This window comes from Rattus norvegicus, chromosome 1 (assembly GCF_036323735.1).
Source record: "Rattus norvegicus strain BN/NHsdMcwi chromosome 1, GRCr8, whole genome shotgun sequence".
Lineage (NCBI taxonomy): Eukaryota > Metazoa > Chordata > Mammalia > Rodentia > Muridae > Rattus > Rattus norvegicus.
In genome coordinates, this window is record NC_086019.1 from 156,025,177 (window position 1) to 156,169,355 (window position 144,179).

General features: G+C 40.0%; 3 protein-coding genes and 3 pseudogenes across 12 annotated transcripts; 2 read left to right on the forward strand and 4 right to left on the reverse strand.

The window, feature by feature from the left end:
• Positions 1-2,722: 2,722 nt before the first annotated feature.
• On the reverse strand, positions 2,723-6,581 carry LOC134484905 (protein FAM98A-like; annotated as a pseudogene).
• A 13,434-nt stretch (positions 6,582-20,015) lies between these two features.
• Ccdc90b (coiled-coil domain containing 90B) lies at positions 20,016-33,574 on the forward strand. Its single transcript, NM_001024885.1, has 9 exons — positions 20,016-20,417; positions 23,864-23,983; positions 24,735-24,838; positions 26,598-26,699; positions 27,754-27,795; positions 27,876-27,947; positions 28,416-28,469; positions 30,268-30,382; positions 33,167-33,574. The coding sequence occupies exons 1-9, from the start codon at positions 20,318-20,320 to the stop codon at positions 33,226-33,228; spliced, it is 771 nt and encodes a 256-aa protein (NP_001020056.1). The 5' UTR covers positions 20,016-20,317; the 3' UTR covers positions 33,229-33,574.
• Positions 33,575-35,339: 1,765 nt separating this feature from the next.
• Ankrd42 (ankyrin repeat domain 42) lies at positions 35,340-78,367 on the reverse strand. Of its 9 annotated transcripts, none has more exons than XM_063284974.1 (12): positions 77,354-78,367; positions 74,888-75,051; positions 69,498-69,605; positions 65,707-65,805; positions 61,615-61,750; positions 56,791-56,991; positions 55,236-55,361; positions 53,477-53,582; positions 47,701-47,873; positions 42,159-42,285; positions 38,441-38,585; positions 35,340-35,719 (listed from the first exon to the last, which is right to left on the reverse strand). In XM_063284974.1, exons 1-12 carry the CDS (start codon positions 77,424-77,426, stop codon positions 35,633-35,635), a joined length of 1,545 nt encoding a protein of 514 aa, XP_063141044.1. In that variant the 5' UTR covers positions 77,427-78,367; the 3' UTR covers positions 35,340-35,632. The 9 variants fall into 9 exon arrangements, with proteins under 9 accessions (XP_063141044.1, XP_017444435.1, XP_017444434.1 ...); XM_017588946.3 differs by having other exon boundaries at positions 74,888-75,054; XM_017588945.3 differs by having other exon boundaries at positions 65,686-65,805; positions 74,888-75,054.
• A 6,180-nt stretch (positions 78,368-84,547) lies between these two features.
• Positions 84,548-111,774, reverse strand: Pcf11 (PCF11 cleavage and polyadenylation factor subunit). 2 transcript variants are annotated; one of them, XM_008759657.4, is made up of 16 exons: positions 110,314-111,774; positions 106,634-106,759; positions 104,883-105,071; positions 104,384-104,578; positions 101,960-103,077; positions 100,998-101,178; positions 100,417-100,900; positions 98,290-99,842; positions 94,825-94,924; positions 90,516-90,635; positions 90,001-90,106; positions 88,774-88,957; positions 87,805-87,960; positions 87,299-87,391; positions 86,824-86,859; positions 84,548-85,607 (listed from the first exon to the last, which is right to left on the reverse strand). In XM_008759657.4, exons 1-16 carry the CDS (start codon positions 111,058-111,060, stop codon positions 85,392-85,394), a joined length of 5,604 nt encoding a protein of 1,867 aa, XP_008757879.2. In that variant the 5' UTR covers positions 111,061-111,774; the 3' UTR covers positions 84,548-85,391. The 2 variants fall into 2 exon arrangements, with proteins under 2 accessions (XP_008757879.2, NP_001414361.1); NM_001427432.1 differs by having other exon boundaries at positions 100,810-100,900; positions 110,314-110,790.
• A 354-nt stretch (positions 111,775-112,128) lies between these two features.
• Pank1-ps1 (pantothenate kinase 1, pseudogene 1) lies at positions 112,129-120,290 on the forward strand (annotated as a pseudogene).
• Positions 120,291-137,099: 16,809 nt separating this feature from the next.
• Rps3a-ps1 (ribosomal protein S3a, pseudogene 1) overlaps positions 137,100-144,179 on the reverse strand; it is a 25,861-nt pseudogene continuing 18,781 nt past the window's right edge.

Here is a 144,179-nt window from a genome sequence, read left to right on the forward strand (position 1 = left end):
CCAAATAAACATTGTCCTTATGAGAGTTGCCTTGGTCATGGTGTCTGTTCACAGCAGTAAAGCCCTAACTAAGACAAGTAAAAGTTGATGGTCAAGGTCCAGAGAACTGATTGGGTCCCCAAGGGTTAAGCATCATTATTTCCATACTCCTTTATACATGCACTTATCTAGCCTGATTAGTCACAGTATTTCCCTTATGCTTGTTTGTTTGTTTCTGACTTCACTGTGCATGATATGAAGCTATAAAGGACATCCAAATGCAGAGGTCCCAAAGGCCTCAGCAATTGCTCTAAAAAAAATGTAGCTGCCCACTAGGATCCACTAGTGTGTCCTTCCTTGCAGCATCACCCTGGGAAGCTGAGGTTCTCCCTTCTTCCTTCTGGTTGGCCAAGACTCATCCTGGTAGTCCTTGAATTTTTATCACAACCATAGGTCAAAGCAAGCTTCGTAGGGTCCGTGGAGTGTTTGACCTGAGTGTTTGACAGGAATGAGCCACTGGACCATGTTGGTTGGGAACATGAATGAAATTAAACTCACGTGATCAGCAACACTTTCCCCTTCAGGTTTTTAAACACAAAATTAGAGAAAATTCAACCTCATTTTGATAATTGGAGTAAAACATAATGGCACGTCGGAGCTTATAGCTTGTTTTCCTACCATCTGGAAAAATCACTGAAATAGAAAAATAAAAATAATAGCAGTAATCCTAACACTTAGTAAGAACTTTTTCTATGCGAGACACTGTGCTGGGCCACCAGAACTCACTTGGTTCTTACAGCAGGCCCAGGTTGGTGATATGATCTGTGTAAAGATGAAGAAATGGGGCTGGGGATTTAGCTCAGTGGTAGAGCGCTTGCCTAGGAAGTGCAAGGCCCTGGGTTTGGTTCCCAGCTCCGGAAAAAAAAAAAAGAACCAAAAAAAAAAAAAAGATGAAGAAATGGACACAGTAAACTTAAGCAACTTGTTCAACATCACACAATTTATAAGAAAGTTGATTCGGTTCCAGACCTTATCTCCTCAATTATTAATATATCTGTGTCAGAACTGGAAGGCACAATATATTTAAAAAGTGGAAATAAGAAAACTAGTCATATTCAAACCCCATTTCCAGTTGCTCCAAAAGGTAGGCTATAACCTTGCTGTACAATACAGCTTTGTCTCACAAAAGTCCATTTCTTTTTTTTTTTTTTTTTTTTTTATTATCTTGAGTATTTCTTATATACATTTCAAGTGTTATTCCCTTTCCCGGTTTCCGGACAGACATCACCCTCCCCCCTCCCCTTCCTTGTGGGTGTTCCCCTCCCAAACCTCCCCCCATTGCCACCCTCCCCGCATAGTCTAGTTCACTGGGGGTTCAGTCTTAGCAGGACCCAGGGCTTCCCCTTCCACTGGTGCTCTTACTAGGATATTCATTGCTACCTATGGGGACAGAGTCCAGGGTCAGTCCATGTATAGTCTTTAGGTAGTGGCTTAGTCCCTGGAAGCTCTGGTTGCTTGACATTGTTGTACTTTTGGGGTCTCGAGCACCTTCAAGCTCTTCCAGTTCTTTCTCTGATTCCTTCAACGGGGGACCTATTCTCAGTTCAGTGGTTTGCTGCTGGCATTCGCCTCTGTATTTGCTGTATTCTGGCTGTGTCTCTCAGGAGCGATCTACATCCGGCTCCTGTCGGTCTGCACTTCTTTGCTTCATCCATCTTGTCTAATTGGGTGGCTGTATATGTATGGGCCACCTGTGGGGCAGGCTCTGAATGGGAGTTCCTTCAGTCTCTGTTTTAATCTTTGCCTCTCTCTTCCCTGCCAAGGGTATTCTTGTTCCCCTTTTAGAGAAGGAGTGAAGCATTCACATTTTGATCATCCGCCTTGAGTTTCATTTGTTCTAGGCATCTAGGGTAATTCAAGCATTTGGGCTAATAGCCACTTATCAGTGAGTGCATACCATGTATGTCTTTCTGTGATTGGGTTAGCTCACTCAGGATGATATTTTCCAGTTCCAACCATTTGCCTACAAATTTCATAAACTCGTTGTTTTTGATAGCTGAGTAATATTCCATTGTGTAGATGTACCACATTTTCTGTATCCATTCCTCTGTTGAAGGGCATCTGGGCTCTTTCCAGCTTCTGGCTATTATAAATAAGGCTGCGATGAACATAGTGGAGCACGTGTCTTTTTTATATGTTGGGGCATCTTTTGAGTATATGCCCAAGAGAGGTATAGCTGGATCCTCAGGTAGTTCAATGTCCAATTTTCTGAGGAACCTCCAGACTGATTTCCAGAATGGTTTTACCAGTCTGCAATCCTACCAACAATGGAGGAGTGTTCCTCTTTCTCCGAATCCTCGCCAGCATCTGCTGTCACCTGAGTTTTTGATCTTAGCCATTCTCACTGGTGTGAGGTGAAATCTCAGGGTTGTTTTGATTTGCATTTCCCTTATGACTAAAGATGGTGAACATTTCTTTAGGTGTTTCTCAGCCATTCGGCATTCCTCAGCTGTGAATTCTTTGTTTAGCTCTGAACCCCATTTTTTAATCGGGTTATTTGTCTCCCTGCGGTCTAACTTCTTGAGTTCTTAGGCCTCTATCTGTTGTAGGATTGGTAAAGATCTTTTCCCAATCTGTTGGTTGCCGATTTGTCCTAACCACAGTTTCTATATCACAGTTAAGCAGCAGTTAACATGAAAGTATTTTCCAAAGCATGCAATGTGCTGTTCACCAATACCTCTCACCCTACTCTCCTATCTCCACTCAGTGGCCAGAATGATATTCCAATCCCAAAACGTGCATCTTTAAAACTCTCTAACATCTTCCTCCCACCTACAGAAAAGGTCCAGAGGGGCAGTAGACCCTCCAGGCTCCTTCTCACTGTTACTGATCATCCCCACAGTGCTCTATGAGAGGGAAGGAAATGTATTCCTAGATCCTTCAGCCCTTGAGCTCCTGCTACCACCTTTGTCAAAGCTTTCCCCAACTGTTCACAAGTGGCCATCGTGGTTGGAATCTGTTTTGGTCTGGCTACCTAGCTGGTCTTTGCTATTTACCACTCCAGAGGCGGGATGCCATGGAATGGATTTCAGGGCTTCAGCACAGTCTCAAAGGAATGCTTACATAGCTGATTCCCAAACACGTCCATGTCATTTCACCCACTGGGCTCCAACTGCCCTGATAGCATATGGGAAATGTCTGCATAGTGTCTGGAACCGTCAGGGATCGCCATGTGGTATTTTCCTTCCTACAGTTGCCTCTTTACTCCCCTGGTAACTCTATTGTAGAAGGGCTGATAGACTCACCCTGCCTTTGTGAAAAGATTGCTGAGAAGATATTCTTCGTCATCTATTCTGTGGCATATCTGACAAATTTTGAGCCTCTGACAAGAGTCGCTTCAAGTCCCAACACTCAGCATTAAATGTGGGTACTATGCTGGGACTGCGTCTGTGACTGTCGGTGAGCAGGAAAGAGCCCAGAAGAAAAGAAGGTAGACCTCCAGCGGTTAACAACCTAACCCTAGATACACTATAAAAAGGATTAGCTTGAAGCAAGCTGTTCTAGAAGCACTATTCTAAAGAAAGAGGGTGTGAAAGAACCAGAGTTGGGATCAATTTGGGGCCAGTGGGAAAGTTCCCACCACAAACCTCTGAGCACAAGGGCCCCTCCCTTCCAGGAAGAAAAAAAAAAGCTGGTTTAGTTCCTGAGATAGCTGCAAGCCAAACTGTCAGACAAAGCTACCTGTGACTCCCAACCGACCCCCCTTGAAAAGATTGACACTGTGTCAATCTGAAAGATGTTTCGCTCCACCAAATGCACTTAGTACCCTGCCTAGTTACCAATTGTTTGAATTCTGCCCCAATTGTTCGCAAGGTATATAAATAATCCCCTATTTAAATCTGCTCAGGGTTGTCTATCCCTTGAGTGAGATAACCCCAACATGTTGGAATGATTGAACTCCTCTTACTTTTGCAACCATCACCACCTCCATGGGTCTCATTCAAGGGGTCCTGGAAGAGGTTCAATTTGGACCTCATAGGTGAAACTTTCTGTTCTGCTGCAGTTGGAACCACCATCCCTCAACTGCAATAAGTACAGTTCGGCCATTTTGTTTTCATGTTGTTGTTGCTGTTTAATGTACAGGTACTTTATTGCTCACCTCTCACACAGAACACACCTCCAGCCACTTTGTATCACAGCTTGACAGTGTTTGCATGTACAAACAACCAGCAGAAGCATCGAGTGATTTCAGTATAGACGTGGAGAGTGAGTCAGCCAGGCTTCTGTCTGCTGCAGCAATAATGTAGGGCCTCCTGCACTGAGCAGGACTCGATCTCACTTCGTAGTGTGCTTCCATCACAAGAGAGGTCTCTTGCCTAAAGCAAGCAAACCTGTATTTGTAGCTAGTGCATAAAACAGTCTGCTCACCATTTCTCCTAGCGAATTTCAAGTAAAAACGAGGTCGAAGGAGGAACTTTTGTTTCAGATGGATGCAGGTCTGTTTGAGTTGCTATACGTAACTAAGCGCCTACAGGTGGGTACTACAGGTCACAACTTCATTTGCTTTTGTCGTTTTTATGGATTTTGGCCGTGTTCGTGGATTTTGGAGGAGCATATGGTTCAGTATTCCACCAACAGGTAAGGCTACTGTGCTATCTGCAAAAGAGCTCACGTAATAGGGACCAATCCTACAGATCTGTCAGAAAGAAAGGTGATGAAATCTCTCTGAATAAAATGCAATCAGGGCAGAGCTATGCCAGGAGAATAGAGATGGTTTACGAAAAACACAAAGGGGTTGTTAATATAAGGAAGGTTTCCTAGCAGTAAATATAAAAAAAAAAGTCTAGGCAAATTCTCATTTTCAAAACTTGCATATTGAAAACTATTTTATTCAAGTAATTTCTTCAGAAAAGCATGTATGTTCCAACTGGATTCGTCTACTGGTCAATTAAAAGCAACTTAAATTGCCTTTAAAATTAGTTTTTCATAGAAAGAAGATATGTTTCTTAAATAAACAGTGTTATGTAAAACTTCTTAGTAATAAAAAGAGAGAAAGACTTGAATGGAGACTAGCAAATGGTTATCCTAAGCAGGAGTATGCTTGCCACATAGATGTTGGATTCAGGATGCTGAAACTAAGTTTCTATTACTTGAGTTCTAGCAAAATATAAGATTCTGTAGCCTCAACTAGTATGATGTCTTCCTTGTCCAAATCCAGAATGACTATACTGATAGCCTCCATGTTGGAAATGCTGTTCAAACTGGCCCCCTAGTGTTAAGTCTGGATTCTTCTTCCTCCCCAGCCTCATCCCTGGCTTCCCCATCCTTCCAGACCTCCTCAACCACCTCTTCCCCCAAGACCACTGCCTTATTCGCCATGGTGCCCACCATCTTGGTATCTATTGTCCTGCTGGTATCCACTGCCCTGGTATCCACTTCCTCTATATGAAGATGTTTGGAAACCACCATCTCCACCCCCTTGATAGCCACTGCTGTGGCCACCATGATAGCCACCAGGCTGGAAGCCCGGATCTCGATAACCGCCATCCTGGTAGCCACCTCCACCTCCACTCCCTCCATCTGGCCAGCCTCCTTGATGCTTTTTTCCTCTTCCTCCCCCTCACCCACCATGGTCATAGCCACCACATCCACCTCACCCTCCTTGTTCATGACCTCCTCGTCCTCCATATGAGGAATGTTTATAACCAAATCTCCCTCCACCTCAGCCTCCTGCTTGCTGCTGGGGGCCATCTTGTCTTTTCTGCCACGGTGGCATCTTTGGAAGCAGGGGTTCAATTTCACTAGGTCTGCCACCTCTGTCAGACACCCTGCCCATCAACACCTTATTAATGGCACAGGCAGTCTTTTCTCCTATGGACCCATTACTTGTCCTTAAAATCTTTGACAAGTCTTGTCTGGTGGCCAAAAGATGAGCAACGGAAATAGTACCTTTAGGAGACAAGACAGAACGCTTGGGCTGCTAAACTTTAGCTAATTTTTCTGTCTGACTCTTAGCTAGGTCAGACCAGCCAGAGGACTGGACAATGACATCCAAACGTCCTCTGGACTTTGTATTCATTGGCTATGGCTTGGTGAATGGCTTCTATCTTTTCCCAGTGGGCTGGTCCCATTGGCTTCTTCAATAATGGCTTTCCCACAGGATTAGCTGGAACTTTTGCTAATGTTTCCTTTAATTTTTTTCTCATTCCCACTGAAGAACTGGAACATAGTTATATTGGCTGGAGGTTTGGACATCCCTAGAGCAATATCTATGCCTTTCAACTCTCCAAACCCTCACTACCACCTCCTCCTTGAGCACTTATCTTTGAGGAGCATTCACACTGAGCACTCCAGCAGCTTCTGGTTCTGAGATGAGGTATGTGAGCAAAAGGAGGCAGCTCGTCTGAACAAGAAGGCGCTTGGTTACATCCCCAGAGAAGAATATGGCAGTTCATCTCCCCCAAGTATCCCACTCACCTCAAGCTGGAATTCTTCAACTTCACTTGAACTGCTAGTCGTCTGCACATTTTCTTCTAGTTTATGGAGGACTCATAATTCAGACAAGCAGAGAGTTTGGTAAACTTAGGGGAAGCAGCTCCAGCATAGACTGCTTGCAACAACGACCCATCATCCAACAGTGGGCCCTCATAACCTAGACCTTCCAACCACTCCAAGCTGTCAGTGTCCATGAGGTCACCCTCTATGCAAAGTTCCGTGTCGTCAGGCTGCCCTCTCCCTAGCGACACATACACTTGTGCTTTCGAGCCAGTTTGGTCATTTTGTAAGCTGTTTCAAAGATGTGCTTCTCCTTGTTAGAACTTTCTCTGAAGAAACTACCTGTGCTCCTGGGCCACAGGCTTCCTACTACAGCGACGTCTAAGGATATCCTCCAGTACTTACACTTCCAAAAGGACAAGAATTCCAGTTCTTCTTTGTAGTGTTCTAGGGAAATTAAGGAGCATAGATGAATAAACTGAAACCAGGAAGATTAATGTATTAGAGTCTTATTACCATGATGCATATCTGAGAGAACTAATGTGGAAGGAGGGGAGATTCATGTGGCCTCGTGGTTTCCGTGCATGGTTGGCTAGCCCTGCAGTTGCCAGGGTGTGGTGAGGGAGAACATCATCCTGGAAGAACAGGAGAGAGCAACGCTGCTCACTGCAGGCAGCCAGAAAGCAGAAGGAGACAGACAGGAAAAGGTGAGGAAAATACAGAGCCCCAAGCACATGCCTCCAGTAAACGCCTTTCTCCAACTTGGTTTCACAGCTCCTTCTACAATAAAACCAGTAATGGGAATGAAGACTTCAACACACAAGCCTGTGGGGCCATCTCCTATTCACACCCTAGTAACTGAACCTTTCATATGCTCATCATCTTAAAAGCTGGCTCTTACATTTTTAGGAACTCATTTTATGGACAGAGCAACACGGTGTGCCCATCAAGACCTTGAATATGGGAGAAATGCTTTATTCAAACCCATTTTATAGGGCCAGCTGTGTAACTGGTGTGTCTATGCTGGACCCCTCAATCTTACCTGAAAGATCCAACGTCTTGGATCTTCAAATGGCTTTAAAAATTGAGAATACACTAGCCCAAGTCATAGAATAGATTTGCAAAGAGCAACTGAGACTTTTTAAAGCATGTTTATCCGTGAACTCAAATACAGCCATCACAGTGTGTTAGAAAGGCATATTTAAGTAAAACCCTTTGATCTTGGCTAAGTATATCTAAAGATGTTTTTGCAACATTCCTGCAGCAGAAGATCCTCTCAAGCCTTCTATAGGACCCCTGATTCTGCAAATCTGCCTTTCAGGACCAATTCTCAATTTTGAAGTTTAGAGAGCTCTTAGTCTTTCCAATATGTGATGCTAAGGCCATCCATCCCTTAAGGGCTAATTGTATCACAGTATTGACATTCTGTGATTCTGGTGGTTGTCACTTCTAATATACCAACACAGAAATCCACATAATTCTCGAAAAGCTTCACAGTCCTGCTGATGTCTCTGCACCTGCTGAGATCTGACTCCTGGAAGAGCATCACTTCTGAATGAAGGACCATCTTCAGGAGTATCCACAGCATAGAGAAGTCTTCTATTTCAAGCCACTTTTAGTGTCTCATTATCATCCCTTCTCCCCTCCCCACCCATAGCAGCTTTGAGTGCCCCAATTTCCTGTGTTTCTAATTCTCTTGTGTATGGTTTTTACATGTTCTCATAAACACTGATATTGGAATGCCCTTCATTATATCTGTCTCTTCTGTAAGCAAATACCCACCTCTTTCTTTTTTTTTTCCTAGCTGCGACCAAACGTTATTGATATTTTTGTTGAAATTGGAATTTAATATTTTTTTTAAATTTATTTAATACTTAATAATAATTCTTTGGTTTCCGGGCAAACATCCCCCTCCCTCCTCCCCTTCCTTATGGGTGTTCCCCTCCCAACCCTCCCCCCATTGCCGCCCTACCCCCAACAGTCTAGTTCACTGGGGGTTCAGTCTTAGCAGGACCCAGGGCTTCCCCTTCCACTGGTGCTCTTACTAGGATATTCATTGCTATCTATGAGGTCAGAGTCCAGGGTCAGTCCATGTATAGTCTTTAGGTAGTGGCTTAGTCCCTGGAAGCTCTGGTTGCTTGGCATTGTTGTACATATGGGGTCTCGAGCCCCTTCAAGCTCTTCCAGTTCTTTCTCTGATTCCTTCAACGGGGGTCCTATTCTCAGTTCAGTGGTTTGCTGCTGGCATTCGCCTCTGTATTTGCTGTATTCTGGCTGTGTCTCTCAGGAGCGATCTACATCCGGCTCCTGTCGGTCTGCACTTCTTTGCTTCATCCATCTTGTCTAATTGGGTGGCTGTATATGTATGGGCCACATGTGGGGCAGGCTCTGAATGGGTGTTCCTTCAGTCTCTGTTTTAATCTTTGCCTCTCTCTTCCCTGCCAAGGGTATTCTTGTTCCCCTTTTAGAGAAGGAGTGAAGCATTCACATTTTGATCATCCGCCTTGAGTTTCATTTGTTCTAGGCATCTAGGGTAATTCAAGCATTTGGGCTAATAGCCACTTATCAGTGAGTGCATACCATGTATGTCTTTCTGTGATTGGGTTAGCTCACTCAGGATGATATTTTCCAGTTCCAACCATTTGCCTACAAATTTCATAAAGCCGTTGTTTTTGATAGCTGAGTAATATTCCATTGCGTAGATGTACCACATTTTCTGTATCCATTCCTCTGTTGAAGGGCATCTGGGCTCTTTCCAGCTTCTGGCTATTATAAATAAGGATGCGATGAACATAGTGGAGCACGTGTCTTTTTTATATGTTGGGGCATCTTTTGAGTATATGCCCTAGAGAGGTATAGCTGGATCCTCAGGCAGTTCAATGTCCAATTTTCTGAGGAACCTCCAGACTGATTTCCAGAATGGTTTTACCAGTCTGCAATCCCACCAACAATGGAGGAGTGTTCCTCTTTCTCCGCATCCTCGCCAGCATCTGCTGTCACCTGAGTTTTTGATCTTAGCCATTCTCACTGGTGTGAGGTGAAATCTCAGGGTTGTTTTGATTTGCATTTCCCTTATGACTAAAGATAGTGAACATTTCTTTAGGTGTTTCTCAGCCATTCAGCATTCCTCAGCTGTGAATTCTTTGTTTAGCTCTGAACCCCATTTTTTAATAGGGTTATTTGTCTCCCTGCGGTCTAACTTCTTGAGTTCTTAGGCCTCTATCTGTTGTAGGATTGGTAAAGATCGTTTCCCAATCCGTTGGTTGCCGATTTGTCCTAACCACAGTGTCCTTTGCCTTACCGAAGCTTTGCAGTTTTATGAGATCCCATTTGTCGATTCTTGATCTTAGAGCATAAGCCATTGGTGTTTTGTTCAGGAAATTTTTTCCAGTGCCCATGTGTTCCAGATGCTTCCCTAGTTTTTCTTCTATTAGTTTGAGTGTATCAGGTTTGATGTGGACGTCCTTGATCCACTTGGACTTAAGCTTTGTACAGGGTGATAAGCATGGATCAATCTGCATTCTTCTACATGTTGACCTCCAGTTGAACCAGCACCATTTGCTGAAAATGCTATCTTTTTTCCATTGGATGGTTTTGGCTCCTTTGTCAAAAATCAAGTGACCATAGGTGTGTGGGTTCATTTCTGGGTCTTCAATTCTATTCCATTGGTCTATCTGTCTGTCTCTGTACCAATACCATGCAGTTTTTATCACTATTGCTCTGTAATACTGCTTGAGTTCAGGGATAGTGATTCCCCCAGAAGTCCTTTTATTGTTGAGGATAGTTTTAGCTATCGGGGGTTTTTTGTTATTCCAGATGAATTTGCAAATTGTTCTGTCTAACTCTTTGAAGAATTGGATTGGTATTTTGATGGGGATTGCATTCAGTCTGTAGATTGCTTTTGGTAAAATGGCCATTTTTACTATATTAATCCTGCCAATCCATGAGCATGGGAGATCTTTCCATCTTCTGAGGTCTTCTTCAATTTCTTTCTTCAGTGTCTTGAAGTTCTTATTGTACAGATCTTTTACTTGCTTGGTTAAAGTCACACCGAGGTACTTTATATTATTTGGGTCTATTATGAAGGGTGTCGTTTCCCTAATTTCTTTCTCGGCTTGTTTCTCTTTTGTGTAGAGGAAGGCTACTGATTTATTTGAGTTAATTTTATACCCAGCCACTTTGCTGAAGTTGTTTATCAGCTTTAGGAGTTCTCTGGTGGAACTTTTGGGATCACTTAAATAAACTATCATATCATCTGCAAATAGTGATATTTTGACTTCTTCTTTTCCGATCTGTATCCCCTTGACCTCCTTTTGTTGTCTGATTGCTCTGGCTAGAACTTCAAGAACTATATTGAATAAGTAGGGAGAGAGTGGGCAGCCTTGTCTAGTCCCTGATTTTAGTGGGATTGCTTCAAGTTTCTCTCCATTTAGTTTAATGTTAGCAACTGGTTTGCTGTATATGGCTTTTACTATGTTTAGGTATGGGCCTTGAATTCCTATTCTTTCCAGGACTTTTATCATGAAGGGGTGTTGAATTTTGTCAAATGCTTCCTCAGCATCTAATGAAATGATCATGTGGTTTTATTCTTTCAGTTTGTTTATATAATGGATCACGTTGATGGTTTTCCGTATATTAAACCATCCCTGTATGCCTGGGATGAAGCCTACTTGATCATGGTGGATGATTGTTTTGATGTGCTCTTGGATTCGGTTTGCCAGAATTTTATTGAGTATTTTTGCATCGATATTCATAAGGGAAATTGGTCTGAAGTTCTCTTTCTTTGTTGGGTCTTTGTGTGGTTTAGGTATAAGAGTAATTGTGGCTTCATAGAAGGAATTCGGGAGTGATCCATCTGTTTCAATTTTGTGGAATAGTTTGGATAATATTGGTATGAGGTCTTCTATGAAGGTTTGATAGAATTCTGCACTAAACCCGTCTGGACCTGGGCTCTTTTTGGTTGGGAGACCTTTAATGACTGCTTCTATTTCCTTAGGAGTTATGGGGTTGTTTAACTGGTTTATCTGTTCCAGATTTAACTTCGGTACCTGGTATCTGTCTAGGAAATTGTCCATTTCCTGAAGATTTTCAAGTTTTGTTGAATATAGGCTTTTATAGTAAGATCTGATGATTTTTTGAATTTCCTCTGATTCTGTAGTTATGTCTCCCTTTTCATTTCTGATTTTGTTAATTTGGACACACTCTCTGGGTCCTCTCCTTAGTCTGGCTAAGGGTTTATCTATCTTGTTGATTTGCTCAAAGAACCAACTTTTGGTTCTGTTGATTCTTTCTATGGTCCTTTTTGTTTCTACTTGGTTGATTTCAGCTCTGAGTTTGATTATTTCCTGCCTTCTACTCCTCCTGGGTGTATTTGCTTCTTTTTGCTCTAGAGCTTTTAGGTGTGCTGTCAAGCTGCTGACATATGCTCTTTCCTGTTTCTTTCTGCAGGCACACAGCGCTATGAGTTTTCCTCTTAGCACAGCTTTCATTGTGTCCCATAAGTTTGGGTATGTTGTACCTTCATTTTCATTAAATTCTAAAAAGTTTTTAATTTCTTTCTTTATTTCTTCCTTGACTACGTTATCATTGAGTAGAGTATTGTTCAATTTCCACGTATATGTGGGCATTCTTCCCTTATTGTTATTGAAGACCAGTTTTAGGCCGTGGTGGTCTGATAGCACGCATGGGATTATTTCTATCTTTCTGTACCTGTTGAGGCCCGTTTTTTGACCAACTATATGGTTAATTTTGGAGAAAGTACCATGAGGAGCTGAGAAGAATGTATATCCTTTTGCTTTAGGATAGAATGTTCTATAAATATCTGTTAAGTCCATTTGGCTCATGACTTCTCTTAGTCTGTCTACGTCTCTGTTTAATTTCTGTTTCCATGATCTGTCCATTGATGAGAGTGGGGTGTTGAAATCTCCCACTATTATTGTGTGAGGTGCAATGTGTGTTTTGAGCTTTAGTAAGGTTTCTTTTACATATGTAGGTGCCCTTGTATTTGGGGCATAGATATTTAGGATTGAGAGTTCATCTTGGTGGATTTTTCCTTTGATGAATATGAAGTGTCCTTCCTTATCTTTTTTGATGACTTTTAATTGAAAATTGATTTTATTTGATATTAGAATGGCTACTCCAGCTTGCTTCTTCCGACCATTTGCTTGGAAAGTTGTTTTCCAGCCTTTCACGCTGAGGTAGTGTCTGTCTTTGTCTCTGAGGTGTGTTTCCTATAGGCAGCAGAATGCAGGGTCCTCATTGCGTATCCAGTTTGTTAATCTATGTCTTTTTATTGGGGAGTTGAGGCCATTGATGTTGAGAGATATTAAGGAATAGTGATTATTGCTTCCTGTTATATTCATATTTGGATGTGAGGTTATGTTTGTGTGCTTTTCTTCTCTTTGTTTTGTTGCCAAGATGATAAGTTTCTTGCTTCTTCTAGGGTATAGCTTGCCTCCTTATGTTGGGCTTTACCATTTATTATCCTTTGTAGTGCTGGATTTGTAGAAAATATTGTGTAAATTTGGTTTTGTCCTGGAATATCTTGGTTTCTCCATCTATGTTAATTGAGAGTTTTGCAGGATACAGTAGCCTGGGCTGGCACTTGTGTTCTCTTAGGGTCTGTATGACATCTGTCCAGGATCTTCTGGCCTTCATAGTTTCTGGCGAAAAGTCTGGTGTGATTCTGATAGGTCTGCCTTTATATGTTACTTGACCTTTTTCCCTTACTGCTTTTAATATTCTTTTTTATTTTGTGCGTTTGGTGTTTTGACTATTATGTGACGGGTGGTGTTTCTTTTCTGGTCCAATCTATTTGGAGTTCTGTAGGCTTCTTGTATGCCTATGGGTATCTCTTTTTTTAGGTTAGGGAAGTTTTCTTCTATGATTTTGTTGAAGATATTTACTGGTCCTTTGAGCTGGGAGTCTTCACTCTCTTCTATACCTATTATCCTTAGGTTTGATGTTCTCATTGAGTCCTGGATTTCCTGTATGTTTTGGACCAGTAGCTTTTTCTGCTTTACATTATCTTTGACAGTTGAGTCAATGATTTCTATGGAATCTTCTGCTCCCAAGATTCTCTCTTCCATCTCTTGTATTCTGTTGGTGAAGCTTTGTATCTACAGCTCCTTGTCTCTTCTTTTGATTTTCTATATCCAGGGTTGTTTCCATGTGTTCTTTCTTGATTGCTTCTATTTCCATTTTTAATTCCTTCAAGTGTTTGATTGTGTTTTCCTGGAATTCTTTCAGGGATTTTTGTGTCTCCTCTCTATGGGTTTCTACTTGTTTATTTATGTTTTCCTGGAATTCTTTCAGGCATTTTTGCGATTCCTCTCTGTAGGCTTCTACTTGTTCTCTAATGGAGTTCTTCACGTCTTTCTTGAAGTCCTCCAGCATCATGATCAAATATGATTTTGAAACTAGATCTTGCTTTTCTGGTGTGTTTGGATATTCCATGTTTATTTTGGTGGGAGAATTGGGCTCCGATGATGCCATGTAGTCTTGGTTTCTGTTGCTTGGGTTCCTGCGCTTGCCTCTCGCCATCAGATTATCTCTAGTGTTACTTTGTTTTGCTATTTCTGACAGTGGCTAGACTGTCCTATAAGCCTGTGTGTCAGAAGTGCTGTAGACCTGTTTTCCTCTCTTTCAGCCAGTTATGGGGACAGAGTGTTCTGCTTTCGGGTGTGTAGTTTTTCCTCTCTACAGGTCTTCAGCTGTTCCTGTGGGCCTGTGTCTTGAGTTCACCAGGCAGGTCACCCGCAGCAGAAAAGTTGGTCCTACCTGTGGTCCCGAGGCCCAAGTTTGCTCACGGGGCACTGCCCACGAGTTCTCTGCGGTGGCAGCAACCAGGAAGATATGCGCCGCCCTTTCCGGGAGCCTCCGTGCACTAGGGTTCCAGATGGGGTTTGGTGTTCTCCTCTGGCGTCTGAGATGTGTGTGCAGAGAGCAGTCTCTTCTGGTTTCCCAGGCTTGTCTGCCTCTCTGAAGGTTTAGCTCTCCCTCCCACGGGATTTGGGTGCAGAGAACTGTTTATCCGGTCTGTTTCCTTCAGGTTCCGGCGGTGTCTCAGGCGCAGGGGTCCTGCCGCTCCTGGGCCCTCCCCTACGGGAACCCAGAGGCCCTACACAGTTTCCTCTTGGGCCAGGGATGTGGGCAGGGGTGGGCAGTGTTGGTGGTCTCCTCCGCTCCGCAGCCTCAGGAGTGCCCACCTGACCAGGCGGTGAGGTCTCTCTCCCCCGGGGTTTGGGAGCAGAGAGCTGCTGCGGGCCAGGATCCGCGGGTATGGGACTTTATTGATATCTTAAGGAGGAAGCCAATACCCACCTCTTTCAATAAGGAATTCTAAATCCACTTCCTTCTGTATCATCTTAAGCTGTATAATGTGGCTCTCTGCATAACCATAATTATCAGTTAAATGTTAAGTGAAAAATCCAAATGGAGGCATATCCCTATTCTACTAGTAAAGAATTGGAATTATCTGATTCTCAACTGAGCTGAGCATTCCCCAGTATACTGTTCTAGTTTGCGTCCTGTTGGTATAATAAAACCCGACCAAAATCAGCCTGGAGAAGAAAGGATTTATTTAGCTTACAGCTTATCATCGAGGGAAGCCCAGGCAAAAATTCAAAGCAGGAGCTTGAAGCAGGGACCATGGAGGAAACCTGTTTACTGGTTTTGCTTCCCTGACTTGCTTACCTTTCTTTCTTTCTTTCTTTCTTTCTTTCTTTCTTTCTTTCTTTCTTCCTTCCTTCCTTTCTTTCTTCTTTCCTTTCTTTCTTTCTTTCCTTCCTTCTTTCTTTTTTAAGATTTATTTATTTTGGGGTTGGGAATTTAGCTCAGTGGTAGAGCGCTTGCCTAGGAAGCGCAAGCCCCTGGGTTCGGTCCCCAGCTCCGAAAAAAGGAACCAAAAAAAAAAAAAGATTTATTTATTTTATGTATGTGAGTACACTGTAACCGTCTTCAGACACACCAGAAAAGGGCATCAGATTCCATTACAGATGGTTGTGAGCCACCATGTGGTTGCTGGGATTTGAACTCAGGACCTCTGGAAGAGCAGTCAGTGCTCTTAACCGCTGAACCATCTCTCCAGTCCCCTCAGCTTGAGGTCCCCTTATCCTATATGACTGTAGCTCACTGTAGAAATCCTAAAACCCAGCTACACAGTGGGTGATGGCAGCATAGGAACTTCTTGAGAAGGTCACACAGAATAGGAAAAAGATTTTTTCTGGAGTCGGACATTTAAAGCTTTGGATTCTACCCACAGAAGTCGTGTGGCACTAAACAAGTGCTTTATCCTTTTGGGTCTTGGTTTATGCATCTATAAATTGGAAGACATCATTGCTACTAGGCATTGTTGTCTTGGAGATTGGAGTCCATGCCCCAAGAATTCCTAGGTTTTATTCCTTTAAAGACTTATGACAGTATTTGCCTCACTGAGGTCATTATAATTGCTGGGGTAACTATAATTAGTGAGGTAACCACAAAGGGTTAGTCAAGTTTAAGTTTCCAAATCCATGCAAACTATATGGCTAAGAAAAGGATAACGAGACAGCTCAGCAGGTAAAGCACTTACTTGTGCAAGCCTGTGATCCCATAGAGGAAAGAGAAAACCAGAAAACCAATTCACAAAGTTGTCTTCAACCACATATGTCATGGTACATGAAACACAAACACACACACACTCACACACACACACACACACACACACACACACACACACACACATGCAAAGAGAGGGGGGTATAAATAGATAAATAGTTTTTATTATCAAACATACAATTATCTCCAATAGGAGTGTCAAAGAGAATTGGATCTTTTCTCCAAAAGTTAAACATAATCATCATATAACCCTTCAATTGCACTCTTAGGTGTATACCTAAAGGACTGAGAGGAAAGAAAGAAGTATGTGTGCATGTGTGTTCATATCAGGCCTATACACAATAGCTAAAATAGAAATGACAAACATTAATGGATAAATGAATGTAAAGCATATATTAGTAGATACATGCAAAGAAATATTTGGCATGAAATACTGATACATGCTACAGCACAGATGAACATCTGAAACATGTTGCAGAGTGAAAAAGGTACACCAAAAATATCACTGATCAGTAGTTCCATTTATATGGCATAACCAGAATAGATGAGTCCAAGGAGGTAGAAAATAGATGGATGTCAGCCAGAGGCTGAGAGTAGGAGAGATGGGGGAAACCTACTTTATAGGTAAAGGGTTTCAGTTGGCAGGAATGGAAATAGATACAGCAGTTGCTCTCTCACACTTACTTCCCAGTTTTCACATGTGCTGTGGCCTTCTGTACACAACATTCCCCAACACTAGGATCTGCCACATTCTCTTCTACCTTTTACCTAATGTCCCAAAAGAAAGCCTCACAGAGCTTTGCACCCAGGAGTATAATGCTTGGTTATGTGTTTCCTTGGCAACCATGCTTCCTTCATCTTGGTAGTTATTCGTTTCACAACCAACCTGAGCCCAGGACCCTGTTTGTGTATATCATTTCATACTCTAGCACTATAAACCATAACATTTTTTAAAGAACAAATGAATAATTAGAGACACCAGAATATGATATACCACTATAAAATATACAATTCTTTGACAGTCTGTTGTTGTTATTTTATCATTCTTTCCTCCGACTGGCTGTAATTGGCAGATATGTAAGTGTGAATCTTTGTTAACTTCCTGGTAACCCCAGGAAAAAAGTTGTCCCAAGATTTGCAAAGGGTAAGGAGTAGCTGTCACTTTGAAGCCATGAAAGCAACATGATGTTAGCATAGCTCCCCCAATACTTTTAGTGACAATGGGCTCCTCTGTCTCGGAAATTACACAAAAATCTGTAAAATAAGCTTGAGAAGGAACAAAGAACTGACCTCTATCCTTTCACACATACGCCCCCTAGTGCCAAGAACTAGCAAATATGCTAAAGTAGGAAATGAAATCCAGATAAAGCGATTTCACTGGCCTCTTTAAAAATGTACTGGACTCACTTGCAATAGAGGAAAAAGACTGACTGTTTGAGCATAGGGTATGAATTCTCTTCTATTTATGGCACCCAAACTGAAGTAGCAGTGTCTGGAGCTTCCAGTCACCCCAAGCAACTGTGCCAACCTTAGCCCTGAGTCTTTAGGTATACCGGTCTTTGAAAGAGTTTAAGCAAATAGATAGATAGATAGATAGATAGATAGATAGATAGATAGATAGATAGATAGATAGATAGAACTTTGTAGATATATGATAGAGATAAATTTTTCTATAAGCAAGTATTACATACACACACACACACACACACACACACACACAGTCTCTGATATTCCTAGTTTTATGTCTCTTTAGGTTTGAGGATTGAAGAGTGGCATCTCTGTGGTTAATTTTATAAGGTGGATTCATGAATCATTCAGCTAAGCTCATTCCATTTATAAGACTTCTCTTTGATAATCACATGCTCATGGACAAGGTGCGGTGTGTCTTGATCCAAGACCTCCCCATGTTTTCCACATACACAATGAAATGCTTATAGATGCTATGTCACTGTAGAGAAAAACCTGGGAACCCACCAAAGAAACAAGAAGTAGCTTTGCCTTCTGGTGGGTATTTATTACCTTGGCACTGAATTAGCACTATTCTTCTCCCACTCGCTAATGAGGTAATTTAGCACAAATTACTTGAAAATGGCTTTATTATATATGTGGTTGGCAAGAAGTAGTGCTTATCTAAACTTGGTGTGCACAAAAGTAAAACACAATAAAAGTGGTCGTCCGTGATGATAAACTGGGACTACTACTGCTTCTAAGCTTCCAAGCCTTTGGGTTACTTCAGAGTAGCTGCAATTCTAATGCCCAGGACACTTCACACCAGTGGCACAGCAATAACAACAACAACGACAACAACAACAACAACAACAACAGCAACAACAACAACAACAAGAGATGTTTTTGCAACATTGGTGAATGGCAAAGAGTTCCCTCCTGGAAAGAGACTTAAACGGACTCTGAACTTACTGTGGCTCAAAAACTTTCAAATTTTCTCGAGTCCACTGTATGAACCTCAGAATCATACTCATTCTTCTTTGTTAACCTCTATTTTCCCTAATTCTACCCAGCATCCATGCATTCCTTTACCCCTATCTAAAGGTTTCTTTTCCAAATTATGGCCATACTTCGAACACTCAGATTCATTTAATGTATATTTATCAAAGGCTTGTTATGGGCCAGGCACTATGCTAAATACTAGACTTCAGCAATAGATGTGGTTACCACCCTCCTGAAGGACATAGATCAGCTCATGGCAGGAAGGGTTGTGTTCTTAACTAAACCACCAAAGGTGCACGCAGCATAAAGGCTTCAGGAGATGGCGCGTCAGCTGGGATCTGCCCATTACGAAGAAGGTGATCTAATACATTAGAAAATGCTCTCCAAGTTGCAACATATGCAAAGGCCATGAGTAAGAACAGATTAATAAAGTGTGTTTGCTCTCTCCAACCCTGTCTCCCGGACCCTGTGTTCTACTATCTCTGCTTACGGAAATCCTCGAAAACAGGTTTGAATCCTACCTCTCCCCTCTTTTCTAAATTCTTTCATTAGTGTACATTCACTGTACAAGTGATGGGTTTAATAATGGCATTCTTACTCAAGAATATAATTACTTTATGCTTGTTTATTCCCCATTAACTGCTCCTGTTACCCTCCCCTTCCTCTTTCCTAATAGTCCCTCCCCTTCTTTTTTTTTTTTCCTTTTTTTTTTTTTTTTTTTATTAACTTGAGTATTTCTTATATACATTTCGAGTGTTATTCCCTTTCCCGGTTTCCGGGCAAAAATCCCCCTCCCCCCTCCCCCCTTCCCCTCCCCCCTCCCCCCTCCCCCTCCCTTCTCCCCCCTCCCCCTCCCTTCTCCCCCCTCCCCTTCCTTATGGGTATTCCCCTCCCAACCCTCCCCCCATTGCCGCCCTCCCCCCAATAGTCTAGTTCACTGAGTCCCTCCCCTTCTAATGCTAGGAAACCATCTGCAGTAGAGAGATGTGTCTCCTGCCTCTGTCCCTAGTACCCCCGATAGAATCATTTTTATTTCCTTCCATGTGTAATCTACTAAAGTACTTGCTGGTGGGAACCAAGTTTTGCGTTTAATGAGCCTCAGAGCTTGAAATGGTGGTTGGTAGGTAGCTGATTCCCACAAAGTTGAAGTCTAGGTAAGACAATTGTAACTAGTACGTTGTTTGATACCAGGTGGAACAATGACTTTGGAAACTTAAGTCGGAGAGAGATAAACCATGAACGATATCGACCCAGTAAATGGAGAATTTTCATTTCGTTTTCCTGAAGGAAAGGCCTAAAACAGTTGGTCCTCCAGTGCACCAGAGGGCCAAGCAGAAAGACGCGAAACTACAAATGTGTGCAGCGGTTTGTACTTCCATAAGCTTTCTGGGCGAGGAAACAACCCGGTCTCATCCCCACAATCCTCAGCAGCGAGGACTGCGAGTCCCATGGTGCTATGCGACTACACAGGACTCGGTTTAGAAAGCTTGCTGTGGGACAAACTCGCCACCAGCAAATGGGCGCCAGAGGTTCTCCAAGATCCCGGTTTCTTAGGGCGGTAAAGGCGGGAAGAGATGGGGAAGGGGCGATGGACTAGAGGGATAAGCTCTGAGTCATGAGAAGTGTGGCTCTGTGAAGAGGCCTAGCTTTGTTAAAGAAAAACCCCACAAGTGTTTTAGTGACAGATCGGAAACTACATTTCCCAGCATCCTTATGGTGAGAGAACTTCATTGTCCGAAAGCCTCTGCGAGAATCAACAACATTCCGCTTCCCTTTGCTGACCCGGAGCTCCGAGAATATGAGGAACCGCTGGATTTGGCGGTTCCTGCGTCCCGAGTGCAGTGGAATCCGCTGGATTTCAAGTCCCCACGGGCGTCTGTCACCCGCCCTGCGGAGAGGTGAGGCGAAGACTCGCTCAGGGAGAATGTTCGGGCGGGTGTGCCTGCTCAGGCGTCCGCGAGAGTGACACACCCCCTACAGGGCCCCGCCCACCCGCGCAAAGCCACCCGCGAGGCTCCGGGGAGGGCGGGTCGCTGGCTGAACCGATGGGGTCTGTTGGAGGGCTGCCTTCCTTTTAGACCCAGCGGACTTGCCCTTCCGCTAGGCTTCTGAATTGGTGGGGGCACGGAGCGGGGTTCAGTGTCATAACGTTAATGAACTCTTAGGTAGTTTGCGAGTATCCTGGTTTACAAATTACATAGTGGGGTTTTGTTTTGTTTTTAAATGCCCTGGAACCTATACATTTCCAAACACTTGGGCCCTTTGTTAGTCTGTGTATCCAGGAGACTATCTTACTTTACTCTGAGAACTATTTCCTAGAGTTTTTTTATACTTTTGTTTTTCATTTTTTTCCACCGTAAAAGGCATCCCAACCTCCACATTTTATTATTTCTGGATCTATTATGAATTTGAGCTATTCAGACACATTTCTCCTCCCTCCACACTTGTGTGGTTTTGTTGTTTGCCACTGTTTTGTTTATAGCCTGTTATTTAATTCTATTTATTCCACTAACTTGAAGTCAAGGCTGCCCTTGTCTGCTGTTTAACTGCTAGAATTAGTCACATCTTTGATTACGTATTTAGATAGTATAAATACACAGTCTGATGGACTTTTCAAAAAAGGATAGGGATGTGGGTCCACTAGTAAAAGCATGTGCTGCACAAGAATAACAACACACAGTAGAATCCCCAGTACCCTCATAAAAGGCCCTTGCTGTGGCTCTCAGCCATTCCAGGTTCAATGAGAGCTGCCCTTTTAGAGAAATAGGAGCATGACAGCAGGATACAAAGGCCTCACACACAAAGGGGTAGCATTATTTTGAATATGAGGAAATAATTCAAATCTCAATTTATCTGTGTACTTTTATCAAAATTATAGCACCCCAGGAAAATGTTAATATTTTAATATAATTGTCAGGTTATTCCCCTTGAATCTGATTACTCTTGAGAGGAAATCTTGTCCCCTCTCCCTTAAAATTAGTGCATGGTTTGTGTTCCTGCTCACTCTAGACAAATAATGTCAATAGTCTAGCAAATTTGAAAGTTGATCCTTATCCCATGGAAATACCTTATTTGGTCCAACACTCTTTATATAGTGAAATGCAGAGGAAGCTGTGATTTGTCTAAATTTTCTCATTGATGGTGCTGCAGTCTTAATTTGTTATTATTAACCACACTTAGCAGAATATCAGAAACACTACAGATGTTTCTTTTTAAGTACAGATTGCCAGCCTTATGACTAAGAAGTACTGAATTAGTCCTCAGGTGGAGAGGGGAGTGTTTTCATTAGTTCATTTAATTTGCCATAGATCTCCTATAGCACATATACAGCATGTCAGTAGACTCTAATGTTAGGGTATATTCTTTGGAGTTGTTTGAGATGAGTTTCACTGTGTAACCAACCTTAGCTGTCCTAGAGCTCTAGATCAGGTTGGCCTTGAACTCGCAGAAATACACTGGACTGCCTTCTGAGTGTTGGAATTAAACCTGTCCTTTAAGTAATTAGATATATAAGTAGCTTGGGATAAAGTAAAACAACACAGGCTATAGATAAGATGTGAGCTTTGTAGTCAAAAGAACCTAAATTTGAATCCTATTACCTATCACTGTGTCTGTAACCTAAGCAAATTCCTTTGCCTTTTCTAAGCCTGGTATGGTTTGATCTAGTCTGAACTGGTTTCAGTATGTAACTCGGGCTAGCATTGAATTATGATCCTCCTGCCTCAGTCTCTTGAGTGCTAGAATCACCATATTCAGCATTAGGTACCAAATGCAGCTTTAATGCATGATCTTTTAATTTAAAAATGAGAATACTACTACCTTGTTTTGGAAGCATTTATCTGGTAGAACACCTTATACTTGACTACCACACTGACAGTTACTATCTTTTTTTAAAAAAAAAATCATTTATTATATATAAGTGCACTATAGCTGTCTTCAGACACACCAGAAGAGGGCATCAGATTCTATTACAGATGGTTGTGAGCCACCATGTGGTTGCTGGGAATTGAAGTCAGGACCTCTGGAAAAGCAGTCAGTGCTCTAACCACTGAGCCATCTCTCCAGCCTAACAGTTATTATCTTAATGTATCACAATAGTTAAGAATTTTTATACGTGCAGAATTCATCCTTGGAGGAAATATTTCATAGTAAGATTCATCAGACTATACTGTGTTTGAGTTGAGTTTTGGGAATTTAATGGATTAGGACAGGAAGATGTCAGAAATGCCTGGTAGCTCTTAGATCTCCTATACTGATCAGTAAATGCTCCAGAACTTTAAATCAAATTCATTGATTATGACTCACCTGTGTGTCAAAATGCTGTTGCATGACAAAACACATCCATCAGCTCACCTAGTTATAAAGCCCAGTACAGACCAAAGTACAGATTATGACATAATCCAACTTGATGAACCCTGAGATGTACTGGAGTTCCTTACTTTACTGGATAAGCAGAAATGACTGAAAGCATTACCAAGGCCCACCCCCATGGGTGACAGCTCATAATGCTGGGAACCTGGAGCATACCATACAGCCTGCAGGCAGTTCAGTAGTATCCTTTCCAAGTGCCTCAGTTGGTCTGAACCGTTTAGGCAGTTTGTCTGCTTTCTGCTTCTTTGGGACAGCTGTTCTGGTCTGAGTCATCTTTCAGCTCAGCTTGTCTGAGTCTCCTTAGCGTGTGGCTCCTCCCAGAATCTCTGCAGCATCTTTCATTCTGAGAAGGACTCTCATCTTGTATTGCTTATTCTATCAGGAAGTTGTATACAATCCAGCCTAAGGAGCTTCCCTGAAGGGGTGACATGTTCCCATGTTGAAGGGAACTGTAACACAAGTGCCCTTGTGAGTCCTAAAGATACAGTATGAAAAATACAGCCAAGGTAGCATAGGGCTTCTAGACTGGTTCAATTACCCATTAACCATTATAGCTGAGAACCAGGAAATAAATGATATGGGTACAGATGGGAACAGAAGGTCAGAACATACACATACAAAGATTTTTTAAGGAACTTCTGCACACTGAACAAAGTAGGGCAGACTCTGTTTCCCTGTAGTTAGAATAGAAGCAGTGGCATCTAAAGCAGTTAATACATACATTAGGATTTAGACCAACTCTTAGTATTTGAATGCTAAAAGAAAAAAATGAATATCTGTTAATGTTTGCCATGTACAGGATAGCATCAAATGTGAAAGGGGTTGAGAAGAGTCAGTTAATTTGAGTGACGTTACAGGACACCTATTTGGGAAGCTAGAATTGTATTTAAATGCATGAGGAGAGCTCTTTAGAAGCAAGCCAAAGTGTGATACCACTGTAAATTACTACAAGATAATCTTTTTCTATTTTCAGGTTTCTTGACCACTACAACTAAGTCGGATTATGATAGAAGGCCAGTGGAAATAACTCCTTTAGAACAAAGAAAATTAACTTTTGATACCCATGCATTGGTGCAGGACTTGGAAACTCATGGTGAGAAACATGAATACTTAGAAGAAAATTAGCAGCACTCATATAATAAATGCCCAAGTCAGCGGCACTGTTACCAACAATTAAGAGGGATTATTGAAAGAGAATGCTGACCATACACTGGAATGTTTTATAGTCACTTAAAGTCATTGTTAGGAAGGATATATAGAGAATGAAAAAAAGCATAGCATAAAATTACATGCCCAGAATGATAGCATTTTTTGGCTAATACTAAATTCTGAATGGAAATATAAATGTGGAAGAATAAAAAATTAATATTTCCAGATATGGTAATATATTACAAGGGAACACCTGTTTGGCAGTGCAGAGTGGTATTCAGAAATACTGAATCTGCTTACTAAAATTCTAGATAAATGTCTTAGGAATCAATAAAAGAAAGTTTAGTAATTTTATAGAAAAGTAGGCAAAGGCCATAAAAAAGTAGTGCACAGAAAAATAATAAAAATGTATGCATCTACCTAACTTCACTATCAACCAAGTACTATTGTAGAATAAATGAAAATAATGAAATACCATTTTATTGCCAATGATATGCTCACTACCAAAAAAGACTAGAAATATTCAATTTTGTTGTATATCTAATTAGGGATTACAGAGTGCTTTTAAAATAAGATAGTACTGTCCATCTTTTCATTGTAACTGTTTTAAGTATTATAGTTGAGCTACTGAAAGTTTGTTGGCTGTCTCTTCTGCTGGTGAGGTATGTTTTAAATGCAGATTTGCTTGTCTGCAGGATTTGACAAAGGGCAAGCACAGACGATTGTGTCGGTCCTAAGTACGTTATCAAATGTCAGCCTGGATACTGTCTACAAGGAGATGGTGACGAAAGCCCAACAGGTAATACGTCCATTTTTTATCACTCCTCATAGTTTCATTACATAATCTTTTCCAAGGAAGGAGGAAAGGATGAATTAGAAAGGCCTTTCTCAGAATCTGCCTAGAAGAATTGGAGTGCCCATAACAAGAGTGCTTGATAGCTAGAGTGGAATTCAGTCATCTTCCCTTGTGAGAGATGAATGTAGAATTTCAATCATGGGGTAGACTGCAGTGAAAACTCTTCCCCTGGAAAATTCTCCAACGCAAAAGAGCTAGCCTTTCAACATGTTTTGAATGGCCGTGCCATGGTTATTTTTTACAGACTTTGTAAGCTAGAAAGAACTAACATGGGTGAAGTATTTAAATCTGATGGGATATAAAATTCTTCAAAAAGAATTAAACATTATTTATTGGGGGTGAGGGTACATGCCATGGCACAAGTGTGGAGGTCAGAGGACAGCTTTCGAGAGTTGGTTCTCTCCTGCCACCATGTGAGTCCGGGGGTTGAACTCAAGTTGTGATGCTAAGGCAGCACACATGCTTACCCACTAAGTCATTTTGCTGACCTGTGCATGGCTTGAGTGATTTTTAAGGCTTCATATTTCAATGATAACAGACAAAAATCAACCAGACATTTCAACTGTTTAAAAATCTGTTTTCTTCTTATACTTAATTTTATTTTTTTCAAATTTAGTCTTTTTCCTTCAGATGGTTATTTCATAACCATAAATATTAAGGTTTCTTATATAAAATTAGAATCTTCTTTATGCAGTTTAGTTATTTTAAGGGTTAGAGAAAAATCAAAAGCTCTTAAAGATTTTTACTGTATTTCTTAATTTGTTAGACATTAAAATACCTTAACTTTCTTTTCAATTTTGCATTATTTTTAGCATATCTTATTTCCGGATCATCACAAACTAGTAAATTAAAGAAATGGAAAAAATGGCCAAGCATTTAATTAATTCTCCCAAAGCTCTGTTATGTCTTATAGTGGTCTAGTCAAAGGAGCTATTGACATTTTCAATAAAATAACTTACTATTACATGTTAAGCATGCTTTTTATGCAAGCATGGATTTAAAACTATGATTTGAGGACCATTCCTGCTGCCAGAAACACTTAGTCCTGCATACTAAAAATAGCACTCAGTGTAAAAATGTTACTATGAAAAACTTTTGGCTTTTAAAACTACTGGTTTGTGCGGCTGGAGAGATGGCTCAGCAGTTAAGAACACTGACTGTTCTTCCAGAGGTCCTGAGTTCAATTCCCAGCAACCACATGGTGGCTCACAACCATATGTAATGGGATCTGATTCCCTTTTCGGATATGTCTGAAGGCAGTGACAGTGTGCTCATATAAATAAAAATTAATTAAAAAAAAAAGTGTTTTGTTAAAAAAAAAAATACTGGTTTGCGATGTTAAAAACACCCTGTTCATTTAGGAACCTAATCCCACCTCTAGGATAAAAGAATAATGAAGGTAAAGTTAGTTTTTAGAAGGAAGCAGCCATGTTTGAAAGTGTTGTCTAATGAGTGGCAGACAAAGTGAGGAATCAGAGAAAGATCTGACAGAATAGCATGTGCCCAACTCTCACCAAAAGAGAGAAAGAAGAAGCTATTTAAGAGAGAAGAGTGCAAAGAGAAAGGGAGAGGGTGCAGTTTTTCTGGGACGGAGTAAAACCAGATTGCAACATGTTAGCGTTTTGACATTCTTTTAAACAATTCAAAAGTAAAAGGATGCCACTATTTCATGTCACTCAGTTATTTTTATTTTATTTCCTAGGAAATAACCATCCAGCAGCTAATGGCTCATTTGGATTCCATCAGAAAAGACATGGTCATCCTAGAGAAAAGTGAATTTGCAAATCTGAGAGCAGAGAATGAGGTAACAGAATTTTTAGCTTACTAGTAGTGATAAAAAAGTAACTGATCTCACAAGTATGCTAGTAAATAACTTAGTAACACCAAATAATATGATGTATTACAAAGCTTTTAAATTAAAAAGTCACTGTTTAAAGGTGGGCATGGTGATATACACCTTTAATTCCAGCACTTAGGAGACAGAGACTGGTTGATTCTCTGTGTGTCTAAGGCCAGCCTGATCTACATAGCACATTCCAGACCAACTAAGGCTAAAGTGAGATCCTGTCTCAAAAAACAAACACAAGTCACTGTTTAAAGGTTAAATTAGATTACCTAATCTTCATCTCCAAACCAGTTTCTTACATACTGAGTACATACTGTAAGGTGTTTATATAAAAATCATAGAAAGAGGGAAGGATCTGAGCTGTAAAGTTCTGTTTATGTGTGTGGCTGTATGTATATGGGTGCAGGTGCCAAAAGAGGGCATCAGATCCTGTGGTGTAGGAGTGACAGGTAGTAGTAAGCAACCTAACTTGGCTGCTAGGAACCTGAACTCAAGCCCCCTAGAAGAGCAGGAAGCACTCCTAACCACTGAGCCATCTCTGTGAACCCCCAAGATGTACTTTTGTAGTTAAATCCAGATCAACTTAGTTTAAGATTTATTTGGGGGAATAGAGGCTTAGGAGGGGAAAGGAGGAGGGCTGTAGAGAGAGACATGCCTATAGAGGTCAGAAGAGGGTGTCAAATCCCCTGACACTGGGGTCATAGGCGGCTGGTCCAACTCAGGGCCTTTAGAGCAGCAGCAAGCAGTCTTAACCACTGAGCCACGTCTCAACCAGCTCTAGCTTAAATATTTTTCAATTTAAAAAAGTAAATCATTTTAAAAGTAAAATTTAACACCAAAACTAAATGTTTTGTACCTAAAATATATTTAATGAACACACTGGTCTGTTCTTTTTTAAAATCATAATTCTTTATTAAAAAAGCCAGATACCCAAATTTTACTAAGTTTTGAAACTTAAAGTAATCACAGGCACTTTTGGATTGATCCTAACTGTCACCTCTTTTACACCTAGAAAATGAAAATTGAACTAGATCAAGTTAAGCAGCAGCTGATTGTAAGTGAAATTTATTCCACTAGTTTCAAAACAAATACCCATTACAAGATCATTTTTTAAAATACTAATTTTCTTTAAAGAATGAAACCAGTCGAATCAGAGCAGACAATAGGCTGGACATCAACCTGGAGCGGAGCAGAGTGACAGATATGGTAACATGCTTCTTAAAATTTGTTTTTTCACTTCTTGTGTGCGTGCCCAGTAGTGTGTTTTTTTTTTAAAGATTATCTTTAATTATGTATAGATGTAAGTATGATTATATATCCACCTAGGAGGCCAGAGGTGTTAATCCCCTGGGGCTGGTGTTACATACAGTTGTGAGCAGTCCAGTGTGAGTGCAGGAAATCAGAAAAAGCAGTAAGTCCTCTAACTGCTGAGCTATTTTTCCAGCCCCTCCGATACGTTTTTAAATAAGCGTTCTTGTTGTATTTATTCCTTCTGAAGTCATTTGTAGCCCCTCTCACGTTGCTGTTGTTATAACACATGTGGACATGAGAGGCAACTTTGCAGGTTCTCTCACCTGCCGTGGGCTCCAGAGACCCAGCTCAGGCTTTGGGCGTGTGCGGCAGCTGTCATCTTGCTGCTCATTCTCTCTCTTAATCTGACGTCATATCGTTTAGTTCACAGATCAAGAAAAACAACTTATGGAAGCAACCAATGAATTTACCAAAAAGGTAAGTTACTATGTAGAAGTTTCTCTTTCATATCTCATGTGCTTTTCTAAGTTTTAGTTGTAAGTTTGGGTTACCTAGCCCTAAAGAATCTGATTCTTCACCTCCGTCACAGTTTGCCAGCACTGTGGGGAAAGCCACCCTGAGGAAATGCTGGTTCTTGAGCTGCTACAGTGGAGTAGGAATTAAAGGCTTTCTAGGGCTAGAGAGATGACTCCGCACACCACACTTAACAGGAGTCTGGACTTTGGGTCCTAGCACTCACATCAGGCAGCTCACAACCTCTGTTCCAAGGGTCACATGCCTGATGCCTCCAACACATATCCACACACAGACACACGATGTAAAATAAAATTAAAAACATTTTTAAAAGGATGAAGGATTGGACTGGGCCACAGTCCCAGCACTTGGGAGGCAGAGGTAGATGAGTTTGAGCCCAGTCTGGTCTCTTCATAGTAAGGTCCCAGCCAAAGCTACATAGTGAAACTGTCTACATAGTGAAAAACACACACCTCAAAAAAAGTATTAACTTTCGCATGACATGCTTTTAAAAAATTAAGCTATTTTTTACATTGACGTAACTGTTATAAAAATAAAATACACTATTGTTTAAGTAAATAGATTTAAATTTGAAAAATCCTTAATTTTTTAAACTCAGAGTAAATATTTAATGTTTATTATGTACCAGATACCATTATACATTTACACATGTCTGTTAACGTTTTCAGGTCAGCTCTGTGCTTATTGTTATTTCTACTTTAGCAGTTTGGAAAATAAGATACAAAAAGGTTAAAATCACACAAGCAGGAGGTGGTAGAGCTGGGATAAGAACATAGATTGTAGGGGCTGGAGATGGCTCAGTGGTTAAGAACACTGGCTTCTCTTTCAGAGAAAGATTCAACTTTCAGAGAAAGAGCAACCACATGATGCTCACAGCTATCTATAACTCCAGTTCCAGGGGATCCGTCACCCCTATGCACACATCCACACACGCAGGCAGAACACCAATGCACATGTAAGAATAAATACATTTAAAGGATTCTAATCCAAGCGTGCTATGGAATCCCAGCACTCAGGACTGCAGTGAGTTTGAAGCCAAACCTGGCAAGTATGCAATGTATCCTTTCTCAAAGAACCCAGACTGGAAACCCAGTACTGAGAAGTCCTGTTTATATGCTTAATAACCCTATAAGAAGTCATTAGTAAGTAAACCCCAGCTTTCTGATTTAGCCTCATCCTTTTCTTAAAAGTTCTCTTGCTCAGGATTTAGTAAGGAAGAATCACCTGTGCTCTTTGAAGAACCCATTTTCTTTGACTCCTTGGCCAGAGAAAGTAGATAAACAAGGAAATGAGCAAATTCACATCAACCCATTTCTGAGCTTTGTCCCCTGTGCATGCAAAGTTACCCCCCAGCTTGGTACCAATTTGGTTGGTATTTATGGCAGAATATATTTAAAAGTTGTCTTTTTTATGTTTGAAAGGTTAATAATATTCCAAAGACTTTACATACAAAAGTGTTAGTTCTGGGACTAAAACGTTTGCTTCTTAGGTTATCATATATAGTTAGGTTTTGAATACCCTAAGAGATTTTTAGTAGACTGTGTCCAATATTGAATGATTCAAGAAAATTATTTCCCAATATGAAATTGGAGGAATGTTTTGTCACTTGGCAGTACTCATTACTACTAAGACTTTTTTAAATGCACCATTAGCACACAGTTTTAGGTTTTAATATAAATGTTTTTGTCCATAATATATAGGGATAAAACCTTAATTCTTTGCTTTTTCTGATTTGCTACAGGATATGCAAACTAAAAGTATTATTTCAGAGACCAGTAATAAAATTGACACTGAAATCGCTTCCTTAAAAACACTGATGGAGTCGAGCAAACTTGAGACAATTCGTTATCTTGCAGGTAAGGCTGTCTGTCGGAGTGAATGTTTGGATCTATTGGTTCCTACTCTCAGAATAACCATGCCAGGACAGAGATAAAAAGGAGCTAGAAATTCTCCTTCGTTGCTTGGTACCCTGTTTTCCTTGAAGAAGGTACCAGTTTCAAGATTGGAGTAGCAAGCAGCTGTGCAGTTTTACTGATAGAAAAAGGAGTCTGGTTATCAAGAAGATAAATAAACCCAAGAACAATATGGTAAAATTAATTGTGTAAATTCCACAATGAAAAATGTCATTTTATTGGAAAGGTTTGAAAGGATTAGAAAGATCACAAAAGTAGATATGGGCTGTTAAAAAACATAGCAAAAGGAGAGCAGTGGAGGGTAAGGAAACTTCTTACCTTGGACCAAGTGAGCACATAGACACTGTCCCGTACTTAGATTGGCTCACACTGAGCTCCACAACTTCAGTCTGACCTAAGATTTTTATGGCTCATGTGACAGGAAGAATGTATTTATTAAATATTACTTGTCTAAAGCAGTATGTTTTAATTTAAATTCAAGAGCAATGAAAATCCCCTCACCCTCTTAATTTAGTATTAGTTTATATGTTGTCTTCTGTATACAGGTAAGATACAGTTATAAAAAAGATTTTTCCGTTTTAGTTAACTCCTTGTGTTAAATGTAACTAAGTGTTAGAGGTGTACTTAAACATTAAGTGTTTAACATCTTTTTATTACTAACCATAGTATTTTGAGGTATCAACATGCGAACTTCCCCAGCAGTGTTGCTTTCATTTCTTCATCCTTAAGAGCAGTACTACTGAACATATATGTGCATGTTCACTAAATACACACATTCTATACCCATGTTGCTGTACACATTTAAAATTTGGAGTAACACCAGGCATGGTGGCACATGCCTTTAATCCCAGCACTTGGGAGGCAGAAACAAAACAAAAACCTGGGGGTCAAAAGATATACCTATTTTAAATGTGTGTATCAACAAATGACTATATAAATAAAATTCCTCATCATAGTGGTTTTCTGGCCACCCACTATTTGTGATGTGGCACGTTAGAAGATGAATGTGTCTCAGTCCTCAACTGATGTATATCCCCTTATTTTTTAATTTAAGGGCTCTATTTTTATTTCTAACATTAGGTTCATGTTTAAAATTCAGATTTAAAAAAAAAATCTAAAGTTAGGCTTTGAAAACCCCTACATTGACAAAGTCTGTAGAACCAAAGGTCTTGAGTTCAACTGTAATGCTAAAGGAAATTCTAAAACAGGCATTTGGAATGTTCATTCTCTTCCACAATCAGTCTCAAAGCAACAAAGAAATAGTTTCAGATTCTATCTGGTATTTCCCTATATTCTCCTGAGTATTTACCTAAAGAATACCACAGTTAAAAACAAACAAAATACTGCTGGGTACTTTTAATCCCAGCACTCAGGAAGCAGAGACAGGCAGATCTCTGAGTTCAAGGCCAGCTTGGTCTACAGAGTGAATTCCCAGTCAGGGCTACACAGAGGGATCCTGTGGTAGGGGTAGGGATAACACCACAAAATACTTTTTTACCCTCCAAATTGAAGATGGTGGCATTTTCCAGAAAACTTTCTTTTAGCAGTTCATAGATATACAAGGCAAATCTAATAGACTTAGTGGTAATAGCAAAAGAAATACACAAGTTAGCAATTGTTTTAAAAAAGATTTTGCTGGGTCTAGAGAGAAGGCTTAATGGCTGAGAGCACTGGTTGTTGTTCTAAAGGACCAAGGTTTGATTCTCAGCACCCATATGGAGACTCACAACCATCTGTGACTCCAGGATCCTGTCCCCTCTTCTGGCTTCCACAGGTACCTGACATACACATGGTGAACTGACATAAATGTAGGTATAACACCCATACACATAAAAATAGACTTTCTTAAGTCATCCTTTTGTTTTGCTGAGCATTTGGAACCAGTAATATTGAAGCATCTTCTCCTTCCTCCTTTAAGTATATTTTAGTACTGTTGTTGCCAGTGAGCAGTTTAGGAAGCCACAGTTACACATTTTTAAATAAGTAGGAAGATAAAGCATATATGGATCTATTTGTTCTAGAATACCTGAGATGTTGTTATAAGACAGTAAGATTCCCTTTCTTAAAGATTTACAAACAGCAGACATGGTAGGGTTTGGCTGTCAATTTGCCCAAACCTTCTAGGCTTAGTCTCCCAAGTGTCTGGAAGTATGGGTACATGTCAAAACCTCAACTGTGGAAACACCTCATACGGTCAGTCTGTAGACAAGGCTGTGGGGAATTGTCTTAATGACTGAGAGAAGAACTCAGTCTGATGTGGGTGGCACTACCTCTAGATAGGCTGAAAACAGGCTGAGTGAGACAGTCAGCAACACTGGTTTTGCTTCAGTTCCTTCTCTGGTTCCTGCCTTAAGTTCCTGCCCTGTCTTCCTGCAGTGATTGGGTGTGACTGAGAGTTGTTGAACCCTTTCCTCCCCAAGCTGTTTTGCTCATGGTGTTTATCACAACAACAGAACTCCTAAGACCTTGTGTTAGTAACTTTGAAGCACTGCTTACATTTTCTGACATGACATTTATATTTTTTTAATTATTTTTGTTTTGATCTCTAAAATATAGAAAGCTATTGATGTAACTATTGCCTTTACAAATGCCTTTTATTCTTAGTTTAATTTTCTTGGGAAAAAGAACATGAGATAAAAGTTTGATTTTCTGTTTCTGTTCATTTTTTTTTTTATTGTCTGAAATAATTAAGCTATGGCTTGTAACATAGTTTGTTTCTTTTCACAGCCTCGGTGTTCACTTGCTTGGCGATAGCACTGGGGTTTTATAGGTTCTGGAAGGAGAACTGACCCTCCTGTTGCTGCTGCTGGTCACTCCATAGAATGTACTTACTACAAACTCTTCAAAGAACTTGTAGACTAAATGGAGTGTTTTGGTATTTTATTTTTATGTTGTACATCTTTATGTTGAAAAGCTCTAACTCAAAGCCTGGCTTGAGATAGAAGTGCACTTGGTCCTTATCCTCTGACAACTATAGCAATAAAAAGTTTTGCATTTGACCTTTGTAAGTGAAATAGGATTTGTTATCAGATTACATTCTTGTAAACAGTTCTGTAGTCTATACACTTGCTGGATTTTATTTTCTTGGTTATTATTGCAATTAGATTTTTATATAAAATAAAATACTATAACAAAGTTGGTTGATTTTTCAAAGTGACTTCCTATGTAAGTGGAGTTTTTTTTGTAGTGAATAATAAGTTTAAAATAATGTGAATCCCATTTAAATGTGTTATACTTAAAATGAAATGTATAGTTTTTCTGATTACATGTATCTTTTTAATTTTTCATATGTGTAGAATTTGAGGGGTAGATTTTGTGGTGGTTTGTTTGTTTGCTACCAAGGACTGAACCTAAAACTTAGTGTATGTTGGCTGATTAGGTGTCTGCCAACCACCCTCTGTTCCCCAGAAATTATCCTCACCTCCTGAATTATGTCACATTACCCATCTATATGAAACAGACTTTCCCAATGACTCATTTAAATTCAAACATCTCTTGGGTTGTGTGTGTATGTCTGTGTGTGTGTACCATAATACATAGTACCATCTCATAGTTGGGGATTGAAACCTCCTAACCAGAACTAAAAAAAGGTTATTCACATTTGTTTTGCTTGCCTCCTTTTGTTGTTATCTAGTCTTCACATTTCCCTCTTCCTTTTTTCCTCTTTGTTTGTGTATGTGTATGAGTTACATATGTATTCATATGGTGGCCAAACATCACCTTTGGGTGTCTTCCTCATTCATTCTGTATCTTACTTTTTGAAACAGAGTCTCTCCTCTCCCCCCTCCTCCAACCCACCTGTTTCTGTCCCCTTTTCTTCCCCTTCCCCTTTTCACTCCCCAGACTTGAGGCTTACCCTTTCAGCTAACTTGACAAACCTCAGGAATCTATCTGTTCTGCCCCCAGCACTGGATTACAGACACAGGCTGTCTGCCCATGTTTACAGGAGCGCTAGAGAGGCAAATACAGTGTTCTTTATACACTGAGCCATCTCTCCAGATCTCTTACATCTGAGTTCTCTATCCAGATTGACAAACCAAGAATCACCTTGACCCTCCCAAGTGCTAGACATAAAATGAGCATGTACTCATGCCATATTTGATGTGATGCTGGATATTAAACTAGGCAAGCACTTTTCCAACTCATCCCCAGCTATCCGTGCCATACTTCTGACTAGCCTGATCTGATCTCAGCAGATTCTTGGGGCCAACAAATCCTGCTCATACTAGCTAGGTTTAAATAGCCACCACATACTTTGCTGGCTCACCATAGGAAGAAAGAAATAGGATGAAAATGTTTGAGAACTAAATCAGAACCATAGCTGCTTTTGGGTCAACAAGGGACAGAGTCTCAATTCATTGGGGCTATGGGGAAAGGAGAAAACAACCCATGTGCTTTGGTCCTGCTGAGTCTGCCTCTTAACTACTTCTATAAAACTCACAGCACAGGGCAGAGGTGGAATTCGGAACCAGATGACTTAAGGGGTTTCCTTAGTAAAGGTGTAGCATGGACTCTTTTTTAAAAGAGAGTAGATTTTCACTCATGTAAAGCATTTGAATGAGACATTTGGTAATGGTTGTAAAGCCGTTCTGTTTTAATACTTACCTTTACCCCCTCAAGTCTAGATGCTCTGTTTAAAAAAAAAAAAGTTGGAAGTCATTTGACTAAATAAAATGTTTTGTCACAGTGGGGTGTGTGTGTGTGTGTGTGTGTGTGTGTGTGTGTGTGTGTACACGCACGAGTGTCTTAAGACAGTCACTGTGGAGCACAGATGCCCATTAATACTTTTCCGCTCTCTTAAGTGCTAGATTTAGATGTTGTACTGTAATACTTAGCAAAGGTCAAAACTCTTTAAGATCATGCATATTAGTAGTAGTATATCTAGACAGTAAAATACAACTTTATTGTGAAGCCATAGTATCATTTTAATAATTTTATTATCTAGAATTGGATTTCCTTTGACTATTAGATTATACCATCTCATAGTTCACAGTTTATATGAATACTTGCAAAATTATTTCTCATAGATGTTGGCTTGCATATATATGCATATAAAAAATATCCTAAGTCCATGGAATTTTTAAGTCTGTTTGATGTATAACATTTTCACCTTCAGAACTGAAGGATTTCTATCTATTCACATACCTCTAAAGTGAAGGAAAATCAAGGCTTTATTTAACCTTACTGCACTGATTAGAACCTTCTCACAAACATGCCCCCAGGAGAGTTTTTTTTTTTCATTCGCCTCTTCTCTTTGCTATATTCACAGGAGTCATCTTCCTATAAAGAAAAAGAGTCAAATAAAAGTGCCATACTAACATTCTTCTATGTGTCCAGAAGATATGTTCCTGGGTCTAAAGTACATGTAAAGTAAAGTTCATGTGCTGAATCAGTAAGACTGGGAGAGCCTTGAAAGTCAGTCAGTGCTTGCTACTTAATAGAAACCCCAAAGGGAACGACTTGTCATTTCTGCTTCTATCTTGACTAACATTCCCTGGCATAACTGCAATGTAGGATGTGCTAATACAACTTCATTTGGAACCTTTAAGAACCCTATAGGGCTAGGATCTGTATTTCTTGACTTCTCCATTCACGAGTTTTTGTTTGTACAGTATTCATTACCAACTTATATTTCCTTTTCCACTTTGCCCATTCTCCACCATTGCTGAATCCATTTACACACTTGTCTGTCTAGGCTTCTCAATCTGTAATATAAATAGTTGATGCAAAACAAAAAGCCTTGACATCAAGCCTAATACATAATTAAATAACAATAACTATTATTGATAATGACCAAAATCTCAATGTATGTTAAACGTTCTCATGAAACTTAGAATGTCAGTATTTTGGGTAAAGTATTTAACAAGCTAAAAGTGGGGGCGCACCTTCAAAGCAGTACGACGAGCTTAGCAGAAAGAATATTTGGTCAGGAATGGTGGGACAGCAGTAACATGCCTGCTAAGGGCTTTTATGGGGCAAGTCTGATAGGGGACCTTGAGCTAGAAGAACAAGTATGATGCTGGGAAAGTTCAGAAAGGACCATCTACATAAGAATTGGCAAGTGTACAGCTGATACAGTAAGTTAAAGCTAAACCCAAAGATTATCAGAACAAGAAATGACAGAAGAAAACAAACTTTACTCAAATGAATTTGAATAGGGAAGGACAAGATGTCTACAGTTTATGGATGAAAGGAGAAAGAAATAGACGGAAAGATTCAAGAATCCAAAACTGGCCCTGCCTAGTGGTTTCCACCTTTATTCCTTCATCCTGCCATCCGGGGGGCTTCAGACAGTATGATATACATAATGAGTTCTGGGCCAGCAAGGGTTACATAGACCCTGTCTCAAACAAACAAACAAACAAACAACCTAGGGGGCCAGACACCCTAGTGGTACACACCTTTAATCCCAGCACTCAGGTGGGAGAGGCACTTGGATTTCTATAAGTTCGAGACCAGCTTGGTCTACAGAGTGATTTCCAGGACAGTCAGGGCTACACAGATAAACCCTGTCTTGAGGAAAAAAAGGAAGGAGGGAAGGATGGAGGGAGGGAGAAAAGAAAGAAAAATGGAAGAGAACAGAGGAAAGAAGGAAAAGAAGAAACAAAAGGAAAGGAGAAGAAAAGAGATCTGGGGTGAAAATCTGGTCTTGTTAAGTTTGGTTTTAGTCATTTTAAAATTAGACTCTGCTAGGAATTTCAGATATGAGTTTAGCTATCAGAACAAAGGAAACCCTAGTGAGAGCTTAACACTGAAGTACAAATGTTAGCATCTTTAAAGAAATGGAGATATGATTGGAAGACAGAGGGTCTGAATTTGTTCCTGTGTCACACTATTCATGTGATCAAACAAGACACACACCTTAGCCTAACATGGTGGCATATACCTGCAATCACAATACATGGGAGACTGAGGCAAAAGGTTGTAAATGAGACCAGCCTGGGCTACCTAGTGCACTTTAGGTCTGTGATACATGCTAAGAACCTATTTCAAGAAAAAAATAAATAGGAGGAAATGAAGGAAGACATGCACACATGTATTTGTGGGTAAATAGAAAATTTGCTACACGGCATGAAATACTAAGCTGTTAGCAGTGGGTTCATCTGGACAGTGAAATTTGGTGTAAGGAAGTACATTGATCTGTTTTTAACATCTTGCAAGGAACTCTTATGTTACATTCTCTGAAGTGATTAAGAGGTTAACAGTTTGCATGAAATAAAAGAGCAGGATGTTTTGTTACAGATCAGACAAGGTGGCAGAGGTATGAGATCATTTATCCATGATGACTGCAGAAGAAAACTTCCCTAAAGGATGAAATGTTTCTCAGTATCCCTAATGTCAGGATAAGCTGTCCCCAAGGCCACATCACAGTATGTTTTTTTGAGACAGGGTTTCTCTATGTAGCCCTGGCTGTCCTGGAACATGTTCTGTAAATCAGGCTACCCTAAAACTCAGAGAACTGTCTGCCTCTGCCTCCTGAGAGCTGGGATTAAAGGTGTGCCCCACATAGCCTTTTCTTGCAGAAGTGTGAGATCAAAGACTAGTCAAATGAGATTGGATGGCTCTAAGAGAAACTGTTTTTCTGTCCTTATTCTATAATTTCTTGTGTTCTGTCAGGTGTTGATCTGGGTTGTTGAGAAGTTGTTTCTTTGTCTAAAACTGACACCTAGTGGAATCACTATTTAAATTCTTGTCCTTTTGATCTTGACTTTTTTTTCATTACAAGAGATATATTTGAAACTCAAAATACAGCTCCAGAAAGTAGAAAAAATGCTTATTCACAGTGGTAAACAGTGTCAAATTCACAATCGTGATGTCTATTTTAGAAACTATAGTTAGCTCTAGTTTGCAGCACAAGTTCAAATAGACCAAAGGTTTACCCACATCAAAAAAGATTATTGAGAGGATTCAAATTCAACCCCTACTCAAAGCTTACAATCTTAGGCACTTCTATATACCATTTATCAAAAAAAAAAAAAAAGAATGTGTAAAGACACCAACCATAGCCTCAGCACTGGGGACCTGGATTTTCTCCAGCGCTTCCTTGAGTTGATTCACTTCCACTCGGTACTCATCCAGTTGACACTCTAACTTCTCCCTGCGGAGTCGCTCATAGGCCAGCTGCTCCTGCAGCTCTGTGATGGTCCTATCAAAAATGTTTGTTCAGTCAGTTCTGATTTACCTAGCAACTTTTTTTGTTAACAGTGGAAACCACTGTTAACTCTATAGCAAGTAAAATGAATCATTTATTTGCCAACTGTACATAAGATCTTACATAAACAGGCAGTGATTTAGGGACTGAGGACAAGCAGTGACCATAAAATAAACAGAATACATGGTGTGCTGGGAGGTAACAAGAACTAAGAGATAGAAAAAATGAAGCAGGAATCAGTGACAGAAAATGTGGAGCGGGTGATTAATACTTGTGTGCTGGTTAGTTTTCTGTCAACTTGAAACAAGCTAGAGTCAAGTGAAGAGAGAACTGCAACTGAGAACCCCCTTCTGTCAGACTGACCTGGGAGCCTGTCTTTCTTTCTTTTTTTTTCCCTCCATCTTTATTAACATGGATACTTCTTATTTACATTTCAATTGTTATTCCCTTTCCCGGTTTCCCAGCAAACATCCCCCAACCCCTCCCCCTCCCCTTCTAGATGGGTGTTCCCCTCCCCATCCTCCCCACATTACCATGCTCCCCCCAACAATCACGTTCACTGGGGGTTCAGTCTTGGCAGGACCAAGGGCTTCCCCTTCCACTGGTGCTCTTACTAGGATATTCATTGCTACCTATGAGGTCAGAGTCCAGGGTCAGTCCATGTATAGTCTTTAGGTAGTGGCTTAGTCCCTGGAAGCTCTGGTTGCTTGGCATTGTTGTTCATATGGGGTCTCGAGCCCCTTCAAGCTCTTCCAATCCTTTCTCTGATTCCTTCAACGGGGGTCCCGTTCTCAGTTCAGTGATTTGCTGCTGGCATTTGCCTATGTATTTGCTGTATTCTGGCTGTGTCTCTCAGGAGAGATCTACATCCGGTTCCTGTCAGACTGCACTTCTTTGCTTCATCCATCTTGTCTAATTGAATGGCTGTATATGTATGGGCCACATGTGGGGCAGGCTCTGAATGGGTGTTTCTTCTGCCTCTGTTTTAATCTTTGCCTCCCTATTCCCTGCCAAGGGTATTCTTGTTCTCCTTTTAAAGAAGTAGTGAAGTATCCACGTTTTGGTCATCCTTCTTGAGTTTCATGTGTTCTGTGCATCTTGGGTAATTCGAGCATTTGGGCTAATAGCCACTTATCAATGAGTGCATACCATGTGTGTTTTTCTGTGATTGGGTTACCTCACTCAGGATATTTTCTAGTTCCCTCCATTTGCCTATGAATTTCATAAAGTCATTGTTTTTGATAGCTGAATAGTATTCCACTGTGTAGATGTACCACATTTCCTGTATCCATTCCTCTGTTGAAGGGCATCTGGGTTCTTTCCAGCTTCTAGCTACTATAAATAAGACTGCTATGAACATAGTGGAGCATGTGTCTTTTTTATCTGTTGGGGCATCTTTTGGGTATATGCCCAAGAGAGGTATAGCTGGGTCCTCAGGTAGTGCAATGTCCAATTTTCTGAGGAACCTCCAGACTGATTTCCAGAATGGTTGTACCAGTCTGCAATCCCACCAACAATGGAGGAGTGTCCCTCTTTCTCCACATCCTCGCCAGCATCTGCTGTCACCGGAGTTTTTTTTTGTTTGTTTGTTTGCTTTTTTTGTTTGTTTGTTTTTTGTTCTTTTTTTCAGAGCTGGGGACCGAACCCAGGGCCTTGAGCTTCCTAGGCAAGCACTCTACCACTGAGCTAAATCCCCAACCCCCGGAGTTTTTGATTTTAGCCATTCTGACTGGTTTGAGGTAGAATCTCAGGGTTGTTTTGATTTGCATTTCCCTTATGACTAAAGATGGTGAACATTTCTTTAGGTGCTTCTCAGCCATTCAGCATTCTTTAGCTGTGAATTCTTTACCTCTGAACCCCATTTTTTAATAGGGTTATTTGTCTCCCTGAAGTCTAACTTCATGAGTTCTTTGTATATTTTGGATATTAGCCCTCTATCAGTTGTAGGATTGGTAAAGATCTTTTCCCAATCTGTTGGTCGCTGTTTTGTCCTAACAACAGTGTCCTTTGCCTTACAGAAGCTTTGTAGTTTTATGAGATCCCATTTGTCGATTCTTGATCTTAGAGCATAAGCCATTGGTGTTTTGTTCAGGAAATTTTCTCCAGTCCCCATGTGTTTGAGATTCTTCCCCACTTTTTCTTCTATTAGTTTGAGAGCATCTGGTTTGATGTGGAGGTCCTTGATCCACTTGGACTTAAGCTTTGTACAGGGTGATAAGAACGGATCAATTTGCATTCTTCTACATGCTGACTTCCAGTTGAAACAGTGCCATTTGTTGAAAATGCTATCTTTTTTTCCAATGAATGGTTTTAGCTCCTTTGTCAAGGATCAAGTGACCATAGGTGTGTGGGTTCATTTCTGGGTCTTCAATTCTGTTCTTAATGAAAATGAATGATATGGGAAGGCCCAGCCAGGCCCACCTGGGCACTCGGCCCTGAGGGTATAAGAAATAGGTTGAGCAAACTCTGAGGAGTAAACCAGTAAGCAGCTTCAGTTCTTGCCTCCAGGTTCTTGCCTTGGGTTCCTGCCCTGACTTCCCTCAAAGACAAGAGTGTAATTTGGATGCATAAGGTAAATAAGCACTTGTCCTAGCCCATGTTGGTGTTGGTCAATGTTCCATCAAAGCAACAAAAAGCAAACTAGGACAGAAATTGGTACCAGAGAAGTGGGTCCTGCTGTGACAGACCTGGCTGGGTTGTTTTGGAGAGGACTGTGGAAGCTTTTAGAACTTCAGGCCCCAAGTGCTAAATAAAAGCTTAATGAACTGTGGTGGGAGCTTGGAAGGAAGAACCTTGAGGGATGTAGGCTGATTTGTAAAGTTAGTAGACACTATAGGCCATTCCTGTGATGTATTTGAGTTAAGATATCTTTAGAACCAAAGCCTGTGCTTCACTGCTTTGCTGGGACTGCAGAACCATCTGTGATTAACCAGAGACCAGCGCCACTTAAATGAATTTGCATTGAGGGGCTAATTAATAATGGCTAACTGGGGCTTAGAAATCAGCTGTGATTAACAAGAGATCAGAATTATTGAGTTGAGGTAACTATTACCTCAGGGTCAGCACAGGCTATAATCCAGTCGGGGGACAGGGTGTCAAGGCTGGATCTTAAACTAAAAGATGAACTTGGAAATATGTAAGAATCTTCCAGATTACAGACATGTGGCATAACCCTTTAATTCCAGCATGCAGGAGAAAGACACAGGCAAATTCCTTGAACATGAAGCATTTCTGGACTAGAGTGAATTCTGGGCTAACAACACTATATTTTAAGATTCTGTCTTTATTTAACAACAACAAAAGTGGGTTTGCTTGTTTGTTTAATCAGGATTTCTCTATATACTCCTGTCTATCCTAGAATTCACTATGTAGACTAGGTTGACCTCAGACTCAGAGATCTGTCTGCCTCTGCCTCCAAGCACTGGGATTAAAGTTATGTACCACCATGTCTAGAAAGGAAGAAAGGAAGGAAGGAGGGAGGGAGATAGGGAGGGACTGAGGGAGGGAGGAAAGATCCCTTGGAATTCACAGGTACTAAATACAAAGCAATGGTTTTAAGGACATTACTTCTTAGACTCCAGTAGTTCTTTCTTCTGCTTTAGATCCTCTTCTGTTATCCCACCCAAGTGTTTAAAGTTGCTCTCAGCGATTTCCAGAAGTTGTCTCAATTCTACAATTTTCTTATGAGCTCTCACTGAAAGACAGTTAAATATTAAAGAACCTAATTTAGATGACAGCACATATGATTACATGATGATGATTCCCTCTCAACATTTGCTTTTCTTCTTTTAAAAAATATTTAATTATTAATTTTATTTTTATGTGTACAAGTATTTTGTCTGCATGTGTGGACCACATGTGTGTCTGGTGCCTGTGAAGGTCAGAAGAAGGCATTTGACCCACTGGAACTGGAGTTTAGGTGGTTATAAGGCACCACCATGTGAGTGGTGAGAACCAAACCCAGGTCCTTGCAAAGAGCAAAAAGTACTCTTACCCACTGACCTACCTCTCCACCCCCATTGCCTTCTTCTTTAACAGAACCGTGGTCTGCAGCTTATGGATGGAATTGATCTAAGTGTGATAAATATGTAGAAAGGAAAATATCAGCATGCAAGCAATAAAAACCGTAATTGGAAGATTCTGTTATTGGTGAAAGACCCCAGCTTAGCAGCAGTAACGCCATTTTGCAAGGCTGTACTTAAGATGACTGGTTCAGGGAAAGGTTAGAACACTGAGTACACAGCGGCTGCCAAGCAAGATAGGTTTGGTTGAAGGCCTGGCAACAGGACGACTGCGGTTGAGCACCTGACAATGAGAAAAGCCCCAGGAGAGGTCCCACACCCTGGTGGGGGGCCGAGTCAGCCGTTATGTTCCAAGAAGGTAACTAGGAAACTTGCCCCCAGGCTGAACCCTTGGGGGGCCGAGTCAGTCGTTATGTTTCAGGAAGGTAGCTAGGAAACTTGCCCCCGGGCTGAACCCTTGCCACATTAGAATCCACCAATTATATCCCTGTAACCATGCATCTGCTTCTGTATGCTTGCTTCTGCTCCCCAAAATCCTATAAAAAGCTCATCCTTGGTTCCGTGGGGCGCGCCAGTCCCCCGAGTGACTGAAGCGCCCGCAGGTGCCTGTGCCTGTGCCTGTGTATCCCGACAATAAACCAAATCCTCTTGCTGATTGCATCCTGTGGTGTCTCGGTCTGGTCTTTGGAGTTGGAGGGTCTCCATCCCGAGGGAAAGTTCTCCCTGAGAGCCTTTCATTGGAACATGCATTGGATCATTATAATGCTGACATATAGGCAAGATATCTTCAAGAAGACTAGCAGTGTTTCAAGATGAGAGGTAGCAGGCCATGTATTATGTGCTGCATGTTAGAAAATTCAAGAAAACTGAAGCTAGCAGATTATCCCTTGGTTGAATTCACAATGGAAGATTTTGCCATGTCCCTGGAAAATAAGCCTGAGATTGTAATGGGCACTTTTAAGTCTTTTTAAAGAAAAAATAAATATATCCAGACATGAATTTTAATATTTCTTAGAAAATGTTTTAAGCACTACTATATATTCCAACCAGAATAACTAAAAACATCTTCCAAAGATCAAAAGGAAGGCAACTGACATTTCTGAGCCTCTACCACAAGCTAGGCAGTTCCTGTTCTTTAGTGTATAAAATTAAGCCTTGTAACAATTCTGTCAGGGTAGCAATAGCAACATAGCTGGATTTCCTAGATGAGAAAGCCGAGGTTCTGAAATCAACCAAGTTAAATAGTGGTGAAGCTCTGACGTCTGAATCACTGCTTAAGACCTACTATTCACACACTATATGGCTTACATGGTTGTGCTTAGATTACCCTCAATTCCAACACATTCTTCTAGCTTTCCTCACCAGAGATCCACTGAAACCATCCTTCCTATCCACTAGAACAAACCATGGCTCCCTGACCAAACACAGTGAGAAGAAACAATAAGGTTATGTGGCATGAACATACTCCCTTCAGGATACAATAAGTGTGGTGGCAAGTGTCCTACATAAGCAAGTCTGAAAGCCTTACGTCCAGTTATAGGGTGACTCTGGACAAATAACTTACAAACCCAGGGCTCTGTCTTAGTCAAAGTTCTTTTGCTGAGAAGAGACACCATCACTGTGGCAACTCTTATAAAGGACAACATTTAATTGGGGCTGGCTCACAGTTTCAGAGGTTTAGTCCGTTGTCATCATGGTGAGAAGCATGAGAGCATGCCGGCAGACTTGATGCTGGAAACATAGCTAGAGTTCTACATCTGGATCAGCAGACAGCAGGGAGACACTAGGCCTGGCTTGAGCATTTGAAACTTCATGCCCATCCCCAGTGTCACGTATCCTCCAACAATGGCACACCTACTCCAACAAGGTCACACCTAATAATGCCACTCCCTATAACCTGTGGGGGCCATGGGGGCCGTTTTCATTCAAATCACTATACACTCTTTATAAATGAAGTAATATGATACCCTAATTAGTGTATCTTAAGAAATATTATCATTCCCATACACTTACTGTGATGGATAAAAATGTTTTGCAAAGTTCTAAGGAAAGGAAACCTTTCAATATTACAGAGTAAAAATACTGGCAGGAGAACTATATGCCAATAGCTGAAACACCAGCAGAACTGCCACAGAAACAAAATTTGCTCTAATTACCAGACTTGTTTAGTTCCATTTAGATAGAGAGAGAGAGAGACAGACAGACAGACAGACAGACAGACAGACAGACAGACAGACAGACAAACACTTTGCCTACACTCACTTCTGTGTGAGGATGTCAGATCTGAAACTAGAGTTACAGGTAGTTGTGAGCTGCCATGTGGGTACTGGGAATTGAACCAGGTCCTCTGGAAAAGCAGCCAGTGCTCTTAACCACTGAGCCATCTCTCCAATTTGTTTGTTTGTTTAAAGCATAACACCTATAAAAACCACAACCCCATTGGCTTCTGTGTATCTATTTGTATCAAGCAGCATGTATTCTGAAGGAAGGGGGCAGTCTAACTTAAACTAATTTAGAATGTTTTGTTGGTTATTAATTTGTTATTGACTTAATAGATCTCTCCCAAAATTCACATGAAAGCTCTATCTTCCAATGTGATGTTACTTGGAGACAGGGTTCATAGAAGGTGACTGGAGTTAAATGGCATGGCAGCAGGTGTCCTATTCTCATGGGATTAATATCATTAGCGGAGTCCACTTTAGATGGACCACATTTGCATCTTTGTTCTGCCCCCAAGCCCTCTTCACTCTTTCATTTGAGGATATGGTCATATCATAGTCAAAAGCAAGTCCTCCTCCATAAAACAATCATGTTAGACTTTGAGTTAGGACTTCCAGCCCCTAATTGCAAGAAATAAATTTCTGTTGTTTAACTTTCCAGTCTCTAATTACAACAGTCTGAGCATACTAAGACACCATTAAATGGAATCTAATTATCCTCCAAGTGGTAATCATATGTTGGAGATTGGTTCTAAGGCTTTGATTTAATCGAGAATCTCCATGACCAGACACTGAAGGTCCTTGTCCCCAATTGGTTTTTGATGGATCAATAAAGATAACAACAACACAGGATGGTACACTTAAGAGTTGCACAGGTAGAATGCAGAGAGAAACAGAGGAGATCACAATGACTCTAAGTAGAAGAATGGGACACAGGAGCAGCAGAAGAAAAAGCCAATCAACCATGGGAAATTTCGGGTTAAGGGTCCACTGGTCACTTCCCCAATTGGGCCTGGAGTAGTAGGGAAAAGTTTAGGAGTGCCCAGCCTTTGAGGTAGCAAAGGCATTTTAAAAATAAGCTAGTGTGTGTGTGTGTGTGTGTGTGTGTGTGTGTCTGGACTCTGTGTAAGTGGGTATGTTTGTGTATCCGGACTGTAATTGTGTGTGTGTGTGTGTGTCTGGACTCTGTGTAAGTGTGTATGTTTGTGTATCCGGACTGTAATTGTGTGTGTGTGTGTGTGTGTGTGTGTGTGTGTGTGTGTGTGTGTGTGTGTGTGTATGTGTACACATGTGAGATCTACCAGGAGCCAAAGCAGTGAAGCAAAACTTACCATTATAATCAAGAAAATAATCGAGACTAGAAATGTTATATTCTTTCTCACCCTCTAGTCTACTATACTCTCAATAGTCAGAATGACGGTCTTTAAACATAAATCAATTACCATGGCTGTTACTGCATGAATGACAATATCCCCCTGATATTTGAACAGAGTCCCTAGTTGATTGGGAAATTTAAGCAGTATAGCCTTGCAGGAAGAAGTCAATGAGATTAGGCTCTAAGAGCTAAAAAGCCTCCCACTGCTTTGAATTTAGTTTTCTCTCCTTCAAAGCTCTCTGCTTCCTGCTAGCAGCTTGCTACTATAATTATACCTCCCTGCCAGGATTGACACTTTTCTGGAACTATAAGCCTAAATAAGCCATTCCTTCTCTAAGATGCTTGGTTAATGCATTCTCTCATCTGTTAAGAGCACTTGCTACTCTTCCAGAGAATTCAAGTTAGGACCCGAGCACCCACATTTAGTGGCCATCTCAGTGTTTTACCTCTGTGAAGAGACCTAAGACATACATACAAGCAAAATACACACACACACACACACACACACACACACACACACAAAATGAAAATAATAAATCTTTACAAAAATAGCATTTACCAACAGGCCTTAGAAATGCAGGGAGGGAAGCAGTTACTTCTGCAGCCCATGCTTGCTCTATGCTCACTATACAGTCCAGACTTGGATCCTCGGCTCCCAAGTGCTACATTATCACTCTTGACTTGGCTTTTGCCATGTTTATGATCCACTTAAATATGTTGTCTTATTTAACTTCTTTAGTTTCCATGTTACATTCTTTCATTCTAAAGACCATATCTTACACTTATATATACTTTCAATAACTTTTAGGACAAAAATACTAATTTTTGATTCTGAAAATACCAAATTACTTTTCTTTATAGACAGTGTTATCTGAATAATTTCCAAACTTGCAGTAAAAAAATAGGCCTGATTGTTAATTTTTATGTGTATTACTAATTTTTATTTAATAAGTAAATTATTTTTAACAATAAATAAATTTTACTTATGTATATGGTTAAGAACAAGAGCTCTTAACCAGCCTCTAAGCCAGCTCACCAGCCCTAGCATTTGTCTGCCTTTGTTTGTTTGTTTCTTGGTTTATGGTATGTATATATGATTGATACATATTGTCTGTGAACACACATTCATATGTACACATGTTCTTTTATGTTCATTCAGGCAAGCATGTGCTACAACACATGTTTGGGGTTCAAAGGACAACCTCCAGTGTAGGTTCTTGCTTTCCATTCATGATAGAGACAGGCTCTCATTGTTGTTCATGGATGCATACTCCAGCTTACTCCAGGTTACCTGGCCCTCGGGCTCTGAGGCATTACCCAGTCTTTGCCTCCCATCACATGTCAGGAGCACTGGGATTATAGAAGCATGCCACCTTGCCACTGTTACACGAGTTCTAGGAATTACAGCCAGTGATTTACCTACTGAGCCATCTCCCCAGTCCTGTGACTTATAGTTTTGAGTGGCTGACACATGATAGAGGTAGCATACTTACTTCTGGCGTTCGCTTTGTCTGATTCACTCAGACTTAAGTCATCCTTGGCATCGGTGCTTCCTTCAACACCATGCCTTATGAAAAAACTTATATGATTTTTATCACCTTCAATGTCATCTATCTCATATTTCTGTAGCCCCTCTAAGAGTTTCACTGCTGCCAAATGGGCAAATCTGTAAAAAAAGAATTAATAATTAACCAGATCCAAAACATCCATACATCTCAACTGCAGTTCACACTTAACTTGGACAATTTTACATACATGCACTTCTATCAACCCACCACCAAGCAAGGAAGCAAGTCAGCACCTGAAGATCACTGAGATCTGACCTGCGCCCAGCATGGGAACCTTGGCTATTGAATACTATAGAGTATTCCTGCTGAGAAGCAACGCCACAAGTGCTGCTGTCCCAGATGAAAAGAACACTTAGTGTGCCTCTAAACAAAACTACTCTATGGGCTGCAGAGCCCAGAAATCCTACTTGATTCCCTACTTTATTTCCTTTTGCTAGTCCAAGACAGATGACAGAATTCTGGAGTTAAAGTTTTTACCATAACCACTTACTAACTTACTCTTCATCCTTCAACCCAAAGCACTTAGCACATTTGAAATTTAAAGGAATAATGACATTTCCTTCTGTTTTCTATTCTCTTTGCTTTTTTTTACATTTCATTAAACCACTAATAATACATTCTTAATTTTAGAAATTTTGTTATAAATAAGTGAAACAAGCATTATTTTCCCATAATGTTGTTAACTGAAATACGTGACACTTTCTTCTAGGACATGGAGAATATTAAGTTCTATTTTCCACACTGTTATTGTTTGAATATATAATGTTGCATACACTCATGGTTTGAATGCCCAGTCAGGTCTCCTGCTTGTGGCAGTGCTATGAGGGAGGCCTTTAGGAGATGAAGCCTGGCTGACAGAATAAGGCTTTGAAGAGTATACCCACCCCTGGGAGGCCAGAGCTGTCTGCTTCCAGGTTTCCTGCATGTGAACAACCACCGCCACATCCTCTCACCAGCAAGCCTTGGCTGCTGTGCCTTCCTAACTGTGCTGAGCTGAAATACTCTGAAACCATGAGCCTAAATAAGCTTTTCTCCAATCAAGTTGTTGATTAGGTAATTTGGTTACAGAAGTGCAAAAGAAACTAATACACTCAGTTTTATAACTATACATTTATACATATGTACATTCTTATTTTTCTTCAGTCACAGCAAGTAAATTATTAAACAGCTATCGATACAGCAGGGTTTACAGCTCAGTTGTACAGTACTTGCCTAGTATGTATAAGTACCCAGGTTTGATTCCCAGCATCACAAGAACAAACACAAAATTTAGTAATAAAGTTATATAGAGTTGTCAGGCTAACAAGGGAAGACAGCAAGGGGCTATGGTAGACTGGAGACAGCCAGAACATTCTGTATCTTCACAAGACTGAAAAAAGAACTTTGAGGAGTAGCTACAAACATGTGCAATGGATGGATAGTGACCAGCTCCAATCCAGACATATTGTACCTTAAATTCTGGAAGAAGCAAAGAACTGCAGTGCTACTAGTACTACACTACCTGTAGGCAGCACAGCTTGGGACAAGAAAGAAAATCCCCCTTGGGGCTTTAAGAAAAAGAGAAGAGAACCCGGGAAAGATCCATGGGTGCACAACCTAGCACTGTGCAAAATTAGTTTGAGGCAGCAAATTTGGATCTATACATAGACAGGCACAGGAAAGGGTCCCAGCACCTGCTCGTTTGCTCAGTGTGCTATACTGTACAACCATCTTAAGAGAGATGCCACCATGGACCCTCAGGCTTGAAGAAACCAGGGACCCTGTACCTTCATATCTTCAAGTGCTAGTGGCCTCTTTTTCACAAGCTCCACAAGTGCTTGCTGCAAGAGTCAATGTGGGCCTAAGAAACTGGCTGTGATTTGAACATAGATTTACTGCTACAGATCTCCAAAGCTGGGAAATGCATACAGAGGGGAACAAGGAAACTTCTGTTTGGCAATGGTAGCCTGACCTCTGAGAAATGGCTATAAGCAGGAGCTGGAATAGACTAGTATTGCTAGAGCACAGAGTTAGAGTCCACGGGTGTGCATCATGCCCCTTGCAGACTGTGTGGGTTTGACCACCTTCTTCACTCTCAACCCCTGGAGACAAATAGTGGAAGTATGCCATAGTTTTCATGTTCCCACGCCCAAGCACACATGGGAGATGCACTGCGTCAGTACATGGGGGCACTGCTCCTATACTTGCTGCAGTCTAGGTTCACGTACAGAGATGAAAGGCATGAACTGAGCCACTGGTGGTCACTGTCCTAGCTCTTGCCCGGCTCAGTAAAGCTTAGAAGAGCCCAGCCTCCACACTGTTCTTTCAGGTAGAACCTGTTTGGAACAGAGAGGAAAACAACTTGCTGCCCACTACCCCAACTCCAGCACATGTCAAAAGACGCAGCTTGGAGGGGAAAACATCGAATCTCCCATCTGCTTTTGGGAAAGGACTAATGATGGCTGTTGGGGTTTGTTTTGTTTTTGTCTTTCTCTTTGTTCTGAGACAGGGTGTTGCTGTGCAGCCCTGCTGGCCTGAAATTCTACAGGGATCTGCCCACCCACCTTCAGAATGTTGGCATGCGCTACTATCCCTGTCTTGGTTTTTTTTTTTTTTGTTTGTTTTGTTTTTTTTTTCCGGAGCTGGGGACTGAACCCAGGGCCTTGTGCTTGCTAGGCAAGCGCTCTACCACTGAGCTAAATCCCCAACCCCCTGTCTTGTTTTTTAATTACTTTTTTTCCTTCGAACTTTATTTTTCCTATTAGTTCTACATACCTTCCCTCTCTTACCAATCTTCCTGCTAGTTTCCCCTTATTCCCATTCCACATTTTATTAATAATTTATCTAAAATAATTTTTAATATCCTAATTTGCCTTGTAAGTTACCTTAGTTATCCTTTTTTATTCTACTTGGAGATGTAGTTCCTATTTCCATTTTTACTATATTTAAGTATTAGGTTAGATATATGGTGCCATATGCCTAGAATCTCAGCACTTAAAACTGAGGTGGCACAAGGATCATAGCTTTGAGCTACCAGAGGCCAGTTGGGCTCTGTGGTAGTTTAAAGCCAGTCTGGACTAAGTCCTGTCCAAACAAACAAATGAAGTTGAGCTTTGACAAAGTCACAAAGGCAGTGACGAAAGTATTTTCAACAAATAGAACTATAATTGATATTAATTTGTAAAAGAATGAACTTAGACGCAAATGCATAGTACTGGAGATATATATATCAGAGCCATAGACCACACAGCATACAACTTCTACAAGAAAACATAGAATACAAAGTCACAAAGATTTTTGAAGATCTAACACCAAATACATACTCCAAAAAAGGAAAACTTCACTGAAATTGACTCAGTTCCAAATGTATGAAAAGATCCCACAACTGAGAGAAAAATATTCTTTGCAAAGGATATTTTCTGAGAAAGAACGAGTATCTAGAATATATAAAGAACCCTTTAAAACCAACAACAAGGAAACAACCCAATGAGGTATAGTGGCATAAACCTCTAATCCCAGCACCAGGGAGACCGAACTACAAGTTGAAGGTCAGCTGAGCTACACAGAGGTTAAGTAGTTGTTGGACCAACCAAACACCAGGTCAAGCCTCACCTGCCACTGTAGCCCATACTCATGGTATAAACTCAAGCAGCTCTGAGTAACAAAAATAAAAAAATGTTATGTTGCAAATCCTCTAGCAAGTGTCAATATAAATGCTGCTCCTAAAAATAAAAAAATGGTTTTCTTGGCAACAGTTGAAGTCCTATTCCTCTGCATTCTCTTTTTTTCATCGTTTACTCTCATCTGTGCTGTTTTCAATGCCACACTGCTGACAGGCAGGAAGAGCTGGCAGTTTTCCTCACTCATACACACCATGTGAGGTGGGCGAGGCAAGGCAATGGTTTTATTACTGAGCTTTGTTTGTACATTTGTTCTCCTTTGAACTAAAGTTTCTAGGGCTTCCTGACTGCAGATACTGTGCTTCCCACCTTTGCTATCTGACTTGTGGCCAGTGCATGGTCTATGGGAACTGGTCAGACACTGAAGAAACAACAGCCAAATGAACACAGAGATGGCCTGCATGAGCTCACAGCGTTCTGTATAGAGGTTACATTTAGCTCCTGTGAATCCCTAACTATGATCCAAAGCACTGCTTCTCTAGTCTCACTGTTGTTATCCCTTCCTACCAGTATTTCTCAGCAAGGCATCAAGGATATCTGGGTGAACAAGCATTGTACACACTAGTTAGATCACTGCGGTGTGCCGAGGACTCCTGGACCTGACCTTAGCTGAGGAATGCCGAATGGCTGAGAAACACCTAAAGAAATGTTCAATATCTTTAGTCATAAGGGAAATGCAAATCAAAACAACCCTGAGATTCTACCTCAAACCAGTCAGAATGGCTAAGATCAAAAACTCAGGTGACAGCAAATGCTGGCGAGGATGTGGAGAAAGAGGAACACTCCTCCATTGTTGGTGGGATTGCAGACTGGTACAACCATTCTGAAAATCAGTCTGGAGGTTCCTCAGAAAATTGGACATTGAACTACCTGAGTATCCAGCTATACCTCTCTTGGACATATACCCAAAAGATGTTCCAACATATAACAAAGACACGTGCTCCACTATGTTCATAGCAGCCTTATTTATAATAGCCAGAAGCTGGAAACAACCCAGATGCCCTTCAACAGAGGAGTGGATACAGAAAATGTGGTACATCTACACAATGGAATATTACTCAGCTATCAAAAACAATGACTTTATGAAATTCATAGGCAAATAGAGGGAACTGGAAAATATCCTGAGTGAGGTAACCCAATCACAGAAAAACACACATGGTATGCACTCATTAATAAGTGGCTATTAGCCCAAATGCTTGAATTACCCTAGATGCACAGAACACATGAAACTCAAGAAGAATGATCAAAATGCAAATGCTTCACTCCCTCTTTAAAAGGGGAACAAGAATACCCTTGGCAGGGAATAGGGAGGCAAAGATTAAAACAGAGGCAGAAGGAACACCTATTCAGAGACTGTCCCACATGTGGCCCATACATATACAGCCACCCAATTAGACAAAATGGATGAAGCAACGAAGTGCAGTCCGACAGGAACCGGATGTAGATCTCTCCTGAGAGACACAGCCAGAACACAGCAAATACATAGGCAAATGCCAGCAGCAAACCACTGAACTGAGAATAGGACCCCTGTTGAAGGAGAAAGGACTGGAAGAGTTTGAAGGGGCTCAAGACCCCATATGAACAACAATGCCAAGCAACCAGAGCTTCCAGGGACTAAGCCACTACCCAAACACTATATACATGGACTGACCCTGGGCTCCAACCTCATAGGTAGCAATGAATAGCCTAGTAAGAGCACCAGTGGAAGGGGAAGCCCTTGGTCCTGCCAAGACTGAACCCCCAGTGAAAGTGATTGTTGGGGGAGGGTGGTAATGTGGGGAGGGGGGGGAGGGGAACACCTATCTAAAAGGGGAGGGGGAGGGGTTAGGGGGATGTTGGCCCGGAAACCAGGAAAGGGAATAACAATCGAAATGTAAATAAGAAATACTCAAGTTAATAAAGAAAAAAAAGGAAAAAAAAACTGTGATCCCATCATTGAGTCCCCTGTATTAAATACTCAGAAATGTCTAAGTATGAGAAACTAAATGTACAGCTCTAAAAGCAGAAGGAAGACAATAGAATCAAGTAGACAGAATTTATACCTCTTAGCCACATCGCTGGGTCTCTCTCCTGCTTTGTTGGTAATATTGCTGTCAGCTCCCATTTCAACTAACCACTGCAAACAATCGATGTGGCCCTGTCCAGCAGCTTTTTAAAAAGAAAAAAAAAAAAAGAAACACATAACTCATACAGAGAGAATTGTTACTGAAAACGGTTTTCTGACATTTTGGCCTTGTAGTAACTAACAAAAGTAAGCTGTGCTAAGATTCTCTTTTTCACTTGCACATTTATTTGACATTTAACCAAATATCTACTGTGCTCAAATAATTTTGGATACAAATATAAAAAATTGGAGTTTAAAGTTCAAACAAGCAAGTGAGAGAAACTAGAAAACAGTCTTCTTAACCCTTGTTCAAGGGCACAACTCTTATGCAGTCTTGTGTCTCCAATATGAGCACTCCAATCACAAGGACCTTAGACACATGAATAATCTTGCTCGATGCTCTTCTGTGTATGAAAGTAACACACAAAAGAAATCTTCTCTCTAACACTTTTCATCTACTTACTTACTTCATGTGGGTACCTCACAGTGTAAACCTGGAGGTCAGAGGACAACTTTCCAAGGATCAGACTCATGGCATCAGGTCTAGCAGCAAGCACTTTACACACTGAACTCTATCACTGACCACCCACCCCAATCTTGCTCTGGCATTGATAGATAGATATAGATAGGATTTCACTACTCATTGCATATAGTGAGATATGCATTGATAACTAAGTTACTGTCTCTATAAACATATCATCACTTTGATCCTTAGTGACTCATTCGATTCCTCAATTCCTATTCCCTTTCTTCATCTCTCTCCTACCCAGAACAAGCTGCCAAAAATATACTACAGAATTCCCCAATGTAAATATCCTTTTGGCAAAAAAACAGTAACATACTCTGTATTTCCTGTTCTTAAATGTGATCAAGAAATCATATTTGTGATCATGAATAATGGTGTTTGGTTTAAAATAATTAGTTTAGCCTGACAATTTCATTCTATCTCAGGCAATACAAAGGAAGAATGAAGGAGAAATAATGTCCCTAAAATGGAATATAACAAAAAATTCTGAAAACAAAAAGACAAGAAAGGAAAAGAAAAGGAAAGGAAAGGGAAGGGAAGGGAAGGGAAGGGAAGGGAAGAAGGGAAGGAAAGATAGGAAAAGGAAAGAAAAGAAAGAGAAGATTCTGGCCTGGAGAGATGACTCAGCCATCAAGACACTTGTTTTTCAAATCCCAGCCCCAACATGGCAGCTTACAACTGTCTATAGTCCACTATCAGCGGATCTGATCCCTTTTTTAGCTTGTGAAGGTAACCAGGCATGTACATGGTACATACCACCCAGACAAACACACATATACATAAAATAAAATTAAAAATATTCCTTAAAGAAAAGGGCGGGAAATGGTGGCACACACCTTTAATCTGAGCACCCAGGACAGAGGCAGAGGAAGGTGATCTCTGTGAATTTGAGGCCAGCCTACTTACAGGACTATACAATAAGACCCTATTCAAAATAAAATTTAAAAAAAAAGAGGAAAATAAAATAATTCTTTAAAAAAAACTGTTGCAACAAGGTTCCTTACAACAAGGCATCCACATTTGGCGTCATAAAAGTCACTTAACTAGAAATGAGACTGTGTATTCCATATAACATTCACTGCTGTCCACCAGGGTAGGTTTCTGATAGCTTCTTTCAAGGCTAAATAACTCGTAGGATATCACAGCAGAAGCTGAAGCAGGAAGAGCTCACCTTTATGCATGGGAGTTGATCCATTTTCATCACGTTCATTCAGATTAATTACCCCATCGTCTATCAGTTTCTTAAGCATTTCTAAATCACCCTTAAAGGCAGCCACATGGCCTGGAAAGGCTAAATCTGAAAAAAAGGTCAACATTTTAGCAAACGCAGGGCTTTGTTCTTTTCCCTACCTCAAGCTGTCACACAATCCAGTTTTAATATTATCTTAAGTATGAAGCTACTTCAGGTGAGTTCAACTGAAACACTGACAACTAAAAAGAATTATAAAATGTCACCAAATGCTACACTGTTTAAAACAACAAAATTACAAATTATAACTTACATGTTATAATTTAACATTTTACTTTGAAAACTAAAAGAATATGAATGGGAGAAAATGTTTGCAATATACATCTGACAGAGTTTATGTCAAGAATACATTAAAAATTAAAACTCTCGACAACTAAAAAAGCCTTATCTTTAAGATGTCAGAAAGTAAAAGATATTTCATTTAAAAAGGAGCATGAGTGACCAGTCCAGGAAAAGATGCTCTAGCAAACAGCATACAACCATTAAAATGGCTACAGAAGCAGAACAGAGTGCCGTCTGCCTTTGTTGACAAGGATATAGAGGACTTTGGCGAGCAGTTTGAAAAGCAGCTCCTTGATGGACATGGTGGCACATGCTTTTAATGCCAGCACTTGGGAGACAGAGCCAGGTGGATCTCTGAGTTTGAGGACAGCCTGGTCTACAGAATAGTTCCAAGATAGCCAGGGCTTCACAGAGAAACCCTGTTTCAAACAACCATAAAGAAAGGGAGGAAAGGAGGGAAGGAGGGAGGGAGGGAGGGAGGAGGGAGGGAAGGAGGGAGAAGAAAAGCAGCTCCTTAAGCAGTATCTAAAGTTAGATATATACCCAGCACACGTTGCACTCCTAGTACTTAAGAGGGATAGAAACATATGTCCATGTAGACATAACAGCCACTCTACTGACAAATCCCAAACTGAAAGCAATGCAAATGCTCGCCTCAGTTCAACTGATCATAGAACACATGATAGCAATTACAAATGAATAAACTACAAGTACACAGAATACATATGAATTCTCAAAATGACGATATACAAAACTCTAGAAAATGCAAGCTAATCTGTATTAGCACAAAGCAGATCAGTGATTGCATAGGGACAGACCATCAGCCCAGGCACAGTCCCACCAATAATGGCTGGGCCCTCTGCCATCAATCGCTAATTAAGAAAATGCCCTACAGGCTGGACTGCAGCTAGATTTTAAGGGGGGCATTTTCTCAACTTAGGCTCCTCCTCTCAGATGACTTAGATTGTATCAAGTTGACATGAAACTAGCCAACACAGTCACATACACTGTTCTTTATACTACTGTCTACATGCTTTGTCTAAACTGCTTCATAATAAAGAATCTGGATGAATATGGATAGTAAGTAACATGATAACTTTCAATGTAGCATTTGCCTTACAAGTTCTTTGTCTTTGGATTCCATATATTATTACCATTCTCTATTAAAATAAAATATGTGTGGTTAACTACTCACCATCCTGATCATCTAAATGGCTTCCTTCATACTCAGCCCCCTGAATAAACTGTACAATGTTCTGTTTTAAGAACCGATGTGCCAGGTCCAGTACATTTTCTCCATTATCATTGAAGGCTTTCAAGGCTTGTACTGCACTGTTCACTCTACTCAGTAGGAACTTAAAACAATGGAGGTGGCCTTCCATGGCTGCTAAGTGAACTGTAAAGAAGACAAAAGAATAGGATTGGTCCTAAAAATGACAATAAAATACCTTGAAAAGCTGGTTGTGGTAGTTTATGGCTATAACACAAGAACCCCTCATGGGAAGGGCAAAACGAATGCGAAGTTCCAGGCCAGCCTGGGCTACCAGTCCAGCCTGTGACTATTTAGAGACACACTGTCTCAATTTTGGGTTTTTTTTTTTTTTTTGAAAATAGATCTAGGCAGGTATAGTGGTGCACACCTTTAATCCCAGCAATCCAAAGGCATAGGCAGGTAGATCTCTTTGAATTCAAAGCTGGCCTGGTCTATATAATAAGTCCCACAGTGTATACTTAAAAAAATAAATGAAAAGAAAAAGAGAAAAAGCAAAAATGGATGATACTTCTATCATTCTGCATTTGTCATCTTCTTATAATTCACTATTCTTTATAATAAATACAAAAACTTAAGTTAAAACTAGCCAGTCATGAAGGCACAGAACTGCAATCCCACCATATGAGCAGCATAGGCAAGAGTACAAGTTCAAAGCCAGCATGGGCTACATAGCAAGACCTTGTCTCAAAAACAAAGACTGCATACCAAGCACACATTAGCAAACTAACTATTTTCACACTAAATCTTTGAAAGTAAAATAAAAAATTTATTTCTAAAAGCTACAAAGGACCAAAAAAACAAATAAGAATGGGATGAACAGACAAAAATTTCAAAGAATTCTTAAAAGTAAAGATCAGACTGAAAGGCAGTCAGAAGCCAAAACTTTGGGGGAAGGAGAGAGTTATGAAGCAATGACTTCAAAGATAAAAAGTCCAATATTTGGGCAATCTATGATTAAAGGAAAGCAAGGTGGTCCACTGTGCCCTGGCCTTAGAAAGAAAAGTTCTTAAGTCCAGAGGCTAGTTTGCTGGCACATACAATGTATGCTGGGTCATTCTGCAGCCCTACCAAAAGGTTCTCCCTGGAATGAACCCTCCTAAGGGCTTGCTCATCACATACGCTTGCACACTTCACAGATTTCTAACAACATAACAAAACTAAGCTCTTCCCTCAAATTGTCCTGACATTGTCTTCCACATCTTAACTCTAGGAAACTGTCTCCTTCCTATATTGTCCAGGTTTGATTTCCTCTGTCCCTTCCTCCTCACAGAAACTCCTAGGTCTCGCTCAGAATTTACATAGGACCCAATTCCGTCCTGACTTCTCACTTCCTCCATTCAACACCACTATAAATAGTGAACCAGACAGTAGCTAAACCCTGCACTTCTGTTTTCCTTTCCCCAGGCACTGGAGATTAAACCCAGGGCCCTGAGCATGCCAGGCAGCCAAAATGACCCGACAAGGCAGTGGTTTCTCAGCCTTCCTAACGCTACAACCCTTTAATACAGCATCTCATGTTCTGGTAACCCCCCAACCATAACATGACTTTTGTTGCTACTTCATAACTCTAATTTTGCTACTGTTATGAATTACAATGTCAATATTTTTGGAGATAAGAAGGGGTCGCAACACCCAGGTTGAGAATCACAGGCTAAGACATAAGTCTGCTCCAGTCACACAGTGTTCAAACCCTTTTAGTTGCTTTTGGAACATGTGACCTCATCATCTGTTAGTCTGTCCTGGTCACACTTATTTGTTGCTATGTAAACCACAACAGCACATGACTCGGTCACCTCTTCCTCAGAATAGCCACAAGACAATTCCTTTGGTCTCCACCAACTATCACTTTATCAATAAAGGATTCCCTGACATGACACTCTTTTAAATTGTACTCCTCTACTATCCTCTTCTCCTTTTTGCTATATTTATCCAAACATGTATCCCTATATAATGTTGTATGTTTGGATCATTCATCTTTTCCCTCACTACATGAAAGCAATGACTTTGTACTTTCTGCTCAGTTACCTCTAACATTAAGACATGAGTGACATTCGATAAATATAGACCAAATTAGTGTCTTGAGAGGACAAATTTCTCTCAGAGCACATACTCATTATATGTGATGTGTCTCTCTAAGCATCTTTTTCCTTTAATGCTTAAATCACTATAAAAGATTTTTATTAAGCCCCTAATCTGCTCTATAAAAAGTTTGTAGGAGTGTCTCTAGTTACTCAGGAATTTTTATCTATATTATACTATTATAACAAGTATACATATTTAAAAAACAAGTTTGATCTTTTTTAGTGAGAAAATAGCAAAAAAACAACAAAAATGATCAAACATACTTGAAATGAAACTGTGACCTTGTATAGCACATAAAAAAGTCAATTCTGAGTAGGTTGGAGATATAAACATAAAACTAAACTAATGAAATTTCTCAAAGATAAACAAATGTCTCTGTGATCACAGTAAGCAGGAGCAGTTTTGAATCAAATATAAAAAGTACTAACCACAAAGAGAAGATATTACTAAATTGGACTACATTAAAAGTAAACTTCTATTCATTAAAAGATGTCTCAAGAGTAAAACAATGGAATAGGTATAGAACGGAAAAGATATGTATAATGTATGCAGTTGAAGGCTTTCATCTAGACTTTATGAAGAACCCTTACAGCTCTTGAAGAAGACTCAGAATATAAGGAAGGATGTCTGAACTGGTATATCACAACAGAAACTAACCAAGTAACCATTAAACATAAAGATATAAAATGATGTGCCCTGGCAGTAGTCCTGAGCAAAAATACAAATTAAAATCACCAAGAGATCCAATAACTCAAGAGAATTACTAAGCATAAAACAACTAGTTAATGGCCAGGATTAATAAAATGGGAGCTACTTCAATGATTTCTTCCATATTCCCATTTTACCATCTTTATGAATTTTTTTAGTTGGCATTAAAATAATGGATTTCACTATGATATTTTCACAGTATTATTGTAAACTGCTGATAATCACTCTCCCATTTCTCTTTCTTGTTGCCCTATCCCCAAATAGTTTTCCTTCTGCCTTCTGGTTTCCTGTCTTTATTATACATATATATTTTTATTATACAAATATAGATGTATATTTATAAAGCCTTAATTATCTTTGTCTAAAATTATATTTCTATGTCTGTATTTTATGATTTAAAATCTTCCTTGTATGTGCGCATGTCTCTGTGTGCCTATGTCCAGCTGGAGTTCTAGGCAGTTGTGAGCTGTACTACATGAGTGCTGAGGCATGAGCTAAGGTCTGCTGTAAGAGTGGAAGTGCTCTTAACTGCTGAGTCATGCTCACAGCCCCTGTGTTTCATACTGCCTTTACATACTTAATTCTATAGGCACTTAAATCTAAATTCTACATATGAGAGAAATTCCCTCTAGAGCCCAGGCTGGCCTTGATCTCACTATTCAGCACACAGAGTTTCCTAATTCTTGATCTTCCCTTACCTTTCAAGTGCTGTAACTGGAGGCACACACTACCACTCCCGGCTGCATGTGAAACCCTTAAATACCACTATGGGGTAAAATCGGTACACCTACTTGGGAAAATACAAGCCAGTCACTTGGAGTAGTAATATATTATTTTATCACATACAGTTCAAAAGTAGGGGGAATGATTTATAAGCAGAAGTCAGAGATAATTGTGGATGGTAGGAGGTAACCGGAAGGGGTGTGAAAGAAGATTCCAGGTGCAAGAAATAGGTATTAGCTAATCCTAATGGTTTCAATGACGTATCATGTATGAGTGCAATGGCTATGCATAAAACTGGGTATTTTCCATATGTACATTATACTTTAAATTTGTGATGGAGGGTAGAATGTATCTCATTGGTAGAGATCATATGCTAGATTCTAAACTCAATCTAAACACACACACTCGAACACATGAAAACAGAGAGAGAGAGAGAGAGAGAGATTTAACCAAACAAAAGAATAAGTTTAAAAAGGATGAGCGCAAAGTAAAATCACTTTCATATATTTAAAAAAATGAATTCACACCAACAAACAAATCTTCACAAAAAGAATACTAAATGTATATGTGCACACAAGTAAGTACAAGTGACCTCACAGAGTCCAGAAAAGGGTATCCGATCCCCTGGAGTTAGAGGTGCAGGTAGGTGTGAACCAACTGAGATGAGCCCTGGAGATTAAACTAAACAAAAAGCAGCAAATAATTTTAACTGTTGAGCCATTTCTCCAGCCTTCAAAAATCCAATCTTTCTGTTATCTGTCTTTTGAATTTCAATAGAACTTTATATACAATTTATTTAAATTAAACTGAAACTGCTATAACAAACACATACACATGTGTCCCCTAGATACCTAAACAGTAAAATAGTTGCCTGTGTGTCAGAGGTGGGAATTAAAAAAAAAAAAAAAGTACTAACCCCAGGGCCCAGGCACCTGCTTAACTTATGTAAGCCCTCAGCTGAATCCCACAGGAATACTGAGGAAAGAAGAGGAGAGGCGGAAAAAAAAAAATGGGGGTAGGGGGAGACTAGTTCCTCTATTGCTGAGAGCTCAAGAAAAAAATCTCATAGAGTATATAACCCAGGCGTTATAGTAAACAGTTCAAATCAGTTTATCTCCTATTTTAGCTCTGTGAAGAAATTACAGAATGACTAGATATTTATATTCCTTAAATATGATCAAGCATTTAAATATTTTATCAATGAAAACTGCAATCTTCACTTTAGTGCAATACCGGGAAGGTTTCCATTGTAGTCCACGTCTTCTATGCCACATCCCCATTTGACAAGAAGTTGCAAGCAGCCAAGCCGCCCATGAAAAGCTGCATAATGCACAGGTCTCCATTCTCTCTTGTCAGTCACGCTGGGATCCTACAGGTAAAATTCACTCACTTTCAAAATGGACTCAGTTTCTTGCCATTTGTAAGAAAAATGATAAATCTAGACAATTCTGCAATTGAAAATTAAAAGCTTAAATTTATAGCAATCTTACGATTATACAGCAAATATTTAATGTAGTAAAAATATTTTCTGCACCCACTGATATGAACACATGAACAATGAAGTTTTCAGTGAATTGTTATGAAACAATCTTTTAATGCTGCCTTTAATCCCAGCACTCAGGAGGCAGAGGCAGAGGCAGGCCTCTGTTGAATTCAAGGCCAGCCTGGTGTACAAATTGTTCCATAAAAGTCAGGGCTACACAGAGGAACTCTGTCTCAAAAAAAATGAAGCCAAAAACTCAAAGAAAAATATCACATGATTATCTCATTAGATGCTGAAAAGCCTTTGACAAAATACAACACCCCTTCATGTTAAAAGTATTAGAAAGATCAGGAATCCAAGGCCCATACCAAAACATAGTAAAAGCCATATACAGCAAACCAGTAGCTAACATTAAACTAAATGGAAAGAAACTTGAAGCAATCCTACTAAAACCAGGGACTAGACAAGGCTGTCCACTCTCTCCCTATTTAATCAATATAGTACTTGAAGTTCTAGCCAGAGCAATTAGACAACAAAAGGAGGTCAAAGGGATACAAATTGAAAAGGAAGAAGTCAAAATATCACTATTTGCAGACGATATGATAGCATACTTAAATGACCCCAAAAATTCCAGCAGAGAACTCCTACAGCTGATAAACAACTTTGGCAAAGTGGCTGGGTATAAAATTAACTCAAACAAATCAGTAGCCTTCCTCTACTCAAAGGATAAACAGGCTGAGAAAGAAATTAGGGAAACAACACCCTTCACAATAGTCACAAATAATATAAAATATCTTGGCATAACTCTAACCAGGCAAGTGAAAGGTCTGTATGACAAGAACTTCACATCTCTGAAGAGAGAAGACTTCAAAAAGATGGAAAGATCTCCCATGCTAATGGATTGGCAGGATCGACATAGTAAAAGTGGCCATCTTATCAGAAGCAATCTACAGAATCAATGCAATCTCCATCAAAAGTACAACTCAATTCTTTGCAGAGACAGAAAGAGCAATTCTCAAATTCATCTGGAATAACAAAAAACCCAGGATAGTGAAAACTATCCTCAACAATAAAAGAACATCTGGGGGAAATCACCATCCCTGACCTCAAGCTGTACTACATAGCAATAGTGATATATATATTTAAAAAAAAATGCCATTGGTACAGAAATAGATGGGTAGATTGATTGATGGAATAGAATTGAAGACCCAGAAATTAACCCACATACCTATGGTCACTTGATCTTTGACAAGAAGTCAAAACCATATATTGAAAAAAGACAGTATTTTCAACAAATGGTGCTGGTTTAACTGGTGGTCAGCATGTAGAATAATGCAAATTGATCCATCTCCTTGTACAAAGCTCAAGTCCAAGTGGATCAAGGACCTCCACATCAAACAGATACGCTGAATCTAACAGAAGAGAAAATGGCAAAGAGCTTTGAACATATCGGTACAGGGGAAATTTTCCTGAACAGAACACCAATGGCTCAGGCTCTAAGATCAACAATTGACTAATAGGACCTCAAGAAACTGAAAAGCTTCTGTAAGGCAAAGGATACTATTGTTAGGACAAAACAGCAACCCGCACATTGGGAAAAAATCTTTACCAACCCTACATCTGATAAAGGGCTAATATCCAAAATATACAAAGAACTCAAGAAGTTAGACTCCAGAAAACCAAATAACCCAATTAAAAAATGGGGTACAGAGCTAAACAAAGAATTCTCAATTAAGGAATCTCAAATGGCCGAAAAGCACCTAAAGAAATGTTCAACATCATTAGACATCAGGGAAATGCAAATCAAAATGACCCTGAGATTCTACCTAACACCAGTCAGAATGGCTAAGATCAAAAAATCAAGGGACAGCAGATTCTGGTGAGGATGTAGAGAAAGAGGAACACTCCTCCATTGCTGGTGGGATTGCAAGCTGGTACAACCACTTTAGAAATCTTTCTGGCAGTTCCTCAGAAAATTGGAAACAGTTCTACCTGAAGATCCAGCTATACCACTCCTGGGCATATACCCAAATGCTCCAACCTATAACAAGGACACATGCTTCACTATGTTCATAGCAGCCTTATTCATAATAGCCAGAAGCTGGAAACAACCCAGATGTCACACAACAAAAGAACGGATACAGAAAATGTGGTACATTTACACAATGGAGAACTACTCAGCTATTAGAAACAACTTCACGAATTTTGTAGGCAAATGGATGGAACTAGTGAGTAAGGTAACCGAGACATACGTAGTATATACTCACTGTTAAGTGGATATTAGCCCAAAAGCTCAGAATACCTATGATACAACTCACAGACCACATGAAGCTTAATAAGAAGGAAGGTCAAAGTGTGAATATTTCAAACCCACTTAAAGAGGGAACAAAATAAACATGAGAAGCAGAGGGAGGGAGGAACCTCGGTAGGAGAGGGAAGGAGAAAGAAAGGAGGTGAGGGTAGGACCAGATATGGGAAGAGACAGGAGAGAAGACTAGATGGCCAGGAAAATGAATAGAAATAAGTAGCAGTGGAGGGGTGGGGAACTTGGGGAACCACTAGAAAGCCCCAGATGCCAGGGATGTGAAAGGCTCCTAGGATCCTATGGTGATGACGTTAGTCAAAATACCCAACAGCGAGGAGATAGAACCTGAAGAGAGCACCTCCCATAGATAGACATGACCCCTAGTAGAGGGATGGACCCACCTACCTATCTCAAAAATTTTACCTTTCAATTTTCCTTGTAGGAACACCGCAGAGGCTAAAGGACAGGCCATCCAGAGACCACCCCACTGTGCAATTCATTCCATTCACTGACACCAAACCCCAAAACTATTGCTGATACCAAGATGTGCTTGCAGATAGGAGTCTCATATGGCTGTCCTCTGAGAGGCTCTGACAGCACCTAAGACAGATGCAGATACTCACAGCCAACCACTGGACTGAGCCTGGGGACCCCAATGGAAGAGTTAGGGAAAGGGCTGAAGGAGCTGAAGGGGATGGCCACCCCATAGGAAGAACAACAGTATCAACTAACTGGACCACCCAGAGGTCCCAGAGACTAAACCACCAACCAAAGAGTACACAGGCAGCTCCATGGCTCCAGCTGCATATGTAGTAGAGGACTTTCTCTGTAGCTTTATCTGGCATCAATAGGAGGGGAAGCCCTTGGTCCTGTGGAGGCTTGATGCCCCAGAGAAGGGGATACTAGAGGGGTGAGGCAAGAGCAGATGGGTGGGTGGGGGAGCACCCTATTAGAGGCAAAGGTGGGGGTTCATGGATGGGAGACTGGGAAAGGGAATAACATTTGAAATGTAAACAAATAAAATGATTAATAAATTAAAAAACAAACATTAGAATAAATAAGTTTTTTAAAGCATTATGGAGATACACACAAATTCATAAAGACATAATTACCTGTTGAATATTTGTTTAAAAGCTTCAGACTTGGGGCTGGGGATTTAGCTCAGTGGTAGAGCGCTTACCTAGGAAGCGCAAGGCCCTGGGTTTGGTCCCCAGCTCCGAAAAAAAAAGAACCAAAAAAAAAAAAAAAAAAGCTTCAGACTTCCCAGTTAAGCTCTGAACCAGCAGTCAAACACAGAACCTCTGAAATATTTTCTATACTGTTCATGGTGAGGAGAAACAAAGGGAAATTTCTCTACATTGCTGCATCCATGTTTAAAGGTGGGAAAGTTAAAGGAAACAATGACTTCCCCAAAGTCATAGGAAGGATTCTGCAAGTCAGGAAGAGATAACCAAACTACCAAATGCTAGTCCACCTGCATGATCACACACTATGACTAATTAGGAGGGTCCCTCACCACTCCACTTCGCAGCATTACTTGTAAAGAAAAAGAGTGTCCGTGAGTGGCAGCAAGGTGTACTGGAGTGCATCCACGGTCATCTTGAGTTGCTAGGTTGGCTCCATTGATTATAAGAGCCTAGAAACAGAGAAATGGGAAAAGTATGCATGAATACAGATGGCAAAGTATGAATGGAGATACAAAGTAAACATAAGCAATTAATTTATAATAAGATTATTATACATGAACTATAGGTAAAGTGTAATACATTCTTTAGGTAATCCTAGAATGGGTTTTCAAATCTTCTGTAACACTGCCTGCAGAACTGTAATTGGCTAGTTGAGTTCCAAGTCAATGTTCTTAGATGGTTTCATCCAAATGCATAACTAAGCCAACTTCCATACACGTCATGAACTATAGGATTTCTTCCTATATAACAGAGGAAGAATTAGTTTCACAAGTCTATCAGTCCCAATCAAAACCCAGTGATATATTTTCTGGATATCAACAAACAGATACTAAAGTTTATAGAAAAGCAAAAGACCAGAATAGCCAAGACAATATTTAAAAAGAAGAACAAGTGTCTTAGGGTTTTCATTACTCTAAAGAGACACCATGACCAAGGCAACTCTTATAAAGGACAATATTTAGTTGGGGCTGGCTTATAGATTCAGTCCATTATCATCAAGTTAGGAGCATGGCAGTGTCCAGAAAAGCATAGCACTGGAGGAGCTGAGGGTTCTACATCTTGTTCAGAAGGCAGCAAGAAGACTGACTGATCCCTCAGGTACCTAGGATCAGTGTTTCAAAGGCCACCCCCCCCCACTGTGACACACTTCTTCTTCTTATAAGCCAACACCTATTCCAACAAGGCCACACCTTCTAATAATGCCACTCCCTGGGATAAGCATATTCAAACCACAAGGTTGGAGGACTGACACTTTCCAAGTTCAAGACTCATTTCAAAAAATCAAAACAAAGTAATACTCGCCAAAGAATAAGCAAATATTTCAATGAAACTGAATAAAGCATCTAGAAATAGACCCACATAAGCACAGTCAACTCTGGAAAAGGAGAAAGATTGTCTTTTTGACACACAGGTGCCAAAACAATTGGGAATCCTGTGTAAAAATGCTGAACATAAGCACAGACCTCACAAACATTTTTAAAAATTTAATGTGGCCAGGTATGGTAGCACATGCCTTTAATCCCAGCACTAAGAAAGCAGAAGCAGAAGGATCTCTGTGTGTTTGAGGCCAGCCTGGCCTGCATAGCAAGTTCTGGTATAGCCAGGGCTATGTACAAAGACCCTGTTTCAAAAAGAAGGAAGGGAGGAAGGGAGAGAGGGAGGGAGAAAGGGAAGAAATTAATTTAAAATGGACCATGCATACAAAATATAAAACTATAATATCCTAGAGGGAAAAAAATCTAGATGACTCAGGGCTAGGCCACTATTTTTTAGATACAATACCAAATGTACAATCCGTGAAAGAATTGATAAACTACACTGCTTTGAAGTTAAACACAAAAAAAAGGCACTGGGAAGAGAAGAAAGACAGTTCATACACAGAGAAAATGTTTGTTAAAAGACACAGGCTGATAAAAAAAATATTGTTACCCAAGATATAAAACACACTCTTAAATGTTAAGAATTCAATTTTAACATTGGTGAGGGCTGTGGATGTAGCACACTGGTAACTTTCTTAACGTACAGCAGACCTTGAGATCAGTCTCCAATACTTCCACAGAATGTTCAGAGCAGACACTGACCAAAGAAGATAAGCATATGAAAAGCCACTACACATCAAAGGCCACCAGAGAAACAAATGTACACAATAGTAAACAGCCACTTTCTACTTATTAGAATGGCCAAAATCCAGAATACTGACAATACAAAAGCTGGTAAGGATGAGGAACCACGGGTTGGGTACTTTGAAGATGAAGGGTAGCTTCTTATAAAACAAAACACAATCTTACCATAATCTAACAATCATACACTTTTATTTATATGAGTACACTGTCACTGTCTTCAGACACACCAGAAGAGGGAATCAGATTCCATTATTGATGGCTGTGAGCCACCATGTGGTTGCTGGGAATTGAACTTAGAATCTCTGAAAGAGCAGTCAGTGCTCTTAACCACTGAGCCATCTCTCCAGCCCAATCATATACTTCTTAGTATTTGGGTAAATACCTAATAAAATTGAAAACATGTCCAAAGAGAGACTAAAATGAATAGTTATTAGCTTTATTCATATTGTCAGAATTGGAAACAAAGATACTGTGAGTGGGTAATGGAACAAACATTCAAACAATAAAATACCAAGCACTGAAAGACATTAGTGATCATTAGGTATGTTGGTCCCTGTAATCCTAGAACTTGGGATCCTGAGGCAGGAGGTGTGTCACCATAGGTGTAGGCTTTAAGACCCTATCCTAACTGCATGAATGTCAGTCTTCCACTAGCAGCCTTCAAATAAAGCCATAGAACTCTCAGCTCCTCTTGTACCATGCCTGCCTGGACGCTGCCATGATCCCACCTTGATGATAATGAACTGAACCTATAAGGCAACCCCAATTAAATGTTGTCCTTATAAGACTTGCCTTGGTCATGGTGTCTGTTCACAGCAGTAAAACCCTAAGACAATACCAAGAGTGAACCCCAATATAAACTTTCATGTCAGATGAGTGTGCCGTACCTCCAGAGAGATTCACTGGCTGGGAAACCAACCTACCAATTCAAAATCTATGTATCTTCTGTCCAATTTTACTGAACCTACCACAGCTCTAAAAATTAAAATCTATTCTAACAAGTGATGTCTTAGTACATTTTTTCACTTGGTGTTGAGAATGGGAACAAGAGCCTTACCATGCTAGCCCTGGCTGTACCGTGCCGCTACTCCCCAACTCCTTCCTAGTCAGTTCTTTTCTTCCCACTCAGAATTACTATTTTAACCAGTCTTTATTTACCAGTACCTTAGCAAAGGATTACTCAGTCATAATTCCTACCAAGGGTTTTTAAAAATAATCCTCATGACTGTATCTCATCTAACCAGTCAATCAGTCATAAATAATATACTGAGTACTTACTGTGTTTTAAGAGTCATAAAATAATAACTAATGATTAGAAATAATAATAATAATAATAATAATAATAAACAACTTATCAACCTAGGGAATGAGGACATTTGTAGGGATATATAATCAACTCCACAAAGAAGACATGGATAAGGAGCAAGCACATAGCACAGTACCAAAATATGCAATATAAAAAGTCTAAAGAGGGAAGAGGTCACTGTGGAGCAGAAAATGAAAGTCAAGGCACAGGGAGTGACCTGAGCTAATGCTTGTTGGAGAGAATAATGGCACTAGAATAGTGCCGATATGTATCAGGTAAAGCTTCACTTGACTCATTTCCCCTAGAGTTACTATTGTATTTTCTCTTTGCTCTCACTGCCTACCTTCTGGCATTAATGCCCATCACTTTGAGAGCTAAGATTTGAACACCTACATTGGAACAATACAAACATTTGCACAGCAAAAAAAAAAAAAAAAAAAAAAAGCAAGCTACAAAGAAGACACTCCAGACATGACTGTGACATCACTCAAAACAACCCAATTACTTCATAGATTTAAAAATCTCCAGTTACATATCATTTATGTGGATAGCTGGTATCAGTCGATCCTTCCTTTCAGCATAGAAATGGATCAAGAGTTGGACCCAAAAGAATAATGGCAATATCCCAACAGAGCTATGGTGAAGTAACTAAATTAAATTAATTTAAAAAGAATTTAAAAAAATAAAGAAAAACAGTCACCAAAATCCTTACCTGCAAGCAGGCATCCTGACCCCGGATGGCAGCTACGTGAGCTGCTGTCCATCCCCTTGTAGTTGTCTGTGTGGCATCCGCACCATTCCAGAGTAGCCAGTGAAGGCACTAAGAGAAAAATAAACCAGATGCTTTTAGTATTTTTATAACTTTTAAATCTAGTCTGTTATAAGATTCTTATTGTAGCATGAGAAACAACAGATGAGCATTAAGCCCAGTGTAAGAAAATAAAATGCACAAACACAGAAGCCTAGCAAGCAACCCTGACTTCACTGTTAAGAAAGTCAGAAAAAGTAATGGGAACCATCGCAAACTGGAAGACACATTCCTTGTCTACCAGATACACTTGATACTGAATTATTGGCATTTCTTGCTATGAGTGAAATAAATGCTAGTCCAATAAATATACCACTTAGCTAATAGTGTTCATGCCAAAACAAACCAATCTGTGAGCCAAGTCCCCTCAAGAGCTGCCAATTGTCAATTACTATTACCTTTTTTATGTTTCTATTCCACAGCTAGAAAGAGAGCTCAGCAGTTAAGAGTACTTGCTGTTCTTCCTGGAGACGGGAGTCAGATCCCAGCGCTGATGTCAAGTAGCTCATAACCCTCTCCCTCTAGCTCCAGGGGAATCCAACACCTCTGTGGGCTGGGTCAGAACACGAATGCACATGCACTCGTGTGTGCACACTACCATACAAAATGAAAAGTATAACAAATCTTTTCCTTTCTTCTCAAGAGTTTCAGTCCCGCAATGCTGTCCAAGATGGCCTTGAACACTGGATTGAAATGAATCCTTGCTTCATCCTTCCAAGTAGCTGGGAACACATAGCTCTAGCACTTAAATTCCAAACTTCTACAATTCTTCGAGTGGATCCAGACACTTCTGTATCAGAACACACTGTTACTGTACAGTGTCCCTAAAATGTATATAGCAGAGGTTTTAAAAAGGAGAAACAGCCAGTGAAATAAAACCTGAGTGTCTTTAAACTAAACCGTCTCACCGTGTGACTGTACCTGGAGGCCTGGGCTGCAGAAGCTGTTACTATCTTTCAATGTTGAACTTTCCAGGTTCTACTGGAAACAACTGACGATCTTTGACCCATTTTTAAATGTTTAAGTAAGCATGAATGCTATGGGCACTACTCTCGTTTTTACTGTTCTTTTTATTCTATTTATTCATTATTTTGTCTTCACAGTTCACATTCACCTCATGGAAGTAAAAGGACAACTTGTGGCAGCCATTTCCTTCCGTCATGTAGGTTCCGGGGACTGAACTTTAAGGTTGTCAAATTTAGCAAGAGGCACCTTTCCTTGCTGAGTCCTCTTGCTGGCCCCATTTTTTAAAGAGCTCAACCTGACTAACCATCACGAGTCATTCATTTATTCAGCAAACACTTGTGGAAACAATACTATGTGTTAGAATTGTTAGCTCATGGAAATCAAAGCCATGATAAATACCCATGTGCTGCTTTAGCTCCTCTCTTGAATAACTATGTAAGGAAGCTGCTACTGCATAAAAATAATGTACATTCTACATTATAACAAAGTATTCAAATGTCTGCTAGATTTGATTTTACCTTCTACCGGAATGCATGAGGGTCTCAGGATCTCTGCATTCTTGGGCATGGCACTGTCACTTTAGGGACAGTTTTATTGTTTTCACTATTCTTATGCATATGTTGGCTTCTCACTGTAATCTTAATTTGCATTTCTCTAATAGTTAACGATGTTGAACTCACAAGGCTCAAATGCTACCAATCAACAACACATCCTGAGAAAACATCAACATTTGCCCATTTGTGTGGGCTTTTTTTTTTCTTTTTGCGGGGACTGAGGGGCATTTACTGTTCAGTTTTAAGTATTCCTTATTTAAACTGGTTGCAATTTTCCATCAAGTATATGATTTACAAAGATTTGATTCTGTTTTTAATATAAGTCTTATAAGTTTTATATTTAATTATGATATATTTTGGATAAATCCTATATGGAACCTAGTGTGGGTTGAGATTGGCATTCATTTCACATGAATGTTCAACTGGGACAACTAATAAAAATGTTATTTGCTCTCCATTAATCATATTTGCCTTTGTTAAAAACTCATTCAATCAATCAATAGATAAGTACACAATGGCAGCAGTTAGGAGGGAGGACCTGGTGTTAGAGCCCAGTACCCACACAATGGCTCAGAACTGTCTGTAACTACAGTCCCAGTACCCACATGATGGCTCACAACTGTCTGTAACTACAGTCCCAGTGCCCACATGATGGCTCACAACTGTCTGTAACTACAGTCCCAGTGCCCACACGATGGCTCACAACTGTGTGTAACTACAATCCCAGTCCCCACACGATGGCTCACAACTGTCTGTAACTACAGTCCCAGTGCCCACACGATGGCTCACAACTGTCTGTAACTACAGTCCCGAGGATCTGACACCTTCTTCTGGCCTTTGACTAGGCACATACATGGTGCATGGACATACATGCATGCGAAACTTCCATACATGTAAAATATTAAATTAATTTTTCAAAAGCAAATTAAATAGGTACATAGCATGTACGTAAAGTCCCAGCTCATCAAGAGCCTGTCGCAAAAAGGATTTCTTCAGTTCAGTAGTTTGAGAGTACAGTGAACAAACATACTGAGACCAACCAAATTTAAAAACTGGAAAATTTTACAGGGCTTCAGAAGCTGTTGAAGGATGGACTTGGGCAAGACTTTCATAGAATCAATAACAAAATTAACAGTGCTGTCAAAATTGACCTTTTTAAGTCTGGAAACTGAGCAAAGGTACATAACAAGATGTATAGCACGTACTTGAGGAAATCTACTGACGCTTGTCTGGGGACGTAGCTCAGCTGGTAGAGTTGCCATAATCAATGTCCTGAGTTAGATCCCAGTGCTGCACACACAGGCGTGGGTGCACAATGTAACTCTAGCATTTAGCAGTGGAGGCAGGAAGAGTACATGTTAAAGAGCTTCTACTATAAAGGAGTTCAAGGTCAGCCTGGGCTATAATACAATCTGTGTTTTTAAAAAATAAAAAGTAAATGAATCTTTAAAGGCGATGCTGGTGAGATGACTCAACAGTTGAGAACAGCGGCTGCGGGCGGTTCCACAGGACCAGGGTTTATGTCTGCCTTCATGCCAGGTGGTTTACAACAGCCTATGAGTCTAGCTCCAGGACATCGGTCTCTTCTGGTCTCCTCAGGCACTTTCACAAATGCACATCATTACAGACATACAAACACATAAATAAAAGCAATTTTTAAAAAGAAACAAAGAAAATCTACTGGATCTCAGCTAGAAAAGGGTAGCGCTTCCTCTTCAGCCTGGGACTAGAGCTATCTATCCATGCCCAACCTCCATAGAATAGTTTTACTTGGATACATAGTACAATTTCCCTACAAGAAGGACAATTTCTGAAAGTGAACCAAGAACAAAAACAATAACACTAGGCCCAGGTATACTTTAGAGAAAAACTCCAGGCTCAGTAGCCAAGAGCCTGGGAAAGATAGCATCAGAGATAGTCTGAAGTCCGGACTTTAACTCTATCACTTAGGAGGCAGAAGCACCGGAAGGTGGATCTGAGTCTGAGGCCAGCTTGATCTAAAGGGAGTTCCAGCCAAGGCAGGGCTACACAGTGAGACTCTGTCTAGAATATAAGTAAATAAAATCATTTTCAAAGCTTTAAAAATTATGTGAAGGTAATCAATAAGGTTGAATGAGTACCAGGAAGAGAAAAAATTTGCAAGGTCTCCTGTTTGAATGTGGCAGAATAAAGTCAGGTTTTTTGGTTTTTTGAAGGGTTTTGTTGTTGTTTGTTTTGTTGTTTTGTTGCTTCTTTCTAAAGTCAGCCAAAAAGCAGAAAGAAGGAAAGAAGGAAGAAAAGAAGGGAGATAAAATTCCACTTTTGATGAACTATCACTCAAACACAAAACATGGAAAACTTGCCAGAATGCAGACTTTTGATACAGAAGGAAACAGAGACCTACAGCTACAAGCTGACAGAAGAAAAACAAGGCACATGTCTCCCTCGTGAGCAGGATCCACTGACACATCAAAGTAAAAATTCCTGGTCACTTCAACTGAGCCCACACTGACACAGGGATATTATCTGATCCAGATCTTTTTGCTTGAAGTGGAGTAGTCAAAAACAAAGAACAAATCATACAGTCATGTTCACAGAAAAAAGTATGTGTATAATTGTTAGGAATAGATAAGGCAGCTTTGTGACTAAAACTACTATAGTCTATAGGCAAATAAAAGATACTAGCTAATGGAAGCATACAACTTTGAAACATGCAAAATTCCAATTGCCCTTTTATATAAACCCAAGAATTAGACCTGTAAAAAATATTCATTAAGGGGTTGGGGATTTAGCTCAGTGGTAGAGCGCTTGCCTAGCAAGCATAAGGCCCTGGGTTCGGTCCCCAGCTCCGAAAAAAAGAAAAAAGAAAAAAAAATATTCATTAAGCATTATTTATACAAACTAAAAATTGAAATCAACTAAGTATTAATGGAAAATGAATAAATTCTATAATTCTAAGAATAAACTAAGAATACGCCTGAAACAACAGACTAAGGGACATATATAATAAAACCACATGGCTTAAACTCAAACGCATATTGTTGAACAAATGAAACGTGGAGAATGGTCCACACAAAATTGCTATCTGTATAATATCAGTCAAAAGAATTATGTAACAACATACAATAATTGCTTAAAATATAAGTGAGTCTAATAAATGCCAAAACTATAGAATATTTCACTTTCTGAAGAGGAGTGACCCCTAAGAAGTGATCTTTGGGACTTTAAACTCACTATGCTATCCTCTACAAGATAGCCTCTCTGCTTGTCTTTAGAACCTAGTCACCAGATTGTAAAGAAGCACAAACTAACCCAGAGCAGAGAGAACTTACAAAAACATCTAGTTGGAAATAAAGCACTCAGTCTATATCCAGCATCAACCACCAGATATCTGAGTCAATGAGGCTTCAAGAGAGTCTGGCCTCGCCCCACTACTTTTGTTCAGTCCTGGAAAGTGAATTTAGGTTCTCGTGGTACGTCAGGCAGGTGCTCTACCACTGAGCTATATCCCCTGCTGTCGTCTTTGAATCTTCTGACCAGAACCCCAGACACAAAGAAGCAAAGCTGTCCTAGCAATTCAATTTCTTAGCTAACTCATAAGCACTGAAAGCAGTCACTTTACAACGCTAAACTTAGGTCTAATTTGCTAGAGAGCCCTACTAAAGAGCACTCAAGTAACAGATCAAACATAAAAGATTACTTTGAGTGCCAAGCATGAAGTCTTTTCCCTGTACACTAAATTTAGAAAGTATAATCATCAACTTATTTAGTTTAATAGTAGTTATAAATTCTTACCTCTAAACTTCCAGAATGTGCAGCCCAATGTAAAGGAGTAAACTGATGGAGCGCATCCACTTCATTAACGTTGGCTCCACGTTCCACGATGTCTGAAAGCTGCTTGACGTCGCCAGCCCGTACTGCGTCATGTATGCTACCAAAGGGCACCTTGTTCCTGGAACCTACTGAAAACCCAAATTTCTTCAACTATATTACAGAACTGTTTAAAAAAAAATAGGACTACAGCAATGAACCTGAGAAAGCACATCACTTTAGCTTTCTGAATAATTTACTACAAAATTTAGAGTAGTTTAAAACAAAGAACAAATCACACAAGCATCCTTGTTAACAGAGGAAAGTTTATGTGTATACATATCAAAGATAGATAAGACAATGTTGTGACTAGGAAAAGACAATAACTAATATAAGCATACAATGTTGAAACATGAGAAATTCCAGCTGCCCTGATAACCATTCCCAAGAATAAAATTTGTATAAAATATTCACTAAGCACTGTTTATATAATAAACTAAATACTGAAATCAACTAAATATATCTTAATCATACTCTAGGTTCTAGTTCTGAGATACACAAGATGAACATTGTCACACTATTCCTCCTACAAAAGAACTGAATATATCAAATATTAACAATCGCCAGCCATGGTGGAACATGCCTTTAATCCCAACACTTGGAAGACAGAGACAGGCAGATCACTATAAGCTTGAGGACCCTGTCTCAAGCAAAAACAAAAACAAAAAACAAAAAACAAAAAGAAAAAGAAAAATTAAAAAGAAAGGAAAGAAAGAGGGGCTGGAGAGCCTTCTGTGGTTAAGAGCACTGGCTGCTCTTCCAGAGGACCAAGATTCAGTTCCCAGCACCCATATGGTGGCTCGCAGCCATCAGTAATTCTAGTTCCAGGGGATCCTCTGGTTTTCATGGACACCGAGTGTGCAAGAATCTCAGGACTTTGGCCTTTGTCTGCGCTGTATGGATTGCCAAGCCTAATTAATGAGGGACATGGAAGTGCTGTAAAAACAGTTAAAAGTTTACAAGAAAATCTGCAAGTCTTTGAGATTAAAACACAAGGGTCAAGATTGTCAGCAAGCATAGCAGAGGTTGCCTGGACTCTGTTATGTGTAGTTAGAAATGTATCTTGGGTGTCAGCCAAGTAGGAACCTGTTTCTGTAAAGGAGCAATGGCAATGAGAAAGGGATATGTGGCTAGCATCCTCCATGTTAGTCTCTGATTTGGCAAGTAAAATAAATAAGCAAGAGAATGAGGTAGAGGTGTTGGCTTGTGCTTCTTAAGGATTAAGGCTCGAAATCTTAAGGAAAAAGAAGGAAAGAGAGTACAAGTTAGGTCCACACTCAAAAGCCCTTCTTGGGATTCATGAACTTGAAACCATGGGAAGATTCAAAGAGTGAGGAAAAGACGGTAAAAGCAATAGAAGATACCCACAGGTCAGCAGCTCAACATGTCTTTTGAATATTCTTTGCAGCTCAGCTACCTTTTTTCTGAGCCTGACTCTCCAATTTTGTTTACTCTGGCAGGCAGGGAGAGGCCTAGTGAATCTGATCAGTCTTAGGAAGCCATTTTAAGTGTTTTACCTTCCTGCTTAAGGAGCTTCCTGCAGGATAGACTTCTTTAATCCTGGGTCAGAACTGTTACACATTTCACACCTTTCTCCAGCTCTTACATTCTTTCCTTTCCCTCTTTCCCAATGCTGAGCTAGAAAAAAGTCTCTGAGGGAAAAAGCTGCAGAGAGTCTCTGAGACCAGCTGCTTGGAAGAGGTTTAGACCAACCGAGTCGCCTAGAAAAGACAGTTTCCAACCTGTTGAGCTGCCTGCCAGCTGGATCTTTGTATGCACCAGGTTTCCCAGCTTTCTTGAGCTGTCCACCCCATGCTGGGGTGAGTTTTGGTGAGCTGTCTTTGAGTCATTTATGCTCCTGTAAGTATCCCCTTACCCACATTCCATCAAGTGATCCCAATAAAACTCATTGGTTCACCAAGTTGAACTGGTGTTACCCAGTACTTTGGTTTGTTGGGATGCTTATCTGGGGTAAGTGGGATCCCTATCTGGTTCTTCCCAGGAAAAGTTTTGTCACACAACATCCTCAGAAAGAGGAGGAAGAGAGATAGATGAAGAAACAGAAGAAGCTGAAAGAATGAAAAGTTAAAAATTAGATGGATCTAATTTGACATCTCCAGTGTCAAATGTCTCAGAAAAAAATTGACAAATATCTATATTTAACAAATGATGTCTGATATAAGTAAAATATCTGACAGACAAATGATGTAGAAGAGGGAAACCTCAAATAAGGGAACAGGCCAGGTGAGTAGCTTTGGGAATCGGTGGAAATAAAGGGGAAGAGGGATGACAGTAAAATGAAAAGGTTAGCAGGGCCTCAGGTGGATGCCCTTTAATTAGAAAAGGTGTTGTGGCCTAAACAAAGGATGAGAGCAAAAAACTGTGACTCACTTGAGTCTGCAGTCTCCCTACAGGACTTGGAGGGACCTGGATTAGACACACCAGGCGTAGTGTGGTCCTTCATCCTTGGACTTGGACTCTGGGGAGGAGTGGAGCCCAAGTCCCTGCTGCTGAGCTGGTCTTCACTTGCTCCCACGCATGGACCACTGCTGTAAGAACTGGACTCCTCGTCGCTGGTGCGTGATCCACGATCCTCCCTTCTCTCCCAAGAGCCCCTTAAGCGGGAATCCTCTTCGCTTTCTCTCTCCCATAAGCCACGGAGCCGGTGGCTGGAGTCTTCACTGATGTTCACCCTAGAAGAGTCTCTGGCCTCGTAACTCCTTTCATCACTTACTCCTTCCCAAGAACTGAGGCAGTGGCTGGCATCGACACTTGCTCCTTCCCAAGAACCGCTGCAGTCCTCACTGTCTCGGATCCCGGAGTCACTGGTTCGGAGCCCTCGAGTTTCAGGGACGTCCACCCAGGCGTCTTTGTTGACGGTTGCCCTCAAGTCGCAGGGATGCAAGCCAGCGACTTCACCTAGGCTCGCGTCGCCACTGCGTTGGCCACTGTCGCCCCTCACAGCTACCCATGGGCTGCTCTGCAGGTAGCCATCCTGTTCCCTAATTCTCTCCTGAGAGACGCAGCGGTGCTGCCTTAGGTCTTCACTGGGTCTTCTCGAGTCCCTTCGGGAAACGCCGCCGTCCTCACTTACTCTTACTGAAGAGATCTTGGTGTGGCGGTTCCCTCCTTCTAGGTTTCTTTCTCTGGGGTTGTGGCAACAGAATCCCTGCTTTTCCAGGACCTTCTCCCTAGACCCGGAGCCGAGGTAGCCGTGCGGACCGCGGACCGCACACGCACGGCGGCTGGCGCGGAGGCCGCAGTCTCCGGTCTCCGGGGCACGCTGGTGGTTGTGACGGCAACCGCCGTCGGCCGGAACGCTCTGCTCAGAGTTGTTTTCCAGAGTCTCAGTTCCTGCAGGCTGGAGGGCGTGGCGGCGTGGCCGTCACTTTGGAAACGAGTACACTTCCGGTGTTCAGTCACTTCCGTATCCTTTATGAATGCGTCACTTCCTGCTTCCTTCCTTTCACCTTTTTAGGTGCTTCGCCCGTGGAAAGCCGCGAGACTCTGGTACCTAGTGGTTTTCGGTGGGTTTTTATTGTGTTTTGTTTTTGTTTTGTTTGCTCAGTCTCACAATAGCCTGACAAGGCTTGTTTCTGGAATCTTCTGTCACGGGTATCGCCCCCAAATGGAGGTTCCAGGACTGCGGTTCGCGGAGCTGACCTGTGTGCCGCGCCTCAGGGGCCTTTTCGTCCTTGGCAAGCCTGGTATACTATTTCAGTGCTGGTTTGAAAGAAAATCTATTTTTGCCCCATGGCTTCGGAAACAGAGAAAAATCCCTAAAGGGGACGGTAGCAGGTGCAGTCCCTGTCATTGTTGAGTGTGTGCTTAATGTCGGGCTCTTGGATGTTCGCTTGGTAGGTATCAGCCTCACCTTACAGATTGTAAGATACCACTAAGTTTGCTAAGACAAAACAGCGGGTAAGTTCTAAAAACAGCAGTCGTTAGCCAAAAGAGACTCCAGTACTCCTACTTTAAATGCAACATTTCTTTCATTGTTACATTATTACTAACTGAACTAAACCTTTCTCTCCAACATTGCTCAAAATGTATTCTTCCGCTTTATTTTTTCGAATATAAGCATCGAGTTTTGTGCTAACCGCTGAGAATACAAACCTGGTAAGCATCGTCCATATTGGTTGTCCTTCTCAGGTGGGTTTTTTGTTGTTGCTTTGTATGCTTGCACCGCCACCATGCTTTCTCCCTTTGAGAGGAATTAAGGTGGAGGAAAGCAATCTTTTTCATTTCTCTGCCTTTAAACATGGAGTTTGCCCTCAAGAAACTACTGTCTTCTCCACAAATTTGTTCTCTGAAAAATTCCTCGAAATATATCTTCTCTCAAGGTAAATTGATCTTTTTTAACATAGCCTTTTAAGTAGTGACTGGCACTTCTTGGGTTTATGTGAGCAGTCTGACATTGTATTCAGTGCTTTGTATGAGTTTTCTTATCTCTAAAACTTTGTAGACAGTATTTATGTTTTCATTCTATATATTTTAAAAGACATCAAAATTGATTGCTTGGGGGATACACAGGAAGTATTAAGTGCTTGCATTACAACTCCTACTGTATTTTTTTCTCTTTGTACATTCCCCTCCTCAAAACCTGATTTTCCACAGCTTTTATTGGATCACATCGCACATTGTAGTCACCCCCTCATAAGGAGGTAAAACTTCTGGATGGTTGGGCATCAGTTCCTGGAATCGAATAGTTACTTCCTGGGAAGGGCTGCTCAGTAGATAATATGTTGTGGAATATGTAGATTGATCTAAACATCAGGTTAGTGAATTGACACACTGAAAACAGGTTTTTTTGTTTGTTTGTTTGTTTACTGTTTGAAGGGGGTATGGGATTAGTCATTCCAATCTGATTTTTTTTCCTTTGTAGAATTGGGACAACTGAGACCTTTTGTGGGACAGGTATTTACTGAATTACATATTCACATATGTATCCAGTGCCTATCAAAACTGATTTGCAAATAATTTCAAAGCTAATCTATATTGTGTTTATTTCTTACAGATGAAGAACAGTTCACATTTGATCAGGATGACATTAGTAGGAGTTGGGGATTTGGAACCTACAATGTCTAACTCCAAATTAACACAGTGCTTATAGCTACTTCCAATAGTATAGGCTCTATCAATGGGCTATGCACTATCAGATAGAGAAGCCTACACAGTGGGCACAGCAAATCTGAGAAGGAAAAGGAAAGAAAGCAGTATTAGAAACAAGGAGAACGTGGTATATACAGATCTTTAAAATATCAAAAATTAATTTTACATAGCCTACACTAATTTGTAAAGTTGACATGAATAATCTACAAAAATACAGATATCCAAAAACTGTCTTAAGAACTATAAAGTCATAAAAGAATATCCCAGAGAAATCTCTTTGACAAATACCAGAGAAAAGGCAGGACAAAATACTTGCCAAGTATTAAACTAACATAACCATAATTGAAATTTTTAATGAATTTGAAGTTCATCATCTATGACCATAAGTATATAAAGTCTTCTAAATACCTTGCTCAGATACCATAGCCATTTTACTACTTTACAGTTAGAGGAAAACCACCCATAAAAGAATGGCTAGGTCTTACTACATTTATAAGGTGAGACACAGAAACAAGATGGCTCAACCTAGAAAAAGTGATTGATGACCTGAATTGGATCCCTGAAAACCCACATAATGGGAGTGAAGTGACTACTGCAAGTTGTCCACTGACCTATGCACCCACTCTCAAATGAGGCACATACACACACACTAAAAGTAATGAATGTTTTATTAGAGTGAAAAAATATAAAAAATTGTGGTAGAAATGCAGTCTACAGGTATTCATGTGGTTATAATGCACAGGCAATTGAGAGAAACATAGAGAAAATGGATGTAGTTACTTTTAAACATTGCTCAAGAGAATTTCAAGTGTGGAAATAACCTATACCAAGTTAAGTGGTTATACTGTAGAGCACAAAGACAGACATGGAGGGAGACTTGTAATTTAAAACTTTAGTACAAAGAGTACAGAAGCAAATAAAAACATGCACTACCATATAAAGCGGATGGGAGTTTTAAAAGTAATGGCACGTGATTAAGAAGCTAAGGAAAAGCACAGTGGTTTTGGCAACGTCAAAACAGCAGTTCTAATAAAACAAGATAAAAACTTGGGTTGCATAGGCTTTCAAGGTAAGTTGACAGTAAAAGCAGATTCTAAGTTGAAGAATGAATTCATACTGGAGTGGTCATATCAACATCCCAGAGAATAGGAATTATTTTCAGATAGGAAACTATAATTAATTAGAAATGGTGAGTTGTCCACACCTGCTTTGCTTTATTTTTAATTGGTCTTTTTTTTTTCAATGTGAAATTTTTTGGTCTGTGCATTTGTACCTGGTGCCCTCAAGAGGCTAGAGGAAACAGTTGAAACATTGGAGTCTGGGATACAGTTGTGAGCTGCCACATTGGTGCTGGGATTCAAACCAGACTCCTCAAGAGCTACTAGTGCTCTTAACTGCTGAGCCATCTCTTAACTCCTTCCTGTTTTTCTAAGACAAGGCAGTCTCCCACAAGTCAGCTCTAGGCATGATTCTAGAGGGAGTAGAGCCAGCTCAGGGCAAATTAAGACAACCATTTCTGTTCCTTTGTTCTCACATGCGCCACAAACTTGTTTACTTTGAAAATACGAGTCTCACTATTTTGCCCAAACTTCTGGACTCAAGTGATTTCCTATCTCAGTCTCCCAAGTAGCTAGGACCATGCCATTGCACCCTTTTCTGCCCATGCACTCCTCAAAAAACGATGGCTCTCCCTTGGATACCATCTGAGATGTCCTTTACCTTGACATCCTATGGGTAATTTTTGGCTTGTAGTTTGCTCCTTTGCTGAAAGACATAATACCTCAAGAAACTGACACTGTTTTGAACTACAGAAAACTAATTCCTGCTGCAGTGCTCATGTAGAAGTTCGAGAATGACCTTGGGGAGTTCTTAAACCACATGGCTCTTTGGTATTAAACCTACCTCATAAAGATTTGACAGTAGCTTTACCTACTGGATCTTAGCTCTGGCCCACACATTGGCCCTCTGCCAACCCTTTTTCTCACTTTGTAGCTCAAACCCTGGACCTTTATATATAGGCCCACCACTTATACATAGTGCTTTGCTACTCTACAGCCACAAGACACTGAGATAAGGTCTATGTAGCTTAGGCCAACCTTTAACTTGTGAAGTTCCCTGCCTTTGTCTTGAACTGGGATTGCACAACACCTGATCAGTTTATCTCCTCTTTGCAGGCATAGTTAGAAACCACCTTAGAATTTCCTAAACAATTTTTATTAACCTCTTTTAATGAACTTTGACATAGTATGCCAGCCACTCAGTGAAAAATTAAGTAGAATATAATTCTCTTAAGCTATTCACATAATACATATTCCTTTCCAAAAGAATTTAGTGTGATCTCTCTGTTTTCCAAAACAACTAAGTTCAGAAGATTTACATTAAAAAACACTCTAAAAGTCACCTAAAACCCACTTTTAGAAGATAAAATATTTTTATGTGGTCTCAAATTGTTCAACTTTTTTTTCTAAAGGATTTTGTGAGTGCCTCCTGTATGTAGACACCACAGGTCTGCCTGGTAGCTCCAGAAGCCAGAAGAATCAGATTCCAAGGGACTGCAATTATAGAACTTGTGATTCTAATATTGAGGGTGCTGGGCTATGAAACCAGACTTTTTTCAAGAACACAAGTGTTAACCATTTCTTTAGCTCCTAAAACTTTTCATTCAAAACATGTTCTAAGACTTTAGTTTTATGGTTGTATAGTTTTAAAAGTTTCCATCCTTGAGCACTGATACGTAATTCTGGCAATTTAGAATGTTTAGCAGTACTTTAAAAAAAAACAAAAAACAAACTTGGAGGTCTTTTCTAGTTGGTCTTGTACAAGACCCACTATACACAGTGATTCTAAGGCTGAGCTAAATTTAGGTCACTTTCACATTTGGCCTCTTACAAAGAGAAAATGAGAGTTAGAAACTTGTCAATTTGAAATGTGAATACCATTAGTCATCCTAGAAACAATACTATTCTTTGTATATCTCAGCAATGAAGCCTCTAATGTTATCCCTCATTCCACCTTTGTCTCAAACCCATGTCAACTAAGTTGACAGTAGTAGTAGCTCTTTCTGTCAACACAAACAGTTGCACCTAGCCTAGGTACCCATATTAGTTATATCCATGCACAATTATGTATTTTGAAACAGGGTCATACTGGCCTTTATTGGTCTTGAATTCATAAAAGATCCTGCAGGCTCTGCCTCTCAAGTACAGAGATTAATTCATGATATCTGCTTTAACCTTACATTTTTGTGTCTTAGCCTACCAACATTTTCTTTTCCTATTGGTAATTCTCTTTATCCTCCCATCTGCCTATATTTTCTTATCTAGGGCCTTTCTTGGTCCTCTTCTAAGTATTTGGTAGTAGCTGTCAGTGGTTTTGCAAGATAAAGGGTGTGCAGCAGGAAATGTGGCCTACATTGTTGGATGGTACAATTCTTCCATGGCAGTGTTCATGTATAACATCAGTTGTGCTGTCTGTGATGCATTTATTTATAATTTACTGCTGAATGGAGAATTAATATTTAGGTTTTAGTTTTTAATGTATATGGATTACTTTGTGTCTGCCTGATGCCCTTGGAGGCAAGAAGGATCCCCTGGAACTATAAATAGAAATTGGGGTGTGCTGTGAATGTGACTCAAACTGGGATTCTGTGAAGAAACAGCCAGTACTCTTTACTCTTAACTGTTGAGCCATCTCTCCAACCCTGACTTTCAGATTAACATTCTTTAAGATTGTAGTCCTTTGTTCTTAGGGGAAAAACTTGAAAAATCCTGCATTTGTCATACCCCTTAGTATGAGTAAGAAACTGATTCTCTTAAAATCACTACAGTTTTAACCATATGTAAATTTTTGAAGTAAGGACTTGGAGAGAGAGCCTACCAGTTAAGACCACATGCTGTTCTTGCAGAAAAACCCAAAGTCTGGATTCCAGTGTCCACATACAACTCCCAGCTGGCTGCAATTCCAGCTCCATGGGACCTAATGCCTTTTTTAGCCTCCTTGGGTACTAGGTACAACAGTGACGCAAACACGTTAAAAAAGGGGGGGGGGGGGAACTGTTTCAAGCCTAACTGTCCAGTGATAAGCCTAACAATGTTCATTCCATTCTTAGTTATACTATAATACCACTTCTATAAATTATTCCTTTAAAATTCTCCAATACTTTGATATGCTTATTTCAACTATAACATTTATCTTAGTCATAAGACAAAACCAGGTTTCACACTGTACTTTTGGAGTTGCTAAATTTTATTCATAAACCAGAGTACCCTTTGGTGCTATAATCAAAGAAATCACATGAAGCCCTCCGATTCCCACCAAAAAAACATTACAAGTTTTAATACTGTTTATGTACCATATCCTTATCTTCTATAAATGGAAGAATGTATCTGGGAGTGTAGCTGGCACTGCACTCTTGTTTTAAAACATGTACATAGGGGTCACATTTTAAGGTCACTCAAGAAATACAAACAAAGATTGTTCATCATTCAATTTATTACATGTATGAATATTAACATCTCATGTTATCCATCTAATTCAATCAAAACCAACAAAGAAAAAAGTTAACCATGTTTTTCATATGAACATTCTTACACAGAATCCCTGTAACTTAAAATAGAAATGTGTTCATCTGCATTAAATTGACAATTTTAAAAATATTTTCTAAAAAGAAAAATCACTTTTAGTAGTTAAATATATTTGTTAGTTGCTTGATGGCATCAGTGTCCAAGTTTAAGAATAAACATACTTTCCAAAAGTGGACATTGTGGGTGAGTCTAGCTGGAGATACATATCTATATGTAAGCACACATGTCCTTTTTTTTTTTTTTTTTTTTTTTTTTAATCTTGCTTTTCTATTTGAGAAAAACTAAGTTTGAACTTTGCTGCTATAAGTCCCAGGAAGCTACTAGAAAAAAACATCGTGTTAAGATTGCTGTTTAGTTCCATTCTTGCCCAATAAAAGTATAGAAACACTGTCTTTATTTGATGGTGTGCATAAATATTACACTCCATGGATAGCAAAAATATTTTTATTTATAATTTACAGTTCACAAGTGAAAATCGTACATTTGTACACATACAATTTCATTTTGTTACATTTGCACTCATCTACAGAACTTTCACACAACAAGCACCTGAAACTGTGCAGGCAGTAGGAAATGCAAATACTAAAATGTATTTATTAACCAAATGATAGCTGAAGGCCCTGCCACAGCTAGACAATTTATATAGATATGTCTATATATACATAAAAAAATTCTTCACCTAGATCCAACAGCAGCCTTTGTTAAAAAAGAAAAGCATACCTTTCTCATTTTATTTAAACTGACTCAACTGTATCACTTTCTGTTTTAATTTCAGTGGGTGTTGCTACACTTTCTTCTGAACAAGCTGGTGGGGCATCAATTTGTTCTTCCTTAACTTTGGGATTTTCACAGGGTTCTTGTAATTCGTTTTTGACAATGTTCAACATAATGTTCAAAGGGTTTTCAACTGGTGTCTTGCTGGGAGATGGTGTACAATCAAATGAAGATGTCTACAAAATGAAAATCCCTATAAGTACTAATAAAGGTTCAAACCATTAAGTAACAATTTCTAAGAGTTCAGACAAAGGACTACGACATTCAATTACAATGCTTGCTTCCTACAAGCTAATAACACTGTTCAGTATGTACTCAGCAAGGAGTACATTAACATTAGTATCATTAAAAGTCAGACAGGCTTCAGTAGGTAATTGTTATAATACAAAAGACAATCCTATCCTAATTTTGTGAGTCTGTTATGTGGATTTTAAGTAGTCTTTTGAGATCTTTTTAAATCCCTGCATCAAAAACACCCTAGGGAAGCTCTAGTCTTTTAGTGACCTAAATATGTATTAAAATCTATATCAAACCAGTGCCATGAGTAGTCAACATGTTCCACTGGTTTAGAAAAGTCAAGGTCAAGATATAGATATAATAATTTGAATTTCTGGGGCTACTAGACTGATGTTTTTGACAATTTTATATAAGTCATCAGTTAAAGTGTATTATTAGAGCTGAGAAGATGATGCAGTGGATAAAATGCAAGTTTACCATGCAAGTGTAAGGGCCTGAGTTGAAATCTCCAGGACACACATAAAATTTAGATACATAAGAGAATCCCTGGGAACTTGTAAAATAACTAGACTGGTATAATCACAAAAGAAAAGAGACTCATTAAAGGTTAAGGACTAACACCTAAGTTTGTCCTCTGACCTCCATATGTGTAACCTGCATTCACATGAAAATACAGACACAAATATTTTTATTTATTGACAGTGTTGCTAAGTGGTCCTGATTATCCTGGAATTCACTATGTAGACCAGGCTGGTCTCAAATTCAAGAGATCCTCCTGCTTCTCAAGTGCTGTGATTAAAAGGTATGTGCCACCAATGCCTAGCCTAACAAATTTCAAAATATCATCCCTCTACCAAGTGACTAAATACATTAAAAAAAAAATTAGTTCTTCCCAGAGCCCTAAAAATTTTGCCCGTTGTGATTCTTTTTAGTTCTCAAATTTTCTGTCTGGTTGTCCAGTAAAAGTTATAAAGATTCAAGTAAACAAAACTAGAAGTAAACATTACTATGAATTTTAATTGTATTTTATCAGTAATAAACCAATGTACATCAGAGCATAATGCCAATATCTAATAAACAACCTACTAACTTTAAAAAATTAAAATAAAATTTATTAATATAAATAAAAATATACACTATCCAAAAAGAACTTACATTTTGATAATCTTCATAACATGATGGATGGTAAATCTGAAGAAGGAAAAAAATAGTTATTACATGCATGTTCATTTTTAATACATTTGAATTTTTTTCTTTAATTTTTAAACCAAGAGATGATAAAATTCATTTGGCCAAAAAAAAAAAATATCCAAACTTTTAACCTAACATAACTTAGAGTGAAAAACCATTTCTTTAAACCTGGCTTTGTACACTTAAAATGTCTAGCTCTATTTTCAAGAGAATAACAGTTATGATTATAAGAATGTAGTTAAGACAGAAAGTTTAGTTGAGTCCAGTTTAAGTATAGAACCATATGGTTGCTAGAATTCCTCTAAAGGAAACATTGACTATTTGAAGTTCAGTATCTTTTCACTAAACAAACCCAGAAAGGACTATGAATCATCTTCAAAAGGGTGAGTTATTCTAAAACATGATCATTAACAATGCCGTATAAAGAACTGAAAGTTACCTTTCCGTCTACTCTAATAGCATTTTTTAAGTGCCATTCTTCCTCCTCTTCATCCCAGTACTGTTCAAATTGCTCTTGACAGATTTCACAACTCTAAAATAGAAGCATATAAAATAAAATTTACATTGTTCATTAAAATAAAAACAAACCTTTTGAGTAAGAAATTTTAGAAAATCTAAAAAAAAGTTTTATGGATTATTCCAGCCTTTCACAAAAAAAGGTTATTAACATTTCACTATTAGTCACTGATGGCATCCAACCCAAACTGGTCATGAAACAGCCAAGACTTTCTTGTTGGCTTTTTTAAAAACCTTAACAAGAAATCATTTTTATATTTGCTACAACAATGTCTCATGTACCTTAGGCTGGCATCCAGTTCAATATGCTGGGCCTGGTCTTGAACCCTGATCCTCTGTGCTACCATGCCAGGGATAAAACATGTTTATGACTTAAAAGGATGTGAGGTACACTGCCAGAGACAGGAATTTCGAACACCATTCTATTACCTCAACTGCTCCAGCTGGTCCAGCAGGTACACTTTGGAACTCCTTTTCTTTAGCAGCCTCCTGAGTTTTAAGGACAACCTCTTCATGAACCTTTTCAAAAAACTGGCTTTTTGCACGTTCCTCCAGATCAGCTATTTCTTCAAATTCTATCCAGTCCTTAAAAGAAATTGATGTAAAAGATTAGGTTCATTTCTATCCACATTTTTACAGTTTTGTCATAACTGTAATCATGTTAAAGTTATGGGTACATTTTCATACAATGTGCTCTGATGTTACTTTAATATACTTGTTTTCTTTGAGCCCTATAACTAATCTTTTTTCTCTTTCCAACAGGGTCTTCATATGTAGCCCAGCTGTCAACCACGTAGCTATGCTTGGCCTACTGGCAATCTTCCTCCTGCCTTAGCCTTCCACCTTACTAAGATTACAGGTCGCCAAATCAGGCACTGACTGAAATCTTAATGCTAATTTCCTAGTAACTCTAAGATACCACTAACAAGATAAACTTCACAGTTTCATTTACATTTATTTTGGAACTGGACAGATGGCTCAATGGTTAAGACCATTTATTGCTCTTGTGGGACCAGGGTTCAGTTCCACTAACATGGTAGCTCACACCAATCTGTTAACTCCAGTTCCAAGGCAACACCCTTAGTTGGCCTCCTCAAGCACTACATAAGTGCATTTCATCTTTAAAGAAGAACTAAAAGCTCCAACAAATATTAAAGAAATGTTAGAAATTTAAATATTTTAAAGGATTTATGGGTACAGGTATCCAAGGAAGCTAGAGGTGTCAGATCTCATGGAGGTGCAGGCAAGATGCTCATACACAAAATAATCATAAATCTAAAAAATAATCCACGGATAAAGTTTTATTCAGAAAGTTCATGTTAACCTTCAGCAATTACTTAAACATACACTTCAGTATAACTGACATCTAGATTACTCAGAGGCATATGGATTACTTACTGTTAGACTGTAGTACCAACGTCTGTGAGTGACTTTTCTGCTAACATCTTTCTCAGTTCTATTCTGTCGATAATGCCAGTCCAAGTGATCTGCATAAACATCTGTCTGGGATGTCGTAAACCTCATTCCACAAGAGTAACATTGAATCCCAGTGTACAGCCGGTTTATTACACTGTCATAACGTCTATTTTGAAAAAAGAAAGTTTCAAGTTTTAAGACATGACAGTGGCTAAAAACAAAATACTTAAGTTTTCTATATCTTAACAGAAATCAAACCAGAAAGATTTATGTAAAAATTACTTTGTTACTGACCCTTTTTACTTTAGCTTTGGAGCCTATTTCTTATTTATAAATTTGCCTTGGTTACTTATTTTCTTTTGGCTAAAAATGGAGAAACACTATAGGTTCCCTAACAAGGCAACAGTAATTCAACTGCTTAATATGAAGTTACTATCAATAAAGAGAAGACATGATTAGTAGAAAGAACAGAAAGAGAATTACAATTATTAATGTTTTGAATAAATAAATGACCTTTTTGAGTTTAAAGAATAGTTAAAGTTATAAGTAATAAAGTTTAATGTGTAACAAGAATAATTAAATTATATTTAATTTATATGTGTAAATGTGCACATGGTGCAGGTGCCAGAGTATAAAACTGTCAGACCCCATGGCTGATGTGGCTGCTTGGCATCCAAGTTAGAGACTCTGAAAAAACAGTATGTGCTCTTAATCACTGAGCTGTCTCTCCAGACCCTAATGTTTGCGTTTTATTTACAGTTGTTCCTTGCTATCTAGAAGCAGGATGGCTCACACTTGTAATCCCAATATTCAGAGTTCAGCTCAGGCTAACAAGACATCTCAAAAAAGAAAGTAGAAAATGATATAAATAAATAAATAAATAAATAAATAAATAAATAAATAAATAAATAAATAAATACAAAAAAACATGAAATAAGGCATGAATATAAGTACCTTAATATTTAAACTTGAGCACAGGTAAAAGGTATGATTCAAGCCACTGTTCTCTAAATGACTGTCACAGATGAAAGTACTCTTCACAAAAGCTTGATGGTGTGAGTTCAACCCCCAGAAACCACAATAGAAGGAGAGAACCAACTCCCAAAACTTGCTCTCTAACTTACACAAACATGGTAGGTAATACCTCCACTCACACACAAGTACAGAAACAATGCACAGTAATAGTAAAAATTTTAAAATATCACATACTGCTTCAATTCTTCAATTGTGAAATTAGTAAGATCTGGAACATCTTGATCTTCATTCTGATCCTCCTCCTCCTCAGGGGGAGGCTGAGCAACAGCCTCATTTACCTCTGCAGTCGACAAGATTCATTTTTCAATATCACATTCTGTTCTGTTCTTTATAGCAAAACACTGGTTACAAGCATTAAGTGTTTGATATGACAATTACTGGCAAAGGAACCTAAAGAAATTTCTTAAAATCTTTTTTCTTCAACATTCAAATTATTTTCAAATACCGAAGGACTAGTAAAATTCGGTATATGGTATTTATAGTAATGTTAACTAAAACAGTAGGCCAGGAGGATAGTTCAATCTGTAGATATTGTTAACATTTTCCTTATAAAAAAATTACACTTGTTTTTCAAAAGATATTACAAGGTATACTAATGTATTCAAGAGTAGAACTTTACAATAACCTACTATACACCATAATAATAGTATTTAAGCTTGGTGTATACAAATGTATACAACCATACTCACGTGCTGTAGCTGAGTCAGGCTGTGACAATTTGAGAATTCCTGTTTTTAGCAGTTTTGAAAACAATTCGTTTACATCCACCTGACTGAGATGATTATCAGGGTAGGCCTTAGGAAGACCGCCTTAAAAAACACACACAAAAAAAAATTCTTAATATAAAAGATATAAAGATTCATACCATATTAAGTATTTCTTCAAAGTTATAGCTTTCTTCGAGATATTCCACCAACAATAAATCTTTGTAATGATGTGTTCAATTATTTAACAAGTTCAACTTTTCTTTTTGGCTGATAAATCATTACTTGAAAAATATTCCAGGATAATAAAAGCTGTGTGTGAGTGTATAGACTAATTATATATATGATATACATATCATATATAAAACTTACTAAATTATCAAATTTATTTTTAAAACATTTTAAGTTATTTAAACTAAAAATATTTAAATATTTTAAATTATCAAATTTGTTATTAAATTATTTTAACTTTTTAAGCATTTAATATATTTAAATAATTTTTATATATTTACAATTTTTTGTTTGTTTGTTTCTTTTTTTCGGAGCTGGGGACCAAACCCAGGGCCTTGCGCTTCCTAGGTAAGCGCTCTACCACTGAGCTAAATCCCCAGCCCCTATATTTACAATTTTTAAAAGGGGGGTATTACTTGTCACTTTATCACTTGTCTAGTTACTTGCACATGAAATAAAGCAGGATTCAAGGGACAATAAGTCTTATGATCCTTCTATGCATGCAGCACAGTTTCTAAGACCAACTTCCACCTTTCTATTTCACTAGCCCTGATCTAAACACCTCAAAAAGTAGTTCTCTAAAGATTAAGTAGTGAAGTGTCTCTTTAAAAAGACCACAGCCGGGGTTGGGGATTTAGCTCAGTGGTAGAGCACTTGCCTAGGAAGCGCAAGGCCCTGGGTTCGATCCCCAGTTCCGAAAAAAAGAACAACAAAAAAAAAAAAAAACAGCCAAATGGAGTACTGCTGTTGTTCCATGGTATGATAAACCAGAGAAATGGTTGATGAAAGGGTATGTATGAGCCCTGAAGCCTAGAACACTTACCCATCTGATACTTATTGAGCTGGCCTCACCAAGGAATTCAAACCATTGCTAAGCACTATCAACTTTACCAAAGCTTTAACAAGTTGAGTAAGACAACAATCTTCTCAAATTCAACCCAACCCATTATCTTGCTAGCACTATGCTAATAACTAATCCTTTAACTCATTTGTAAAAACAAGGCCAGCAGGTAGGCCAGCAGGTAGGCAGAAGAGTGCTTTACCTAGCAAACTCAAAGGCCCTAGGTTTGGGTTCTAGTACTATTTTAAACAGTGAACATGGTGATGTATCCTCGTAATCCCCAGCACTCAGGAAGCAGAAGCAGGTAGATCTGTTAAGAGGCTAACTTGGTCTACATAGTGAGACCCTATGTAAAAATTAAGTAATATTTAAGTGTTTACTCTACTGTTAACCATATGACTACACCTCCAGGAAAAAAATGCTATTAACTATTCCACTGAAAGGCAGAATCAACTTGTATCCATAATACATATAGGCGCTACCCTTGATCATTAGATAAATCCACTACAGTGTGCATATATAATATAATTGTCTATTCAAATTAAGTATCTAAATGCAGGAATGTTTGCCTCAATAATCAATTACAATGGCATTTACACAAGTTCAACATGAGAATGAACTATTTGTATGTCTAAGGGGGATAATTAGCTATTCATTTGTTTGGAAGTATCCATGTTTCCTCGGAGATAAAGAAGAATATTACGCTACTAACTCCTAGAATTTTAGCTAGACACTCAACTTTCTAATTGCGAGACATAAAGTAGTTGCTTACTGCGGCCTAAATTTCTACTGCTTGTAAAAGAGGATTAATATAGTTCCTGTCTGAGGTTGACGTGAAGGTTAAATAAATACTATTAGTAAGGCAATGAGGTGTTATTTGGCACAATATACAGTTCATAAAGGGGAGAGCATATCTGTCACACTAAAAGTTCTTCAAAGGATGAATCTTACTAAATTCTTCCTAGCACAAAGCTTTCCATGCAGTGCAGCAAATGAACAAGAATAGAACTATGGAAAGAGTATTACTTTCAATTAAAGAATATTAAGAGAATCTGAAAGACAGCTTCCTAATAATAGTTCATACTTTTTGAAAGAACCAGTAGAACTTAAGAAAAATATAAAAATATGTATAATGCCTCAACCAATATTCCCACAGGGAGCAAACTCATTTCATCTGCAACAAGGCTCATATAAATGCTAAATAAATAAATAAATATCAATATTCTAAAAATAAGAAAAGTATATAGTTCTTAAACCTTATGTCATCAGCTTCAACATGACAAACTTTTTCTAAATAATTTTATTTGTGTGTGTAGGCACATGTGTACAAGTGCCTAGAGACCAGTACGCATACTGTGTGTCTGTATGTACATACACAAGTACCCATTAAGACAAAAGGTACTTGATCTCACTATAACTCAAGTTACATTTCTGGTAGTTATGAGCTATCTGATGTAGGTAATGGGAACTAAAAAAGGTCCTCTACAAAAACAGTATATATTCTTAAATTCTAAGCTATCTCTACATCCCCAACAAATTCTTTATTCAACAAGAAAAAGTAGTTTCTAAAGAAGAATATATTCATACAGCACTTAAAACTTTTCACACACCTCATTTTTCTTTTAAACTTTTAAGAAATTAATATTTCTTCCAAGAAATACTGACACTACTATCTCCTTTTATAGAAGAAAAATTGAACAAGGATAACACTTGTTTATGCCTGACCCAGCCACAACTATGGGGGTTGCTTACTAACCCTAATTGTCCATCCAGAAATTAAAAGAATTTGTACTGAATTTAAATTGACAAAATTTTTTTTAATTTTTTTAAAGATTTATTTATTTCATGTATGTGGGTACACTGTCACTGTCTTCAGACACCAGAAAAGGGCATCGGATCCCATGACAGATGGTTGTAAGCCACCACGTGGTTGCTGGGAATTGAACTCAGGACCTCTGGAAGAGCAGTCAGTGCTCTTAACCACCGAGACAACTCCAGCCCCCCAGAATTTTTTTAAGAACTAATTCATAAATTGTAGCTTCATTAGAACCTCCCTAGTTTGTAAGTTATGAAAATTCTTTAAAACTTTGTGAAGTCAGTAACAAAATTATATTCAAAGTATCATGTGTTTGGAGGGAGTTGTTTCTTTGGTTGTGTCTTTTGTTTGGAAGATTTTTGCGTATGGTATGGAATTCAAGGCTTTGTACATGCTCGGCCAATGATCTATAACCAAGCTACTATCTACTCCCAAAAGTATGTTTCTAAAACAGCTTAGAAACGTTTTGAACCCAGGGCTTCATGTATGCTGGTTAAGTTCTGTGCTCTAATACTGAACTGTATTATATACCCAGGCCTTACAATTTAGAAACTAAAACAAGTATCACAGCAGTATACACACACACACACACACACACACACACACACACACACACACACTCACACACTCTCTCTCTCGTGTGTGTGTATGTGTACACAAAAATATATTTCCCATTTACCACAAAGTAAAATTAATTTTAAAATTCATTATTAGTTATAAGTCACTCTAAAATAACAAAAATACCTATCGGGAGACCTGGCTAAGAAATTAGGGGTTTTTTCTATTCATTCACCCATTAAAAACTTATAAATGAACCACTTTATGAGGTAATATTCCCCAGTATTATGTTTACTAGATCATAATACACACAGTCAAAAAAGCTACAAATATCAACTAAAGTTTCTGTTTATAGTTTTCTTCAGCCTATCACAACAAAATTATCAATCATTCCTTCTAGCTGGAGAGATGGCTCAGCGGTTAAGAACACAGACTGCTCTTCCAGTGGTCTTGATTTCAATTCCCAGCAACCATGTGGTGGCTCACAACCATCTGTAATGGGATCCGATGCCCTCTTCTAGTATAGTAACAGTGTACTCACATATATAAAATAAATAAATCTTTTAAAAAATATAATAAAATTAAAAATTATCATTCCTCTAGCAAACCTCAACTCATTACATTTTCTTCCCTCTTGATTAGTCTACATGTCCAATCTAATCATCTCTAGCTGTAAAACAAGGTTTGTATGACCTAATACAACAACATAAACTCAAAGAATAAAACACTTTACCCAGATTAAATTTCTACAAATTGAACACAATCTCTCAAAAATGCCATTTTCTAAACCAAAAGCTATTGAACAAAAGTTATGTCTTGAAAATATCACACAGTTCAGAAATACATACCTGAAGGATTTTGAATAAAAGCTCCAGGATTCTGTGGATGAACTGGTAAAAACTGTTGTCCTTGGCCAAACGCAACTGGCTGAGCAACACCAGTCAGAACCTTTAAGATAAGTGTTAATTTTAAAAACAGTCTCTCTATAAATTTCTAATAACATTCTACCACATAAAAATGTTCTAAGGCCCAAGTCTATGATAATAAAGATTTAGAAAGTAACAACTGGTGTACTTCCACAAACTTTAATAGTTTCTAATAATTCTATCTGTTTCAGAGTTATAAGGAACTGAGACTAAGTTAAAAACTTCCTTTAAATAAGGATGACATAAAAGAGCATTCAGGATGCAGAGGCAGGACTCTGAGTTTGAGGATAGTATGGTCTACAGCGAGTTTCAGGACAGCCATGGCTACACTGAGAAACCTTGGGGGTGGGGGGGGGTACTTTCTCAAAGTATAAAGAAATGTGTTTATATGGGGTTGGGAATTTAGCTCAGTGGTAGAGCGCTTGCCTAGCAAGCCCAAGGCCCTGAGTTCGGTCCTCAGCTCCGAAAAAAAAAAGAAAACAAAAAAAATGAAATGTGTTTATGCTATACAAGTCACTTTTCCCTTGGTATGTTTTTTCTTATTTCACAAAAGGAAGAACTGAACTGGCCTCCAGAAATAAAACCTTTACATAATCACAGCTGCTACTTAACAAAACTGAAGCCAGAATTCCTAACCTTGAATATTTTCCACTCAAAAGTCTGTTTTATGTTTCAACCAAGTATGATGGTGTATAACTACAATTCCAGGAGTGGTAACTTGGGAACTGAGGCAAGAGGACTGCAAATTTAAGGCCATCCGGAGTTATGCTAATAAAACTATGTCTTGGGGGGAAAAAGCAAAGAAAAAAAACAATGTGAACTTCAAGCAGTCATCCTACTTGGCCATCATTTTTGAATAAGGTTATAGCGGGAGTTCACAGTATATTACCAAAAGTCATCAAAGGGAATTTAAAAAAAAAAAAAAACTGCTGGGGATGGTAGCTCACATCTATAATCCCAGTGTGCTTGAGAGGTTTAAGACAGGGCAACTATCTTGAATTTGAGATGGAAGTGAACTATACAGTTTGAGGTCTGGACAGCATGGAATAGAGTTAAGGCCTTAGCTACAAAAAAACAAATCTGAGTGTAGGCCTTAAATTATGGCTTAGTGGTATATCATCTGTTTAGAGTCTCTGAATTCAAGCTCCAGATTAAGACTGCAATAAAGATAAAGATTGCAATAAAGTAGTAAAATAAGTACTGTAGTAGCATACAAATTTAGTACTTTGGACTTAGTTACATGAATATTTTAGTCTATTATTATATGAATAGTATATATTATATATACTGTTATAATTTATAAATCTTGATCACTATCTTTGTGACAACAGTGTAGAACATGAATGAACACACACACAGACACACACATACAAACCAATTTGATACATCACAGGAAAAAAAAAAAAAGACTAAAAATTGTACGGCATTTGGTAATGACAATCTCATTTCTACATAGTTGAGTTCCAGGTCATATGGAGCTACAGAGAAAGACCCTGTCTCAAAATCAAACAAAAAGCTGGAGTTGGTTCAGTGGTTTAAAGAGCACTGGCTGCTCTCACAAAGAACCTAGGTTTGGTTCCTAGCACCCCCCTGATTGACTCACAACCAACCACCTGTCATTCCAGTTCCAGGCGGGAATCTAATGCCTTCTTCTGGCCTCCACGGTCACTACATACACATGGTGTGCATACATACATGTAGGAAAACATTCATACACATAGAATACAACAAATAAACCTTGAAAAAAAAGTATGCAAAATAAAGCCAAGGATGGATGGACAGGCCTGTAAACTGAACAATTTAAAAAGCTAAGACAGGAGATTTGAGAATTCAAGGGCAGCCTGAGCTCCAATAGCAAGCTCTAGGCAGCTTGAGCTCAAGGAAGACTCATTTAAAACAACAAAAAATGCACAAGTACATGGAAGGATGACTGTATACGTTCATGTGACTACCACATATCAAAAGGCAGGTAGCAAGTTTACCGTGTGGGGATTAATATCAAGCAATTGTATCCAACTAGAGTACCTAAAAGTGTTGTGAAAATTGAAAATTCAAAATTATAAAGATATATACAACTTCATTTCTTAACTCAGACTAAAGAAATTCTTGGTTAAAAAGAAACATTCAAAGCGAATCAGTTCTAATGTTTTCTTTTAAGCAAATCAGGGCTCAACAGTTGTGCAGGGTAATGGAGGTCATTAAAACATTGAATTAGCATGAAAAAAACAAAAAAGAGGGTTGGTGAGATGGCTCGGCAACCACACGGTGGCTCCCTCTTCTGGTGTGTCTGAAGAGAGCAACAGTGTACTCACATACATACAATAAATAAATCTTTAAAAAAAAAAAATTCAACCAAGACAGTTGAGTGGGGAAAGGTGCTTGCCATCAAGCCTGATGACCCCTGGTTCACACATGGGTAGGAGAAAAGTGCTCCCACAAGTTTCCCTCTGACCTCCACAAGCTCACCATGGCACATATGCACACCAACACAAACACACAAAAGTACAATTAAGTAAGAAACAGTTTAGTGGCACAGACAGTAGAGTGCTTGCCTACCACACACAAAGCCCTTGTTTAACCCCCAGAACTGGAAACAATGGGCACGCTGTAGTTCTAACACTCTGTGGGTGGAGACAGGAGACGCAAGTTCAAAGTCACCCTATGGAACACAGAGTTCAATACCAGTCAAGGCTAAATGAGACCTTTTCACAAAGAAATGAAATGATATGAAATAGGGACTGAAAAGATACTTCAGTTGTTAGAAGTGCTTTCTGCTCTACTCTTCCAAAGAACCTGACCCAGGTCCCAGCAGGCATATAAAGCAGCCCACAGGAGCTCCAGTGCCCTGCATCTGGCCTGTGTGTCACCTGGACACACCTGCAAGAACAGGCACATAAAACATAAACTATGGTCTTTTAAAAATAAGTGCACACATTCCGTTAGAAGGAAGACATGAAGAGAAAAACTGAGAAGATTCAGTATCTTGGAAGAGCTACAATCATTTGAATATAAGTGGCAAATATCACCCCCCAAAAACTCTCACCCCGCTTTCCAAATATCCAGGTGTTACATTAAGTATATTAAGAACATACACCGGCTGGGGATTTAGCTCAGTGGTAGAGCGCTTACCTAGGAAGCGCAAGGCCCTGGGTTCGGTCCCCAGCTCCGAAAAAAAGAACCAAAAAAAAAAAGAACATACACCATAACGTACGTTTTTAAAGCCTTTCCCAAATACTAAGAACATTTTTTTAAAAAAGAAAAAAGTTAACTCAACCTTAAGAATTAAGCTACACAGAGTATTTGAGCGCAGCCTAGACTACAAATCTGTCCTAAGTTTACTTACCTATGTAATTACCACATAATTTTAGAACAACTAGAACAGCTTACCTGTTGAGATGTCTGAATATTTCCTACTGACATTGGTGTAGGTAAATTGCCAAAGTTTCCAAACTGAGAACTCTGAAGATTCTTTTCATCAAAATAGTGTCCGGATGGTCTGTTAATGGGATTTGGGAAATTCTGGTTTCCAGGGCCATGTGGTCCATTAAAATTTGGTCCTTGAGGTGTATCAAATATTTGTTCGTGTCTTTGGAACTGTAGTCCTTGAGATGGAACATTAAAAGCATTGCCCGGTGGATCACTATATGGGCCAGTCTGATTGAAAGATTCAATCCTTTGTGAAGGATGATTGTCAAATCGGGTTCCTTGTAGACCAAGAGGAATATCAAATCTTGATGCTTGCTGGTGCTGTGGCCCATCAAATCTTTGAGGTACACCATCAAATCTCGGTTGAACCTGCTGTCCAGGTGGCCCATCAAATCTCTGTGGACCTGGCTGACCAGTTCTTTCAAATCTAGGACCTGGCTGGCCATGTAATCCATCAAATCTTGGCAAAAGTGATGGCTGACCTGGCTGTCCATCAAACCTTAAAGAGTGACAACCTTCAAATCTAGGACCACCTTGACCCAGAGGCCCTTCAATTCTCAGGCCACCTCCTGGTACAGGACCCTCAAACCTCATTCCACCTCCTTGTTGAACTAAAGGTCCTTCAAACCTGATCCCAACCCCTGGTTGACCATGTGGTCCCTCAAACCTAAGGTTCCCACCTAGTTGATTATGTCCTTCAAATCTCAGACCAGCTACAGACTGACCATGGGGACCCTCAAACCTCATTCCAACTCCTTGCTGTAGCAAAGGGCCCTCAAATCTGATACCACCACCTGGCTGACCATGAGGCCCATCAAACCTAATTGCAGCCCCTGATGGACCATGACCCCCTTCAAATCTGAGTCCACCTACAGGCTGACCTCGAGGATTATCAAATCTAAGACTGCCCACAGGCTGTCCATGAGGTCCCTCAAACCTGAGACCACCCACAGGTTGACCACGATGTCCTTCAAACCTGAGACCACCCACAGGCTGACCCCCTGGTCCTTCAAATCGTAAACCACCTGCAGATCCCTCAAACCTCAGACTAGGTGAACCTTCAAAACGAAAACCACCTCCTCCTCCTTGACCAATTGGCCCTTCAAACCGCAGAGGTGTTCCTACTGGTCCTGGAGGGCCTTCAAATCTCAAAGGACACCCACCTCCTAACTGACCTTGTGGTCCTTCAAATCTCATAGGGCCTCCTCCCCCAATTTGTCCTGGTGACCCATCAAACCGAAGAGAACCTGGTGTAGGAGGTCCATCAATTCTAGGGCTTAATTTATTAGGTCCTTCAAAAATCATCTTGGTTGGGCCATCTCTCGTCACAGATGGCCTACCAGGTCCATCAAATAACGGTCGGTCTTCAGCTAGAGCTGTAAGTCGCTGATTTGTATCAAGGCCAGCAAATCTTGATGCTGGGCCATCTACAAATGGTTTATCTGAATCTTCATATCTAGGTCGCTTAAGTGGAAAACGATCATTAAATGGCGATCTCTGCTCCTCTCGTACACCTTTCAAAAAGAAAAATAAACATTTTCACTAAAATGAATTTATATCCACTTATCTCTATTTCTTATAGTTATCTAAAACCTATCCAAAGATTATCTCACTATATTAGTGGGTAGGGAAGAGACAGACAGCAACAGTAAGTTAAGAAGATGCCCTTTTGATTCAGATATACCTAGGATTAAAAAATTCCCATCCTATCAAGGTACTTGTCATTTCACTTTGAGAGCAAATTACTTAACATCTCTAGTTTTGTTTCCTATTTGTAAAGCTAAAATAAAACTTATTTCCTTGGATTTTGTGGATTTAATCAATTTTTTTTTTTAAAAACTTAATGAAGTCCCTAATATAACTGATCTTATAAATTATTAACTAGGTCCCTTCCCTTTCCATGAGAAAAGGCAACAAAACAGACAGACAGACAGACAGACAGACAGACACACACACACACACACACACACACACACACACACAAAAAGGTAGTCTGAACCGTGATAAAATCCAGCCCCACTTAGCTTGTTCATTTTCCCTTCACTGCTGTGTGATTCAATAGGCATAATCTCATTTAACTTTTTCTACCTTTAGCAGAGACTTGCTCGTCATGTCTTCTCCGGCCCTCATGGGGTGAAAGATTCTCAGCATAAGTACGACTCCCAGATATAGGAGAAAGACGTCTTGCTCTTTCACTAAATTGTTCTTTTCTGTCAAACTGTGCTCCACTATTCCTACTTGCATGTTTACTTTTGGATGGCTCACATTCTATTCCAGACAACAAGGCATCAGTCAAAGGGTAGTCAAAAATATCAGGATCTAAGAGATCAAGTCTTGGAAATGAATGCTGAACCTGTGTCCTTTTCAGTTTTGCTTTATGTTCATAGTAGGTTAATTCAGCATCAGATAAGAGAGGTTTCTTTTTTAATCCACCTTTATTTTCTTCTTTAGGACTATCCCGTACATTGCATCTATGTTTACCTTCTTGATACTGAAATAGCTGTCGAATTTGATGCACAACAACAAGGAACTCATCCTGTGTAATTTCACCAGATGCTAAACGTTCACTCGTCTGCATAGGGATGATAAAACAAAATTAAGTATTTTAAATATAAAAAATATTAAAAACTGAATAAAAGAAAATAACTACATGAAATTAATGATAGTACCTTTTGAAGTAATTCTCTTTTGCTTGCAAGAGTTAATTCTTTAGGAATTTGAAGATTGGCATCTACACTTAATCGATGCTGCTGCTTTGGAGCTCGAGGTGACAAGATTCCTTTAGTGCTTGACCAGCTTTCCCTATGCCTTAGATGAGGAGGCTTACTATGTTCATCTCCCTGTTGTAAGCTGAAACCACAAAGGCAGTATTACTTCGAAGCATTTATTTAAAAAATAAAACTCCCAGGCTATACTTAAGGATATTTTAAGGATCTGGTTAAATAAAATAGGAACATAAAAGTTTTTCTGAAAATTTCGAAAAAAGCAAGCTAAATAAAGAATTCTGATTCTTAGAGTTTTAATTCAGAGATTTAATTCAGGGCAATGATTATCTAGGTTTAATACTAGGTCTGACCCCTACCAGCAGTACTACCAGCACACACACAAAGTAAAAAATAAATAAATAAATAAATAAACCAAGCTGACGGAGTAGAATCATAAATTCAAAGACAAGAGTGGGCTAGCTAGCATATTCCAGGCCAAGTGGGGTTATATAGCTAGACCCTGTCGAAAAACACCAACAATTAAAAACAAAAAACAAGCAACTATGATTCTTGCATATAAACATACAACACCTCTAGAAGATGAGTAAACCTCTCTACAAGTATCTAATGAAATATAGTTAACCCACTGGCTTGTCTAAAAAAATTAATTGTAATATCCAATTAATATCTAAATTAACACTACCTTTTAAGTGTGTATGCTAAAGCCAGGAATGAAGAATCACACCTATAATCCCAGCATTAAGGAGGCTAAAGTAGTAAGACTGTCATTATTCGGAGGCCATCCCATACTACTAAGTGAGTTCATGCTAACATGACAAACGTTTGATTGAGCATTGCCTTAATAAAGTAAAAACATCGAAATAAAAATCATACATTTTATTTTAACAAAAACATCAGCAACATACCTTTTATTTTCTTCCCAACCAGATTTCCATCTTTTGGCAGACTTAGAGCTTTGCCAATTCTCTATATTCTCCTTTGGGTCACCACCTGACTTCATAGAATGTTGACCTGCAGTTTCTTGAGGCCGGTCCTCATCCATCTTTTTGAGTCGTCTGGGATCTCGAACATCCTGCTTAGCACTTCTCTTAATATTTCTTTCTTCCCTGGAAGGTGGTGGAAATTCGTCCATATGTGACTGTTTAAGACCTGACTGACGCATCTTTCCAGCTTTGGGTGCCAAAGTGGGAGACATACTTCTTTGCCTTCGTTTGGGTGACCGTCTATCTCTTCTCTTTGGGGAATGTACAATTGGTGACCGAGACTTAGGTGACCTTGATCTCGATCTCTTTCTAGTACTTGATCTCCCTGGTTTTGTCCCCTGTTTTTCCAATTCTTCTGTAACCATGTCTTGTTTTTGGACAACGCCATTTATGATTTTACTTCTACTGCCAATCAATCTATGTTCAGATGATTTCATGTGCTCATCTTTATCCTTCTTTTCTGCAGTTTTTCTCTTTTCTTTTACATCTTCATCTTTGCCCTCAGCTTTATCCTGAAGATGCTTCTTTAATCGTGGATCTCTCTTGTTCATATCAGACAACCTCATACTTTCAGATTCTTGATTTTTCAAGTCTTTTGTGTGGGATAATTTGTTTTTCAAAGGTGATGGTGATTTAGACTTAGATTTAGATTTAGAATCTAACTGGTCAAGTTCTTTCTTGGTTATTCTTTCACCTGATTTACTTTTTTCTTGCTTGGATGAATTTAGTTTTTCAGAGGGCACAGTCTTACTTGTTTTAATATCAGACTGGTTTATTGTATTCATTACAAATTCTTTCCTATGACTCTGCTCTTTGCCATGGGAAGAATGTTGGCTCATCCTGTTAAGTCGGGGATCCCGGTTAGTTCCTTTCAAATCTTGCATTTGTAAGGAGGGACCCACTCGGCTTTTGTCAGGTTGTACAGGGACCTGATGGGGAGTTTTAACAGCCATAGTGGGAATTTGAGGAACATGTAATTTAGATGGTGCTGAACCAGGACCCAAGTTGGCTGTCTCCTGCTGAACACTCAGAGATACTGCCTGAAATACAAAATGTTCATGTTAATACCATAACCAATGGAGACTATTTTTTTGTCATTATACAGATTATATTAGAACACTTCCAAATATCCATTTGCATTAATACTGCATTAACAATACATACTTTTGGGTGGGGAAGGGGACAAAAGGAGGGGTTAAGGGTTTCCCTATATAACCTTCGAGGGCCTGGAACTCACACAAAGAGAGGTCTGCCTATCTCTAGCTCCCAGTTCTGGAATTAAAGACACATTATCACCAAGCATGGCAATATTCTACTTCTTTTTCGGAGCTGGGGACCGAACCCAGGGCCCAAGCGCTCTACCACTGAGCTAAATCCCCAACCCCAATATTCTACTTCTAATGTATGAATATAATGAAGAGTCCAAGAAAATAAATGACCTTACTTCTTACCAGCCCTTTACATTTTAGAATAAAATTTCTAATACAATGAAAAAAATAATTCCTCAAAATCATCTATGATTCTAAACCAGACTGTGGCTCAAAACAGTAAAATGACTAAACTACAACTGTTCTGCACAAGACATAGAATGATTCTAATTAAACTTTGTCATAAGATAGTTCCTCTCAAAATGTTAATGAACTTATAAAATTCTGTCTTCCTACATCTCAATCTCAAACTTAGATGCACATATGCTCTTGCATTTCTTTGTTTTTGATGACTTTTGTAAACTTTTAGAAACCTGATTTGTTCATGAAAATTACTTAAAGACATTCACCATAATACACTATCTTAGAACTGAAATATTAAAACCATATTAAAAACAATTGTAAAACAAAACTTAGTGCTAATCTAGTAAGAGTTGTATTTTTATTCCTAATGTTTTAAGACATGCTGCCCAGGCTGGCCTCAAACTAGCTATGTGACTAAAGACGACCCTAAATTTCTTTCTCCTGCCTCCTATTCCCAACTACTAGGATTACAGTCTTATGCCATCAAACCTGGAACTATGTATAATAGGGATCCCAGTACCGATCCTAATACACATGTGTGTGTGTGTATATATAGTTACACATACACAACACATACATTCACAATATATATAATATATACATATATATTACACACACAATAGACACATTTGCATCCCAAGACATCAATCTAGAAGAACATATTGAGAAAAAAGCATACCGTTCAAAATCAAGTGTTCTATAATAAGGATATGAAAGTTTGGCTTAATCAGTATCATAATTTTTAAATTAAAGTAGGTTAAAGTCAAAATACTCAAATTACAAAATAAGTGTTTCCCTATTATAAAGATTTAAATAGCAAATTTCCCCTACTTACCAGTTGTGCCTTAGCTTGTTCTAACTCCAGTTCCAGCTTTTTCTGCTGAAGTTCTAGCAACTGTTTTTGTTTTGCCAGTAACTGTTGCCTTATTAGTTGTTCCTGGGTGAGATTCTTTTGTATATCAGGTACAATGGGAGGAGTGGAGATATTAGGGGAACTGACCACTGTGCCAGGTGTTGAAGGCTCATCAGGCTATAAGAAAAGAAGACTTTTTAAGCAAAACATTTATTTAGACCTGCCAAAGGTCAACCAAAAATTATCAACTTTACCTTACTGTTTTCCATAGTCACAAATATCCAATACAAAAGTTCACAAAAAAGTGCTTAGGGATTTAAAATGCCAAATGTTACATAAAAGATATGGTGATTACACATACACATTTACTACTTTTTCAATTTAAACTGATTCTAGTTTTTTGCTTTTTGGAACGTTTACAGAAGTTAATACTTGAGAGTCAAATTGTACTACCATATATATCATTCACATAAAGACTTACCGATTTATTTAAAAATTTGGGATTCACATGGATGCTAGATGTATTCACATTAGGAGGCAGAGGTTTAATAGGCCAAGCAGGATCTAATGAATTGACTCTGACATCCAAGGCATAAAGTTTCTTCAAAGGGAATATTTCATCCCATGTGGAACGTAATTTAAATAAACTTTTTCTAGTATTTTCATCCACCTAAAACAACAGAATAATTCTCTGGCTTGTTAAGTTACTATAAAATGTTATATATTTTAAGTATAAAGCTACTTCCAACTCACATATTATCCATTTGTACATAAAAACTTATTAAAAGCACGTTTGATTGCTAATTTTTTTAGTTCTCAAAAGAAATCAGAACAGTAGTTATCTAGTAGACTTTAAGCAAGCAGCCAGGAAACTTTTTATCTTTTCAAAAGCACAAAAGGCTCTACATTTTAGGGCTTGATATATTCCTAATAAACTTACTGGATGAAAACATAAAGCCAGAAATTGGTTTACCTGATGGTTAATTTTTTTATGTTACTTGCTAGTAGCAAATAGTTAAAAAGAGAAAATTATCTTAACAACCAAACACAATATCCTATGACTATTATCTATGAACTACTACTTTGGATACAGAAGACACCCTCATAATTTTTATTCGCAAAATCCTAGGCAAGAATGGGCATTATATATCTTGCCTGTTCACATTGTAATGTATGTAATAAGATTTTCAGAAAACAGAAAAAGTACTTACACAAGTTTTTAACTTTGGCCCTTTATCTATATTCATGTTTTTAGAGAATATATTTACAAGGTCACTTTTATTAACTATAATAATACTAGAAACCAAACCTCCAAATAATTGGAACATACTGAAATTTAAATCAGGTTAAGTTCCCCTACTTATTACAAAGTGGGCTGTCCTTATCCTCCAGTAACTAGTATTTAGCAAAATCTACAAATATTCATACCACTGACACTTTTTAATACCTGAAATACAGCTTTCCAAAACTACTCCTCTATATACTATTTCTTTTCTACCCACTTAAATAACCCTACTACCCAATTTTACCATTCAGACAGCTGGTACGTTCTATAAAAAGTATTAAAATATGACATCAACTATGTTAGTAATCTTTAAAATAAATATATTCAAGGGCCCTATTGCTTCAGAAAACACCTCCTGCTAACCAAATGACCAGTTACAATATCACAATGGAAATGTACAATTTCTAGCTATTAAGCATTTCTCCCAAGCACTAAAGAGGAATTAAAGTATTTCCAGAATAACTTAAAGCAATTATCTGGTCCACCATTCACACATACCTGTAACTTTAACACTTTAACAAGGTAACAACTCTAAAAACCATTGTGGGGAAGGGACTTAATAGGAACTATGAACTGAGGGACAGGAGGATCATGCTTTCCACTCCCCAACACCAGTTATTTAAACTACAAAACTAGGCACTATGGAAGCTAACTTTTCATCCATATTCTACAAATAACTTCATATAACCAATACATTTCAAAAATACACAATTATACAAGTTAATTAAGGGTATACTCAAATCTTGAATGGATTAAACACCATCCACTTTAATACTCTAGAATAAAAAAACTATCATTTGTCACTTTCTTTAAAAAGGCACTTTACTGTAAAATGTCCAAAACAATGAAACATTCCACCACCCAAGAAAACCCAACACAAGACCAGTATTTATTAATCTGGAACACATTTAAAACTTTTTCAAATGTTTCTAAATATATATATATACCTTTTCAAACACACAAATAAATGTTGCAACTAGATTTTTAGTAAAGGCAGTGAGATACTCTCTTCCAACATTTTTCACGATAGAATCCATAAGGTACATAACTGGAAGCTTCTCTGAGGAAGGAGCCTAAAGTATAAAAAAGAAACTGAAAAGTTTAGTATAGTGAATTACCACCAAAAAATTACTTTTAAAAGTGTTTCTAAACCTACAATACAGACCTCTAGTTTTGTTGGTACAAAATCTTTTGATGTTAACTTTTTAAGCCTTTAAGTGTTCAAAAGTACTTGTTTCTAACAATGTTTTAATTGTGCATTAAAAAAAGTTCAGAATTATAAAGAGAAAAAAACCATTATCTCTAGTACTTTATACTTAACATAAAATTGTGTGCATTTGGTAAACCGTGTTCAAAGTGACAATAAAAGGAGAGGAAAAAAATATTTTCTGTAATCCAAGTGTCAGCTTGGGGATCATCAGTGTTTATCTTGTACCTTGAAATCAATCAAGTACTCTGCTAGATGCCCTGGTTTCGCTGGACAATTTTATATGTTAAAAAGTCTATGAAACTTTGTTGTTACCTATAAAATTAAATTACTTTTCTATAATCCAAATAATGAACTTAAACACACTTCACATATGAAGTCAATGGCAAGACGCTTAAACCTTGCACACAAACATGCAGAAGTGCAAGCTTGTTACTGATACAAGAAAAACTGGATAGAGGAGCCGCTGAGTCATGTAAGTCAGGTTCAACTGGACTGGAAACCTGGATGTCCTGACGGTTCTCTTCACAGCATGGACTGTCGTCGAAACATTTCTCCTCTTACATGCACAAACCAAGGATTCTAAACTTGTGCTGAGCCAGAGTGGTGATGCTGATAAAGGTACCAGCCCTTCCAGGGTAAAGTTGCCCCAGTTGAACTTCAAAGTCTACCCACCACTGGCTCTTAGAAGGTACAGCAAGCTTCCAGAAAGCATCAGCAGGTTCACAGACTTGTTGGGAAGCACTAACACACATGCCATATAAGCTGTTAACTGACTCCACAGGAGTACCCATGATTTAAGAAAACAAAACTTAGGTGAACCCCCAATTACCCACCCCATGTGTATATGAAACTAGCTGAACACTTACCCATAGCTACCTGTAGCTAGGGCAGGCTCACACTTCTGGGGTATACAATGTCATACTTCATAAAATAAATTGCCCTGACAAGTGTGTGGAAATGCTCTTGCTTCTGTTATCACCTTTACAACCAAAGTTGACTAAAGAAACATCTGAGTAATTCTGTATTAAAAAGAACTTATGTGCTAATAAAGGGTTCACAAAGTCACTGTGTGGGGGCAAACTATTAAATACCAACATGTCAAATGTTTTATTGGTGTGTCTTCACCTTATCATGTCTTGTTTTTGTACTTAAATAGGCTTTTTTAACACCACAATTTGTTCAATAGGCTAGTTTTATTGTACAAGTGAAGTCCTATGTAATATCCTTTTCCCTACTGTTACGAGAAGACTGAAATTAGGTGTGAGTCCATTAGTTTAGTTTTGCTGAGATGCTAAAGAGTAAGGACACGAACATACACTCCCAGAAGCACTAAACCAAGCCAGTTGCTACCAAATAATGGCAAACCCTCCCCTCACCCCCAACCCAGATTAAGATTCTTTCCCCAAAGTGACCTTTACATCTTCCACTTAGTCTGGCTTTACAAAAATAACCAGGAAGCATGTGCCCAAAAAACTCTTGCGCTTACTTTCACCAGAAAATAGTCCACCTATTTTCACCACTTTGTGTAACAAAATACAAATACAAGTTTTATGTGGTCAATATAGTCTGCATAAAGTTTTCAGTTCTCCAAGGTCTTGTAGATCCATTTTAAAACCAGCAAGAAGCTGTCTCCTTTGAATGGCAATCTGAGCTGCTAAATATTAGGTGCTGTGAATATCAATACCCAAAATATAGTTTGAAAACTTTTGTTCTTATAAATCCAAGTGCTGTTCTTTTTTTAAAGGTATTTAATGTTAAGTCTTCAACAAGGAAAAAAGATACATTTTCTCTGCCAACATGTAATGTGGTTATGAACAAAAAAGTTGAGTATGAGGAGCGCTTCCTTCTTAAACCTCATACTTTAAAAAACATCTGTTTCAGAGGCATTCAACAGGAAAAGGTGAAGACTTGTTTTAGCTGTCAAAATGAACACGATAAATTTGCTGAGCCCTTAAAGGAAAAAAAAAACTTCCCCCTCTTTAAATTAAGGTTTGAAAGGACCACGTGAAACCGTGTATCTTGTGAACTGATTTACCCAAAAGAGTGGATGGACCTAAAGAAGAATGAACCCAAGTCACTTAAAGACTTTTGTTTAAAACACACAACCACATAAGTAAAAATTCTTGGAAACAGATTCTACACCTTACAAAGGTAAATAAAAAAGACAAATACATATTTTATATGTTTTATTCACAAATTTTATAATACCAGTCACACATTTCAAAACCATTTATTAGAGTCAGACCACTCAGTTGTACACTAGACAGAAACCGTCTCTAAACAATATATTGGTGGTTGTTGTTAAAAGTGGCCTTTTAAAAGGGGTTCACTCTGCTAAAAGGAGGCTCATCCTGATAATTGCAATCACTAACAACTAGAGAAAAAAAAAACTAAACCTTAAGTACAAGCTTGAAAAGTAACTTAAAACGTATTAATTGGGAAGCGGTTAAGACTCAATATAACTAAGTTTAACAGTAACTTTACTTAAATGACATATCGCTCCCACATGAATCCACAGAAAAGGAAGACCAGAGGGAAAACAGAAGGTAGCAAAGGACCACTTCGGTCAAGGGGTGAAGAAAAGCAAGCCTTCACTATCAGGGGAGGGAGAAAAAGAGAATAGGAAAGGAGGGACTGAAATTTTCAAAGAAACTCCAAGTATTTGTTACCCACTGGGCCAATTCTCCACCTACAGGTTGGATAAGATCTCCCCCCACACGCCCAAACCCCACCCTCGGCCCAATTTCCCTACCACTGGGGCAAAATTAGACCCTCCGAGAGGAGAATAAAAGTTTGATCTAACAGCCCCCACCCCAAAATGGGGTTGACGGGTGCGAGCAGCTGCCTGGCTGGCAGGGAACGGTTTCTCCTCTCTTCCCTTTCGCATCATGTGCTTTGCAGGCGCCATGTTGAGCTAACAGGCCGCTGCTCCACTCGGGGCCAATTCCCTATACCCAACCCACCGACAGCTCGCTCCCAGGTCCCCCTTCACCTCCTTCCAATCCACAGAGCACAATTCCCCAAAAAGGACACTGAGGGAAAGCCCCTCCCCACCTTCCCAAGGGCTTAAGATGGTTTGTTTTTAACTCTTTCGCTCCCAAAACACAAACTGTCTCTAAGTATTCCCCCATCCGAAAAGGGTTGAACCCAATGCGTGCGAGCGTGGGGACGTACTCAGAGGTGGCCTAAATAGGGAGTTGGTAAGCGGAAATGGGGCTCCACCCTGCATCCTCCCCGCTCCCTCCCCGAAAGAGGCCCACGCTCCCAGCCGGGGCCAAAGACCAAGCCCGAGTCGGGGGTGGGGGGTTGGAAAGGAGGAACTCCGTCCCCCTTCGGATGGAAGCGAGACCTGGGATGAGGCTGACACTAAAATCAAGGAGTATTAGAAGAATAGGAGGCTGCGGGGTGTATAAAAACCTTGGCGGTTTGGGCCTCGATGAGAGAGACGATCTCCTTGGCGAAGGGCAGGTTCTCCTCGGCTAGAATGGTCAGCATATTGATGTGCGGTTTGCTATTGAAGGTCAGGTCTTCCAGCGACGACTGATAATCCCGACAGGCGTCCTCCCGGGCCCCCGCAGCCCCGGCCTCGGCGGGCGTCTGCTCTGACATTGCGCCGCGGCCCCCCTCCGAGGTCCGCCGCCGCCGAAGCTGAAGCCGCTCGACACCCCGCCTCCCTTCCGACGCCTCGGCCTCGCTCCCCGGGTCTCCGGCGGCTGCGGCTTCACCACATGCTGACCGCGGAGGGGGGATGGGGGACGACCCAGGGGGAACCTCGGGGAAGAAACGCCGCAGCCTCACGGGGAATCTCCGTCTACTTCCAGCCGCCGCCGGGGCTTCTTTCTCCACAGACACAAAATGGCGGCGGCAGTGGCGGCTCCAGCTCCGAAAATGTCTGTGTTCCCAACCGCTGCGTCGTGCGAAATGAACTAGGGGAGGGGAAATGTGCGGTAAAGGGGCGGGGCCGTTGGAAACACCAGGCGGGATTGGCTGGCCCGCGCGTGTCACAGGCCCCGCCCCCGGCCCTTCCGCAATACGTCCAAGCGCCGCCTTCTTTCCCGGCCGAGACTGGGCTTTCGCAACACCTCCTGCTCCGAGACGCTGTGCAAAGGACGGTCGGTTCTCATTGGCCAATTCGTAAGGGACTGTTCGGTCATTTGTTACCATAACAACCCATCCAGGGAAGCCAGTGGAGGACGGCTGCTCCGGTGGACCGGCCCAACCAGTTTATGAAAGCTGCACCAGGCCCCTTCCTTCTCTCCTTTGCACTCCTCCAAACACTGGGCGGCCTGGTCAATCGTCTTCCTCCCGCCTGCCTCCGGGGTGCGGGCCGTGGTACGGGTGAACTGGAGCAGCGAAGGCCTCCAGTCAAGGCCAGGCGCCGGGTCTCAGATGCTCCCGGGAGCCTGGGCGGGGCTCGTCGGGCCAGCTGTCCCTCAGGCATTAAGGCGGGGGCGGAGACGCCTGGCCTACCCGGAACCCAGACTGGAGTAACTCCTGCAAACAGCCATACTCATAAAAGCACCTAGACAGGCTTGCAGGAGTTGAGTCCCCAGGAAAAATGCTTTTATTAAGAGGTGCTATGTGAGAAAGGCGTTTCCAAAGGAGTTGGAGATCTTTTGAAGAAGTCACATTTCTGGAAGGGTATTCACAATAGTAAAAGCAAGCCCCGAGCCTAATAGTACTCCCCTCTCCATTCTGCTACACTTCCGAGTGATCTTAGAATACATATAATATCTGAGCCATGCTTAATGACTCAGGCCTTGAACCTCAGCCCTCACGAGGCAGAGGAAGGTGAATCTCTTGGAGTTCAAAGACAGTCAAGTCTAAATGTCAAGTTCCAATCCAACCAGGTCTACATAACGAGGCCCTATCTCAAAAAGAAATATATATATTATATTCCCAGCACTAAAGAGGCAGAAGCACAGTGATCTCTGGTTTCGAGGCCAGCCTGGTCTACAAAGTGAGTTCCAGGAAAGCAAAGGCCACACAGAAAGACTGTCTCAAATACATCTAGGACATATCAAAAAGTACCTTAGGTTTCTATAATCTATTTCCAAGACACACTAAGCAAATCGTTTTTTTCGTCACAGCCTTAGTGAATTATGAGGCGCTGTGGAGGGACAGTTCACACCCACACACCCACACACACACACACACACACACTGATGACAAGTCCACTCCATGATATGGCGGAAGGGAAGGCGTTTATTGTAGATTTGAGGGAGACCTGCCATGGCACCTGGAAGAATCCGGAGCAGAGAAGGTAAATGGAATGTGACCAGCAAGCAGACCATACATGGCCACAGGTACCTCAGAGAGGGGAGAATAGAGTCTGATAGACCGAGATGGTGAGAGAAACAAGAGCAGAGCAGGCGGTGAGAGAAAAAAAAACATAGCAAGAATAGCACGATTATAGAGCTTGGAGAGCCTGTGAGCTGGAGGGAGTTTAGGGTACCTGGGAAGTAGGTGGGAAGGGCTGGGATGCTAGTAGCACAGACTTCGAAATGTCTAACAAGTACTTATACCGGGAGCCTAAGTGCCAGCATGCATGCACTTTCATAGACTGATAGGCACCACAGTAACCAAATCTCTTCTGGAGGTAAGGGAAAGGTCTCATTTGGATAGAGGGGAATTGGCTTCACTAGTTCCGGAGGAACACTGGCTTTTATATAACTGCCAGATATCCTCCTATAGTCCAGATTGAGCCCACTTCTAGATATTTAAACTGTCTTTTGGAGTTTGAGGAGTTGGGGTTTCCCTTGAATGTGAAAGTTTTGGGATGGTTTGTTTTGTTTTGAGAAAGTGTCTCACTTGAACTCTCTGGGTAGACTAGGCTAGTCTCAAATTGAGTTTTGCATGCCTCTGCTGGGATTAAAGGCACTTAACACAATTCCCAGCACTACTTTTAGATTTCATTTTAAAACAATAATTCCTCAGTTTGGTAAGTATTCATATTCTCTCTCACACCCTCATTCTCTTTCCTCCCTGCCCCCCATCTCTGTCTCGCTTGCCTTCCTCCTCCCTCTCTCTTCGATGTCTCTCCAATGCTGGATATCAAATCCAGGGTGGCATACATGCCAGACAAGTATGTTACTGCCAAGTTACATCTTTAATAAGTCTATATTACATTTTTTTGAAATATTCTTCGGTTATCTCCTTTGTGTGCAAAAATCAAAAGTAGCAACAGGACAATATAAGTTTTGTGAGTTAACAAAAGACATATTAAAATATATTTGTGTATTTATGTGCTGTTGGTTGTTTTTCAAAAGGCTATTGTGGCTTACGCTGGGTTTTAGGTTTGTTTTGTTGTCTTTATATAATAAATATATTTCAACATGATTTGGTTACTGTTGTATAACAAAACTTTTCCTAGGAAGACTCAACACACACACACACACACACACACACACACACACACACACACACACACACACACAATCTACTCACCCCAGATAGGGAGCCCACAACGGACCAAAGTACTGATACCACCACAATCCAACTCAGTAAACCAATGAGATTTATTGGGTTACTTACAGGAGCAGAAATGAGTCTAAGACAACTGCATCACCAAAGTCCACCCCAGGATGGGAAACAGCTCACGAAACCTGGGAACATGAAGCAGATTGCATCACCTGCAGCAGCTCTGCAGACTGGAGTGTGTCCTTTCCAGATGCCTTAGTTGTTCTAAATCTCTTCCAGGCAGCTGGGCTGGTTTGCTTCTTCCAGGCAGCTGATATGGCATTAGGGCCACCTTCTGAGAATCTGTTGCTTTTAGTTACCCTAGCAGGGAAGGACTTATTGAATCTGGTCAATTTCAGGGACTTCCTGAAGCTGTTTTGGCTTGCTTATCTTCCTGTTTAAAAAGCTTCCCTGCAAGGTAGAATGTTTCACTCTTGGAAGAAATTATTAGACAGGAGTTACATAGACACTTTATTCTAAAAATTACGTGAATTATTTTTTAACCTAATTCTAAAATTCAGGAGCTGAAGACATGACTCGGTGGTTAAAAGAACTGGCTACTCTTCCAAGGAGCCAGAATTCAATTTCCAACACCCAGAAGACAGTGTACACCAACATGGCAGCATACAAGCATATATCACTCCAGTTCTGGAGGATCTGTTGTCTTCTTTTGGCCTTTGAGGGCACCAAGGTGCCATGGTATACATACATACATGCAGACAAGATACCCATACATGTATTTTTAAAAGTAAAATTTGACCTGTCATTTGTTTCAAAGGTTGAAATTATTATGAGTCACAATAAAACACCTTGGTTAGTGCTCTATTTTCTAGTACAGAATCTTGTTGAGAGGCTGGATTCACTCACCCTCTGTGAGGACTAACCTCGCAAGAGGAAATAGCCTAGGCCAAGGTAAGAATAAAGCCATTTGGTAAGTGAATGAAATTGATGAGATATATGCATGGAAACTTCTTAACTCAAGACAATCAAACCACAAAGTTAGATAAAAATAATTTCACTTGGTTCCTACAGCAAAACTTCCTCACTAAGCACTGATTTCTCTCAGGTTGCTTTCTAGTGTGTGAAAAAAAAACAATTTTCACCTCACAAAGTATTAAAAAAGATGGGATGAAATGATGTGTTTGAACCCACAGCTCTACTTACAACAAGGCAAAACAGACTGTGGCCATGGTTAGCATGCTGCAAAGCATGCCTGGTTTTCAAGTTCTAACTCAAAAAAATCCTTGGGGTTGTTTTGTTTTGTTTTGTTTTGTTTTGTTTTTTGTTTTTTGAGACAGAGTTTCTCTGTAGCCCAGGCTGTCCTGGAACTTGCCCTGTAGAATAGGCTGGCCAGAAACTCAGAGATCCAACTGCTTCTACCTCCCGAATGCTGGGATTAAAGACGTGAGAGGCCACTTTCCCCAATCTGTCTTCTTTGGATGCCAGTTGAAGCCCTAAGCATGTTTTCCCAACACTGTGGGCCAGCTCCCTGTTCTCCATAAAGACTAACCTACTTCCACTTTGTGCAGCTGCTTGAAGACTTCTATAGCTGGATCTGCCTGTTTTCTTTCAAAGGTAGGGCTCTCTGCTTCTCTCCTCAACAGCTTCCAGGATTTTTATCTTACCTTTCCTGTGGCATTCCCTTCATACTTCAATAAAATGGTCCTCAAGCTAAAATATAAAAAAAGAAGATTAATTCAAACACACGAGGTAGACAGGGCTTAGAAGTTTATTCATTCAGTATGATTGAAAATAAAAAATATACTGAAGAGTAGTGTGTGCTAGCTCTGGGGAGGTTTGGAAGTGCCCAACCATTGAGCTAGTTAAGGCATATAAAAATCTGAAGGGTGCGTACGCGTGTGTCTCATTCATGAATCCAGAGCTCTTGGGCTGGTGCACCCGCTGAGAATAGACATTAAATATTTTCTGCTACACAGGTAACTGTCAGGTGGTAAAGGACAACTTCAGTTATGCTACGAGTATCTGATTGAATCGCAGTTCTCAATCCCTTTGGTTTCAGGACAGTGTTACTGTCTTTAATATTAAGAACTCCCGTTTGAGGTCGCTGCACACAACTTTACTTGCAGCACTCAGGAGACAGAGGCAGACATATCACTGTGAGTTCAAGTCCAACCTTGTCTACAAAGCAAGTTCCAGGACAGCCAGGGTTATACAGTGAAACCTTGTCTTTAGAAAAAACAAAAAAGAAAAAGACAGTAACAACAAACAGCTTTAGTTTACATGGATTACATATAATTTGTTAATCTATCATTCTGAAAATGATAAATCAGAAAATATTTGTTTATTTAAAATAATAGTGCTGGAAAGATGGCTTAGCAGTTAAAAGTACTTGTTGCTTTGATAAACGTTTGGTCTGACATGGGTTTGGTCCCCAGCACCCACATGCTGACTTATAGCCAACCATAACTCTAGTTTCAAGAGATCCAACTCTCCCTTCTGACTTCCATGGGCATGAGGCATGCAAACGGTGCACAGACAGACATGAAGGTAAAACACTCATATATGTTAAATCTTTTAAATTTTTAAATAATAAATATTTAGAACATTATTATAAATAATGCTGATTTTAAAAAGTATACTAAGCCCAGCATTTGGGAGGCAGGGGCAGGAAGAACTTTGTGAGTTGGAGCAAGCCTGGGATGCATAGTAAGATCCTATCTCAAAAAATCGGAACAAAAAAGAAAAAAAATTATGTGTCTAAAAGAAAAAAAATGAGAAAAACCTCCGAGTTTTTGTTTAGTTGCTATTTTCCCCAGTTTTGGGGGGAAAGGGGTTTCTCAGTGTATCCCTGGCTATTCTAAACTCACTCTGGAATTGGCCTCAAATGCAGAGATCCACCTGGCTCCCCAGTGCTGGGATTGAAGGCATACAGTGCTACTGCCTAGCAGGTTTTGATTCTTTGCAAATCTCTTTGATGTCTGACTTAATAAAACACAGCTGAGTTCTTGTACCCACTTCTGATTTTACTTTGCTGCAGTTAACCATGGCTTCTGGAAAACTTCATTGCATGCCAGTGAAAGTGAGAGAAACAGAAAATAACTTCTTAGAGTTGTCATAAATATAATTCTGACTTGCAAGTCTCCTGTCATTCTCAGAACTATTACATTGGAATATTGTGTCCTTTTTCCCTTTTTAAGATTTAAGAAGCTCTTTGTGTGCTGTTCTAGAAGAATCTCTAAGATTTATGCACAGAACCCTGCATATTTCAGCCCTAGAATCACTTTTTTTTTTTTAAACATCAAGGAGGAAGGCAGGTGATGGTGACACAGGCCTTTAATCTCCAGAGGCAGGCTGATCTTTGAGTTCATAGCCAGTCTGGTCTACAGAGTGAGTTCCAGGACAGCCAGGAACTACACAGAGAAACCCTGCCCTCGAAAACAGAAAAAGCAAAAGACAAACAACAATAACAACAAAGTTGGGGGTGGGATGGGGCACATGCCTTCAATTACAGCATTCAAAAGGTAAAGGCGGGTAGATCTCTAATTTTGAGACCTGCCTCATCTACATAGTGAGTTCCAGGACAGCTAAGGCTATATAGGGAAAACCTGGCTCAAAACAAACAAACAAACAAGCAACCCCCCCAAATTGGTAAATAAATATGACTCTTTTGCATGTACTTGTAACATTATTATAAGTAATTAAAATATATTAAAATAAAAAGCAAAAAACAAGAAACTGGAGAGATGACTTCGCTGTTGAGAGCACGGGGTACTCTCCTCCAGAGGACCAGGATTTCATTCTTAGCTCCCACATGTTTGCTCATAACCACCTGTAACTTTAGCCCCAAGTTGACCTTGAGGATACCAAGAACACATGTGGTGCATAGATACACACGCAGGTAGAGTACCAAAACCATAAAAGAAATTAATCAAAACATTTTAAGAAAGTTTAAAAAACAAAAAGCTAATAACAATTACCCCTAGATCAGGCAGTGAGGAAAAAATACTGTTACTTCTTTCCTTGTTTTTGTTCGCCTTTAGACAGTCTATTTTATAAACGGGTTAACTGATTTAAAGAAAGAATAAACACTCATGTGGACACAGGCATACACACACATGCACATACATGTACACGCAGGCGCACACATATACACATGTATATGTATATGCACACGTGTACACACACAGGTCTAATGGCTGTTCAATAAAAATCAGGTAGGTCTTTTCTATACTGAAATACAAATAATTTTATAAAGCCATTTTAACCATCAGAAAAGTGTAAGACAAATGAAAATGTTTTATTATTATTAAACTGTTTTAGGGCTAGATACATAGAATGTAGGGCTCTTCGTGACTGAATCACTTTAAATATTTCTATTAGAATGATGGTAATTGTGAAGCTAGTCAAACATGAATCTTAGAACTCATCCAATTCAACCAGGAGTAGAGAGGCAAACGACCCAGTCAATCGATTGAAGGATTGCAGAATTCATAAAGTCAAATCAGCATAAACTTTTAAATAAAGTTTAATCTTGGCCACTGGTTTGAAACAGGTTTTTCTGCCTATCAGTAAACTTCAAACTCTCAGAGCTTTAAAACCAATATCATTTCTTCTCCTATGGTGCTGTGGGTTGCAGTGGCTCTGCAGGGTTGGGCTAGAATCAGATGGGCTTGACTCCAGGCTACCAATTAGGTTCAAGTGTACTCCACAAATTTCCTCATTCTCCTTGGACCAGTGATTTCATGGGACATGATTTTCTCATGAAAGCATGAGAAAAGGGTCATAGGAATTCAAAACATGAAGCAGAAACATGAGACGCCCCTCTAGATCTTGACCTGACATGTTTGTCATTTTAGCCCATGTATCTTTGACCAAAACAAGTGACAAGGCCAAGCTTGTCTTTATTTGTGAGGATGGTGGGGTTGCTTCTGCCTCCCACAAGTAGGAGGTTATAGGATAAAGATAAGATTCAGGATTCTACTACAGAAAGGTCACGAAGCACTTGTGATTCAATCTACGTCATCTTACAAAAGCTAAGCTGCCTCTAACCATGATACCCCCTGGGTATCTGCACCCCACAAAATAAACCCTTGTCCATAAAAACTCTGCTGAAGGTCATGGGAGTGGGTTAACCGTGGTATCCTGAGGTTGATAATAGTGATAATGTTACAAATAAACCCCATATTGGATGAACATGTATATATTTGGCCTTTTACGTAGTATTTAAAGAAGAAAGGCACAAGACGGTAGCAGCAACTTTTCCTGACTCCTGGCTGCCTCAGCTTGTTAAGTGTGATGCCCAAGGTGCCTTTCCCAGAACAGGTCCAGTCATCATGGGTCATGGAAAGATTCACTAGCATGTTTGGTTCTGGTTTTCTCTGGTGCTGGGCTGGAACTCAGGGCCTCCCACTTGATGAGCAATTGCTCTCCCAACTGAGCTGCATCTTCAGCCCCAACCAGTAGGATTCTTTGCTGTAGCAGAAATAATACTAAAGGTGAGGCACAAGGCAAAGCTAGCATCTTAGGTACCTAGCCCTCAACATGATGGCAGAAGAGACCCTCACTATACACAGAAAATATCCTTAAAGACATTCGAAACCACAGACAAAACTAAGGTAAAGATTTACCTGTCTTTGACAACTTAAGTTCACTTATTGAATTGAATAATAAGTTCCATTTACAGACAGGGCATGTGGGGCTGGTAGTTTCCAACTCAATAACTGTTTAAAACAGGTCTAGAGGTCATCAATTAAATATTAAAAGACATGATGAGGAACCAGAGAGGTGACTCAGCAGTTAAGAGCAGTTGCTGCTATACCAAAGGATCCAAGTTTGGTTCCACCCATGTCAGGCAGCTCACAACTGCCTGTAACTCAAGCTAGAGGGGGTCCAAAGCCCTCTTCTGCCCTCCTCCAGGAACTACACACAGTGCACATATACATATACACAGTACACATAAATTTTTAAAAACATGAATTTAAAAAAAAGACAAATAAGGAGACCACGTGACCCAAAATCAGAAGAAAAAAATCAACAATATTAGATGCTCCAGAGGGAGGTTTAATGACCATATAAGGACATTTAAAAGATATTAGAAATAGGTTAATGCAATCTAAGAAAAGATGAACAAATAAATAGAAAGATAAACAATTTCAACAGGGGTCACTCTGGAAAGAAAGAAGAAGGGAGAGAGGAAGTGAAGAAGGGAGAAAAGAAGGTTAACAAAAGTTAAAAATGCAACACCGGACCTAGAGAGATGGCTACGCCCACCATGGTTTGTCATGGATATTGGCAGAATTGTTTGATTTTGAACCAAAGCCTATCAGGGCAGAGGAGGAAGAGGAAAAGGAGGAAGTGGAGAACCTGAAGAGCTTCCAGAAGTATTTGACTTCTAATCCTGCTTACAGCACAATCAGGACCCTGGCACTGAAAAACCGGACGCTGGTGCGGGCACAAAGGGAACCTGCACTTCATCCACTTTCCCACCTGCGCCATGCCATGTTCATTCAGATGGACATTGACAAGAACTTCTCCAGGCCTTACACCGTCTCCCGTTCCCTGGGGGTGGGGCTTTCACGTTTGAGAACTTCAGAATGATTGCAAATCTGAAGCCGCACGAACTGGGTGAACTGGACTGTTTGATGCCGAGTTTGATGCTATGGTTGACTCAGACGGCTTAAAGAGCAAGTCAACTGTTACTATTTTGAAAACCCCATAAATCCTGTTATGTTTTTTGAAAAAGAAAAGTTATATTGTCTGGATAGCCCATGCCCTCTGTTGCTCATTAATGTAGACAGGCTCAGTGTCAGCACTCTAGCTGTATACCCCAAGGACAGTTACAGAAGACTTACAGGGTCCAGTCTTGGAATGGGCCGTTTCTAGGCCTGTGTTGCAGGCTGACCGTTTGTGAGATTACTGAACAAGTTCTGGAAATGGCAGTTGTGCTGTGGACATTTAGTCCAAAGGACAGCTGAAAGCTCTGGTTTTTGGAACACGATGGTTACCTTGGAGTGCCCTGTTGGGACTGTTCAAAGTGATTGATGAACAGTAGAGGGAACAGCCCCTGTGAGGACAGAGAACTGAGAGGCACTGCCAGCGAAGGTGACATCTGATTAAGCCTATATGGTGGATGAACCTCCTGTATTTGTAATTTCATTTCACTTCATAATTAGTCTAGAAGATTTTTACCCTTACCTCTACATTTTTTATGACATTTCATGATTTCTGATGGTTTCAAATGAAACCATGAATATGGCATGTTGCACTGCGAACACATTTTTTTTTCAATACCTTAGGTGTTAATGTCTTACCACAAAAAGGTTCTTCCCCCGTTTCTGCCTTGGATGATCTCCCTCTTTTATATCTATGTGCTTTCCTTATTGTAGTTGTCACCTTAATCGAGGTGCTGACCTACTCAACACAAGTTAAATCTAAATTTCTAAGAGCATGCCAGAGCTAGAAGACTTTAAAGGAAGGGACTAATGAATTTAATGAAGTAATGTGATCTGAACATTACATGTAATTTTGCCTTTGTTTTCTTAACCTTCATAACTATAAAGCTTCATTGGACTTACTTTATACTGAACTGTAGTAAGTTGAAATGGTTTATGATGAAATGTCCTCATTCAATGTATGCCACATGAACAAGCAGCAAATCTTTGCGTCAGAAGTTGGAGGGGCTCACAGTAGATTTAGGGAAAATCATAGGTAGAAGTGTCAGGTAGAAATAACGATCTGTTTGTAGATGTTTGTACCTACGAACCACGTAACAAGATTGCTTATACAATAATGTTAAAGGTTTGTTTTTTTAATTTTAGTTTTAGTGTTTAAACTGAGATCTGTAGCTTATTTCATTTCTAAAACTTAAATATAATTTATGAGACACACTATAGGAATATTTCCTTGTGAACGATTTTTTGTTAAAATAAATGGGTCACTTTCAAATAAGGGTCTTGTACACACACACTGAAATGCATGAGATCTAATGCTTGCAAGGGGATTTTGAATGGCAGTACAGGGCCAGGCTGCAGCTCAGTGGTAGAGCGCTGGCCTGCCTGGTTGTATGCTAAGTTCAGCTCTCCAGAGCCAAACAAAGCGAAACAAAGGAACAAAACCCTCTAAGAACTTGCTACTTTTTTTTTTCCATTTCTTTTTTTTTTATTAACTTGAGTATTTCTTATATACATTTCGAGTGCTATTCCCTTTCTACTTTTAAACTATATTTCTCCTCCTCTTCCTCCTCTTCTTCTTCCTCCTCTTCCTCCTCCTCCTCCTCCTTCTTTTTTAAGATAATGAGCCTCCTTAAGAGTACAGGGACTAAACATGTGTGCCTTCACTCCCAATTCATACCAGAATTTGTTAATGCCATGTCTCGGATACTCTACTTCATATATGTTTTAATACAGCCAAGAATAAAACCAGTAGATTTTTTTTTATTAAAGATGAGTAGTGTTAGTTAAATAAAGTTCTATCGTATTCCTTTTTAAAGTACTATTTGTAACTTTAGAGAATTCTAGAAAGTTACATGCAAGGCCTATGTCTCTGATTCTAGCTTCCAGATACTCAGGCATCGGTTCTTGAGCCCAGGAGTTGGAGGTAGGGTGGGCAACATTGTGAAGCTCTGTATCTTAAAAATAAAAATGTAGGTGAGGGATGGTGGTCCAGACCTTTAATCCCAACACCCAGGAAGCAGAGACAGGAGGATCTCAAGTTCAAGGCCAGCCTGGTCTATATAGCAAGTTACAGGACAACCAGGGCTACCTACAGAGACCTTGTCTCCTCAGAAACAAAACAAAACAACAAAAGCAAATAAATGAAAATATAATTGAGCAATTGATATTCAGAATTACAAAATAATTTTACTGTTTATAGATGCCACAAATTAAACTATAAACACACACACACACACACAGAGAGAGAGAGAGAGAGAGAAAGAGAGAGAGAGAGAGAGAGAGAGAGAGAGCAGTCTTGTCTATACAACGAGTTTCAGGAAAGCCAGGGATACACAGAATAACCCCTAAGACAAATGTCTTGAAGGAAAAGAAAGCAAGCTTATGAGAGATTACCTCCTTTTAACCCAAGCCCTCCGAAGTATATTTAGGTTGTTTATGGTATTTGACTAGTATAGACATTGATTCATTACCATCTCTTTTACATTAATATTTGACAACAGCTGCTGCTGTCAGTGCCTTCCTGGTCGTCCCCTGGTGCCCACTGTTTCCTTAAACACTTTTGACTCCAAGCACGGTGACACTGCCTCAGGCTTTCTCACTGAGAGGAGAAAGCTCAGTCCACACTTGGGCAGCACAAACGCTGAAGCGAGGTGTAGCCAGTGATGCATAGGAGTCCACAGCAGATGACTGCCCCAGCTTCCTCTTTCCTGAGGCAAAGTTTATTTGCTATCCCTGAGTAGGGTTGTGCTCCAGTTTCCCAAAGTAGTAATCTGCTAATTAACTTTCCACCCTGTACTGTCTTCCTCCCCTTTCCTCTTGGTGACTCTGGGGTCTCTGTCTAAATGAACCATTTGTGCTCAACTCCAGCTTAGGGACTACCTCAGGAAGAACCAAATTTAAACCCTTATATTTGCTTCCTAAGTCATTCAGTAATCACGAAAGTGGAATTTCCATTTCAAAAACATAGAATCACTCCAAAATTGATGTAAAGAATGCCTATTTAGTAAGACCCATTTAAAGTTTTTAATTTTTAATGTACATACAGTTTTCTTTGTTTATTTTTTTTCTTTTCTTTTTTTTTTCGGAGCTGGGGACCGAACCCAGGGCCTTGCGCTCGCTAGGCAAGCGCTCTACCACTGAGCTAAATCCCCAACCCCTCTTTGTTTATTTTAAAAAAGAGTTGATTTGTTTGTTTTCAAGGCACGGTGTCACTATGTAGTGCTGGCTCTTGTGGATTTTGCTGTGTCGATCATGCTGCCCTCCGACTCACAGAGCTCATTCTTTCTCTGCCTCCTGAGAGCTGAGGATCACTACCCCCAGCTATTTTTATTTCCAATTAGGTGTATGTCTGTGTCTGGGTGGGATGTGCCTGTGAGGGTAGATACCTTTGGGGAAATTATCGAATCCCCTGGAGCTATAGTATGTGCTTCCTAACTTGTAGGTGCTGGGTCCACTGTAGGTACACTAAGTACTTCTAAACTGCCCAGTCACATCTCCAGTGCCTGTTTGTTTGTTTGTTTATAATTTTAATTTTGAGAATCGGTCCTAGAGACTGATGCATTCTAGACCAACATACTACCACTGAGCTATATACCTCCCGTGTTGATTAGTTTTATGTCAACTTAACAAAAGCTATTATTATCTGCGAGGAGGGAACCTCAACTTAAAAAAAAAAAAATGCCTCCAAGCTGGGTATTGGTGCCTTTAATCACAAACCAGGGAGGCAGAGGCAGGTGGAGCTCTGTGAGTTCAAGGCCAGCTGAGTCTACAAATCGAATTCAGAACAGCCAAGACTATTACACAGAGAAACCCTGGCTCGAAAAGCAAAAAATAAAATAAAAAAAGACAGGCCGAGAAAGCCATAGGGAGCAAGCCAGTAAGCAGCAATGCCCCCATCCCACTCCAGCAGGCTCTGCACCACCTCCTGCCTCCAGGTTCCTGCCCTGAGGGAGTTCCTGTTCTGACTTCTTCAGTGATAGGCAAGAAAACTTGAAAATCTGCAGGAAATGGACAATTTCCTAGACAGATACCAAGTACCGAAGTTAAATCAGGAACAGATAAACCAGTTAAACAACCCCATAACTCCTAAGGAAATAGAAGCAGTCATTAAAGGTCTCCCAACCAAAAAGAGCCCAGGTCCAGACGGGTTTAGTGCAGAATTCTATCAAACATTCATAGAAGACCTCATACCAATATTATCCAAACTATTCCACAAAATTGAAACAGATGGAGCCGTACCGAATTCCTTCTACGAAGCCACAATTACTCTTATACCTAAACCACACAAAGACCCAACAAAGAAAGAGAACTTCAGACCAATTTCCCTTATGAATATCGACGCAAAAATACTCAATAAAATTCTGGCAAACCAAATTCAAGAGCACATCAAAACAATCATCCACCATGATCAAGTAGGCTTCATCCCAGGCATGCAGGGATGGTTTAATATACAGAAAACCATCAACATGATCCATTATATAAACAAACTGAAAGAACAAAACCACATGATCATTTCATTAGATGCTGAGAAAGCATTTGACAAAATTCAACACCCCTTCATGATAAAAGTCCTGGAAAGAATAGGAATTCAAGGCCCATACCTAAACATAGTAAAAGCCATATACAGCAAACCAGTTGCTAACATTAAACTAAATGGAGAGAAACTTGAAGCAATCCCACTAAAATCAGGGACTAGACAAGGCTGCCCACTCTCTCCCTACTTATTCAATATAGTTCTTGAAGTTCTAGCCAGAGCAATCAGACAACAAAAGGAGGTCAAGGGGATACAGATCGGAAAAGAAGAGGTCAAAATATCACTATTTGCAGATGATATGATAGTATATTTAAGTGATCCCAAAAGTTCCACCAGAGAACTACTAAAGCTGATAAACAACTTCAGCAAAGTGGCTGGGTATAAAATTAACTCAAATAAATCAGTAGCCTTCCTCTACACAAAAGAGAAACAAGCCGAGAAAGAAATTAGGGAAACGACACCCTTCATAATAGACCCAAATAATATAAAGTACCTCGGTGTGACTTTAACCAAGCAAGTAAAAGATCTGTACAATAAGAACTTCAAGACTCTGAAGAAAAATTGAAGAAGACCTCAGAAGATGGAAAGATCTCCCATGCTCATGGATTGGCAGGATTAATATAGTAAAAGTGGCCATTTTACCAAAAGCGATCTGCAGATTCAATGTAATTCCCATCAATATACCAATCCAACTCTTCAAAGAATTAGACAGAGCAATTTGCAAATTCATCTGGAATAACAAAAAACCCAGGATAGCTAAAACTATCCTCAACACTAAAAGGACTTCAGGGGGAATCACTATCCCTGAACTCAAGCAGTATTACAGAGCAATAGTGATAAAAACTGCATGGTATTGGTACAGAGACAGACAGATAGACCAATGGAACAGAATTGAAGACCCAGAAATGAACCCACACACCTATGGACACTTTATTTTTGACAAAGGAGCCCAAACCATCAAATGGAAAAAAGATAGCATTTTCAGCAAATGGTGCTGGTTCAACTGGAGGTCAACATGTAGAAGAATGCAGATCGATCCATGCTTATCACCCTGTACAAAGCTTAAGTCCAAGTGGATCAAGGACCTCCACATCAAACCAGATACACTCAAACTAATAGAAGAAAAACTAGGGCAGCATCTTGAACACATGGGCACTGGAAAACATTTCCTGAACAAAACACCAATGGCTTATGCTCTAAGATCAAGAATCGACAAATGGGGGTTGGGGACTTGGCTCAGTGGCAGAGCGCTTGCCTAGGAAGTGCAAGGCCCTGGGTTCAGTCCCCAGCTCCGAAAAAAAGAACCAAAAAAAAAAAAAAAAAGAATCCACAAATGGGATCTCATAAAACTGCAAAGCTTCTGTAAGGCAAAGGACACTGTGGTTAGGACAAAACGGCAACCAACAGATTGGGAAAAGATCTTTACCAATCCTACAACAGATAGAGGCCTTATATCCAAAATATACAAAGAACTCAAGAAGTTAGACCGCAGGGAGACAAATAACCCTATTAAAAAATGGGGTTCAGAGCTAAACAAAGAATTCACAGCTGAGGAATGCCGAATGGCTGAGAAACACCTAAAGAAATGTTCAACATCTTTAGTCATAAGGGAAATGCAAATCAAAACAACCCTGAGATTTCACCTCACACCAGTGAGAATGGCTAAGATCAAAAACTCAGGTGACAGCAGATGCTGGCGAGGATGAGGAGAAAGAGGAACACTCCTCCATTGTTGGTGGGATTGCAGACTAGTACAACCATTCTGGAAATCAGTCTGGAGGTTCCTCAGAAAATTGGACATTGAACTGCCTGAGGATCCAGCTATACCTCTCTTGGGTATATACCCAAAAGATGCCCCAACATATAAAAAAAACACATGCTCCACTATGTTCATGGCAGCCTTATTTATAATAGCCAGAAGATGGAAAGAACCCAGATGCCCTTCAACAGAGGAATGGATACAGAAAATGTGGTACATCTATACAATGGAATATTACTCAGCTATCAAAAACAATGACTTTATGAAATTCATAGGCAAATGGTTGGAACTGGAAAATATCATCCTGAGTGAGGTAACCCAATCACAGAAAAACACACATGGTATGCACTCACTGATAAGTGGCTATTAGCCCAAATGCTTGAATTACCCTAGATGCCTAGAACAAATGAAACTCAAGACAGATGATCAAAATGTGAATGCTTCACTCCTTCTTTAAAAGGGGAACAAGAATACCCTTGGCAGGGAAGAGAGAGGCAAAGATTAAAACAGACACAGAAGGAACACCCATTCAGAGCCTGCCCCACATGTGGCCCATACATATACAGCCATCCAATTAGACAAGATGGATGAAGCAAAGAAGTGCAGGCCGACAGGAGCCGGATGTAGATCGCTCCTGAGAGACACAGCCAGAATACAGCAAATAGAGAGGCGAATGCCAGCAGCAAACCACTGAACTGAGAATAGGACCCCCGTTGAAGGAATCAGAGAAAGAACTGGAAGAGCTTGAAGGGGCTCGAGATCCCTTATGTACAACAATGTCAAGCAACCAGAGCTTCCAGGGACTAAGTCACTACCTAAAGACTATACATGGACTGACCCTGGACTCTGACCTCATAGGTAGCAATTAATATCCTAGTAAGAGCACCAATGGAAGGGGAAGCCCTGGGTCCTGCTAAGACTGAACCCCCAGTGAACTAGATTGTTGGGGGGAGGGCGGCAATGGGGGGAGGATAGGGAGGGGAACATCGATAAGAAAGGGGAGGAGGGAGGGGGATGTTTGCCCGGAAACTGGGAAAGGGAATAACACTCGAAATGTATATAAGAAATACTCAAGTTAATTAAAAAAAAAAAAAGGATACGAAGTAAGAGTTTCTGTTTCGTCTTGTTTGTGTTTTGGTTTTGCTTCGAGTGAAGTTCCCGATGGGGTCTCTGAGGTGACCCCATATAAAGGCCTTTGTCAGCAAACCTGCAGAGCTGAGTTTGTGTTCTGGAATCAACAGTGCAAAAGAAGAGAACTAACTGCAGGGGATTGTCCTCTGACTGCCACACAGGCAATGAATGACTCCAGCACAGAGACACAAAATAAATAAGTAAATAATATACAAATTCTTTTAAAAGACCTCATGTAGACCAGGCTGGTCTTGAAGTTGTAGTGAAATTTTCTTCCTGTGCCCACTGACTGCTTGGATTACATGTACACATCACCATGCCTGGCTTTCAAAGCATTCCCCTTCATGTCTTTAAAAAAAAAAAACTATTTTAATTCACCCCGCATGTACTAGCATAGGTCTATAATCTCGGTACTTGGAGAATGGTGAGGCAGAAGAATCTTGAGTTCAGGACCAGCCTGAATTCTGAGACAATATGGGTTACTATGGTGATATAGCTCTAAAAACACACACGCGCGCGCGCACACACACACACACACACACACACACACACACACACACACACACAGGGCGGGGGGATAAATTCACACATACAAACACATACCAGGAGTAAAAAGGGAAACAGGAATTGCATTTTAACGTTTTCATTTATTTTTGCTCTATGTGTATGTACATCAACCGCATGTATGTTTGTAGAGGTCAGACGAGCACACTGGATCAGCTGGAACTGGAGTTACAGAGAGCCGTGAGCTCCATGTGGGTGCTGTGAATGGGTGCAGACACTCCTTGCGAGCTATAAATGCTCTTAATCCCCGAGCCACCTCTTCAGGCCAGGAATTTTACTTTAAAGCCAGATACTTCACATAAATTGCTAATTACATTATAACAACATGTGAGGAACAGTGTGTGTGTATGTGTGTGTGTGTGTGTGTGTGTGTGTGTGTGTGCGCGTGCGCGCGCGCGCGCGCGTGTAGCTAGTGATTGAACTAAGGGCCTCTATAGATGCTAGGCAAGCACTCTAGTTCCAAACTCCATCTCCAGGCCCTTATTTTAGAAGACTGGAGATTCAGAGAGGTTAACCATTTTTCCAAATTCTACTTTCAACAAATTCCATGGCATGACTAAAATTAGAATTCACTGTCTTCTGGTTCCTCTGTCTACCAAAGCCCTCTCCCCATCTCCTGTTCTACTCTTAATCAAACAACAAAACTTCTAATTCAAGCAAGCACAATTGTCTTGTTCTAGGAGTGAGATACAAAAGAATGGGGTTCTCAACCTTTAAAGACTTAAATTTTGGGAAGCCAGAGAGATGGCTCAATGGTCGAAAGCACTGGCTGTTCTTCCAGAGGACCCAGATTCAGTACCAACATGGCAGCCCACACCTGTCTGTAACTCTAACTCCAGGAGAGCTAACACCCTCACACAGACAAAACAAAGTGTTATGCAGGCAAAACACCAGTGCACACAAAATAAAAATAAATACATGAGTAAATTTTTTAAAGACTTAAATTTTGTTCCACAAAACGCAAACACACAATGCTGCAACTGCATATGTAGCAAGAGTTCCTAGGAAATCTGCACAGAATAGGTGCACACAGTGCCTTGCACTTTCAGAGTAAACAAAGCACCTGGAACTTATGGAGGAGTCAGTGACGAGGAAGTAAGCCTGAGGGCCATAGGTGTGGAGGAAGTGTCTACATGGGGCAGCTGTTCAACCCAGTGTTAACATGAACACCTTTGAGCTGGAAAGGGAGCCTTTCCAATCCAGAACCCTAACTGGAGATTATAAGCTATTAGGGAACTAAGGAAAGGCAGTCACAGCCATTATTAAAACTAAAGCAGCAGAAGGATCACTGGTGAAGCATAAGGAACAGGTGTCATTATCCAACAGCAGTGTGTACTCTGTGTAACCAGTCCTGAGAAACCACTGTGAATGTCCCCTCAACAGGCCTGCTGGAGTGCATTCCAGCCAGGGTTGACTTGACAAGCCATCACGGATGATCCTAAGTATTTAGGCAAGACTCAAGAAGACACCCAGAGGGGTTGGGGATTTAGCTCAGTGGTAGAGCGCTTGCCTAGGAAGCGCAAGACCCTGGGTTCGATCCCCAGCTCCGAAAGAAAAAGAACCAAAAAAAAAAAAAAAAAAAAAAGACACCCAGAGTGCTGAGTGTCTAATAATTGCCATCTTCTTCAACTTCATCCCACTAAACTATGTCTCTCTCTCTTTTCATTGGCTGAGATGTTGCATTCTCTAGTTTACTGGGATAAATCAGTATTGGCGAGGGGGGGGAGGATAAGCAAGCCACTGACTGTTACACTGTTTCCTAGACTTAAAGCTCAAGTCTGAAAGGCTAAGTCGAGATTGATATATGCTGCTGCCATTTAGCCCAAGTTCCTAGTCTAAGAAAATTTCAGGCTTGGATTGCAATTTAGTGTGGACATTTCAGGGCACAAGAAAAGACCTTGTCATAAGTATCAACCCACCAAAACAAGCAGGCTCCTGTTGTAAGCTGCATCACAGGTTAGACTGACTCCCTCAGAGAGGTGACCACAAACTTTCAAAGCTTCCCCAACTCTGCAAAGGCCTGTTCAAGACTAAGAACAAGGGAGACCAACCTGAACCACAGCACAGTTATTTGTCTGAAGAACTGAGAGGAGGATTCTCTGGATATTGTTGTGTTTAAATCAACTGTTTACTTGGGCAATTTAAAAATCTGTTATTGTATAAAATCTAACAGTTAATTTTACAAAAAGAGCTTTTGCCCACAGTCATTGACTTGATTCTTAGACTAACTATGTGTGTTCTAGTTTATTCCAGTTCACAGGTAAGGAGTTATGGGTCCAGAGAGGCCTGGGTTATTGCATAGAAACATCCAGGGTTGGGATCAGACTCCAGGTTGATCTTCTGGTACCACACAAACATTATCTGCAAGTGTCTTTACTGTTCTTTCCCACTAACATCGTGAAGATATGTCCTTAGCACCATTACCTTTCTAATAACTTAAGCCAGCATATAGTGAGTCTAATCACATGCCAGGCATTAGTTTAGGTCCCAAAAATATGGATGGATAGTTAGACAGACGACAGACAGACATAAGCAGGGTATAGATCTTATTCTCTATGTGCAGCAGGCAGATGTTCAAACAGCGATCACACAACACCTTGGTAGCTAAGGATCCGATACAGTGTTCCAAGAATGAACATCATCTCAGCCTGGATTTGGTGCTGTGCTCAGGCAGTTCCAACTACTCGGGGAGCTGAGACTGGAGAATCACTTAAGTGGAGGAGTTTGAGACTAGCCTAGGCAACACGAGAGACTCTGTTGACAATGAAAAGAAAAAGGAAAAAACAAAGGAAAGAAAGAAGGAAGGGTGAGGACAGGAGGAAGGAAGGAGAAAGGAAGTAATTTTGTGTGATACATAATAGTCTCCCAGAGGTACTTAAGGCACAGTTGTCATATGATTCTCAGACATTTTATTTTGTGTGAAAATGTGTGTGTGTGCATGTATATGTGTGTGGGTGTATTTGTATAAAGGTCAGAAGACAACTTTGAGGTTATTTTTTAGTATAGAATAGAGTTTCTTTAGGGCATGGGAAGGGAAGTTAAGAGGGCAGTAGGGACAAAGAAAGGCAGAGAGAGAGAGAGAGAGAGAGAGAGAGAGAGAGAGAGAGAGAGAGAGGCTGGCTGTGAGCATGTGGAAAGAAGGGGGAAGGGGAATGGGGAGAAAAGGGACAAAGGGGAAAGAAGGTAAGAGCAAGAGAGCAAGAGCTTAAGACAGGGTCTTATTTACCTGGAACTCTGCCAAGTGCACCTGGCCAGCAAGCTCCTGGGCCCACTGCTCTCTCCCTACCTTCTCACCATCACTAGGATTACAAAAGCCCATCACTGCCCAGCTTTTAAAACCTGGGTTCTGGGCATCTGAGCTCAGGACCTCTGCTTCCAAGGCAAGCACTTCCATACCTTCACCTAAGGAAAACCACTTTCTGCTAATGCAGAATGACTTCGGTGTGACCATTGTACTCCTATGGATATAAGCACTATACTTCCTGGTGGAGCTCCTTCGGTCATAAAAATAGCTTCTGCAGCTTTGTATATCAGAAACCCTTCATCCATTATCAAAGAATTATTGAGCTTATGTTATATGGTGACCTCTGTTCTAGGAGCCGGAGATACAATAAAACTAGCAAATCCCTTCTCTGAAGGAGCCTAGGAGAAGGAAACAGGCAATAAACGATTAAAGGGTGATAATGATTTCTTAAGCAGGTTTCTAGTACCACATTAGAGAGGAATTCTGAAAATACTTCATTTGGAATTACTAAGAGAAAAATCCACCATAACAGAATTTTACACCAGGTAAAAGAGTCTTGGCCAGACTTGGTAATGCACCCCTTTAATTCCAGCGCTCGGGAGGCAGGGGCAGGGGCAGGGGCAGGGGCAGAGAGGCAGAGAGGCAGAGAGGCAGAGAGGCAGAGAGAGAGGCAGAGAGGCAGAGAGGCAGAGAGGCAGAGAGGCAGAGAGGCAGAGAGGCAGAGAGGCAGAGAGGCAGAGAGGCAGAGAGGCAGAGAGGCAGAGAGGCAGAGAGGCAGAGAGAGAGGCAGAGAGAGGCAGAGAGAGGCAGAGAGGCAGAGAGGCAGAGAGGCAGAGAGGCAGAGAGGCAGAGAGGCAGAGAGGCAGAGAGGCAGAGAGGCAGAGAGGCAGAGAGGCAGAGAGGCAGAGAGGCAGAGAGGCAGAGAGGCAGAGAGGCAGAGAGGCAGAGAGGCAGAGGCAGAGGCAGGTGGATCTCTGTGAGGTCCAGACCAGCCTGGTCTACAGAGTGAGTTCCAGGTCAGCCAGTGCTACACAGAGAAGCCCTGTCTTGGAAAAGGAAAGGAAAAGAAAAGAAAAGAAAAGAAAAGAAAAGAAAAGAAAAGAAAAGAAAAGAAAGGAAAAGAAAAGAAAAGAACAACAACAAAAAGAAGTCTTGGATCGTACTTATAGCAAGTTTTCCAGTTGTCAGTGACTCAAATCCCTTCTAACTTTCCATTCCACCATCCTTGCTGGGTGGAGGCTTTAGTCCTCATGCTCCACGATGGTTACCAAGCTCCAGAAATCACATCATCATCCTCAGAGTTGGTCCTTTAAAAGGTGATACAAGTATGACAGCAATATGTTGGTAATTCCAAAACTCTAGAGCAGGAGGAAGGCAGGTTTAAAAGCAGCTTGCCCACACTGTTATACTTTGTCTCAGTAGAATTAAATTAAATGAAACTAAACAGATGCAAGATAAGACAAGCACCAATCCTACCTACTTGACCCTGACTAAGTATCAGGCAATGTGGAAATGAGGTTGGAAATGAAGTGTTTGTCAGGTGCGGGGAGCAAGGTTTTGTTCAAGGTTGGGTAGCAATGAGCCCAGGTAAAAGTTCCCATTCTGCTCTCAAAGATGGATACTTAGAAGTTGTAACAGTAAGAATCCAGTGGAAAACAAAGGAAAGTGTTTACAAAGGAGCTATTATTACACAGCGAGTACTGCAGGTGCAGGGCAATGCCCTTAGGCTGGTGGCTGTCACCTTGCTACCAAGCTGATGTCTAGAGGGAGACTGGGATTAAGCATTTCCGAATCAAGGTGAGAGGTGTCTGGTTGCTTGGAGAGACTATGACTTTGGTTGAGGACCTACACCACCAGGATGTGGCCCTGGACGGAGAAAGGCAAGAGAACAAATATCCTGACTTCTCTTCTTGCCTGTCTCTGCTCTCTGCTCTCCACTTCCTTTTATCTTAACTGGACTCGATGACTTAGACATCATGAATTTTGATAGCTAGAGCTCCAGACTGGCTAGAACCAAGTGTTCTCCGCCTCTTAGCCTTGTGGCTCCGAGTCAAGCTACACCCCTGGTGTTCTGAAGCTCCCTCTAAATGTGCTAAGAGAAACCGGCTGCCAGAGTTGCTCCTCATTATTAGGAACCCAGTGCTCCTGAATGTTTCAAAAGATAGTTCAGAACCCACACCAGATACCTGGTCCATAACTGCAGCCCTCAGTTGAGTCTGCAGGTGAGGAGCTTATACTTGGGGGTGAAGAGAAGGCACCTACCACAGCCTTGTAAAAACAGCCATTGCTAGGACTAGGACAGTAGAAATACCGTCAGCTCTGAACATCCCAAAGCTCAAATCCTAAATCACTCTCAGGGTAATCTTGGGAAACAGCACTTAGGAGCCCCAGTATCCATCATAAATTGGATCTATAAATAACACTTATTCATAAGGCAGTTGTAAAATTGCAATGATAAAACAAATTTAAAGAAGCTTGCCAAATTATGAGCTTGCCAAATTATGTGCAGTGCAGAGAAGGCTTTTTACTAAAGTCTTTCTCATTACACCCTGAGGTGTTTTTTTATCGTGAAGTCACTGGCCTTAGGGAAACCAGACCTTTGACACTAAGAAGTACCCTACTCCTCCCATATCACTTTTTCCACTAGATAAACCCAGTTTTAGATTGTGTGTAAAGAAGCCAGCCTTCTGATCAAAGAGTTGTAGATCAGGTCAGTTTTTGTGGGAATGTGTGAGGTTACTCAAGGGAGTTAAAGGAGTGACTGGACGCAGACCTCCCACTATATGGAAGGCATGAATGGGAACAACACAGTGCAGAGGTTGTGGGCAGAGAGGCTGCTACCAGGCGATGTGCGAGCTAGACGTCTGTGAAATTCTACACTGTTGAAATGATAATGGTATCTCATGAAAGTTAAATAAGATGGTCTTTAATGAGTTCTTTAGTACAGAGCATGCTATCCAGTTGATAAGTTTTTATTGTTTACTGTTACATAAGTATCTGGATTTTTGTACCACAGATTATAAGACCCCCCAAGAAACATATGTACCTTGGAAAATGAAGTAGAGAAATAATACTTTCTTTTACATTAATGTCCTTGTAACCATTCGACATCTTATAGAGTTTACAGGCATTTTATCCCATTTTAGGATAAAAATGTGCTCTCTCTCTCTCTCTCTCTCGCTCTTTCTTTCTTTCTTTCTTTCTTTCTTTCTTTCTTTCTTTCTTTCTTTCTGTCGAGACAGGGTTTCTCTATGTATTCCTGGTTGTCCTGGAACTTGCTCTGTAGACTAGGCTGGCCTCGAACTTATGGAGATCCACTTGTCTCTGATCCCCCTCCCACTGCCCCCCAAGCTGGGATTAAAGGTGTGTACCACCACTGCCAGGAAGATTCAATCATCTTAATACAGAGATTGTTATTAAAGCCCAGACATTGCTTAAAGTTGTATAGCGTTAGAGACAGAATTCCAACCTGCTCTAACACCAAACCCCATTATCATATCTTTAATCATGGGGACCTGGAAAGGAAGTGTTTGTTGCTAGTTTCACAATCACATCATCCTGTAGTGTGCTATCCTCTGAGCCATCATAACATGTTCAGTTGTGTATTTACGATGATAAAGGACGTATATTCAGTATTGTGCCTTTGGATCAATCATATAGACAAGAGCTGCTTGGTGTACTTTTTAAAGCAAACACAAATTATATTAGAGAAAAAAGAAAAAAATTTTTCTCAGAGGGGGGTAAAGGAGTGGGAAAAAGGCAGGAGTGAGGGAAAGGAAGCCAAGGGAAGACATTTGCTGACTGGAAAAATCTGTAAACATAGTCTACAGCTGATGGGAGTGGCATACAGGGAGCATTCTCAGCAACTGTTAGTTTCTGCCTGGAGGAAAGAACAGGGTAGCTGACAGGAGAACAGTAAACAGATCCGGGCTCAGCCGGTCACAGGAGGCATCCCGAGCACAGACACGGTTTTCAGATCTTAAGAAAGCAGAGTGAAAGCGTGAGAAGACAGTGCACTGATTGCTGGTGACCCTCAGGTAAGTCTGGGAGGCTGGTTGCTTTAGGAGCTGGGTTTTGGGAAAAATTCTATCTGGAGTACCTCGGAATGACTGCTGTATGAGAAACAGGGCAAACTGAGATACAAACAGGCAAACACAGCAACTGGGAAACAGAAGGAAAGGAAAGCAAGGAGTAAAGAGTAAATCTTATAAAAGTGTAGCCGTCCATCAGATAGTTCACCTTCTACAGTGGAAGAACAAAATCGCTTGTTGTCTGACGCTGTGACAGAATAAAATGAAAGCAATCGTTTGATGTCTAAAAAGTGTCAAGAATTGAAATAACACATTTTATACTTCCCTTTTCTTTTCTAAGCGGGAGTAGGGGTGTGGGGGCTGGATTTTGGTTTTGGTTTTGAGACAGGGTTTCTCTGTGTAGCCTTAGCTGTCCTGAAACTTACTCTGTACAACCCATAGCTGGCGTTGAACTCAGAAATTTGCCTGCCTCTGCCTATGGAGTGCTGGGCTTAAAGTTGTGTGTTACCACTGTCCTGCTACCTTTTCCCTAACTTCCTTAGGTGAGGATTCCAGGCTTGAGAAGTTAATCACCTCTTTTAGAGGCAAGCAGAGATTCCTAAACCAGGTCTACCTGGATAATAAAACTCATTTTTCCAGCTGGACACAGTGGCACATATAATCCTGGTATTCAAGAGGCTAGGGCCTAAAGTGTATATTGAGTTCTAGGGCAGCCTGAGCAATATAATGAGACTCTGTCTCAAAAAAAATTCCAAATAATTAGGTAAATAAATAAAACGCATTTCCTTCCCTCCACATTTCCTATCAGTTTCTGTACAGTTTTTAAATGCATGTATATATGCCCCCAATTTTAGGAAGAGTACATATTTATTGTAGAAAATGCTACTAGTTTACAAGGAAATAATAAGATTTGTAAGTATATGTTATTTTGTTATTTTTAAATGTTTTGTGTATATAAGTGTAGCCATGCTCTCACACATGTTGACACACATGTGTATGCAGGTGCCTCTGTGTGACATACTCAGGGAGGCTTGATGTTGACACTTGAATGCCTGCCTTGACTCCCCTCCACTTTACTGAGCCAGGTACCCTCGCTAAACCAGAAGCTCTCCAGTTCAGCTGATCTAGCAGCCAGCTTGCCCTGGAGATCCCTTCTCTCCTCCATTACTGATGTCTGCCTGTTTTTCATGTGTTCTGGGCAGGTGCTTTGTCTACCAAGCCATCTCCTAGTCCTTATAGGCTATTTTAAAGAAGTGCAAGAAAAACATTAAAAAAAACTGTTAAGGGGCTGGAGAGATGGCTCAGTGGTTAAGAGCACTGACTGCTCTTCCAGAGGTCCTGAGTTCAAACCCCAGCAACCATATGGTGGCTCACAACTATCTGTAATGAGATCTGATGCCCTCTTCTGGTGTGTCTGAAGATAGCTAGTAAATAAATCTTTAAAAAAATTTTAAAAAAACTGTTAAGGAAAACACATGCTTCAGAACTTCTGTGCTCATGCTTTCATTTTCCATCTAGAAAAGTTTCACTTAATAAAAGGAAAGGTGAGATCATTGTTTTAGTTTGCATTTTCTCTACTACTATTCATCATGCCATGGTTTGGGCCCTTTCTACTTTAGGTCACTTGGGAAAATCTACCAGCCTTCCTCTTCTTCCTTCCTTTCTTCCTTCCTTCCTTTCTTTCTTTCTTCCTTTCTTTCTTCCTTCCTTCCTTCCTTCCTTCCTTCCTTCCTTTCAAAGAATTTCAGAACTAGTCGGTATAAAGCAGAACTGAAGTTTTACTAAAGATACATGCTTCATATTCTAAAAAGATTTTCTTTTTATTTTATTTATGTGTGTGTGTATACAAGTTTATGTGCATCATGTATGTTCTGGTGCATGCAGAGGTCAGAGGGTGTCAGATACCCTAGAACTGGAGTTACAGGTGGTTCTGAGCTCTCTGATGTGGGTGTTGGGCACCAAGCCTGGATGCACTGCAAGAGCACCGACTGTACTTAACCACTGAGCATCACCAGCCACCATCCAAGATATTTTAATATAGATTTTTTCTATACAAGGGATAAAATAAGCCTGGTGGTGGTGGCGCATGCCTTTAATCCCAGCGCTCAGGAGGCAGAGACAGATGTATCTCTGTAAGTTCAGGGCCAGCCTCGTCTACAAAGCTGGGACATTTAGGGGTAGTGAAACCCTGTCTCAATCAATAAATGGATGGATGAGTGGATGGATGGGTGGATGGATGGATGGATGGATGGATGAATAAGATAAAGAAAGATATATCCCAGGGCATAGGTACAGGTTTCTCAACAAAGTATCATTGTTCATAATTTTCTTTTTTGATATCTTTTTCTTTCTTTTCTTTTTTTTTCCACAAATAGGTTTTTTTGTCATTATTATAAAAACCTGGCTTTTAAACAAATTCTTGCACTGGCAGTCCATATCCACCTTCAACTTCAGCACTTGTCTCATCCTCGGTCATTTTTCTAGAACTACCACCTTCAGCAAGGCTCAGTGAGTGTCCCAGTTTCCTAGACGGGTTTCTTCAGCATCTTTACTTTTCTGACAGAGACATTATGAAAAAGGTTACATGGGCTGACAAATCTTTCCTATGTCTTCCCCAGTGATGTCTGGAATCAATTTGTTAACCACTTCTTTCAAGCCATTTTTCTGCCCTTCTCTGGTCATGATTTACACCAGCTTCCTCTGGACCCTGTCCCATGCACAGGATGTATTGTGTATCTGATTGTTTCTTTTTTTAAAGTGAAACCAACACAGAAAAGATGGAGCAAATAATGATTGGTTGTCTTGACATCCACATGAGCTTCAGTCATGATCTGCCACTTTTTGACTATAGAACATATTTTGTCCAGGGTAAGATCCATGCCACAGGAATTAGTCAGACAGTTTTTGTTGTCAACATCCCCAGTAACTTGCTTAAAATTTCTAACTGCAACTTGATCATTCTGTATATCGGCAAAGCTCACTTCAAACACATGATCCTCGAGGCCATCAGGTACAACTTTGGTTCCTTGAGTCCTTGTGACTAGTGTTATTCCAGTGTTACTAATATTGAAGATAGCCTGAGTTTTCACATCACGCCATTCTATCTTGGGAAATGATCAACCACTTTTTTCTTGGCTCCCTTCTTGGTCACCGTTCATCAGGCACTGCCATGGTGCTGCTGAGAAAGCCAAAAAGGTGAGATATCGTTTTCTTACTAATTTACAAATTATATTAATTAATAATTATAAGATTGGGGCCAGAGAGATGGCTTAGCAGGTAAGGATGCTTATTACCAAGTCTGGTGATATGAGTTTAGTGTCTAGAACCCCTACAGTGAAAGGAAACAACCACCCTTTACATACACACACACACACACACACACACACACACACACACACACACACAAATGCAATACATTTAAAAAGAATATTAACTTTGGGGGGTTGGGGATTTAGCTCAATGGTAGAGTGCTTGCCTAGGAAGCACAAGGCCCTGGGTTCGGTCCCCAGCTCCGAAAAAAAAAAAAAGAATATTAACTTTGTCTATTGCATGCTGTATAGTGGGTTAGTCTAATGCTGCTTGTATTCAAATGCTAAATTCTGTACCCCAAGATCTGGTTGCTCCAAGATGAGGAGATCCTCATTTATAGCAGCTTTGTGGTATGAGCTTTGCCACCCAAGTTATGCATGATTGGTTAGTAAAGATGCCTACAGCCTGTAGCTGAGCAGAAAAGAGGTAGGTGGTGTTTCAATTCCCAGGTTTGGAGTCTGAGGCAGAGACTATGGGGGAGAGGAGGAAGAAGGAAGAAGGTGCCATTGGGAAGGTGGATTATGAGTACATGGCCATGAGGGTTGGCCAGTTGGAGTAGGAGTAGAACAGGAGGAATAAAGCAAGTGATATCTCGGGGTTATTGACAGAGAAGTAGACAGTATAGAGGGTTGATATCTGCCCAGATCTAGTGCTCTAACACTTATTATAAATGTAAAGGTTTTGTGTCTTATATTTGAAAATTAAGTGATCTAAGGTGGAGGGTAGAAACCTCCAAATAATATGTACTGCAATAATGCTGTACTTTTCTATATCCCTTTGTTTTATTTTATATTGTAGTTTGACACTAAGCTTTTCACGCATATGTTAGCCAAGCTTCTGGACTTTTTCTTTGCTTTTGTCTTTTGAGTTCTTCCCTTTGACAAGGCCAGCTCCATCCCAAGATCAGCTCTTATTTAATTTACTGGTTGGAGTCTGAAGAAGAGAAAGGATGTGGATTGACCCAGAGGAGAGAATGGGTTGGGCTTTCAAGGCAGATTGGATGACCATGCTGTACAGTTAGAAGCAGCAAGGAAGTCCAGAGACTTACATGGGAATTTGATAATGTGGATCTAGGAAAGGCAGACAGGGAGGAGAAAGAAGGAAGATAGGCTTTGGGGTCTTGGGAGTGAGGCCACAGAGTTTTGGTTTGTCTGACTGAAAATATAGACTCATTGCGGCTGGTCTCAAAAGAGAATCCCATTTGGGAAATGAACACTGCACAAGGATAGGTTTGCTAGGCATTGCACAGATGCAAGGAGCTGAAGGAGGTAGAATGCTGCGGTCCAGCCCAGGTGACGACATAGTCAACTGGCACAGCTGGCTAGAGAAGTGGAATGGAGGAGGCAGAGCCAAGAAATAAATGTTCCTGAAAGTAAAATCAGGAAGTAACTGCAACAAGAACAAATCCAAGCTTTACAACCTTCTACGCTAAGAGGCACACAAAAGAAAGAGGCTAAAGAGGTTGTTTAAAGGGATATGAGACTTCTGCTTCAGTGGCCGCAGCAGGGAGGTGTGTGAGGACAGACTGACTTAAAGAAAGATGCAACAGGAATGAGGAAACCCAAGCACAGTGTCTGATGCTCTGATTTCAAGACGATGCCCACAGTCTGTCCCTGAGTCAAGAGGAGAGCAACTCCCAGGACAGATGGTGGAAACTTGAGATTGAGATGGAACCCCCCGGAGGGCCAAGATGCTGCTCCCCCAATGCAGGACTCTAAGCCAAGGCTGCTATTGGAAGGGAGGAAGGCAGCTTTCTTTCTCCTTAGGAATGCTTGAGGATGGACCAATTAATGAAGACAGAGCCTTAAAAGGCATAATTCTGGTAAATGACAACCTCCTTGTCCAAGTTAGTGCTGGGGGTGAGACCTTGTGACTGAAGTTGCCAAAACAAACACAGACACTCAGTTGCATTTGAATTTCATATAAACAATGAAAAAGCTTTGGCTCAGTCAGCAGCAGTGGTATGTGAGTGGAAACTGCTGCCCTGGGCAACTGCTTGTAGTGGCCTAAGGAATTCTATTCAGTGACCTCTAGTCACTTGAAGCCAGGATCCATGTTCACATGTGCACTTGTGCTCGCTCTCTCTCTCTCTCTCTCTCTCTCTCTCTCTCTCTCTCTCTCTCTGATTACTACTACTACTACTACTACTACTACTACTACTACTACTAATTGTTTAAGCTTTTTCATGGTAGGATTTCTCTGTGTAGCCCTGGCTGTCCTGGAACTCACTCTGTAGACCAAGCTTGCCTTGAACTCAGAGATCTATCTGCCTCTGCCTTTGTAGTGCTGAAATTAAAGATGTGTGTCATCACTGCCCAGTGTATTTTATTATTATCGTTGTTGCTGCTGTTGTTATTGCTATTATTATTATTACTATTATTATTATTGTGTGTGCATGCCTATGTGCCCAAGGAAGTTAGAAGCATCAGATCCCTGGAGCAATCATGAAATATCCAATGTGGGTGCTGGGTATCAAACTTTGGTTTCCTGAAAGAACAGTATCAGCTTGTAATCACTGAAACTCTCTCAAACCCCAGACCAGGGTTCTTCTGTGCCATGGAAAAGAATTTCATGATAGGCCAGTATGATATATAGTTAAAGTTTACAGAGAAGAGATTTTTAAATATCTACTTAAACGTGAAGAGTTTTAGAAATAGGGAGGAAAGGATAAGACTGACCCAAGGTTGGATGTGGACTTCTCAAAGACAGCCATGACTATCTTAGCATTCCACATACACAAGTTTGGTGGCTTTCAAGTTACTTAGGAAAGAGAAAAGTAACTTTCTTCTCTTTCCCCATCTTATGACATTGGATTATAAGATGATTTTGGAGGTCAGGGTTTCAATCTGATAAGGTAAGACAAGGTGTTGCGAGAGTGTTGAGACATGGCTTTTCCTGTAATGGGACTTCCTGTGAGACTCCTAGAAAATTATAGGTCTACAGCTGGGGAAAGAGATGACTGATGATTAGGCCTCCATTGCTACTTCAAATTATCATTAAAATCAGCTCTACATAAAAAGAATATGTCCCTGTATAGGCAAAGTTCACAGCGAATGTTAATTGTGGTAGAGTTCTTTTTTATAAATAAACATTATTTATTTGCATGTGTGAACCTACACATGTATTCATACACATGTTATACCTGATGTCAGATCCCATGAAGCTGGAGTTACAAGTAGTTGTGAGCTGTCTGATGTGGTTCTGAGAACTGTACTGGGTCTTCTGCAAGGAGCAGTAAATACTCTTACTTGCTGAGTCACCTCTCCACGCTAGTGATTCTTGAGGGTATGGACTCCCGTCTCTTCTTATATCCCTTAAAGTTCTCAGCCGTTCTGTCTTGCCTCATTATACATATAACCCACATCTGTGGTTGGGATGCAATTCCAGTACTCAGGAGGCAGAGACAAAGAGGATCTTTGTTAATTCAAGAAATTCACAATGAATTTCAGGCCAGAAAGGGCCACTAGCAAGTTGTTGTCTCAAAAAAAAAAAAAAAACCAAACCAAAACAAGACAAAAAAAGAAACAAAACAAACAACCCACAGAGAGAGAGAGAGAGAGAGAGAGAGAGAGAGAGAGAGAGAGAGAAGAGAGAAACAAAAGATCAAAATGTTCTATGGGACCAAAGAGTTGCTGCTTCTTTGATATATTCAAATATTACTTTGCCCCCTATATGGGAGATTCTCAAAGTCTCTCAAACTATTGTAGTTGTACTAGAGATTGCTGATATCTGGGATATGAAAACAGAAGGAAATATCAACTTCCTAAGGAAGAGAAGCTTCCAGTAAAGTAAGAAGAAACATGATATAAAAGAGTTAATCAACTTGTTTTGTTTTTCCAGACACGGGGACTCACCGTGTCCTGGTTGGTCAGGCTAGCCTCAAACTCATAGAGGTCTGCTGAGATGCTGGGATCTATTCTGAGTGTTACAACACCTGGTCCCAACTGGATATTTTGGGGATATACTGCCAGAAACTTTGAATGAGTCTGAAGGTAACTCCTCTAAGCCAACCATTAAACAAAGATGGTGTGGGTACTACTGTGGGAAGAGCAACTACTGAGAACAGACTCTCTGGTGGACGTGTCACCTCTCAGGTGAGTGCATGTTCACATCATGAAGTAATTTCCACCAAATTGAAAGCTTCCCTCCTGGAAGGAGGAAGGAGGCCCAGATGACTCAGGAAGCACCAAGAGTCAAAAGTCTCATAAGGCTCCTCCCCTGTGGCTATATTAGTGGCAAGCAATTGCTAGGGAACACAGACTCTTAGATCAGCTGAGCTGACTGCAGCACTGGAGCTTCCTCACCCACCCAGGGGAGGAGCTTTCTACTGATGTGGCTGCCTGAGTCACCATGGTCCTGTAAGGAAACCCAGGAAGCTCACGGGGTCACCGACTAGACTTAGTCTCTTTTCAGTGGGTGGATAGACACATGACAAGACAGACCACCTTCCACGGCCTGGAATCTGATGCACCGGTCATCCATGGGCTGGAATTCTAGGCTCTCTAACAATTCAAAGTGAAGAAACAGATACCATCATTTGAGGGGCTGAGGGAAGGTTGGGATTTTAATCTCTTAAATATAATAGGCCTGTATGATAGATTTTGGTAGTTAACACACCATATTAGTTAGAATGTTTTCCATCAAGTGGGTGAAATCTGGCACAATAGTACCCGATCAGATGTAGGTTGTATTGGCAAATATTGTTTCAACACTTTAGACTATTTGGGTCTAATGTGTGTGGCAGTGTGGAGTGTACCCAAGGCATTGGGATCCAACAGCTTGCTGAGGACTAGACCAACATGGCACAAGCCCCTGGAGGCATATGTTCTGCCATGTTAATAATATGGTCCAAGGCAACATAGCCTGCCAGATAAGTCAGGGAGACACTGCCCACAGACAGTTGTGTACAACCTTGACTTCAACTCCAGCAAGCAATACTACAGGCATTACTCAGCTACAGAGAGTGGGTCTAAGGTGAACCTTTGGATCATTCGGAATACTACAGGCATTACTCAGCTACAGAGAGTGGGTCTAAGGTGACCTTTGGATCATTCGGAATGTCACCCAGCTCATGAAGGCTCTTAGGAAGCATTCCTATTGCTGTAGAGATGCAATTATCATTGCTGTCACTATAAGCTGGTCCTCTCAGCAGCATCAATATCACAGCCACCATGTACATCTCCTTACTTCTCCTTATATCTCCTTGGCCACTTACTGAACCTGACCTCAAGTACCAAGAGATGCTTAAGAAGATTAAGGAGGTCCCATAGAATAATGCCATCGCTCCCTACAAAGAACACAATGGTAGGATATGGATCAGATCTCAGTTGGGTATTGGCTGAGTTTTGATGAGAGGCTAGTCATCAGGGGGTACCCAGGTCTCTCAGTTACCACAGATTGCTTAGCACTTCGGGGCACCATAGCACCTTATAGCATTTCTGATTGATCTTGGCAGATTCTCCAAGTCTATGGAAGGCTATTTCTTTTCCATCTAGATCCTTTTATGAGAGAACAAAAAATTGCCTTCTTACAAGATGTCTTATGAACGATGAAAGCCCAACAACATACCTGATGCTACATCCAACTGCCTACAGGGGTGGCAGACAGAGCCCATGCTGCT

Bases quoted from the DNA above. Each gene is read 5' to 3' on its own strand.
- Ccdc90b (NM_001024885.1), top strand. From the start codon at position 20,318: ATGAGGAACCGCTGGATTTGGCGGTTCCTGCGTCCCGAGTGCAGTGGA. The intron at 26,700-27,753 runs GTAACAGAATTT...TTTTACACCTAG, and splicing joins ATCTGAGAGCAGAGAATGAG to AAAATGAAAATTGAACTAGA. The intron at 28,470-30,267 runs GTAAGTTACTAT...GATTTGCTACAG, and splicing joins CCAATGAATTTACCAAAAAG to GATATGCAAACTAAAAGTAT.
- Ankrd42 (XM_017588945.3), bottom strand. From the start codon at position 77,426: ATGAAGGACCACACTACGCCTGGTGTGTCTAATCCAGGTCCCTCCAAG. The intron at 61,751-65,685 runs GTGAGGGACCCT...TTTTACCTGTAG, and splicing joins TAATGCTGCGAAGTGGAGTG to GATCCCAGCGTGACTGACAA. The intron at 42,286-47,700 runs GTAAGTATGCTA...ACTGTCTTTCAG, and splicing joins AGACAAAGCGAACGCCAGAA to TGAGAGCTCATAAGAAAATT.
- Pcf11 (XM_008759657.4), bottom strand. From the start codon at position 111,060: ATGGTAACAAATGACCGAACAGTCCCTTACGAATTGGCCAATGAGAAC. The intron at 87,961-88,773 runs GTAAGTAATCCA...ATTTCTTTTAAG, and splicing joins GTTGGTACTACAGTCTAACA to GACTGGATAGAATTTGAAGA. The intron at 87,392-87,804 runs GTAATAGAATGG...CTTCTATTTTAG, and splicing joins GACCAGCTGGAGCAGTTGAG to AGTTGTGAAATCTGTCAAGA.